The 143,112-nt window shown below is 41.6% G+C and overlaps 11 protein-coding genes across 17 annotated transcripts in view; 4 read left to right on the top strand and 7 right to left on the bottom strand.

Annotated features, from left to right (window-relative positions):
- Window positions 1–9,904: 9,904 nt before the first annotated feature.
- On the top strand, window positions 9,905–54,865 carry LOC106655730 (myb-like protein Q). Of its 3 annotated transcripts, XM_023461452.1 has the most exons (9): window positions 9,905–10,125; window positions 26,213–26,402; window positions 27,112–27,424; window positions 50,254–50,524; window positions 50,929–51,158; window positions 51,640–51,896; window positions 51,995–52,367; window positions 52,682–52,874; window positions 52,968–54,865. In XM_023461452.1, the coding sequence occupies exons 1-9, from the start codon at window positions 9,926–9,928 to the stop codon at window positions 53,371–53,373; spliced, it is 2,433 nt and encodes an 810-aa protein (XP_023317220.1). In that variant the 5' UTR covers window positions 9,905–9,925; the 3' UTR covers window positions 53,374–54,865. The 3 variants fall into 3 exon arrangements, with proteins under 3 accessions (XP_023317220.1, XP_014231748.1, XP_023317222.1); XM_014376262.2 differs by having other exon boundaries at window positions 52,682–54,865; XM_023461454.1 differs by lacking the exons at window positions 50,254–50,524; window positions 50,929–51,158 and having other exon boundaries at window positions 52,682–54,865.
- Window positions 54,866–54,956: 91 nt separating this feature from the next.
- On the bottom strand, window positions 54,957–57,170 carry LOC106655729 (out at first protein). Its single transcript, XM_014376261.2, has 4 exons — window positions 56,844–57,170; window positions 56,541–56,654; window positions 56,154–56,472; window positions 54,957–56,080 (listed from the first exon to the last, which is right to left on the bottom strand). The coding sequence occupies exons 1-4, from the start codon at window positions 56,940–56,942 to the stop codon at window positions 55,770–55,772; spliced, it is 843 nt and encodes a 280-aa protein (XP_014231747.1). The 5' UTR covers window positions 56,943–57,170; the 3' UTR covers window positions 54,957–55,769.
- Window positions 57,171–60,374: 3,204 nt separating this feature from the next.
- Window positions 60,375–61,079, bottom strand: LOC111694209 (osteocalcin 2). Its single transcript, XM_023461479.1, has 3 exons — window positions 60,771–61,079; window positions 60,586–60,677; window positions 60,375–60,515 (listed from the first exon to the last, which is right to left on the bottom strand). The coding sequence occupies exons 1-3, from the start codon at window positions 61,077–61,079 to the stop codon at window positions 60,419–60,421; spliced, it is 498 nt and encodes a 165-aa protein (XP_023317247.1). The 3' UTR covers window positions 60,375–60,418.
- Window positions 61,080–64,034: 2,955 nt separating this feature from the next.
- LOC106655728 (synaptotagmin 1) lies at window positions 64,035–86,553 on the top strand. 3 transcript variants are annotated; one of them, XM_014376260.2, is made up of 10 exons: window positions 64,035–65,469; window positions 80,595–80,830; window positions 80,908–81,042; window positions 82,035–82,177; window positions 82,315–82,407; window positions 83,477–83,671; window positions 83,767–83,943; window positions 84,075–84,326; window positions 84,826–85,043; window positions 85,118–86,553. In XM_014376260.2, the coding sequence occupies exons 2-9, from the start codon at window positions 80,599–80,601 to the stop codon at window positions 85,018–85,020; spliced, it is 1,422 nt and encodes a 473-aa protein (XP_014231746.1). In that variant the 5' UTR covers window positions 64,035–65,469; window positions 80,595–80,598; the 3' UTR covers window positions 85,021–85,043; window positions 85,118–86,553. The 3 variants fall into 3 exon arrangements, with proteins under 3 accessions (XP_014231746.1, XP_014231743.1, XP_014231744.1); XM_014376257.2 differs by having other exon boundaries at window positions 64,036–65,469; window positions 82,309–82,407; XM_014376258.2 differs by lacking the exon at window positions 64,035–65,469 and adding an exon at window positions 79,634–80,086 and having other exon boundaries at window positions 82,309–82,407.
- A 6,235-nt stretch (window positions 86,554–92,788) lies between these two features.
- On the bottom strand, window positions 92,789–99,969 carry LOC106655704 (inactive pancreatic lipase-related protein 1). Its single transcript, XM_014376226.2, has 7 exons — window positions 99,713–99,969; window positions 96,623–96,731; window positions 95,155–95,303; window positions 94,826–95,080; window positions 93,835–94,026; window positions 93,591–93,759; window positions 92,789–93,520 (listed from the first exon to the last, which is right to left on the bottom strand). Exons 1-7 carry the CDS (start codon window positions 99,777–99,779, stop codon window positions 93,403–93,405), a joined length of 1,059 nt encoding a protein of 352 aa, XP_014231712.1. The 5' UTR covers window positions 99,780–99,969; the 3' UTR covers window positions 92,789–93,402.
- A 5,007-nt stretch (window positions 99,970–104,976) lies between these two features.
- LOC106655759 (vesicular glutamate transporter 1) lies at window positions 104,977–114,112 on the bottom strand. Its single transcript, XM_014376308.2, has 5 exons — window positions 113,982–114,112; window positions 110,156–110,323; window positions 109,319–109,593; window positions 107,882–109,242; window positions 104,977–107,802 (listed from the first exon to the last, which is right to left on the bottom strand). The coding sequence occupies exons 2-5, from the start codon at window positions 110,227–110,229 to the stop codon at window positions 107,434–107,436; spliced, it is 2,079 nt and encodes a 692-aa protein (XP_014231794.1). The 5' UTR covers window positions 110,230–110,323; window positions 113,982–114,112; the 3' UTR covers window positions 104,977–107,433.
- A 4,986-nt stretch (window positions 114,113–119,098) lies between these two features.
- Window positions 119,099–120,917, bottom strand: LOC106655673 (lipase member I-like). Its single transcript, XM_014376189.1, has 6 exons — window positions 120,860–120,917; window positions 120,499–120,770; window positions 120,320–120,423; window positions 119,937–120,244; window positions 119,728–119,847; window positions 119,099–119,553 (listed from the first exon to the last, which is right to left on the bottom strand). Exons 1-6 carry the CDS (start codon window positions 120,915–120,917, stop codon window positions 119,099–119,101), a joined length of 1,317 nt encoding a protein of 438 aa, XP_014231675.1.
- Window positions 120,918–133,841: 12,924 nt separating this feature from the next.
- LOC106655700 lies at window positions 133,842–136,322 on the top strand. Of its 2 annotated transcripts, none has more exons than XM_014376220.2 (5): window positions 133,842–134,244; window positions 134,639–134,748; window positions 134,819–135,311; window positions 135,399–135,589; window positions 135,743–136,322. In XM_014376220.2, the coding sequence occupies exons 2-5, from the start codon at window positions 134,674–134,676 to the stop codon at window positions 135,812–135,814; spliced, it is 831 nt and encodes a 276-aa protein (XP_014231706.1). In that variant the 5' UTR covers window positions 133,842–134,244; window positions 134,639–134,673; the 3' UTR covers window positions 135,815–136,322. The 2 variants fall into 2 exon arrangements, with proteins under 2 accessions (XP_014231706.1, XP_014231707.1); XM_014376221.2 differs by lacking the exon at window positions 133,842–134,244 and adding an exon at window positions 134,267–134,435.
- Window positions 136,323–136,354: 32 nt separating this feature from the next.
- On the bottom strand, window positions 136,355–137,691 carry LOC106655752 (TATA-box-binding protein-like). The gene is made up of 5 exons (XM_014376300.2): window positions 137,388–137,691; window positions 137,174–137,280; window positions 136,839–137,082; window positions 136,570–136,768; window positions 136,355–136,492 (listed from the first exon to the last, which is right to left on the bottom strand). Exons 1-5 carry the CDS (start codon window positions 137,478–137,480, stop codon window positions 136,416–136,418), a joined length of 720 nt encoding a protein of 239 aa, XP_014231786.1. The 5' UTR covers window positions 137,481–137,691; the 3' UTR covers window positions 136,355–136,415.
- Window positions 137,692–137,902: 211 nt separating this feature from the next.
- On the bottom strand, window positions 137,903–140,529 carry LOC106655751 (metaxin-2). 2 transcript variants are annotated; one of them, XM_014376299.2, is made up of 4 exons: window positions 140,215–140,523; window positions 139,493–140,072; window positions 138,883–139,017; window positions 137,903–138,444 (listed from the first exon to the last, which is right to left on the bottom strand). In XM_014376299.2, exons 1-4 carry the CDS (start codon window positions 140,258–140,260, stop codon window positions 138,396–138,398), a joined length of 810 nt encoding a protein of 269 aa, XP_014231785.1. In that variant the 5' UTR covers window positions 140,261–140,523; the 3' UTR covers window positions 137,903–138,395. The 2 variants fall into 2 exon arrangements, 1 of the variants encoding a protein (XP_014231785.1); XR_001339462.2 differs by lacking the exon at window positions 137,903–138,444 and adding an exon at window positions 139,106–139,410 and having other exon boundaries at window positions 138,926–139,017; window positions 140,215–140,529.
- Window positions 140,530–142,012: 1,483 nt separating this feature from the next.
- LOC106655721 (intraflagellar transport protein 52 homolog) overlaps window positions 142,013–143,112 on the top strand; it is a 2,045-nt gene continuing 945 nt past the window's right edge. Inside the window, exons 1-4 of the mRNA XM_014376245.2 lie at window positions 142,013–142,503; window positions 142,581–142,798; window positions 142,877–142,985; window positions 143,056–143,112. The exon at window positions 143,056–143,112 is cut by the window's right edge and continues 223 nt beyond it. Of these exons, the coding sequence (XP_014231731.1) occupies window positions 142,337–142,503; window positions 142,581–142,798; window positions 142,877–142,985; window positions 143,056–143,112 (551 nt within the window). The 5' untranslated portion in view covers window positions 142,013–142,336. The remainder of the gene's footprint in view (window positions 142,504–142,580; window positions 142,799–142,876; window positions 142,986–143,055) is intronic.

Raw genomic sequence — 143,112 nt, forward strand, 5'->3', positions numbered from 1 at the left:
GACGGTGCATTAAATAATTATACAACGAGTGCGCGCGAGTGATAAAAAAAGAAAAATAAAGAGGAAAAAAATAATAGAAAAAGGGGTGCGCCACGGCGATTTTCTCTGTGATTTCACTCGCCGGAAATATCATAAAGTTTAAGTGAGCTAGCACGCAAAAGTGCGTATATATAGAGAGAGACTGCACGCAATATACAGAGAGGACAACGCAGGCAGGCACAAAGGTTATATAGATTATTATACAGCCAGGCATAAAAAAAAACTCCCGAGTGTGTTTCGCAGCCACTACTACTGCTGCTGCTACGTTACGACTAATAGTGCTCGGCGACCTAATCTTCACCGAGGTGTGGTTGTTTATTTGTTTGTTTTTTTTTAAATCTTCCAAGAACGAGATCGAGGACTACGATGACGAGTGAACTTTGAGCGCCGATCGTGATTTGTCTATATATATTCATTTCAAGTACACGTACCTATAAATAAAGTGCAGTTTCAGTGGTGTACATCAAACTACTTGGATATATGTGAAACTTTGAAACCCATCAGCTGAAGGATACATTTTGGGTGAGTAAAAGAGGCAAACAGTTTTTTTCGCCATTTCCATGTTGGAGATAGTGTGCGTGTTCGCGCGTGTATGTGTGTGTATGAATGAGTGTACGATATTTTTCACGTCGCCATGAAAAACAGTTTCGAGATCAATCGATTCTAATAATCAAAAGATCCTTTTTTTCTTTACTTCGTACGAGCAACATACCTTTTAACGCTGATATCTAGGTTAGATCGGCGACTTTATTCTTCAATTTTTTTTTTTTCAACGAAATATTAAGAATACGGCGTAGACTTTTTATATGAAAACATAGTCTAGATGCGACGGAGCATGTATTTCGATTCGGATCACAAAAAAAACCTCGAGGTTACTTATTTCCAAAATAAAAAAACGAAGCCGGCGTTTCCCACTTTGCGACGCGCAGCTGAGTCACACAGATGTAAGAAGCGATAATTGTTATTTGGTCTCTGCTATACATGTACGTATAATATAACCCAACACCGGATCTTCGATGTGCCGCAATGCGTCGAAAAATCTTTTCTGTAAAGACACACACCTTCACCCGCGAGTGTCGTTAGTACTTTGTAAAGAAAAAATAGATTTTTTATAACCTTAATTCCAGTTATTGTATTTGTCACTTATCTCGGGCCAAGGTGTACTTCGCGGGGGATTTTACATTCCAAAGCTGCGTATTATAAAAAGGTACTTCTTAACAGCCACATTATATCACGGTACAGTATATAAAGAAGAAAAAAAAATGACGATCTCGACGCGATCACTCCGCGCGGACGTAAAATCGATCGATGGAGTAATAACGAGCTATTGTGCCGTGTATTATATGTACTCGCGAGCATTGCGATTCCCCGCGTGACTCATTCCTACACGCGCACACCTATTGTAACGATGATATATTTAAAGATGTTATATTTGCAGAAATTGTTATTTGTTAATAATTGAAATGCGTATTTTTGCCCTATCGTCGGGATCGGATTTTTTTTTCTCATTGTTCTACCCAACCGAGTACTTGACCGCATCTCGAGAGCGTCACGTATGTATATCAGGGCAGATAATGTCGTGAAACGCTTTTCGCATGAGTGAATTATTTATTCATCGAGTCGATCGGGATTCGGCTAATTTAATTCACATAAACATTTTTACACGTGTCGAACAGAAAAAAAAAATTATAGGCGTTAAAGGCTGTAGGCGCGAACAATTGATGTGATCCGCGACAATGGTTAACGATAAAAAAATCCAGTTGACCCCTAGAGCAGATCTGTATAAGTTTGAATAAAATTGGCCAAGGTAGTTTAACGACACCGCGTCGAATGATATGCATTTTGATAGGATAAAAAAGTGCGATAATTTTTGTTCGATAAAAAAAAATTTCCTTTGACAATCAAATTCCAATAATATGTACACGCGAGACATTTCAACTCGAGCGAGCGTAAAAGAAGGAAAAAAAAATCGGCAAACGGTTACGAGCCATATAAGCGATCGCGTGGCGCACATTAGCGTAATACACCATAAATATATTCAAAGAGACATTCGAATCTTTCTCTCTCTCTCACTCGAAAATAGGCACGATAATCTAATCTCTCGCGGCGATCTCAATCCTGCGAGGACTTTGGCGTTTGTGTGCGCCAAACAAATATCCTGGAAAAATCACAAAGATCGGTACACTGCGTTGCATAACTTGTGTTGTGCGCCATCAGCGATCGCATCTTCCGAGTATCCGAGCGTATACGTGTGTGTGTGTGTGTAATTTCTATAATCGATAATCGTGATTTTTCGCTCGAACGGCGTATCGCGAGGCGAAGAGTGCCATTTTTTGCGCTTGCTCAATATACATCGACTTCAGGCAAGGAATCAAAGTTGACAACGCGTGAATACAGTACAACAGCATTGGTCGAGGTCACGCGCGAGAAACCTTATAAAATTGAGGAGAATCGCGCCTTGCATGTAACACGCGTAATAATAAAATTGACGATCGACGCGCTGTAATGCGACAGTAAAGAGATTCGTGGCGAAGCGCGGGAGGAGGTCCCCGCGATCGATGCGACGAGCGGAATAATAATCGGCTTGGCGATGCAACTATATCGGCTCGATTGCTGCTGCTGCTGCTGCTGCTGTCGATCGATCGACGATAATAAAGTATAGAGAAACAGAGACACGCATATTATATACCATACTCATGCAGGACTTATGAGTGATGGTATTATACACGATGGATGTGTACGTGTGGCAGCGCGAGCTATATCTCGGAGTTTTCAAGCATGCGTTGGCGGCCGCGCGCCGAGTCGTCGTATCGCGTTACGCTCGCGCCATACGTATTACAAGAGACTCGGCATAAGGGCATAAGCGCGCGCACACACACACACACATACATATCGTCTGTGCGCCAAATGCGTACATTATAACATCGCGTAATATTTACGCCCGAAGAAAGCCTACGTCACGCCACACGCTAACGCACATATAATACCGATCGTCGAAAAAATCGACGATCGGCCTGTGTCTCCGTGGGCAGGCCATTTTCTTCTCGCAACCGAACATCGAGACTCTACATGTTTATGTAGGTACATGGAAAGTGTCACGAGTGAAAATTCGTATTTTACGATTTGCCCAAGTACGTACGAGACGGAAACGCAATATTTTATACATTTCATATATAAATGTAATATTCTTCGCAACTTACGCGTCTATCGGCACATACGTTCGACTAGAGAGGTGAAAGACACTCTTGGGACTCATATTTTGCAATAATTTTAACGATGTCTCGATACGGCTAGCTCGTGTTATAATATTATGTTCACTCGTTGCCGATCGCAGCTCGATCGTGTGTGTGTGTGTGTGAATACTTTTGCTCGATGCCGTATGAATAGCGTCGCTATAAGATGTGTATAATAATATATCGGCGTGGCGAATCTTTTTGCGAGCTGAAGTTTTTAACATGATTTATTCGATTATTAATATTATGGAATTATTGTGATTTACCAGATGTAGCAGCAGCCGTTGCGTTAGAGCGCGCCGTGCGATGGTAGCGCGACAATGAAAAGGGCGCCTTAGCCGATTGCAATTCGTTTTAACATTTCTTCACGCTGCACATATTCATGTAGACACACGAGACATGTATATAAGTGCGCGTAATTTATTCATACGTGAAACGCGTGCATATGTCTGTAGATGACAGCTGCCAATATATAATCGCTCAGTATGTAGGAGAGAAAGAGAGAGAGAGAGATAAGACGAGATCACCTGGGAGACTGTATAATAACGTATAAATGTGACTTTTGCTCCCGGAGCAATTGTTCTTGCGCGTTTGTATGGCGAAAAAATATTATGCTAATCGCGATAACGAGACCTCGATATATGTGTTTGTGTTGTTTTTTTACCTTTTTTTTCTGTTGTTTTTTTTTTATTTCCCGTTTTCAATTGTTATTGCGGTCAGATCGCATATAAACTACCGAGTGAATGGAATTCATACGCGGGGACAATCGATTAATTTGTTATTCTCAATACGGGGTTTTGCGAGTGCGAAATTTATTAGAGCAAATTTGAAAGCAGGAATTATTCCAGTACATGAAATCTTATTTTTTTCGCGTCGCGTAGCCAACAAAAATTCAATATTTTCATCAACATATTACCTAAGGTCTGCACGATAGTAAACATATTTATTGTTATAAGTGTTCGCCGTGACCATGAGACATTACGGTAAACTTTTGTCATCCGTGAATTTCGCGTTATTAAATCTAGTACAAGTTAACATGCAAATCACAACAAACAGAGTGATAAGTCAAAATTTTTAGAAAAAAATGTACGTTGCTCCGATCCGCGTGTGTATATAAAAAATTATTAATTGTTTCGTAAAAGCGTTGTGTATTTTTTCTCGCTTTATTTGCACGAAATCAAAATTGAAATATTCATCATATTCTGGACACTCATCGAACAAAATTAATCGGGCTTATGAATTAAAAGTCGATCCATCCTCTGAGCAAGAGCACCTTATCATTAAGAAAAATTGACGATATTAGGCATAAATAGTCTTGGCGGAGTTGAGTCACGAATGCACGCGCGAACTCGTTGGCATAGCGGAGGCTCATTAATCGGATCTTTATAAGAATATATATAATATACCGTAATGTTACAAACACACATGATGCACCGAGCGCGGACCGTCATACGATATGTGCGCCGCTCACAGCTTGATTATATAGGCACCAGTGGTGCATTCACGTGCACAAGTGCTAATATTATAAATGGGCGAGGGTATTTAATCAAATGTTGAATAATCGAGCTGCGTTTAATATTTCACCGGCCGCTCGTGCTATTATTATCCGTACATGCGGCGATGATGTCTTTATGCATTCGATGCTGGAAATTAAGGTGTTACAGTAACAATTTAACTGCGTATGTTAGATTGGCCAAATATTATTTTCTTGGTAGCGAGTCAAATAAAAAAAATAAAAAAAAGTAGAAGAAATATCGTATCGCCGTCGATGACGATTCGTACGAATCGGATCGCGCCGAGACACAACAAGAAAGCAACAGAGCGAAAGAGAGAGAGAGAGAGAGAGAGAGAGAGAGAGTGCAAAAAGAGTCACCTTACTTTACTTTCGTAGCGCTATATATATGCGGTCAACGGTAGCGTTTGCAGCTGCAGCGAAAACATACACAATCGATCCTCGCGATGACCACACAAGCGTGTATATATAGATGGAGTATGTTGTATTCGTCGATCATCGATCAGCGCCGCGATGCAAATGATATAATAATTCAAGTCATGCGTGTAAGTGCATCGTTTGCAGCTCTAGGAGCGCTGACTGGCGCGCGCGCGCGCGCGTGCTCACCGCCGGACGTACACTATTCCAAGTTTTTAGATGAATCACGCACTCGATCGCTCGAGAGTAGTTTTCTCATTGTGTAACATTGCGAGGAGGAAAAAAAAAGGTTTTTTTTTGTCTCTTTTCGCCCATATCGGCGCGCTGATTCTAATTTGAATATACGCGCCTGATAACATTGAAATTAAATCGCGATATACATGAGCGACGGCATATTTGCACGCCTTGAAATTCAGAATGTCTGTACATATAAGTGGCGTGTGCGCGACGGCATTATGTACATATAGACATGCTATTATTGATATAAAGTCGCACGCGCCTGTAATAGCCGTCAATAGACATTTGGCTCAGTCTCGCTCGATCGCGCGGCTTCGGCATAATATCGACATTGGCAAATTCTGCGTCTGTGAACCCCCCGCCCGTGGCCGCCTCGAATATACACACGTATTATACGCGCACTGCGACTTTATCGCCGGAAAGAAGTCTCGAGATGCAGATTAAAACACAGCAATTGCATTAGCACCTATATATGCGGCACGGGCCGGCCTATATATATACGCGTGCGGTGCTTATTGCCGATCGCCTCGAGAGAAAAACTCGTCTGTATACAACTCGCGATCGAGAGCTCGTACGCGTGTATATACTCGCGTTTGATTAGCCACATGAGTTCTCTCTCTCTCTCTCTCTCTCTCTTCCTTTTTTTCAATTTTGTTTTCTCGATTTTTGTTCAACAGACTCTCGCGCGTTGAAAAGCTCTCGATCGGCTCGCGATTTCGCAACTGCATCGCGGCAAAACGTTATAATAGTCGCGCGCGATAGATTTATGAAAATTCCGCGGTGATAAATTGCCATTTGTAATTATTCTCGATTTATATATATTTGTGTGCGAGTGTTTGTACTGCTGTATGCGCGCGCTCGTGCGTTCGAGTCGAAACGATCTTAATGGACTCGTACGATAAGGCGCTTTTCGCGGAAAATTTTTGCATGCAAATGTCTTCATATATAGGCGCGCTGCCGCGTATCATAAAATGCGCACCGCACGAATTTCCGAATCCGCGTGCACGTGCGAGAGCTCGTTGGGAATTACGTCACCTCGATGCACACACAACTCATATCGGCATGGAAATAAATTGCCTGCAAATTATAGGACGCGTAATACTTGTATCCCGTTTTACTCGCGCGCCAAGAACCTAATTTGAAGAAAATGATTTTTACTCGCTCTGTCTCTCTCTGTTTGCTATCGGTGATGAACTGCGAGAAAAACTTGTGTATGTGCGCGAGTTTATAATATACATCTAGCCGCGTAGTTTCTGTGTGTGCGCGCGCGCGAAGGAAGAGATACGTCAAGGCTTGAAATATTGAACGAGCGCGAGATTTTAATTTGATCATGCAAGGAATCGAGGAAAAGAGCTCAAGATATAAACACACACACACTTGGCTTAGGCTGTGAGAGCCACGCAAGCCATAAGGCATGATGCAGACCTTATCTCTCTCTCTTTCGCGTGTGCCTTCATTTACCCAATAGGCGCACCGTATACGTACGATATATATGTAGCGCGATCTCTGGAGTCGGCAGCAGCAGCAACAGTTCGCGCGCGAGATACGTGCTATATTTATACACAATATACAGGTATGTACACGGCAGCCAACAAAAATACTTCCACACGTGGCTCGCGTGATTTTTTTCTCCCCTCGCATATCGGTGATCAAGCCGGAGATCGATGACCACGATGCAATTAAAGCCAGAAACCCGAAGACACGCGTGTTAATTTGCAAAGCAGCGCAAACGAACGAGCGACCCGGCGCTAAAACTACCGCACACGCCACCCAACATCGGCTGATGGGTAGATATGAACGAGTATACGGTTAATCGCAGTTGGATCGACACGTTTACGTAAATTACAAATGTGTATCACGATTGTATCACGACTGCATTGTGGTTGATGTCGCGCTGCTAATACCATTCTACAAATGAAGTATCAATTAGAAAAGTACGAGTCACATTTTTATGCATCTACAGAAGCGCAAAAACAAATTTTTGATGTAAAATTGTTAATCCAGATTTTTGCTTAAAGCTAAAGTATAAGTAATGACTAATCATTTTCACTTTAACTCTAAACGGACTTTTTTTAGAAGATACTATAAAAACCTTCGTTTTATTTAAAGTTGCTAAATTGTTTTATATTAGATGTAATTTGAAGTTTTAAACATTAACTGATATAAAACTTTAAAAATATTAGCAGCATTTTTCTTGAGTGATTATATAAAAGTGGGACAACAATTGTAATGTCGTTTGAACAATCAATCTTGAGCTTGTACACCCACGAAGATGTGACCTAAAGGTCGTGAATTTTAATAATTTTCATGTTTTTGTTTATTCAAGCGAACAAGCGTTTGGCTCTTCATTTTTGGACAGCAACGCGGTTGACGCGATGCATCGTTAAGAACAGTCGAAACAGCTTTTCAGAATTTCCGCAGCGTAGGTGCTGCATCCCATAGCACTTACACTCGCGCTCGCGCACATGAAGCGATCGATTCTCCGATCATAAATCTTGCCTCTTTTATATATTCGAAGGCTCCACATATACATAGGCACGAAAGGCAAACACACACTAGTGAGAGAATATAAGCAGATCTTGCTTAGGGATAAATTCTCCGTTGGGATGATGTATGGACCTAGCGAGTCGAGCCGATGCTCAGCCTCGGCTTCGGCGATCGGCGCATAGGCTTCCACTTGCGCCTCACGCAGCACAGGTGCGAGTGAGATCATTAGACGCGCGCATGTGTGTATATGAACTTCAAAAAGAAGCGAAGATCGGAGCGATTCGGTAAAATACCATACCTACTTGCTTGCGCGTACGCGTTGCATCTCTCTCTCTCTCTCTCTCTCTCCTTCTCTCTTTTCTCTTTGGCTCAACTATGACGAAGTATTTTGTATATAAACTGCCGATCGAGCTCCGCTAAGAAAGAGAGAGAGAAAAGGCCGGGCGGTCAATCGATCGTTTCCGTTTCGTAATATGCGCAAATTGTGTTAGCTCCGTGAGCGAGAGAGTTAGCTCTGGAGGCCCGCGTGCACAAATAAGATAGTGAATTTGATAAGCAGCAGCCGTTTACTTTTACGGTATAGACACACGTAGAGAGGAGCGTGGCCAATTAGATGCGATATAGATTTAGTTACGAGCTCGTACGAGATTACACATTTATATACAAAATGTGCCAGAGAATAATTTCTCAGCTGGAATCGGGAAAGTTATTAAATTATACCATAATCTTCGCAGCAACCATATCGACGAGCCGATAAAAGGTTTATTATTGCTTCGCGCGTGAGATCGGCGCACGCTCGCGCTCGATCGAGGTTGAGCTTTTGTGCATCAATATCGTTTAGGAAAATATTTTACTGCAGTTGCTAGGACGTATATAAGCCGAACACATGTACGAACGTCGTCTTATGGGCCGCGCAAGAAATCGCTTCGGAAGCTCGCAGTGACTTTTATACATACATTCGATATTATCTTTTTAATCGCGCGCATCGAGAAGTAGAGAGAGAGAGAGCCTAGAAGCGTCCCTCTATGAGCGTTTTTTGTTGCTCCTCTTAAAACTCGTGTCTCTCTCCCTCTGCTTCTGCTGCTGCCGCGCGCAAATCGAGAATGAAACAAAAGCGTGGCTCTGGCATTAGTATAAGTTTAAACGCTGCTGCTTTGCCAAGCTGTGTACGTATAAGTTCGGCTTGCGACTGTGCACATGCTGCGCGACGACCTATGTATGCCTATATACTACATACGAGCTACCGTGAAAGAAAACGAGTATAACTGCTTTGGCACGATCGCTATCTTCCAAACGGACTGTATTATACGTGCATCGTGCCTATACCTTTACCTATGCACGTATTTGTGTGTCTGTGTCTGTGCGCGAGTGGCATTTAGCCGGCAGATATCGTCGCCTAATGCAAAGCGACTATGCACTTGTACGCTTGCGAGCTTTGGCTGCCACTTATATATCGATATGCACTTGATGCTCGGGCCACTATATATATCCGAATAAATGAATGCCAATGTGTGTAGTCTCATACGAGAGAGAAATAATTGTGTCTCATAAAAGATGTTTCGTTGATTGTTGTCACAGGGACTCGAATGAATTTGCGGGTGCGGCGAGTGCGGATGATCGGGTAATGGACGTCGCTGCTCGGCCCGACCACCGATTAGCTCTAGAAGCAGAAACGTACGACGACGACCAAGAGTCGATCCTCGACGGGCCTATATGCCATTATCGAGCCACAACGAGGCCGCCGACGACGACGACGGAGCCGATGTCAATTCAGCCGTATCTCCCGATCGGGCCATAGTAATAAGAAGAAGAAGAAGAAGCTGAGAGATTATTCATCGTTTCGACGCACAGAACACGAGTACACGCGTAAACGCTCGTACAGTACAGCCGACGAGGAGAGCAGCAGCGCGTGCTCGAAATCGTGAGAGAGAGAGCAGCAATACGGACTAAAAACGTGTGTTGTGCGATATCGTCGAGCGCCGTGTCCTGGGGGGCCTATATGGACGCCCATGGCTGGAATCTGGCCGAAATGTGCCAGCGCTACCATCACGCCGGCGGCGTCGCGAGCGCACAGCAGCAACAGGCGGCAGCAGCGGCGGCGGCCTCGTCGCCGGCCCGCGAACAGACTCACACACCCGGACTGCAGCAGCAGCAACAGCAGCACATCGATCAACCTAGTCCATCCTATTCGCATTACACGTGAGTCTTTTGGCCATGTTGAATCTTCATTTCTCCTTTTCCTTTTTTTTTCGTTCGTTTTCGTTTTGTTTTGTACCATACAGAAAAGTGCAGTGGCTGCGCTCCGATGGTATTCTTAAGATTTCGGAGATTTAGAGAAACAACGACCTTTTTGGTCCACGAGTGCGCGTATGTGTGTGTGCGCGCGATAAAAAAGGGGGAGCTATATAAACCTGGAGAGCGAGACACATACACGAAGCCGCGCCGTGCCGAGATCTTATGCCGATATCGCGGCCGATGCTCGGAAATTTGCGCCCCGCGCGTTCCCCAAATGCGGCGAGCTCTTTTATATTTTCTCCCATTTAACGATCATAATAATCATTCGGACAATCGATTCGATCGAACGATTATTTCATTTTATTTTACTTCATTTTATTTTTTTACTTTAGAATAACGACGATCGAGAGATCGCAAAATCATCCTGAGCTGTTAGTTAGATCCAGGCCTTTTATACGCGTATATTCGCTTAATGAAACGCGTGTCGACACGTATACATCAGCGGAGCTCCGCACAGAAGCCGTGTATACACGTATATATATATAAACCGCAATAGCTGTCGAGATGTGCGCTCGAGAGCTCGTATAATATGCGCGCATTCTCGAGGCGCCGCGCAATTGCAGTAAATGTGCCGCGCGTATATACACGTATACCGCAGAGATTGCGGAAAAACGTCGCGGTGGGACTTGGAGTTACGATATATACCTATATACGTTTACACTGCATTCGTACATATTCGCACACATTCGCGTACTCACTCGTTACATTTGCGAATCCGACGAATCGCGTATTCGCTCCTCCTCCTTCTTTTTTCTTCCCTTTCTCGCGGCTACTATGCAACGAGCGGCAGTAGCAACATTTTTCAGTAGCTCTCAAAGCGGCTGCTGCAAATGTCACGTAAATATTATTGAGGTACGCGCTTTTTGCCTGATAAATCCTCTCTCTCTCTCTCTCTCTCTCTCTCTCTTTTATGGTAAATTTAATATTATCAGAGCTCTTGAGGTGCGCGAGCGCTAATGTTCAAGTGGACTTGCGATACAACATTGTAGGTGCGCTACCGATCGGGGGCTACATCGACAATTTAATCGCCTTTTTGTACTGCGACAGAAGAAATCATTCACAGGGTTTACTGTCTTTATTGTCAAGAGAGAAAGACGTGGAGTAATTCGGTTGAAAAGTAATATGTTCATTTGACACATCGATAATCCCCTAACGGGTGTTATAAACGGTAACAGTTGCATATAATATTTTTGAAGATAGATAAATGACTCCTGCGTAGTCTTGCTAACGATGCTTGACCTGATGTTATTTGTCATTCCTTCGTTTCTCTTATTGCAAGGGTTAAATCAATTTTTCCTTTTTAAATATGAAAACGTATAATCTTTTCATAAAATGCTCCAAAATTATTACCGAGGAAATAAAAATTATCCTTCGCGTATTTGCGTCTCTGATCGTAAACAACGTCCTTTTTTGTCTAAATGCGCGCGTGTGCGTCGAAGCTCACACGCAGGGCGCCCAAGAAAATGCGCTACACTGCACGATCGCTTGTGTCAGCTGCCAGAGGCGCAGACGAGCTCTGGCGAAGTAAGCTACACTTTGGCAATTTCCGCACATTTTCAATAAACGCGAAAGACAAATAATACAGGCGAAATCACAGTTCTTGGGCACAGGCGCACGTTTAGCTGTTGGCGATCGGGTCGCGAAAACGATCATCATAATCATCCTCATTATATCATCGCTGTTATAGAGCTCGCGCGCGTGTACGCGAGCAAGGAGAGAGGAAGTCGAAAGACAAAAAAAAAGAAGAAGAGGAGACGAAAAATACGTACTTGTACACACGCTTGGTGTGTGTATATGGAAACGGCTTATCACCTTGTAAATTCCACGAGGCTTGAGACAAAAATCAATAATCCACATCGCGATGACGACGACGACGACGACGACGACGTTGATGATGATGATGGCGATGATTATGATGACTACACACGCTAAGGAGAAGGAGGAGAAGAGCTGAGGTCGCTTCGGAGGGCCTTGCGGCGTCGCCCGAGCTAAAGCAAACAGCCAATGCTTATCTTCCGGAAAGCGGCGAAAATTGTATTACATTATATCCTCGTGTTAATAAACGAGGCTTATACATACACCAGCCCGACTTTATATACACGTACGAGCACGTCATCCTGTTATTAGGATGAGCACATATATACACGCACACACACATGTACAATTTATAGATAGCCGCGATCGAAAAAGAAGAGAAAGAAAAAAAAACGGCAAAGGCAGGCGCCCGCTGGGCACAAATTACAATGAGGCGTGGTGAAATGTATATAAGCTATACATGTGGGTATATGCGCCGATCGACAACGAGCGAAGCACGCGGGACCGATCACTCCTTTAACCTTTCGCATATTATGTATCGCGATGCGTGTGTGCCGCGTGTGTGTCTTGAATTAACGGCATGATTTTTTGCTTCTTTTCTCGGAAAATTTTCCGTCATTTTTTCGCAAAAAATGCAAGAAATTTATTCTTGTAAAAGAGCCGTATATGACGAGGATGAAAATCAAGACGATGCCTCCCAGTACGAATAAGTTTGGTAAGAGTGATGCGATGGACCATGCATGGCTGTCACGATTGACGTGCGTATAAAGAGCTACAATTTGCAGACTCCTTTTTTGTTTTTACATAAGTGCGATGCGTTGATTTACAAGCACCGAATTTTAATTACCATTTTAAAAATCGGCAACGCATATACATCTTTTCGAGTTGGACAAGCCGCAATTATGACGCTTTAACACGTCCTGTTGGATGTATGATTTTTCAAGTGCACACTTTTCGCGCAAACGGAGCATAGCCGCGTGCGAGTTTAACAGTATGTTAAGAAACTCGGCAATGTAAGTACCTGGAGAAACATGGTGAAAATTGCTATGTTCACTGGAAGAAATTGTACAAAGTCAAACTATGGCGGTTTTCAGTTATAGAATATGGTAATATTAATAATACTTTATAACAAACATTGTTACAACGATATTCTATAACTGAAAACCAGCGAACTTACAAATGTTTATGGATCGCATACAAAATTCTTTCTTTTCTTTGTTGATGATTCGCTACAAATTTACGCGAACAGGCCGATACATCCGATGACAAAGATGACGCTACCTCGCTGCTACACTTACTATAGATATGTGACTCTAATGAAAAAATTTAACAAGCTATAGTTCGCGATGTTACGCAAGGCTGAGCAAAGTCACCGTGGCAAGAACTGATAAAAAAACCTTTGCGTGCGCGCAGTGTATTTAATATAAATATCTCACCACGCCCGATTCTCATTTCTGATTTCTCCATCCGTCAGTGTCTTTGAGGTTGTGACTTTGACGCACCACTATTATCACATCCTCGTACCCGATTACGTGCTCGATTTATTGTTACAAAAACATTTATTACGAGCGACGCGTTCGATACGAACAAAAAAAAAAGTGTCCAGGGTGAGAGAGACGAAAAAATACAGAAGCGAAAAGTTCGCGTATAAACGCTATACTCGTCGTACATTATATCTGTGTATAACGCGAGGCTCTTCGCGCTCGGTCACGCTCGGATCGGTAACGTCGACTCACGGCCGTCGCTGCTGCCGCCGACGCCACGCCGAGCCGAATGTCCATCGTTTCCGCTCTTGCTACCGCTGCCTGTTTTGCTCGCTTAAATACGCGGCCGTGTACATAGGATCTGTCCTTAACGATCGCCGTCGTTGTTTTTCGAATGAATTTTTAACGAAAATCCGAGTCATTTTAACCTACTTCTTTCTAACGAACGTTATACTTGTATATCTTAGAGCGAATAAAAAGACGAAGAAGAAGCGTGAATTGTCCTGGATAGGCGTAAATAGGATTGATCCTATCTGTACGCGAACTCGAGCCTCCCGCAAAATTCTTATCTCGTCAAATTAATTGTACCTCCACGGTGACGACAGTTTTTTCAACGCGCATAAAACAATTTTTTTTTTTTTTATTATTTCACGATTATGTCCTGCGCGCTTTAAGTTCGGCGCAGCGTGCAAAAAAAAAAAAAACGTTCGAGTGCGAGCACTGCAATCATTATATTGTGTTTGCGCGTGACCGTAATTATACGCAGGAGGTGTGATTAAGATAAACTCTCGGTTAATACGAGGCGATATGTATGTATAAAGCTGCTATATATTTATGTGCTCTTTGCGTTCCACAATTGCGATGAATTAATTTGGAGGACGAAATAAAGAAAAAAAATAATAAAATGAAAAAAAAAAAGGAACGAAGGAAATTAAAAAAAAATGGTCAATTATAATAATAACGCTATTACCATTAGATTGTATTGTCGCGCGCATCGTTTCGCATAAGTAAGTGGCTTTTAAGGTGTATCCCCATATTTATGTTACACCGATCTTAGGCGCATGCATTTGACGCGTACGCTCGTGTGTCAGGCGCATTTTGAAAAAGCTCAGGCAGCCTCAAAATTACCAGATACGTGGAATTTACGCGGAAGTATTTATCAAGTCTATTCCAAGAGGCTTTCTTGGCGCGTACAATATTCGCGATTAGCATCTGTACGCGTTGCGATTTTATTTTATTTTTCAAAAATTTATGCAATACGCTCGTCGGTAGAGTCGCAGCCGAGTCGTGCAGGTGTATGTGCTACACGTATCGCGTTCTAGATGTATATACACGACGAGTCTCGTGCATTTTCCGCGAACGCTAATGTTTCTACTCTTTTGCTTTTTTAAATATACGCGTTTGATAAACTTTTTTTTTCTCCCTCTCTCTCTCTGCTCTCGACTCACTGCTCGATCGAACGAAATCGTCGGAATCGATCGATATCGACGTCGCGACCAAACACACATATACACACACACAGACTGGTGTCGCGATATGCTTACAAAACATTATATAGCTGATACGTATGTAACTTCGATGTACAGGAGCAGCAGCAGATATTTACAAAAGAAAAAGCTGTTCGCCATCCCGCATGTGCACCTACATCTGCGGTCAAAATAACATATCTATAAACTATTTTTTCCCTCTTCTTCCTCCCTCAAACGTTCGCGGTATTATTACGCTACACACATTTATCGTAAGTTACCTTCGACCGGTAGAGTTTTATATATTTTGTGCGCCTCGGAGTGCAGTGCAGCTCACAGTGGCTATATAGTAGCGCCGGAAGCGCAAAAAAAGGGATCCTCCGCTAGAGAAAGAGCGAGAGAGAGAGAGAGAGGCCGAAGATCGTGTCGAAGCTGCATAGTAGTCACGAGTCTTCGTGACCCGAATGATTGATGAGAGAGGATCGCTGCAGCAGCGGCTCCAGAGCTCGTTCCAAGAAACGCCCGGCAGGTAGTAGCCTCTCGGCGGCCGAGTCTAGGATAGGTAGCTACTTCGACTGGGCGCTCCACGGCGCTTTTAGCGCAAAAAGGGGTGAGATGATTTATATAACGCTTATGTGTTATGGGTATTATATTATGTCGTCGTCGTCGTCGTCGTCTTCGTTGTCGTCGTTGTCCTCGTCGTCGTGCTCGTGCGGGGCATTCTCTCCTCCTTTTTGCCTCGTCTTTTATACGTATTTCTGCAGAAGTGTCCTTTCTCGTTTCAGGAAAGGACGGCGGTTAGCGAGTAAAAGAGAGAAAGAAAGGCAAAGGAAAAGATTCATGTCCCGCACGCTGGCGAAAGAGAGAGGGAGAGAGATAGAGTAGCAAACTATGTCCAGATCTCGACTTCTTTCAATATCGCTGCAGAAAGTTAACGCACGAGCTCTGCGCGCGACACATTCTCGATATCCTTTGATAATCTATGACACATTATCGACGCTGCATCCAGTGAAGAATCGGCGCTATATGTGTGCGTGATGTATCCAGCCGCTGCGTATATATATTAGCAATGAATTATCCGACTAATCACACTTAATCAAAGCTTCAGGACGCGAGTAATGAAAGCTATGATCTATAAGCGTGTATGTTCTTCGGCAGCACCCCGGCATCGCTGCCTAAATGAATCAGCGGCCGGGGATTTTTACTTCGTATCGCAGCGGCAAAGGCAGTGTTCGTGCAGCAGTTAGCATTACTCACGAAGCTTAATATAAACCCGTATCAATTTGATAAGCCGCTTTGTGCAACGTTAATAAATCGCCGTTTATTAGAAAATAAGCTAACCATAATAGTAATAAGAATTGTACGATCGATTTTCGCACGGAGATTTATGCTCTAATTAGGTGATAATCGTTTGTTAATCTGTGCATACAATAATTTATCCGAAAAAATCGTGCACATTTCTACCAAGCTTGTACGCACGTTTACGCGCACAGTGCTATGGGTGTGTGTGTGTGTGTGTGTGTGTGTGCGAATAATAATAAAGATGTGTGGTTGTGTAGCCAGACAATGGCGCTAAAATTGAGAGTGGCAGTTTACTCGATTGGATTTCGATCGTGTGATCTTAATTGTTTTCTTCTTTTTTTTTCGTATTGTGTTTATAGACCGACCGATCGAATCGCGCGCGCGCATTAACACTTGTTGCGCGTGGCTGAAATCTTTTCTCTCTTTCTCTATTGCGCTTTGAGGCACTCGAGCTTTTTTTACAGTAAGCCATAACTTTTTTTCCTTTCTTTCTTTCTTCCTATAGGAGCAAAACTATTGCATAATATCGCCTTAAGCGCGCAAAGGTAAAAATTCTCATTAGCTCAGAAGCGTTAGTTCTCTCTGCGCGCGGGCTATATTAGAAGACATTTTCGCTCTACGGTTGACTCTCTTCCGTTAAGCCATAGAGCCGTATAAGTGTCTAGCGATTATTATCGCTTGCGCGGGCGCAGCTTGGAAAAAATCATTGAAATTCAAAACCGCAGGCTAACGATCTCTCTCGCTCGTCGGCCAGTCGAGAAGGAGGAATCGCGTTGTAAGTTTCGATCTGGGCAGCGGAAGTGGCCTCTAGGAGAGCTAATATAGTTTTTCCGTAAGCCGGTGATTTCGCGCCATGATTTTTCTATGATCGAAAGACGTTATTTCGTCTCGTTTCAATTGTGCTTCTTCGGTGCGATGCAAGCAGTGACTCCATGTACTCGTAAGAATGTTGCGCCAAAAAACTTAAGGTTTTTCTTAATTACCAAAAAAAAAGCAGCATCACCACGGCGTTGGCAGCTCATATAATTATTGCGCTTCGCAAAATGTCTCGAAACGATTCAAAAATCAGCGAGTGTAAAATTGTTGACAGCGAGTCGCTTTTGAAATCGGGCCACGCTTTATATACAGCATACATCGAGTCTTGCGACACAAGTGCGCACAACAGTGCGGTAGCATAACATCACAAAGGGATTATACTGCACTGCGATGGTACAAAGTAAAATACGTATTTTACGGAACGCATAATACACGATATCATCATCGTCATCAGCTGCCGCTGTCTCGTTGCAGCTACATACTTATTCCCCCGCGATATCAAGTACATGGCTGTAGACGAAAAAAGGAAGGAAAATAAAGTAAAGAAAGAAGTAAGAAAAAATAAAATCTGGAAAAATGCAAATGATTAACTTACGCGTCGTCGGATGTTTCGGGGCTCTGGTTATATGGCACACAGCTCTGGCGGAGTTGCTGCTGCTGCTGCTGCTTTACGGACGCCGCTGTTCGTCGGAGCGCGTCGCGCTTTAGTAGTGCAAAGGTGAGCGCGCGGGTCGTCACTTCCGGCCTCATAATATATAAAGTATAAGGCAAGTTGGTTGCTCTCTATCTGTGTGCGCGAGCGAGTGTGCCGCAGCCGAGCTCTCGGTATTATATTTACAAGTTTAATCAGCAGCGTTACCCCGTTAAAATTGCCTCGGCTGACACTACACGTACATATATACGTACGCGTCGTTAGATATAAACTATACGACGCTATACGTGTAGCCGCATTATTTAATAGCGATAGCTTCATACATTTCTCGCAGTGTCAGTTTTTTTTCTGTCCAAGTCGTCTTTTCTTCTTCTCTTGTGCTCTTCGGCTCTGTCACGGCGTATCGCGATACTCGAAAAGGATGACTCTTTCGATGCTTCGAGACGGATAATACTGCGCGCGATATAAACTGAATCGAGTCGTGGTTAATACGCTTGGTTAAACAGACAAAAAAGGTATACGTAAACTCGCATCTCAAGGTTCTTCACGGTAGCACGTATATACAGTGCAATTATAATACGGAGCCTCCGTCGTGTTTATTCGTGAAATTATAATTCTTGCCGTTGTTTCGGAACCATACTTGCGTGCGTTGTTTTCGGCCTAATTTCATTATTAAGGTCGAGGAGGCTATCGAAATTAATTATCAAAAAATAACAGAATCACCTTCGGAATCGAGCGCTTATTATGTAAAACAAAAATAATCAAAACGAAAATCCGAGCGATCGAGCTGTAAATTTGCTGGAACGAGAAAGAAACAACAAAAAGAGAAAAACACGCGAGTGTATACGCGTGGTACGCGGTAATTGTTCTCCTGCGATGCTCGTGTAATAATACATAAATCTGAAATGGCAATCGCGCGTGCATATATAACGCGTAACTCGGATAGAGATGGAGAGAGGAAAGTCAAGAAATATTATTCAAATGTATTAAAGCAATAATGACGACATTTTAGCGGCGTGCCATGTATATACACTGCTATGCGTGATAGTGTCGTCGTCGCGACGCTCGCTAAGTGCTTATTATAATATCGCCGCGCATTGGCTATTTGCAGCTCGAGCTCGATCGGCCGCGACAATCGCTTAATGCAATTCTCTCTCTCTCTATATATATATTACTCTGCAATATAAAATTACGATCGATGCTTTTGCTGGGCATACGCGTGTAGTTTTCTTCTGCAGCTCCGTCGCTTGTAGTAGCGAATTACTCATCGTTCGCGCTAGTATAGATATAATTTCCAGGTTAGTTCTCAGAACTTACGACCCAGCTCGTTTCAATTATTATTAACATTGGTTCGATCGATCGGCGTCGGCATCAGAGCGATCGATAAAAAAATTTCCAAACTCTATTTTCGTCGACAAATTCAAAGCGCGCGAAATACGTTCACGAACAACAACGCGTGTATAATAAAATTAAAGCTGCCGGTAAATCGGCGATTCACACGCAACAATGCTCATATTATACGCGTCTGCACGCACGCGATATTGCTTTAATAGTTTACAAACAGTCGAATTAATTTGTAACGAGAATACTCATACATACGTGTGCGCTTATACTCGTACTCGTCAAAACGCAAAGTCGAGCGGGCACGCATAAACACTCACACTTGAGCGAGCTCGAGTCTGTCAATGATGCATTGTTTCGACGATATATATAAAATATATAAACGTGTACGTACGGGAGGCCACGATTATTAGTCCTTCTGTCTGTGTCTCTTTTTCTACATATATATATTCGACGTCTCGAAACAATGGCTCGATTTTCACGAGCCAATGTGCTATAAAGTAGCCGCGCGTATGCATTTTTTCATTCTCCGCGCGCACGTATATACCTGTATCGCCGTCCGACCGAGCGATGCAAGCAGACATGTCATACGATACATGGAAAAAGTTTCGTGGATCATCTGTTTCGTCATCGCGCAAATCATAACGTTATAATAAAAGGCACGTGTTACGTTTCGAGCGACGATCGATTAATCGGAATTGTATTACTTTAGCATTGGGTTGTGAGAATCGAGCTGCTATAGCATCTCTTTTGCGTATAGCATCTCTTTTGCGCGATCGGTCGATATATATTGCAGCAGACGAATACAGCGAACGAAACGACTCGATTAATTATTAGAAGCCGTTGCTGCTGCGCTTGAATTATAATGTCACTCGAAAATGATCGACGGATTCAACGAGGCAGCTTTGGCGATCAGCAATATTAACTTGCATTTGAGGCGAAAGGGTCCTATTGCATCTGTATAGTTGCATAAGTGCTTATAGCCGACATTGCGCACCGCGCACGACTGAACATCGTCCATTGATTCGTTAAATGCGATTATAAGCCGAAACGTAGGGAATTTCTCGTTTTATGCATAAATAGGCACGCGCAAATTATAATATTCCTCTTCTAATCGTTTGAATCGCAGCGCGACTCAATCGAACATTACCCATCTCTGGATCGCGCGCGATAAAAAGAGAAAGAGAGACGTAATAATCGTCCGGAAGTCGCGTTCGAAAATTACTTTCAATGAAGATACATTCGTATACATAAGTACAGCGAAGAAGGAAAAATACCACCAACCTCGTGAACCGCGCGCGAATCGAGTATAGATGAAAGGAGGAGTGTAAAATAAGGCGCGAATATTACGCGCAATAATAAATCGCGATCGAAAAAGCGCGCGCGAAACGCGATACTCCGTACACTTCTCGACGCTGACGCGTGGAAATAAATTAATCGCCTGCGTATACGCAGGATACCGCACACTCGTGTCTCAAGGCGATTGAGAGCTACCTGTGAAACATATTGAAAAAAAAAAATGAAAAAAATGTCCGATCGACGCGCGCCAAGAGAGCTTTCGGCACGGGCTGCTGCAGCCGCCCGCGCGCGTATACGCTGCACGCGTAAGCCGATACCATCTGACGCTTGAGAAACAATTTTTGCTCTTCTCGCTCGCTCGAGCTCGTGTATAGGATATTTCGATGTTTCTCCGGTACGAACTTACGAACCCAAGAGGTACACGAAGAAAGTTAGAAAGCCTCGGTGCGAAGTACGTGTCGAGTCCTAGTGTTAGCGGGCATATATGGTAGCGTAATGTGACACTGCTTATAGAAAATATTCGTTACGCAAAATACATTTAATTTTAGGCTCCGTACGCGCTTGCGTATCCGCTTAATATTAGCTTTTATTATAGCACATCAATCGCGGCGCGTCAATTTACGTACTCATATTCGTATAGGATCGCAATCCTTTGCGTTGAGCGCGAGCTTATATACCTTCGACGCGCACTCGCAGCAACGAGAGTTAGAGACAAGTACGCGCATTACTAGAAATCAATTTCGTTTAGCTGCAACTTTCCATCGTCCGTCGTCCCTATCTCTCGGCACAAATCAGCCGGCGTGCGTACATCTATAAATACGACGCAGTCAACGTCTCGTCGTCGTCTCGAGGAGGCCTCTCACTTTGTATAACACCTGCCTGAAAAGCCTCTGCCTATAAGCGGCGCATCCCTCGAAGATCGCGCATAATAATGTGTGTGCAGCCGAGCGGCGGCACCGCGGCCGACCGATAATTATTATCGTCCACTGCCAGCCGAGCTGACGTTTATTGGCAGCCGAGAGAGGATCGAGAAATGCATTCGATGCTGAATTTATACGCGCTCGCGTCTCTCGCGCGGCTACGGTACTTGGTCAACCTCGTGTAGATAATGCTTCTTCGAAGCTTTTTTAGCTATGAAATACTGTAAAATAACGCTGTTTCGAGCGAAATATACTCATGTAGTAAAGCTTAGCCTCGCTCTGCGTATATACAATAGCGCATGCTCGAGTAAGGATGTGTTTAGTCGCAACGGCAAATTTGAATATTACTACATTACCGAGTCAGGCGTGCGTGTAACGTGTTGTAATTTTTTTTTTTTTATTTTCTTTTTTTTTATTTACCGAATTGCAATTTATAATTGGGGGAAGTGGCAGCTCCGAGGCGCGCGCGCGAGCACAAAGAAAATTGCACAACTTGTTCAGCGTCTCGTCTCGCCCGAAAGTAAACGCACACAAACATACAATAGGCTGAGCGGATCGGTTCTCAAAAATGCTTTAAAGCTCGCGCAACATCGTATGTATATGTACGCGAGTAGGCGTTTGGCGCGATTTCGAAAGTCAATCCCTCATTAAGCACTACGCGCAAGTATTATAGGTGAGCCTCGCTCTTGCCTATATACTTATAATATGCATTTCTGGGCCTGCATTTTTATTCGTTTCTTTTTTTTATCATTTCCTCGCCTTTTCGTCTTATTAACCGAGTGAAAAGGCAAGTGTACAGCTCATACGCGTGCGTTTCATTCATGATTGCGAGTCCAGGAGTATCTATATACGCACTCACATAGACCCGTTTATCGTCTCAGCTTATAGTCTCTTATAGTCAATTAAAACTTTGACTCACGCAGCGGAGCTTTCACTTGTATATAATAATTCACGCGTATACTAAATAGATTTCTGCCGTTGCTTGTAACAGTCGTGTTTCTACACGCTTGTTTATATTATACGCTTGTAAATGAAATTTTGCTAATTACGTGTATACGCGCGATTTTCCGTGAGTCTAAGGCCTCGACGATCATTATGATTTGTTATTAAATTAGCGAATCGAGTAACCCGACGCGCGTAAATATGCTCAAGCGTAATATTTACATGCTCGTTCGACACGATTGACAATTTCATTTTATATTATAAAACAGAACAATTTTATGATGATGGTTGCTATAGTTTTTAGACTTTTATGTAGTTGATTTGAGAAAATTATTAGAACTTGATTAACGTTCAAATTGCTATAAATTTGGCATATCCATGTTCAATACGGATATCCTGTCGTTAGAACGTTGGTATTTATCGAATCGGTAATCGACGTACAAATTGAAATTTGCATTTATAATTTCGATCGAATTAAATTTATGCAAAAAATAAGTTGGTCAAATCTTGAAGAGTTCATTGACTCTAAATTTCGTTAAATACATCTACTAATTACTCGATTTAATGAGTTATATATTTTACAAGATAAAACATGCAAGTAATGCTCCTGCGCATTTAGTTCGGTAATATTCTCGAAAGTTGTATATTTTCGCATTCGGCAATAAAATCGATTAATGATGTTCATAAAATTTTATTAGCTACTGCTCGTTCTGGATAATTATAACTGCAGAAATATCACGTTTTATATCCAATGATCGATGCCATTAGATAACCATTAAAATTACTAGCTGTACATACGTTATATCAAAAGGAAATACAAACATTTCTAAAAACTTTAGGTCCGCACAGCGGTAGAACTTTGGAGGTAGAAAAACAAACAGAAAAAAGAGAGAGATGGAGAGAGAGAGAGAGGAGTTGGCGCTCACGCGCAGCACAGGAGTCGCGTGTCCGCGCGCAAAGAGCCCACATTGCTGCCTGTAGTAGATAGAAGTTGTGTTTATATATACGACGGTCACGCGCCACGTTTTTGCCACCCATCAGCCAGATCTTTCTCTCTCTTCCACTCATAGCAGTTCTCTCTCTCTTTCTCTCTCGCTCCGTCTAGATCGTGTGCACCTTGCCTGCCTCTCTTTCTGCGCCACGGCTATATATGTGTATAGTAAAAACAAACAATGGCTATTATGTGGAGCATTATATACCTGCTATATAAGAGGCCTGCTAACCGTGTTTGAAGAGAGGCAAGAAAAAAAAGGCATCGAGCGAGCGAGAGAGAGAGAGAGAAAAGAAGGAAAAAGAAGCTTTAAAGAGAGAGAGAGAGTCGTTTCACACGTGAATCGCTCGTGCAACGCCACGCGCGCGGCCTGCAGCTGCTCAATGTAACACAGACCACACACTCAACCTGTGCTCCACTACTGCTAATACTCGCGAAAAAGTTGAGTAGGTGCGCAAACACAGAGAAGTGGAATGATTCAGTGATTGCTCGTCGAGTAGTGTAGGAGCACGGCTGTAGCATCGTACGCCGGAGCTTAATTAACCGAGAGAGAGTAAAAGATAGGACGATGATATTTTGGCTACAGCATTAATTGGTACGAGTGTCTGCGTTTGTGTGTGTGTGTGTGAGCAGTTGCCAGCTTTTAAATACTCCGCGTGATTTTCGTCCTTGGATGGTATTATAATTGAATATTTACAAATGTACAAGTGTGAAAGTGGCATGCTGAGTTAAAGCTCGCAATCTCGCACGCTTCACACGCGAATTTCACGATCAAGTATCAAATAGTGGTAATCATTGTCATTGTGCGTGTGAATTAACAAGCACGCGCAGATAATTTGGGCGATGAAAAAGGCATCGATGCTATAGCAATGACATTTACCGATACGCCTCGATATCGAAGCTGCCACGTGCTGGACGGTCGCCGTAGCAAAAAGCCAGTAGCAACGCGAAAGCCATCGCTGTATATATATTCGAGCACACGCGTACATATTATAGGCTGCAGACACGCATATTGGCGAACAATATTCATTGTCGTATGTAAGTGTATGTATAAAGAGAGGACAATCGTGGGAATTCCGATAGACGGCCTTGCTCGGTTACACACTGCATACACACAGACACACAGACATTGCTGCGAGTTGGGCGATTCATTCATGCTCGAGCCTGCACTCGCTCGATGCGATCGTCGTCGTGTGCGCGCGATCCCGAGAGAGGAGCTTGAGCGACGGGGTTGACAGATCAATCGGCGCGACGTCGAGCTCTCTTCCTCCTCTCTCGCTTATATATACCTTCGCTTCTCTCTCGCTTTCTGTCGCTCGGCGATATATCGTGTCCGTACGTTGTACCGCTCGGCCGTATCCTCGCCGCGGCTTTTTCCGATCCTTTTTCTTCCCAGCTTCGTTCGTTTTTCGCTACCGATCGGAGCAGGCTGGGTATATATGTTGCCATATAGAAAACGACAGTGTACAGGATAGGTAGTCCTGTATAGTGGTAGCGGAGTTTCCTTTAACGTCAGTTTCTTCCGTTTGTCTCTCTCGTTCGAGACTTTGCCGATCGTGCCGATGCGTGTACACGTCGACTAGTCAACGGATGCTGCTGCTTCTGCTTCTGCTTCTTGATGCATGCGCCTTTTCCTGTTGCATCCGCTTTTCTTTCTTTGCTGGCCGCGCTCGTCGTGCGCCGCGGCTACTGTGTGCATCGCCTGTCGAGCTTACGAATGTGTCTTTTCTTTTCCATGTACACGCAGGTATTTGTTTTCGCGATACGTCCAATCGCAGTTTTTCTTTTACATGGCATGGAAGGAAAAAATGGCTCGTACTTCCAGGGCTCCAATATGTACAAAGTATGTTACAAAAAGTGTGAAATGACTAATGAATGATGAAATATCGGCGCAGCGAAACAGATCGACGATTGATCAAACGATCTCAGCTTATCCTATCGCGTTTTTCTTTCTTAAACCCTGTGCAATTTATCTTTTTTCTTCTTGAAAGACGCTACAAACAGAGCGCAAGAGCCATTACCGCTTCTCTCTTTCTCTCTCTCTCTTTCATACCGTTCAGGCGATATCTTCAGCAACGAAACGATCAGCCGTGCGATGGCTCGTGCCAAGCTCTCTCTCTCTCTCTCTCTCTCATCTCGAGCATTTTTTGCAGCTCGTCCAAAGTCAATTACTCCGTCTCGCGCACGCTCGAACCGCAGCCGTATATATATAAACGCGGCACGCTCGGCTTCACTTTGACTCGGCTCTTTCTTTGCTTATTCGATCATCGGCTCGCGCGCACGCGGTAGCTTATATATTATATACACATCGGTACTTTATTATTTTACAGTGGCAGAGGGGGCTGTCGCGTGCGCGCCTGCAAATATAGACTCGATGTAAAAGTTGCAACTGCGCCTGATTGAGAGTGTAATGAGGGACTCGAAGTGTGTAATGTGTATGTTCGGCTAGACCGGCAAACTTCTGTAAAGAATACTCAACGAGATACATAATAGTAGCTATTAAATAATAATAATAATAATCGAGTCCTTTTCCGAAGCATCAGAGGTGGCAATCGGTAAACGACAATAATTATTCATATAAAATTGGCCCGCTGAACGATAGCAATGATTGATACAAGTCGCACGGCGCAGTGTGTACTTGAACTATACGTCTCACGTTTATCCCAGCTTGAACAGCTTGATACACATTGCAGCTCCACAATCTAAACTGTATTGGTCTCGATCGAAAGCCGCGCCGAGCTCATGGCAATGATGAAATAGCATCTAGGTCGATCACGTTTTTATCATTTTGTTTTATGACTCGCTCGATATACCAAACCCCCTTTTTTTTATTGTTACAAATGAAAAACATTTTCTCAACCGCAACCGGTCGATTCGTGCTGATAATATACATGCGTTATCCTGCATCTACATTTCATAATTTCCTCAAAACTCATTTTTTTTTCTCGCTTTTTTTTTCGCAGGATGCTGGAGAGCTACGAGCGTGGAGAGGTGACACCACCTCCCGGCGGCTACGCAGGCTCGCCGGGGCTGCTCGCGCTGCACTCGTCCATCTACGCGACGCCGTCGTCCGCGCAGTCGCGGCCCTTCGACATCGACTCGGGCATCGATGGCAACGACAGTCCCATGTCCATGGACACGCAAATCATACCGGTAAATATGAGCTCCATATAAGTATTCAGCAAAGAGTGAAAGAGTACGCAACAAGTTATTCAATATCGTTTTCCATTTGGCAATTGGATTTTTCATTGATAAAAGTTAATGTTACATGTGTAAAACAAATTCTACGCTCGTATACTCGTGGGAAGACATACTATCATATATATGTAGTGATACGTAATGAAACTACAATAAATTATTGAACAGCGGTTATAGAATTTATTGAGATCTTTTCTCTGTGACTGTCGCAACCAAACTGAGGCTCAATAAAATCTTCCTAGACTGCGAACGCTTTGAAGTGCGTCGCCACATATATACAATTTGGAAACAATATGTTGCCACTTGCAAGTTTACAATACTCCATCTATTGGTAGAATCAAAAAGTTCTGATTAAGATAAATCTTGTTACAATACAAAACGCATTTTGAAATATTAATCATCATATTTTCCTACAGTAAACTCTATATTTTCTATTGGATAATATTTATTATGTTGCATAGTAATTTTTAAAATTACGTTTTTGAAAGGCGGAGCTACAAAAATAATTAGTATCGTAGTATTAAATAAATGTGAAATATTTAATACATTAAAATTTTTTCCGAGTAGTGATGAACAAAACTGAAAAAAAAACATATGTAATAAACTGAAAGTTGAGAAAATTCACCAGTTTATAGTTATAAAATTGTATCGTTTGTACTTACAGATACCAGGCATGCTAAGCAGCCAGCAACAGCAGCAGCAGCAGCAACAGCGACTCGAGGAAATGTCGTGGCTGAACTCCGGGCCGACGCTGCAGGACTACCAGCAGTCGCTGGGCGGGCCGATGGGTGGTCCAGTGAAGATGTGCCACGGCGCCGGTGGCGCAGCTGCCTCGGCCGCCGCCGCTGCCCGAAATCTCAAGGAGCAGCGCATACGCAGGCCCATGAACGCTTTCATGGTCTGGGCCAAAGTCGAGCGCAAGAAGCTGGCCGACGAGAATCCCGATCTGCACAACGCCGATCTCAGCAAAATGCTCGGTAAGTGAATCCGATAAATATATAATAATTGAACATACATTGTCGGGGCTGTTTTTTCGTTAGCAAACCTCTGTAAACTTCGTATAGATGCCGTATAGGCGAATTTATGCCAAAGTCGCTTTCCACTAATTATTGCGCGCGTTCGACGTCATCGCGCAGTCCAGTAATTTTCTTTTCCCCTTGCGAGTGGGTGAAGTGGGAGGACGACGATGACGAAGAGGAGGAGGAGGAGGAGAAGGAGGAAAAAGCGACTCGGAATAATCAGGACGGGTGATTTTTTTGTCTCGTACATCATCGCTGTTTCGCGCGTGTGCCGCGCATTAACATCCGCGTATACACGTATACATAAGCAAAATCGCAGCTCTCGAGTTAAGAATCGCGCACAGCGCAGCTATACTAGTACTTCTTTATATCGTAGCAGATATATGTTATACGTGTGCATCTGTGCAGCCGCTGCACCTGTGGGAATAAGAAAGCTAACCATCCTTGCTCTACCTTTACTCGCTACGCTCGGTATACGTTTGTATATTTATATTATACGTATTTAGCGATATGCAGGGCGGTGGTGAAAAGAGTTATTATTTTAATTATAACGCGAAGAGCCGTGAATGGAATCTCCATTTACGGGGAAAGGAAAGCAGCAACGGCGGCGGCTTACGCTCTCGGTACTACGTTGCTTTACTTTTTTTTCCATGTCTCCCTCTCTCTCTCTCTTTTTAAAGCTTGAATACATATAGCGTAGCATTGTCTCTTCTGCACTGCACGGTTCAATCTCTCTCTTTTTCGCGAGACAGCAGCACGTATACTCTTATATCTTGTGGGAGGGAGCCATACCGATACCGCGACGACTATACGTTCTAGATCATGTTTTCGAATCAAGGTCGCGATCCGTGCATGCGCAGTGTACTCCGCGCGAAAGAAAAAAATCTATCTCAAAGTCGATGCATACACACTTGGAAGAGGTGCGATCGAGGAGCCATATACGATTGTATGCGCGCTCGATCACGCGGCGCGAGTACATTAACGAAACCGGAGCGTTCACCTTGCCGCTGCAGCTCGCGCCAAGGCAGCGAAGCTCCTCGACTGCTGCTGCTGCTGTTGCTGCAGCTCGTGTATAGTTGGGTCAGGAGAGATATGCGCGCCTTTGCCTCGCGCCTTCAGGAATCGTTACGAAATCCTCGATGGGTGCAGGCTCGACGGTATACACTTCTATATTGCTACTGCTGCTACTCCTTCGGCGTTGTAAGTATGTATGTACATGGGCTTGTATAGCGGCGCGCGTTATAAACTCGATTAGGGATTAGCGAGTTGCTTGCCTGTATTTCGTTCGACTGGTAACTTGTGTATTGGTAAAGCGGTGAGGGTCGTTTCTCTCGAATCTTTTTTACAGTTTTATTTTACGTATAATTTGTTCGATCATTGATTTTTTTGATTTTGTATATTAATTTTTATGTTTTGATCAGGTGTTAAATAAGTTGCATTTTTTGCGCCCAACTTAAATTTAATTTATTACTTGCAAAGATGCCCAAAAATTCTCTCTTTAATTCGTTCACTATTTCTATTTTAATTTGGTTTTGTATTTAAAATTGCCCTTTTTCGAGTGGTCAACTTCTTATAATAGCTAAAGATGAGTATTTCTATCAATCTTTTAACAATTTATTGCCTGTCAAATAGCACATAATCATATAGATAATAAAATTTGCGATAAAACTTAGTATCATGCTAGTTTTCAACTTTATTGAACTTTATACACTCACCTAAATACATACTCTGAGGCTCTAAACATATCTTTACGAAATTCCAACTTGCACAAGTGCGCAGCTTCTCTTCCTCGCTCTTTTTCTCGCTGATTATCGCTTATCGGCAGAGCGTCGCGCCGAGTAAAAGAAACAGAGGGAGAAGAAGAAGAAGAAGAGCTACTTCGACGAAAGAAAGAGAGAGAGAGAGAGAAAGAAAAAAAGGAGAGACACGAAAAGAAAAACGAGAGCTCTCGTGGTTGGATCGGGGCTTGAATTACTGTCGAACGATTACGACGGAGCTGCAGCAATCAGCTGTAGCGATTACGAACACGCCACGAAATATATCTACGGAGCTGCCAATGCACACTGCTATGCTCACATTCGCATGCAGGAGTATAGCTGCTTCTGAGGCTGCAGCTGTTGCTATTTATAAATCCATCCTTTTCTTATCAATAGGCTGCAAATTGCGAATTGAGTCGTTAACGGCTCTCAAATCGGATACCGGCATTGAATGGCACACTGCTGTGAAGATATATACGTACACACGCCTAAATTATGTATAATATATAAAGTTCAATTGTTTTATAACATATACGAAAATCGCGTCGCAAGTTTTGGGAAATTATTTTCGATCTGTTCTGCAGAGGAGATATAGAGAGAATATCGACGATATAAATCTTCGATTTGCACGTTATAATATTATAATTCATCTCTTTTCCTTCTTTCTTTTTTTTCTTCGCGGTCTATCGAAAGCCTATCATTGCACGAGTTTTATTTCTCTCTCTCTCTCTCTCTCTCGTTCTGTTGGGCCGTAAATCAAACTTACCACCCGCGCGCGGGCGCGCGCCTGCGTGTGGAAAAGTCACACCGCCTTTTAGCGATGTGGCCAGGCAGATTATTATAAAGTATTCGTCGGTATATATGTGCTACATGGCGATTATTATTGCCACATAGCGCCTCGAGTGCCGTGCCGTCCCCTCCTCCTTGTCCTCCTCCTCCTCCTCCTCTTCCTCCTAGCTCGCATGCATGCGCCACGACCGAGTCGCCCAAGCAGTGCATGCTTAGTAAAGAACTGTATTATATGCATGTGATATCTTTTGCTGCTTCGCTCGCTCTCGTATGATGCACACGCCCGAATGCCAAACAGTCTCGGCTCTCGCTCGCTGATATCTTCCGGCCCTGTGGGTCCTCTGCACTTCACTACTATCCGCTGCTGCAGCTTCTCTTTTTACCTCCCTCCTCGCGTCGAACCATCCTCTCCGGGTTCGCATTTCTGCTTTTTTCAGCTATTTTATTTGTCGAGCTGTTTCTCTTTTGTCGAGATTCGTGACCTGTCGCACGCGCACGAAATCTTGCATAGATATTAATTAACATGCGTCCTAGTTTCCAATAGAGCTCTGAGCAATCCGTGCGATGATTGGCTTTTTTCGTTGTCCTTCCATTGTGTGCAAGCGCAATTTTTTTCATCGCTCGATTTCCATACGTATCCGTGAATCATCTAGTTAAAAAAGCTCAGGAGCGACCTTTGTCATTTCAATCGTTGAACTACTTTTTATGAATTCGCGCAAAACTGACTAACATATTATAAGCGTTACATAGATCAGAGCGATGAATTGTTTCTCATTTTTTTTTCTCGATGCGATAAGGCTCGATTTTTTTCTTTTTCTATGCATCAAGTTCGAAGAAACCAAATCAAGATCGCCGCGGCTGGTGCACGAGGACGCGAGTATTATATGTAGTGGAAAACGAACAGCGAAAATCGATATAAGAAGTGCATCGTCGGAACCAAAAAATATCTCATTTATATATACACCTCACTTATACGAGAAGATGTCTGGGAGAAGCGCCAGGTGAGATTACAAAAGCTCCGTTTTACGCGCCTTATTCACGTACATATACGTGCCGTGTATATGTGCATCGAACGGACGGAAAAATGCTCGACTTTTACAGACTCTTTGCGCGCAGGGCATTATAAACACGAAACACGCGTCTGCAATCTTGCCGCGTCGAAAAGTAAAGCTCGATCGAGCTCTTAACTACACGTGTGCCAATGGGCATTTCATGTATTTCGTCGGATCACCGGTTTACGTTAGAGAGGTTGATTTTTTTAAAAGGAAAAAAAACAAACAACAAATGAGGAGAAAAGGAAAGTCATTAAAACAAAGATGCAAAACGAGATCAACAAGAATGGGTCCGATACATTTTTGCCAATTAATATGGAATCATAATGATTGAATGACAATATTGACTCGATATATATGGAGAATATGCGACCGGGGCAGTATCGAAAGTAAAAATAAAAAGTAACACAAGTGTACAGGAGACGTGTGTCGCGTGTGTGCATCACGCGCAAGTATTATACACAGTTTGTGCACTGCGACAGTGGCGCGTGCGCTGCACATTAAAAAGCTCGCGAATAACGCCGAGAAGAGAAGAGAGAAATAATCGAATTACCGAAAGCAATTTACGAAGAGAGCGAGCGAGAGAGAATAAAAAGCGAAAGTGACCTTACCTGACGTGCGCGGCTCGTCCGAGCTACATATATATAGCGTTGCGAAGTAAAGCAGAGTTAGATCAAGAACCTCTTCTCCTACATATATATACTGTGTGTAAGATGAAGCAAGAGAAGAGGTGAAAAGACAGACAGAGAAAAGGGCAACGGTTCGCGACGACGATGGTAAAGTCCAGCAAGGCACAATATCGTCTCTCTTTCTCTCTCTCTCATATCCGGTGACATGCGTGCTCGTGCATCTTTATTAATCATTCCACGCGTATACATGCGTGCGTCTGTTCATACGCGTATGTATGTGTGTATGCGCGTTGCTGTTTTCTGAGCTCTCGTGCTACCTTCTTCCGTGCTTCGGCGACATATACATGCTTTTAGCTCGTGCCGCTGCGCGCGAACCTTCCATCTTCCTTTTTTTCTTGGCCGCAGTATGTGTCTCCTGCTGATGATGAAATGATAATCGCTCGAGTATACGTATCTTTTAATTCACATAATTTTGCATATTTTTTTACATTTTTTCCTTTATAATCTTTTAAGACTGCAGTCAAGTTTTATACAACAATAAATGATATATTATGGTTCATTTGTAGTAATCTGCTGTAATTTTCAAATAAAATACGATCAAAGAATATACGATTTACATCAGTGACTAGCTTTATTCATCTATCTGTGCGTCGTATAATTAACCGCCGTTAAATTTTATGAATTTTTTTCATAGATATTATAATTATATATATTGACCGAGTTCAACGTTATGATTGATATATTTGAGAAGCGCAAAAAACTCATGAATTAAGTGCGGGTGCAGCTGATCAACACAGCCCCGACAGAGTAACAAATGCGTGACACGAGCTCGTGCTTTGGCTTCATAACAAATGGAATACGCGCCGTCATTTCTCGCGCGACCCATCCTCTACGATAAGAAGATCATTCGCGACTTTTTGTTCTAGTAACTGTGTACAAATGCGATGCACCTTTTTCTCTCATTGCAGCTGTGGTCGTTCATCCCCACATTGGTCCACACGTACATCCAGTCTCGCACATATATACTGCATAGATATCGTGTTTTAGTACCACTGATTAGGGTATACACGCGCTCTCGATCTCTCGCGCGAGCGGCCCTCATTTCTCCAAGCTCTGGGGCTACGTATACGTATGCAGGCTTGCCAATACGTCGATGTACACATGTGTAAAGGCTGCTCGAGATAGTTGCGAGTATATACAGGGAACACAGGCAGCAACAGCAGCAGCGAAGATAAAGAGAACGAGATATATATATATGAACCGCGGCCGTGTTTGTGTGTATGGATATACTGCATAGAATTCCGGAAGGCTTTCGAAGCGGCCTGAAAGAAAGATTTCGAGAATGTGCTGATTAGAGGAGCTGCTATATATATATGTGCTATGCCGCTGCACCGCAGTCCTGAGATTCCACTTTGATATATGTTAAGCGGCTGCCGATCGCCGCGCGTGCAGCGAAAGAGAGAGAGAACGAGAGGACCGTAAGAAAGCATACGGATTTCAAGTATGTGTGTACGTGTGTGTGTTTCGAGCGCGGTAAAACACGCGATTTGACTACTGCGGGGCCTAGTAATGGTAGTAGCCGAACACCACGAGTTACTACTACTTTTACTACGACTCCGACCAATAGTGTAGTCTTTTTTTCCTTATTTTTATCTCTCACCGTGCAGCTTCTTCGTTTGTAATACATTTCCGTTTGTTGGTTTGTTTGCTTTCCTGCTACTTCTGTGTAGCTATTAACGCGGCCAGCTTTGAAATTCGCGCATTTAACTTATACCGGTCGCTCCGTTGGACAAGCTGTACCATACCGAAACCATGTCCGATACGCAAAATATCGGCGTGGATGTGCGTAATACGCCTATATCCTTCAAAGTGTGTATACTGTATAATAATATGCCTGCGAACTCGCTGCGTTTATGCATCGTGCGTACGCAGGTAAATTGAGTGCACGCGATTCGCTCGTATCTCTTTGCACCGATTTACGGCCTAGTTCGCAGTCTTGGACCGTATAAAATATGAAATAGAACGACGCAGGCCTGCGACCGTCATTATATCATTATCGTTTAAGCTGCTGCGTGAGCGAGCGAAGCAGAGAGAAAGAGTACAAGTAGATGAATTACGATTGCAGTGCAGTGATTTCGATGCACACTGATTCCATGGTCCAAATCGTACGCATGTGGCTTCTGCAGCAACGACAACGACAAAAACAACAAAAAGACCTAGCATGACTCGCGGAGAAAGTGAGACTGCCGCACGCACACGTAAATGGATTGAGCAATATATATGTTACACATATATAGAGCAGAGCTTTACGACCCTTGGCCGCATGCGCATACATACATACATACATAATACGAGGCGCGGAGCAGAAAACCCGACGCGTATATATATACGGCGGCGCGCGACATGTCGTAACCGTAAAATTTTCTGATATATATACACGCGCGGACCGTATATTATAATGTAATAATTGTCGCTCGGGCGACGTTTGAACTACATATACCATACGGACACGCGCAGGATCGAAATACGAGTCGGATGCAGAGAGTATACGTATATATAGTATGATACACGACTTTGGGTCGCGAGCGGAAATCAATTAGTATATATATAGGATACAGCGCGGCCCGATTTTGGAGTCTCTCGATCGAGAAGGAGGAGGAAAGCTCGCTCGCCCGCACGAACAACCCACTCTCTTTTAGCGCTGCCGTAATGCGATAACTCGCGAACCGACTCATTAATCGATCCGCCGGTATACGCCGTGTGTGTATATATATAAGTACGTTTCAGCGGGATAGTTCGAATAAGCTGCCTACTCGCGCGCACGGCACGCAAACCGATCGTCGAAAAAACGAGTCGAGAGAAAAAAAAATCCATTTCTTTTCCAAAGAACAAAGGATCGCTGCTGCTGCTGTATATATGTGTGTGTACGACGACGAGTCGCGCCGAGCACTGCAAGAATGTCCGCAAAAGCACACACGTACGCGTATATATATATAAAATGAAGAGAAGAGCAAGAGAAAAAAAGGAGCAAGCCAGAGAGAGAAAGAAAAAATGAGAGGAAAAGAAGGAGCGCTCCAGCGCAATAGCGAGGGCAATAATCGGCTCACTCTCTTTCTCTCTCGCTCTCTCTCTTGGTTCTTGGGTCTCGCGGATGCATAGAATGCGCAGGTAATGAGGTGGAGCCATGTGGCAGCAAAGTATCGTTCCGGCGGCAGCCGCACCCTTTGCTCTTTTAGCTTATAAGCCCTATATATACGTATACGCGTGTGTGCACAGTTCGGCCCACCTTATAATATATACCTGCTGCTGCTGTTGCTGTCTGTGTATGTGTTTGTAAGCGCGACGCAAACGACGACGTCGGCGATGTTGCTGTTCCTGCTGCTGGTGCTGCTGCTGCTGCTACTGCTGTGGTATACTACTATACGACGACGAAAATTGCGACCGTTGCACAAGGCTCGCTGCTCGCGTGCGAAGCAATTTCAAGCTCGAGCGAGATATCGTTTAATTTCTTTAGCCGTGAGTTCAACGAGACTCCGATATGACTCGTGTAGGCCTTCTAATAAACAACGTACGTAGCAGAGTTTTGTCAAGTGCAGTTCTCGTTGCGACCAAAATCACGTTGCAACGTCTTTCGGAGATTTCAATGCCCGCACAAACTACGCGTGCATTTGAAACAGCAGCTAGCTACTTGAGATAAGATACATTTCAAGATCGATTAATTGAACGAATTCTTAAACGTATCATCGGCAGCTGATGCATAACGCCTTCTCGAGCTATGAGTATAAAAAAATGTGAATCACGGTCGAATGAAAAAATAAAAAAACCAAGTCCACGTCGTGACTCAAAGGGCCTCAGCCGCGGAGACACGCGTATTGTATCTTGGAGTTTATGATGATATAAACGGGCGACGACGTACGGAATAGCTCACATTTTCTTTTCTCGCGATCGGTCCGATGCAATTTGTCACGTGAACACGCGCCTTACATATTTATACATATCCAAGCGCGCGTCTATATGTCTCTCTCCTTCTTGTTATGCTTTTTTTTCCTTTCTATGATCCATCGTCATTTATGTTTCTTTTGACGTATTGCTCCCTCGCGTACGTATTACACGTTTCGTAAGATTTGTCGTATTATCGCTTACGGCTTTTTTGTGCATATCGTGCGCGGCATGTACGTATGTAGCGACATATGTGCACCTATACATAGGTACACGATATAGTTCTCTATGGGTAAACATGCGATAATATAAAGCATCATGTGGCGTTTGCGGATGTTTTTACAATTTAAAAGCACGGCATCGATATTATTGTCACGTATTTATGATTTTTCATTTGCACATATTATACAAAGAGAGAGAGAGAGAGAGACACGCGACTGCATTTGGACATCGTAATTCTTCGGCGCTTACATTATCTTTCATATTTATGTGTACATTCCACGATAACGAAGGCGATATTACACGTTATGCATACACTGCCGATCGGCAAATTTCAATTATCACGCCGTAAAGAACGTATTTTATATATTCACGCTGATTTGTCGAGAAAATACAGCATAGTGCGCGAGCTGCTGATTGAAAATATCGCAACAATGACGTGCTCGAGAGCAGTGCCGAAGCGTACTATATGCACACGAGCTCGACTATTATAACGTGGTCCGCAACGCATTCGTATCGTAATTATATTCAAACGCGCCGAGTGAATGAACGTGTAGCAGCCCGAACGCGTAGCACTGAATATTGAAAGACGCATTCGAGATCCACGGCTCGAGCGACCGCTTCGGCCTTCGATCGCTTATTATCGGTTGGATTTTTTCGATCGGACGTGCGCCGATTGCAAATAGATATTGAATTATAAAGGCTCTAATAAAAAATTCGCTTGTACGACACTGTGTCTCGTGCGAGAGCAGGTCGTCGGTGACGAGCAGCGCATAAAAATGATAAAAAGCAGCAAGCGGAAATAAAGGGCAAAAAAGGCAGAACGAGTGCCCGATGCGATCCGCAGAGGCAAAGGGATCTCGCTGTCAGATACGGCAGCCGAAACATCGGCAAAGCTCAATCGGAAAGAGTAAAGTAGGCGCACATGCGCCGCTAGTATATAAATATAAAATCAAGTATATATATATAATATATATCGAAAGAAGAGAGGAAGAGAAAGAGTCGAGTGCTGCAACTAGCCCGCCCAGCGCCCACTGTCACCATTAATAATCTCTATATATACTCTTTCTCTCTCCGTCTCGGGCACTCGGATGTATGTGCACGGAGCCGCGATGTGCATCTCTCTCTCTCTCTCTCTCTTTGCAGGAGGAGTCGCGATGCACACGCACTCTCTTACACGTGTATACTATACCATATCTATACATGCGTGTGTGGTCGACGCCGTATATGTGCTGCGCGGCTACATAATGTAACGTACCACCTATTTACTCGCTCTTTACCGCTTCTCTCGTATACCTATCGCAGGCGTTACGTATATTTCGCGATCGAGGCGAAAATTATACGCAACTACACGCGACCGTCGAACGAAGAGAGAATTTTTTGGAATCGAAAGAAAAAATTGTTCGCCATCGGAAGAAAAACGACAAATATCCTGCGCCGCTAAGTCTAATGTTAATAAGCGCAAAATTACGGGCGCCGTTGTTGTTGGCCGCACGCACTTGCACGCGTCGGGGGTTATTTACGAGAGAGAGTGAAAGCCGGCTTTCGAATTTTCACGCCAATGTTGTAGGACACGCCTCACCGGCGAGGACCTCCGTGCGCACTTAAAAAATTACAATAGATGCGCGCGAGAGGAAACTCAAGACTTCGTATAATAAGTGACGTTTTGATCGTATCCCACTGATCACTGTCGATGTGCCTATGAGAGAATTATATTATATTATTGTGGGACAAATTTGAAAAAAAAAATTTCTAGCTTGAAGAAAGTTCTATTCGAACTCTATGAGTGTGGATAATTGATGCCGATAAATTTTAATCATTTATTTTTGCAAAATGTAAACTTCAAATGGCTTCAAGTTTATGCGTCTTTTTCCCTTCAAATTGTGCTCTAGATCAGCTCGTAATCCAATTACAAATCGGTAATAATGACGCGATAGTTTCTCGGTACAGTTGCAATCCGTGCAAGTCGAGATCGTGTGAGAAACGCGCGCGCCGCCTGCATACATGCGTGTATAAATTTTTTTTTTCTCCTCTGTCGCCAGAGCCTTAAGGTGCGAACTCGAGATTATTATTCATTCAAGGTTAATGATCGAACGGCCGCCGCTGCCGCACGAGTCATTATTCCCATTAAAATCGAGTTCACGCGAGATCGACTCGCGCGCGACTAAGAGGGACACGTGATTTGCATGTATTGTTCGCGAGGAGCAAAAAATAAATAAAATCGATCGTAAGAGGAATTTTTGCGTTTTTAGGAAATAATATTCAGTTGGTTGAAGCGTATATCAAGTGTTTTAAGCTATCGACGAAAACAGCTCAAGCATCTAATAATATCTCACTTGGTATTTATCCGATAAAATAATAATGTCATCATTGCAATTGACATTGGCTCTCGTTGTAATATGACTCAATTTTCGTTGGAAAAATGACTTACGTAAGAGCCGAACCCTGCCGCGTGCAGCAGCAGCAGCAGCAATAGTATTAGTAGAAGTAGCTGTGGTAATAATAATAACCTTTTTCCATATACTCAGTCTCGGGAAACATTTGTTATAAGGTTGAATATCTTAACGATGTGTTACATACTTGCCATTGGAGATACACTCATACACAGACACGTGAGACTCATTAAACTATATATTCCGTACAATTACATGAATTTTACGCTAACGGGTAATGGCTCTCTGGTTCGCGAGCTTTACATACAACTTTTGCGCTGCATACGTGCCATTTAATGTACGTTCGACTTGTTAAAGCGCGGCTAGCTTAGCAAATCGCCTCCGGCGGCGGTGCGAGCGTGAAATTATTATCGCGACGGTCGACTACGACGACGACGACGACACGCGCCCGAGCGGCAAAAGAAAGTTTCTGAATATGTCAAAGGCGATTATGTAGTTCGCAGGCATGCATGTATATATCTGCAATATAACAAAGCGCGTGCGGCAGTCGCTCGAGGAAAGAAAAAAAAATGAGAGAGAGAGAGAGAGAGAAAAGTCGGAGCCCGCCACGGTATACGCGAAATAGCCTTGCTTATATATAATACGCGCCGCGCGTGTATATTATAATACGTGTACGCGGCAGCGGCAGCTCCTTTCTCGCTATTTTTCTCTGGCATGCGGTGCGTAACGGCAACACCTTAGTTTATTATCCTTCGACCTCTCTCTCTCTCTCTCTCTTGTTGTCTTACAAGCTGCGTAGCAGCGACTCTTTAACTCACTCGCTGTTGCATGAAAACGATGGACGCCCGTCTCGTACAAGAGAGTTTCACCAATCTGTATACATGCACGTGGTGCTGGACGCATCGCTGATTTCCCGTTAAATATACTAATGCGATCGTGTGTGAGTGTATACAGGACCATCGTAGTACTCAAAGAGAGATATTTCGGGTACAATTCTACAAAACCTTGTGCTTATACATTTATTCTCATTTGCCACTTGCAGATTTACAAATGAGTATACTCGCCATCTAGTGGTGAAGACTTGAACTGTGGTTGAATTTCCATATATTTTTTCAGCAACCTACGCTAAAACTGAATTGGTATTCAAACAATTATTTTCAATAAAAATTGTTGAATCGGAGTGTAGAGTTAAATCCTTTTTTTTATTTTTCCTTTAAAAATAAAGTATGCGTATAAAATAAATTTGACATTAAATCTATATTAAGTTTAAAATGTTTTTATTATTGTTGATAACACGGAATGTACAGTACTTGAAAGAGTAAATTAACAATATTTACTTATAGCTTACGGTATTACGCGTCAAGTCGAGCTGGCGATCTGCGCCGGTCTGCGGTTTACCTATATAGGATACGCGAAGCGTTGTGACAATAAACGTCTTACAATGAAGTGGTATACACACAAACACATATCTCAGCAACCGCAAACTCGCACACACAGTACTTATATATACGACGAGCAGTACGTACGTGGCTCTCTTTTGCATGTAGGCATTTCCTTCGCGAAGAGCTCGACGATCGCCTTCAACTTGACCGATCAGCGAGGCGCCGATCGTTCCGGCCGATACTGGCTAATGATAATGCTTAAAAAGCGCCACTCATATACATCGTAACGTGTGTCTGTGTGCGTGTGTTATACCAACAACGCCAATTGCCCCGTCTATACATTATAAAGGTATATATTTCGCACGCGTGAAGCGGGTGCGCACGTGCTACAAACGGCGTACATACGTACAGTACGCTACGTACGATACAACCGATGCAATGTATGTACACAAAGTATAGGAGCAGTTGCCGAGATTGATCGTTACCGAGCCTTTGACAAGTTGATCGTTTCTTCGTATGTAAGCTATGTGGCAGCTCTTCGCTACCTCTGCATCGACATGTATTGCCGCAGCTTCTTACCCGCTTAAAGAAGATATCAACGTAAGCGCTTCAATTTAAGCATCTTTCAAGCCTGCATCGTATCTCAACCCGCGAGTAAATAATAATCTTGGCCAGCGTGATAAACGAGCTGATTGATTTTGGGCGAATGGTGCAATTACGAATTTTTTGTTTTACTTCGATTAAGTAGTAACAGGTTGGATTGGTCAGACACGTGGCGCATCATACATAGACGCACGATGATTTTAATTTCTATACCTTCGTCCAACTTGCTATGCAATATGTGTGTGTCTGATGATGACAAATCGACGAAAACTCAGTTATTCACTCTGAAATAATCAATGGCACTCAAGTATGAAACACGAAATTCGGCGTTAAATTATGCCACGCGCACGACAGCTCACAAATATGATACTAGTCTACGAGTATTATGCATCATTATAATACGTACGCTGCGAGCTGCGACTCAAGCACATATAGACACACACGCAGTCACACAAGATATTTTCAATTACCGCAAACGTCTCGAGCTTCGTATAACGCACACATCGTTTCGCGCTGCATTATACTGTCTTTACTCATCTCTCTTTCTCTCGCTCTCTCTCTCTCTTTCTCGGGCCCGCGCTGTACTACGTTTATATACAGCGTACTCCACGGCTCGCGCACATTATCTCATCTTTCGCGCCTTGGGCCATTCGAGCGCGCGCTCTCGCTCGCTCTCAGCTGTTATCTTGATGGATTGCCAAGTGCATATTGCATGCATATGCGCGAGTTTGTGTCTGTGTGTGTGTGTGTGTGTGTGTGTGTCTGTATCAAACGTATTTTCATCTAGCGTCATCGTACGTATATGAGAATCTATGATATTATATTCGCACGCACCCGAGAGGTTCATTGAAAAGTTTCCAGAATATTATAATAGGAAAGGCGACAGCTCTTTTATATATATCTCGCGATAATTGCGATTTCACATAATGTGCTCTCGCATATGTATACGAGTCTGATATATAAACGTAACGCGAATTGAGATGATCCGCGGGGGATGATAATATAATTATACATTCCCTGTGAATATTGCGCTTTTCGCCGGCAAATTGATAATTTAGACGTATGGAGCTCGGGCGCTCGCGCATAAAACCTTCTGATGTACTAATAGATAGGTGTGAGTGAATGATCGAATAGGCCTCCGAGCTCTCAGCTATTCTATATTATTAAAATCCACTGCTCCGCTGCTGTAGCTCTCGAATGACGGACTTGTATTACTCAATCACGATCGCACACACACATTAACAAACTCTCCTATACACTATTTATCCATGCAGTATAACGTGTGTACAAGACAATAGATCGGATATGCTACTCGCATAAGAAAAGCCATGTTTATTAGGTCTTGAAGTTTTTTCTTTCAGATGATCCTTACGTGAATATATTCGATAAAAAATCGAACGAAAAAAAATTAGAGGAAAAAAAAACGAGTCGTGCGTTGTCTGCCGAGTGACATCGCGATGACTCATTATACGTACGATGCACGCATAAAAATGACAGCATCAACGTTTGTTGTCGTGCGCGGTATCGTTTAGTAAAATAATGAAGCTACTGCACTCGCGCTCGTACCAAAAAAAAGGCGTGAAAATCGCGAACGTGTCCGAGCGTGCGCGTGGCTCCAGTAATAATTCATATAATAATCCATGCGAAAAAAAAGAAACACAGTGCATGTAGCAGAAACTTCTCTCTCTCTCTCTCTCTCTCTCTCTCTCTCTCTCTTTCTCTCTCGGGCAAAGGATAACAGTTATTGCATCTCTCAGCAGCAGCAGCGTCCGGAGCGGTGCATTGTACTTTGTTCTCTCGTTTTTCTGAGCCCGCGTTAGCTATATATACGCTATGGCTAGCAGCAGCAGCAGCAGACAATTTATTCGCGCGAGCACGCGATCATCGTTTCGTGCTTAGTGTTCGCTTCCTCCTTCCCTTTATAATTTCTTTTTTATATTTTGAATATTTTCGCTCGGTCGATGCAGCAGCAGCAGCAGCAACAACGGCACAACAGCAACTACAACAACAAAAACAGCTGGTGCAATATAAGCGTAGGAGTTTATATTATAAGCGAAGGATGTCTCCCCTATTATAAGCCTCGGCTCTCTTCGTACATTTTATATGCTTACGGGTGTATGTGTGTGTGTCTATCACGCCCATTATAATACATCCCTGCATGTGCGAACGAGTGAGAAAGAGAAAGAGAGAGAGAGAGAAAGAGTACAAGATCGGCTTTGCGTTTCATCGATGATCGCTATACGCTGCACTTTTGCACTATATTTTACATGGCCGCAGAGACCCGCTGCTTCGTCACTTGCAAATCGATATTTATTCACATCGCATTCACAATACGTTTATCTCGAGATGGCGATTTTGAAAAAAATCTTTCTCGTATAGCTGAGCCCCGTTGAAAAGCCGCGCCAAAAGGTCTCGCTGCAGCACAATTTCGCAGTTTACATTCGTCATCTCTCTCGGCTCTGTTAGGATACGTATTCGCTCCATCGCGACTAAGAATCGTTATGTTACATGCGCGCGCTCGCACACATGTGTGTGTGCAGCTGATTATATGGCAGCCGCATATGCGCGCGATATTATAACTGGCTTGCGGAGCTTGCTATATTTATGTTTACGGCGACGGGCCCAAAGCGCGAGACAAGTCCTGCGCGTGCACGAGAAAAAGTGACGCGCCGCCGCCGCTCGTACGTACGTATGCACGCTGGCTGGAGCTCGAGCGCCGATCTGCCCTGGTGCCTACGTGTACGTGTACGTGTGTGTGTGTGTATGCATGCAGTCCGTGGAGCGTATATAACATAATACGAGCTTGATGCGTCGACGAGTTATGCATGTATGTACGAATTTTGACACGCCCATTAATAATGCCGCGTCGTTTGTGCATATACGCGCGCGGTGGGTTTTACTCGCTAAGCGCAGCTACGTACGTGGCTATTATCGAATTTACGCCAGGCACCAGAGTCTAGGACATCGTCTGTGTATAGTTATGTCGATACTCTTTCGGTTTGACTTTTTACCGACGAGTATGCGTTACAGTAAAAAAAAAAAAAGAAGTACGAATTCATTTCAAGCGGTTTCAGAGCTGTCATAACACACCCTGATTTTTTAACCCGAAAGTGCATATCATGCTCCCTCGGTCATTAGCCCTCCGCTACACGATATAACACAAATATAACATCTCATTATTGCGAGGTGGGCGCGCTCATACACCAATTCTCCGCGGTGAAATTTGTCGCTGCTGTCCCTCTCGAATATTAAAATCTCGACGAGTAATTCGATTTCCGACTTGGCGTTATATGGCCAATCTGCGAAACAAAAAAAAATCAACAAAGTCATACACGGTCGGGACGGAGATCAACGCACCGCCTCGCCTCGCTCGACTCTTTTCTCGGAAAGAAGATCGTTTGATATGCGAGTCAGCTCGCGCGACGCGTACATATTCGTATATAATATAAGCAATAATAATATTCTTAATAATAATTGCGGCGCGACGACGGGCGTCGTCGAGTTGTGTACGCCCGTTTGAATTTTCACCGCGGCGAGGCAACGACGATTAGTTTTTCAGGATATCCTTTGACCATGAAGTAAAGCATCGCACCAACAACAATATGCGTTCATGATAATAAGTATCGTGTTGATAATATTTATTCATATAGATATTTTAAATTATTTATTTACGTGCTTATGGACGCGATCACGCGCATCATGCCACTCGTTGAATTTTTCATCGGTTCTTTCTACTCCCGAGCGCTCGCGATGTATGCGTAGCGTCTCGCGATTGTGCTCGCGCATAACGTACGTGTATTTCATATATAGGCGATGCACGATGATGCAGCAGCGCATGCGATGACTCGAGTCGCGCGCAATAAATGTCTCGACTTGACTCGGGCTCGTCGAGCTTTTTTGCGAGCTTGACGTTCGATTCGAAATACAGCGCAGAAGAAATTTCGTCGAGCGCATAACGGGTGATTACCCTAAACAAGCCTTCGGTGGTAATGATATATGCACCCAGAAGAACATTAGTAAATCCGCCCATGCACACAGATATACGTATGTACGACACGTGGCCTATAATCATAAAGTCTGCGTACGCGCGCCGCTATATCGAACTGCATCGTCGGGACGGGCCAATGCACTGCAACGCAATGCGTGTGTATGTATATAGTAGTGCGCCCGCTCCACCTGCGAGTCCCGCGGAAAAATGCGATACTGCGCGGACGAAGCGAAAAAAATCGACACACGCACACACACACACACACACACACACACACACACACACGAGCGCAGCTCCGAGTATATATGCGTAGGCTACATCATTGCTCAGCTCCTCGAAAGTACCCGAGGCCATCGGGCTATTTTCTATTTTCCATTCTCTTTGCCTGTGTGTATGTGTATGTCTACGCCCCCGCAACCCAAGAGAAAGAGAGAAAGAGAGAGAGACTGTGTTTGCAGCTACACACAAGACAGACTCGCAGAGAAAGGATCTTCTTCCTTGGAATCGGTTTTATAAATCGCATAATGCGTGTGGCGCACGCGAGCCAGCCGAGAACCACTTCAAAACTGGTGCGTTTTTCACCTCGAACGCGCGCACCAACTCTGACACATTAAAAAATAATAATAATAATGATAATAATGATGGAGCAGCAGCTCGACTCGTAACAGAATTACATAAAGGCTCCGAAGTATCGATCTTTAGCCGATCGCTATGAATCAAGGTTTTACAATGATTATAATTGTATATGCTCGGCCGAACCTCTCGAAGCCCCCCCGTGCATGTGCCACGCGTCTGCGTGCGTCTCGTTGAGTTATATTTCAGCGGATTATCGAATTAGCTTTAGCTCATGAGAGTATAATAGTAATCAGCCGCCTTCGATAATTTTATTAGCACAGGACTTTGAACGTAATAAAATTCATTTTCAGCAAAATCCTGTCTCCCCACCACCCACTCTCTCTCTCTTTTACGCGAGCACAATATATCTAACGATTATTCCTTCTCATTTTTTTTTTATTAGACTCTTATCTGATTTCGCTAATGTATAATGCCGTAATTTTCTCGCTCGCTTGGGCTCGTGCACAGTATCTCGCGTCGTTAGATTAACATAATTATGGCGCGATATGTATAATTCAACGTTGTGTTTATGAATTTCACAAGTCGAGATACGTCCATAACGTCGATAGGTAAAAGAATATGAGAAAAAAAAGAAGGTAACGATCAGGGATCGAGACTCGGACGCGCAGGACGATCGGGAGCGTATCGAGCGCGCGTCAACAAATTGTCAGCTGTGCGCCGGCGCGGCTACTGCAGCTTTCGCACACATTATACACGCTTTTCTATACTACGTTTCAATTGTCAGGCCTCTCGCGAGAGTTTGTAAGCCTCCGCGCGCAGATGCAAATCTCCTCTCGCGCGACAAGCCTTTTGCTCGACGCTCGACGTGTATACACACACACAGACACACAACTGAAATACGTCCGGATTCTCGGCCGGTATTTATACTCTATATACGTAAGATCTTCTTTGGCTCTGCATTGCAGCTCGCTATCTGCAATTTCGATCGGTACATGTTTAACGTCGCAAAAATCAACTCGAATGCACAGCAACGAAAAAAGAAATGAACTAAAAAAAAGCTCGTGTGTATACGATTAAGTTCGACGATGGTTTGATTTTTTTCCATATACTTTGAGCATAGGTAACGTTTAACCCTGGCCGTGTATTATATATGTTCGAACAGCTCGTCAATTATGTCCGCGAGTACATACACACACATACGTACGTAGTTGGACATTCGTCGAACGGTTAATTAAATTAATTCAAGGAAATAAAAGCTTACATATAAATACTATCGATGTTTATAGCGAAGGCAGTTGTTTCTTCATCAGCGCGCGCGCAGCAGTTGATTCATGCCAAACGAACTCGTTAAATATATAAGCGTATCCTACATGCATATCATCATGAATCCTGTAAGCATTTAAAGTGTACATTACGGAGGATTATACTTTCATAACCCATGACGAGCCTACTATGGCTTAATATTGTACGAATCGACGTTAAATTTCTCATTCAAGGTGTATATAAAGAAGGACTTTTGCTCTCTTTATTATTATTTCTTATTTTTCTGGCCTTCGCGATCCGACTTGGCTTCCTCTGCCACACGTTGAAGTGTATTATGTACAGCTATTATACGGACGTGTAAGTGCAGCTTGTGGTGCGCACGCGACACGACTCCTCGACGTCTCGAGATTTAATTTAACTTTCGAGACTGCAGCAGCGGAATACAAGAGCTTTGAGTGATTCATCATCACACCCGCGCACAGCTCGTCCGCTGCCGTCTGCTCGCAGTTTATCCATCCTCGTCGCCGTGTACACGTATTTATGTATGTAAGTGTATATTTACTTGCAGCTCCGAGTCAGCCTACCTTCGCTCGTGGTATATATATGTCCTCGTTAAGGCACTCTAATGGCTTATATAAGCCGAGAGAAAGAGAGAGAGAGAGAGAGAGAGGAAAAAAAATTTTTTCTTTCGAAATTTTCCCCGCGACCAAGATGATATCGCGGATGACATGTATGTGTATGCGTAGTATACGTATACGTTTTATGAATGCACATAATCGACTTTCTCAATCATTTTATATCAAAAAAATATTATTAGTTATTTTCAGCGCGAACTGGACCCGGCTCGGTATAAAGCCGCATTACATACAAATAGAATCGAGAGCTGAATCTCAGGCGCGATTCCCGATTGTTCCTTTTCAAGGCACGCAGCGGTTATTGAGCGATATTTTCGATGGGCGCCGCAACCAAAGAATGAATGAAATTTATATAGCACAATAAACGCCGGATCAATTATATTAGGTGCATGCATAGATGAATAGCCTGGTAAAAATCGAGACTCGCGGATCGAAACGTGAATCGACCTCCCTGGATGCGTTGCAATGCTATAGAATACATTTATGAATGGTTCAAGCTCTATGCTAGTGTAGAGGCCGAGAGGACGTACGAATCAAGCTCGTTCGATCTCTCGTTTGCTGCTCTGCATAAAACTCGTGCGCATCGTTACAATAAAATCAGCTGCTGCTGCTGCTGCTGCAACTGCATGATGCGATGATTTCTCGATCGAGAGCGGTGCACGCGCGCGCGTGGAAAGAGCAGCAGCAGGTGGGGGCGCGGGGGATGAAAAGAAAAAAGGAAAAGAAAAAAAAAAGAAAAAAGAAATTCAACATTGATCAAAGGCTCGCCTCCTGACCCAACTTCCTACATCTCTCTTTCTCTCTTTCTTAATGCAGTCGCGGCCCGGCATAATATGTATAGTGCACGGCATCATCGTATATGTATACGCGCGCATAGGACGCGAAGCGGAGAGTCGAACGGCCTCGAGCTAGTCTCTTCCGCCTCTCGTATAATCTCCGATTTCTTCTTTTATTTTCCTTTTTTGCTGCGTGTGTCTTCTTACACACATGTACACACATATATATACGTGTGCGAGCATTTCTCTAGGGAGGCCTAGAGAGGAGTCAGTCAGCTTATGTGCTGCAGCTAAGAGGCCAAAGCAAAATGAAATATGAAATAATGGCCCGCGTGCACAAGAGCTGTGGCAGTGCCGTGGCTTGCATCTTTCTCTCTCTCTCTCTCTCTATAGATGTGTTATATGCACACACATACAGTCCGAGCTCGTGAGTCTCGGAGCCGAGGCAGACACACGCGGGCGCACCCATGTCTACGCCCCCGTATATATAAAGCCTAGTGCGTTTTATATATATACGACACACTCGCGCGCGCGAGCGAATATCCTTTCTTTGCGGGACTTTTCGATGCCACGAGGAGCAAGACAGAATGAAAGAAAGAGAGAGAGAGAAAGAGCAAACGCATCAGTATATACGACTGCAGCCGCAGGTTTGTAACGCGGGAGTTACTGGGATGATTTTCCACGCGATTTCTTAGCAATTTCGAGTTGAAGAGGATGAAGGAGACAACGTACTTTCTTGCCTGAAACGTTGTTGATCTTGCCGTAATTTAAAGTCGCACTTGGGGTCTTTTAAATTTGCGACAAGCTTTTACCAAGCCCGAAAAGTTGATCCTAGCATAATGTCCCTAACCAGATATAATTTAGCAAAAAATTAACAACACTTCCACTTTTTCATTCGTGCAATAATCTAACGAGGAAATCAAAATATGCTCGTAATTTTCAAACTACAGAGCAGCTCAAAGACTAGGTATAACATTGTACACGTAAGATCCAAATGTAAACAGACGTATGCATAATATACACTGTAGAACGCGCACAAGGCGCTCCGCAACACGTACGTGTGTGTGTCGATCGACTTTATAAAGTTTATGAACTGGAATCTCAAGTCGTATAAAACATATTCCTCGTTTTTTGATATCGATATATAGGCGTACTCGTGCGTTGCATTATTAAACGTGCCCCATAATGTATGAATTCTAGAGTATATTAAAATCGCGACCGGCCCTTTCATTCATTTCCAGCGCTCCGCGGCCTTACGTACAGCGATATCTCCATATATAACCAAACGTACTTTCTCCGCTTCTTTGATTTTCCTTGGGACGTTTTCTCACGCACGCGTCTATATGCTACATTATGGGCTGCAAAATTTACGTAACCTGCGTGGAGCCTGCAAGTATATATCGCATATGTACGTCTGTCTACGCAATTCTCGATTCGGATATGATATTTATCGTTTTATACCGATCGCGTATGAGCAAGCGAGCACAGTAGCGAGCGGTTCTTCCAAGGGGACAAAAATAATGATATCACCAGATTTGAAATGCACCCGGGAAGTATCGTGGATTCGACTTGTCGTCATATAGAGCGTTCGATAATTCAAAATTTAACAAGCGGAAAATTAAAGCATAAAATGAAATGTTTGTCACTATTTGACAAATATAGGTGTCAATGAGCTACAGTTAGACGCAACATATCGTCGAACTAATAGACTCGTAAAGGTGAAAACAAAAGATCAATTGTAATCAAATTCGAATTGCGCGATAACAATAGCTCTCGATAGGCGCGCGTATAACACACGGCTACAAAACTGCTGGTCTCGGCTCTGCGTCCTTTTACGTATCTACAAAAACTATACATCAGAGGTGTGCACAGGCGAATGGGTCCAGAGAGAGAGAGAGAAAGAGACACCGCCTATTATGCGCTACGAGCAGTACAGATTGTCAAATATCGCGCGCGGTATTATATGCATTATGCATTTTATTCGCGCTCGAATACGAGTTTTGCGGTTGTTTACCGGCCCGTGTACACCAATTCAATTTCGCGCGTTATAAAGTCGAGCGATAATAGGCCCTGCCTGGCAGTCGGCCCGATTTATTTAGTCACATAGCTCCGCGCGGCTTGTGTAAGAATTAATTGATCCAGATAAAACTTAATAAAGCTCTTTCTCTCTTTGCATTGACAGTGATCCCAGCTTTTTTTCCGTACCCAGTATATCTCCGAATGCGCTTTTTATTCCTTTATTTTCGATATTTACATTCGATGTTGGGTCCCGACACGTATACGCGTATATGCATATAAATAGCGCGTGTACGTATCTATGCAGTGGTTATTTTAATTAAGTCAGCCGCATAAGTGCGTAGTATAGCGATCGAGACAGACAGCTTCGATGATTTCATTGCAACGCGGCGGCGGCGGCGGCAGCGGCGCACTATATAGTCGGCTCGCGCGACCTACTTCGATTATGCAGAAAAGGTGTGAACTTTCGCACTCGTGCCGCGAATTATCTCGAGCTGCCATTCATATGCACACATATTTACGTACATACATTTATATGCAATTATTATGTTACATTGTGTTTGGGCGCTGCACGTATAATAAATTAATTAAGACATTTTTCCTCTTCTTCTTTCACGCTGCACGTATACCGAATTTAAAAAGGACGATAGTCATTATCGTGGTAAGCTATAGCCGACCGATATCGTAAATTAACAATCACGACATATTGGAGCAATTGCATGGAGACACATCGAGCAACGCGTTGACGAGTTGATGTTTGAATTTTGCAGGCAAGAAGTGGCGCGGACTCACGCCCCAGGACAGACGACCGTACGTCGAGGAGGCCGAGCGACTCCGCGTGATACACATGCAGGAGCACCCCAACTACAAGTACAGGCCCCGCAGGCGAAAGCACGCGAAGCGTCCGCCGGGGGCGCCCGCCTCGCCGCCTACACCCGGTGGCGGTGCCTCGTCGAGCGGTGCCGGCGCCGCTGGACCCGTAGGATCGGTGCAGTCGTCCGCGAATAGATCGGGCGTGGGTGCCGGTATCCATCACAGCATGTGAGTATTTTCTACTTCTCTTTTGTTTTTTTTTTGTTTTGTTTAATTCGTTGCTCGTGAAATTTTTCCGAGTTCATTAACAGTGTGCGCGAGACGAGCTCGTGCGTTGTTGTTGCCGTTGTTTTTTTTTTTTTAATTGGTCGTGAGAATTCGAACGCCTTTATATTTGATGTTGCATGAATATGTATTATGAACAAGGCGTCGAGAAAATGGCTCACACCTACGCACGCGTACCTTCAGCCAATTATTGAATCAACACCTCGCTTACTTATATCTATTTATGTAGCCGAGAGAAAGCTCGTAATAAAGCCAATTAAATTTTTCTCCACGATGTCGCGTACTCGCGATTAAAAAGTTTTACCTTCTAAGAGTTGACGCTGACGATTATTCGACGATCCTTGCAGATCGAAAATGGACAATTATCAAAATATGAGCCAGATGGCGTGGGGCGGATCGCCGATTTCCCTGTATCATCAGCAACAGCAAGCGGTGCAACAACAACAGCAGCAACAGCAGCAACAGCAGCAGACGATACAGGATTACAAATCGGAAAACAATTCGCTCTACGGGAGCCCTTACACGCCGATCATTCACACGCCCGATACGAGTCCTGTCGCCAGCCCCGAGCCCGATGGTAATACTTTTTTTTTCTTTCTGTGTCAACCGTTAATAGTCTTACGTATAGAGAGATACGGATATGGATAATATCTGCGTGCGCGATGATTTACGACAATAAAACTGCGAATGCGCGCATGTGTGGGTATGCGCGCAAAGACACGAGTGAAAGAGATTTTATGACTTGCGGTGTTCGAATGCGTCTAAAATACACTTCATAGTCCGTGCGAGGCGCGCATGAACATTGACCGTTGCGAGGTTCAACTTACTTATGTATATCCTCTACCTACGACTAAATATTGCTATACTGCATTAGCCGCACTTTGGTCGCGTTTACCGTTCACTGCACGTAAACGCACTCATTACCCGCGTACGTAATAAATACAAGTTTGCAGTTTGCGACCGCGAAATTTTCTCAAAGCTCCGCGCTTACGCACTCGAGCTCCAGGTAGCGTCAATAACAACGTATTTATACGTGATTTTTTACGCGCGTACAAAAGGTACCAGTCCGCATCCGTCGCAGAATCCCGAGCACGACAGAGATCTCATGGACGGTGGCGGATCGAAGCAGTCGCAGCAACAGCAGCAGCAGCAGCAACAGCAATACGAGATGAACGAGCAGAATAAGCAGCAGCAGCAGCAACGCTACTCGTACATGCAGAGCGGCGCGGACCAGCTGCACGTCGTTGGCTCGAGCATATCCTCTTGCGCCAACACACCTGGACAGTACTCCGACACGTTACCGACGCACAAAAAAGTAAGAGCATGCGATCGTTGAAATTCACAGTAGGCAATGATATCGATGTTCGATGTATGATATTTTGACGCTAAAAAATACTTGTGTGCACTCTCAAGGGAAACTACATGAACTTCGATCGTCAGCAGCAGCAGTCGTCGAGCATAGCCGTGAGTATATCCAATGGGATGATGGTGTCTTGCAACAAGATGCGATCGGGCTTCGACAACGTCGGCAGCGTAACCGGCACCTTCTATCCACCCATTGGGACGCCTCACGATCAGTCGCTTCACTACTCTACCCAGCAGCAGCAGCAGCAACAACAGCAACAGTCCCAACAGCAGCGGCAACAGCAACAGCAGCAGCAGCAGCAGCAGCAGCAACAACAACAACAGCAACAACAACAGGATACAGGGACTGGAGGTTACTCGTGCGCCGGAAGTAGGCAGCAGCAGCAGAGCATGGGATTGCGCCCCGCCGAGGGCTGCTCCGGTAAGTCATTTGTCCAGGCGTTCACGAGAGACTATAGGTGGGCTCAATTTGTTATTTCGAGCTTGGCGTGGGCGCGCGCCTCTATATATATACGTACGATCGTATAGCAGCTCGATTAATTGGTCACAGCGTGACACATCGCGCACACACGTGGGCCTCCTTCGGGAAATTACACATTACGTACAATACATAAATGATCGAGCAACTCTTGATTTAGTGGCTCGCTCGAATCGATATTCTTGCGAGAGAGAGCGACTCGCAATACCGATCGCAGCCGAAGGTATATTAACCGATCGTTGAACTCTTTGATGCAGGTGTGACACACCGCTACCAGTTACCTCATCATCAAGACTATCATCAGTCGGAGAGCCAACAGCAACAACAAATGCAGCAACAAATGCAGCAGAGTCACATGGATGCGGCCAGTGGTGGTATGCAGCAGCAGCAGCAGCAACAGCACGACGAGGATCAGGAGCACGTGATGCAGCTGGAAAAGTACCTGAACAAGTACGCACACCATACGACGAGTGGTATTAACTCGAGCGCGTCGACCCCGAGTCATCATCATACGAGTCTAACTACACAAAGTATGCTCGACAGCAATCACAATTACGCCAGCGATCTGCGCTACTACTCGCCGCATCAGCCACAGCCTTCCCAACCTCGTCCACAGCAGCAGCAGCAGCAGTCCTCGCAGCATCAACATCAGCTCGATATAGCCGGCCCGAGGTGTAGTATCATGGACGAGCAGCAAGCCAAGGAGCATCAACAGCAGCAGCAGATGCCAGCCATGCCTCCGCTCGTCCTTCAGCATCATTCGATCGAGCAGTATCAACACGCGGAGCTCGGCAAGTATCAGGAGCAGATGCAGCAACAGCAGCAGCAGCAGCAACAGCAACAGCAACAGCAGCAGCCAACCGGCCAGAGTATCGAGCACGCCTCCAAACCCGACGACGATTTCAGCGTCATACTGGCCGACGTGCGCAAAACCTGTTACAGTAGTTAGCTACATTGATGCAGTTGCTCCTGTATTATACATATTTTATAGATATTAATAAATAGGGCCAATTTTTTGGCTTTGAATGCACCAACGATGAACTTGGATTAGTTCTCTTCTCTTGATTCTTTCTTTTCTTTTTTGTCATTAATTTTTTACGTTTTTTTAAGTTCTATCGTTAATGGACGAAGTTGCTGATTAAACGAAGAGGAGAATATGGTAGAAAACGTGAATGAATGCGAGGAAAATAAACGATTTTTACATTTTTGTGTGGAATATTAAAAAAACATGATTACGCGTGAAGCCGTTCGTTATGGATATCTGAGGAAATACGTTCTTTACCTGTGATGGGCATTCATGAGGACAATTAAAATTTTAACTGAGTGAATGAAAAATTTGTCATAAGATGCCACCTCCAAGATTGTGAGAATTGAGAACTAAAAAATACTTTTTAATCAACGTAGTTATTATTATTAAAAAAAATTTAAAAAAAAGAAATAAAAATAACCAACGCAATTCTGAATCGTGCAATAAACGTATGATAGGTAATCTTTTTTCGACTGAATTTCGTACATGTAAATACTGATCTGTGATCCGTTCTAAACTATATAAATGATTTTTCCTTCGAAATTCGATACGATGAGATTTTTCAGGAGATTTTGCGTGTGGTGGAAATATAAATGTAAAGTAAATATATATTTACAAATGTTGTATAATTTATATATTTACATATTTTTATAATTTATATAGTCAGCAATGTGTGTATAGGGTGTGACGATTGTGATCACAACAAGTTCTGATTCGCATGGATCTCTTTTGGTGCTTAGGTCATATTATTATATAGATAAAGATTCAACTCTTTCAAGTACACTATCGATATAAATAAATAAATTGATTAATGAAATCATTTACGAGAATGAAAATAAAAATATAAATAAGTAAACAATCTATTGCACATTTTTTGAAACTACATACTATCAATATGTATAGGAAAATATGCCAATTGAGATTGAGCTCGAGCGGTAACGAATCGTGGCTCATCGGCTTACTATGTACATCTAATTAAATGGTTTTTTAAGTTATAAAGATAACGATTATAGTTTAGAGAAAATTTAACGCGGACAAGTTTATTATTAAGTGATTCGATAGGCTATATTATTCAAATGTTTTTTAAGTGTTATTGAAACTTAATTGTCAAAACGTACTTATGTCAATTACGCAATATGCGTGAGCATATTTGTTGAATAATGAGAACAGATTAACCACGAATTTCGCAAGTTTTAATGTAAATAACGATTTTTTAGAATTTCGATGGACCGAGTCTGTTACTCTTGTACACGCAGTCTAAAAAAATAAAGTAATATAGACGGACCAGTGATTGGCCACTTTCGATCAGTAATCACATTCACTGGTGCCCGGTCAATCACTGGTCCGTCTACCCAACTTTGAGTAACCACACAAGTACACAGTACACACGTGAAATTATAAATGAGAATTAGATAATTATTTTGACACGTTAAAGTGCATAAGAATTATTTTGAATGTATCTTATAAATAAACAATATTTTCAACAGAAAGGTTTTCGACATGACTGAGCTTTTTCAAATATTTTTATTAAATGTTTATAGAAAAATATCTGTACAAATTGCAATATCTTATAATATCATGCATCAATATTGCGTTGTATTAGTCATTTTTTTTTAACACAAGAAGATCCCAGGAATTTACATCAAGATTCAATATTTCATCTATCATACACATTTTTTAAATCAATTTTTTTTCAAGTAAAGGGGCTTCCTACTGAACAACAACGACACTTCGAGTTCATTGGTGGAGATAGGTTTTAGAGTATTCAGTTTAGATATATATAAAACTTCCTTTAAACATCGTCATTGCTGAGATATATTTACTCTGTATATATATTGCATCTATAAAAGTTTTCAGTGCTTTTTATGTACAAGTGTTTATTTACATATTGCTAATATAAACTGTAAAAATTGATTAATCATCACATTAATTTATAATGGCTCTCAGAAGATTTTTTCACTTTAAAAATTAAGATTAAATGTGACTAATTATGACTCAAGTTGACTTGTATATTTATAATTATGATTATAAAAAATATAAAACAAAACTAGAACATTCATACAAAAAATTACTCGATTTTTCCTTTTTTTCATCATATATGTTACATGGAATAAGAAATATCTTTGATAATTGTTACCAATATCGTTAGTAATTCTAAAATTAGTAAAATAGTGTGCAATTATGAAGTGTTCAAAAAACAACTAAATAATCTGTCATTGCTTTTCATCCAATGTTAAAATACTTGGGCAATTAGTTGGAAATGTTTCTAGTTATGTGTAAGTCTTGTTTTTGACATATTTTAATCAATATCTCATGTGTCATTCATCCCATAAACAGTTTTGTTTCTTTTTGGTATAGTATGAGAACTTGTAACATTTCTTACAAGTTTTTATACCACATCTGTACTGACTTACTGGTTTCTTATTCTCACCTTTAGTGTCACAATATTTTAACCCACATGGATACCAGCCTATACATAATTCTAAAGAGCATGTGCAAGGAGCCCACAAATTAGATGTATCAGCACATTTAATTACGATTGGTATTTTTAAAGGATCAGAAGAAGATGGAACAGGTACAGCAGAGGTAAAATTATGTACAGCTATACGAAGAGTGCCATCTGTGGAACCTGGAAAATGAAGTTATACAAATGTAAACTAATTGTTAAACTCATAATTTTTACAATGAAAAATCAATCATACCTGGTCTCTGAGCCCAAAACTTTACATCTTCACTACTTGTGAATGTTGAGTCACCTGCTTCCAGACAAAGATCACTCACATGTTTTGAAATTACTCCAGATTGCATAATATCCAAAAATAAATCCATGGTATAATTTGTATGACCCTTATCTTCTTCAGCTATTCTAATTGTACCAGGATTTTTTTGTCGCAATTTAGCCATGGCATCAGAAGATATAAAATCTATTCTATCGAAATGAGTAACGAAGCACATAATTTGAACTTGACTCTGTCCTCTTTCTTCTTCGCCTAAGACTAGAACTTTGATAACTTGTACTTCCTGCAAAGAATGTAGCTTGTTATATTTTTTTTATTTAAAGTAATTATTTTGTACTTATGCGTTCTTACATTTTTAAAATCTATGAGTTGAGTGACCTGCGTTCCATCCCAACGTACAAATTCTAAAGTTATCACATCTTCAGTTGTATTGGACGTAATGGTTTCCCGTAGAATATCTCCTCCCTGTCCACAAACAATAAATAAGTATGGATCAATCATAAATAATATTTGAATGTCATAATTAAAATAAAAAATTTTCTTTACAATACTAATATACTGACATCTTATAACATGCCACGAAAACAAATACAAAGTAAGAGCAATCAAAATCAAATGGTTTTTATTAATCAAGTAGTGGAATCAAAATATTACCTGATTCCTAACATTAATGTAGAGCTGAGTATTGCAAGTGTCACAACAAAAGTGAAACACTAGGGCGACGAACAAAAACGTAGCCTGCAACGTTCTCATCTCGCACTATGTACGTAACATGAAAAATTTATAAAACTGAACTAGTAAGCGGACAATCTCGCCATGGCATTATTTCTTTTTACTTAAAAAATTAACATCTACTAAAATTTATTGTAAATATGGCACTGGGAAAGTTAGACACTTTCATCGTGGCTTCTTATATGACAGTTGCATACGGAAACCTGCACATTATTGACACTCGAGAGCTGTAATCCACGAATAGCTGAGTCTCTACGTAGATGCGTAGTCGAATAGTAAAAGGTCGAGGGAGTTCCAGAATTGACGGGCAACTTTGTAACGCTATTCTGCGTCTTGTGGCGTCTGCCTTATCAACCGATGTGAAACTCAAATCCACGCGGCAGAATTAAATTTATCTTTTAATTTTTTCGTGGATATTTTTGATGTGAAACATCTATTTTTTTAAATGATGGAGTAAAAATATCGATATAATCTCATCATTTACATTACATAGTATTATTAAATTTTATCAAAAATCTAAAGGGGAGTTACCTACATAGTGTAATTTTTCCAGCACGCTATTTGAATATTTTGAATTAATTAAATCTGTTCATGAAAAATCAATAAATTAAAAATTTTTATTGCTTCATACTAGAAAAGTATTGTGGTGGCCGCTAAAACCAGATTTTGAAGACGATTAAATAAAATATAATCCCACAACTATTTAGCAAACTGAAATTTCTCATTTTCAAACTATAACTACACTAAAAAGTTTGAAATAAGAATAATTCAATGATTCGGTATAGATCTTCCGCAATTAGAGTAACTATTATTCAAGTATTCTAGGTCTAAATAAGACGTAAATGAGTATATTACTTGCCTATGGAGCAAGCGTGTAATACACGCGTGCTCTGAGACTTTCTCTTTTCACTTTGTAGGTGAGTATATTATTTTTCATGAATCCTCCAGCAAGAATCAACTTTTTATTTTGGCCGCAGGGACGGAAAAGTTTAATTCGGCTGGGGTAGCATGAAAAATGATTCTTGACTGATCGAGATTTGAGCCAAAAAAATGCACGGTGAGTAGCAATTACAATAAATGAAGTACAAACCACAAAAATGAACAAAAACGTAATGATATGTTTATTGAAATTTTAAAAAGGCATGAACTTGAAAACCTATAAAAGTTCTTATATATATTTACAGTTGGTTGCAATTGCACATTTTCGGTTATGAAAAAAGCGTATTTATCACATACATAATTTTAACAAACTTCTAGATTTGTCCGATAGGTAGTTTCTGAACTTTTATACTGTTTTTCGGTGTCAACTTGAATTCGATGGAGGTACACAAAATCTTAATCATCTTGATGAACCCTCATTTGGTGCTTCAAAAAATCTGATTCACTTCCAAATTTCCATTCACACTGGTCGCATGGGGGTAATCTTTGCTACCCTCATGAACTTTCTTTCGGTGTGTGTTCAAATTGCTTCGATCCCCAAATTTCTTCCCACACTTGTCGCAAGCGTAATCTTTTCGACCTTCATGAACTGTTCTTTGGTGTACGAGCAAATACGACAATCGTCCAAATTTTTTCTCGCACTTATCACACCCATAATCTTTGCGACCTTCGTGGATTGTTTTTTGGTGATTCAACAAATCTGCTTTTCTTCCAAATTTCTTCTCGCAATTTTCACATGAGAAATCTTTACGTCCTTCGTGCACTGCTTTTTGGTGATTCAACAAATCTGCTTTTCTTCCAAATTTCTTCTCGCAATTTTGACATGAGAAATCTTTACGTCCTTCGTGCACTGCTTTTTGATGAGAGACTAAATGATGTTTTTGTCCAAATTTCTTCTCGCAATTTTCACATGAGAAATCTTTACGTCCTTCGTGCACTGCTTTTTGATGAGAGACTAAATGATGTTTTTTTCCAAATTTTTTCTCGCATTTCTCGCATGCATAATCTTTGCGACCTTCGTGAATCGTTTTTTGGTGGAGTAAAAAAGTCCCTCTTTGTCCAAATTTCTGCTCGCAATTATCGCATGCGTAATCTTTGCGACCTTCGTGTACTGTCTTTAAATGGATTAGCAACTTTGAATTTTGTCTAAATACTTTCTTGCAATTGTCACATGGGTAATCTTTCTTACCTTTATGAACTGTTTTTTGGTGTAAAATCAAATGGTATTTTCGTACAAATTTTTTCTCACATTTGTCACATGCGTAATCTTTGTGATTTTCATGAACTGTTTTTTGGTGTGAAAGCAAATAAGATTTTTGTCCAAATATTTTCTCGCACTTGTCGCATGCGTAACTTTTGCGATGGTGCGAAGGTAAAAAGTGTACCTTCTCTATATGGCAGCGCAAACTCCGTTTATTTTCAAATCTTTTCGCACATTTTTCACATAAGTAATCTTTGAAAACTTCGTGGAATATTTTTTTGTGCTTAAGTAAAGTTGACTTGTTTTCAAATTTTTTCTCGCACTTGTTGCACTTGTAATTTTTATGATCTTTGTGTACTAATTTTTGGTGCGCAGACAAACTAGATTTTTTCACAAATTTCTTATCGCACTTGTTGCATGCAAAATCTTTCTGTTCATTGTGAATTGTATCTCGATGTGTTTTCATGTCTGATTCTAGTGTAAATGCCTCCTGGCAAATATCACAAATGTATTTTTTGTCGACTGAAACAGCAATGTCGTGTTCACTTAAATTATCTTTAGAGATAACTTCTCCGGATTTTGCGTCACTTTTATCCATTTTATTAGTTGAATTGAACGATGGATCCTTTTATTCAGATCTACGTAAATTGAATGAGTAAAACTTTCGGTATTATAACTCGTTTTATCGAGAATGACAACATTCAAACTAATTTGTTTTTACTATAAACATGATCAATGTATTCAAGGTATAATGTCGTTTATGATCATATTGTTTACAATCAAGTTACCGATTTATCTGTTAATACATTCTCCTAACAAATTTGAACCAGTATAAAATCTTTTTGTAATATCGAGTTGATAGCTCTTTATAAATAAATCATAAATTATAAAATTTGAATATTTCACATGAAATTTGCCTCCTCTATTCGTTGCCGCTTTCCATGCCATGGCATCGTTTGAGTGCTCCATAATCCACTGCAAAAGCATATCATATTTCGAAATAAATAAAATTAATTATTTATGGGTATACACGGCTAGATGAAGCACGAAGCAGAATTTTTCGAGGTAAACTTCGGTTCAAGAGTATATGTAGCAGATTTATGAGTGAAGCTCGATCTGAGATAAAAAGTGGAGAGTTTGAAACCCACCTTTTCATTTATTTCTTATTTATTATTACAAATATACGTCAAGTATTATATATTAAGATACACCATATAAGTTAGTTGTAAACAATGTGGATCTAATGGAAGCTGAAAATAAAGGTATACTCTTAATTTTTTTTCGGTAAAAAGTATTATTTAGAAGAGTATAGTATAGTTGTTACAAAAGCTAACATTGGCATGATTTTGCTATATTATTAAATTTTACTGGATTGCCGAGAAGGATTGTTACTCTTGATCGATTTCTGCTCTATTTTTCCTTTTGTCGATTTATTTGTATGGACGAACTCACCCCTGAAAATTATGCACAATTACATTCAACAATATTTGTGGCGTGATTTGAATGAATTTAGCCCAAGCTTACAGTTCAACGCGCAGAGCTCTTAAAATGGGAGGTGTCAGAGGCCTGACTACTGGTTGAATCTCAGGTACTACGAGGTGACAGTAAACCGGAACCTATAATTTTTTTCGCAGAAATATAACCGTTTATTTTTATCGTGCAACTAGTGAAATTAATGAAACGATGAATTATAGAAATATACAACTTACGTAAGGCAAGGTATCGTCCAATTCAATGGTCGGTACATCGCCGTACAAGTCCGGAATATCGAAGTGTTTACCGAGTATGGGCGATTCGATGGCAAAGTTAACGTTACCGAGGCAGCTTCGAGTGCTGCAGCGGCTATCGCTACTGCTGCTGCTGCTGCTGGCGCCGCTGCTACTGGCACTGCCGCCACGACGGCGGCGACCCTGGCCCTTGGGCTTTGCCAATGCCGACGACGACGACGACGACGACGACGACGACGACGTCGAGGATCCAGCTGATCGTTTGGATGAGTTGTTGCCTTTCGATGTCATTTTTATCTATGTCGGTGCAGGCAAACGCACGGATTGAAACTGACGCTGCGGTACGCGTGATAATTACGCGTGCCGAGCGGTGTACTACGATGCTTATTTGGTCGATACGTGCTTGCGGTAGCTCCGAGCTAAAATTTATGCGGGGATGGTTGCATTACAAGAATCATGATTTCTGATGCATACATTCGATACTTTCATTTTCCCCAATGGTCTCCATTGTAAAACTTTCTCGTCTATGTAAACTTTCAAAAGTTGTCCTGTCTCTCTCTTTCTCCCTCTTGAGACGCTCTTAACTCCGTGAGCGATTCGAAAACTTCAATCATCCTTAATTTCCGACACTCGATAAAATTAAGGCTTTATTGTTACTGGTGTAGATGGAAAAAACTTTGTAACAGGAATTTTACCGAAAAAGTTTTCAGCTCTCGATAATCGTTTGCTGAACATTCCAAAAATTTTATTGCATTTCAGTATTTTACAAAAAAGTAGCAAAAAATTCTTATACTTTACGATAAGTTAAACATTTTTTACATAAAATTTGTTATACTATTATGGGCTTGAAGAAGTTCAATTGACTTTATGTATTCATCGTTGTTGCTGGAAATTGTATCACTAAAATGGCCCTCGCAGGCAATTCAGGCCAAGAAAAGAATACCACTGTCTGTATGATTCATTTTGTCTACTATTACCATCCTATCTTTCTTTTTCACCGTCCGCCCCATTTCAACCTTAACAGCAAAAAATCCCAAAAGATATGGTATGTATATCTGCCTGTAAACGAAATCCCACGATGACATCCGAGTAGAGATCTCGCTAATAAGCGACTGTTCAGCCTCGTATAAGAGAGAGAGAGAGAAAGGGCTCCGAGCGGCAAGTTCGATTAATCGATTTCCTGTTCTCGGCGCAGCGCTCCGTGGGCACGAGTTTTTCCTGGTCATTTCTTGCTGCGTCGCTTTGTACATGATCCGCGAAATGGATACCTAAGCGCTTCCGAAAATACTCCTCGCTCGATCTCTATACCCACACGAGTCTATGGCCCTCCACTCTGCTCCCTTTCTGGCTCTCAGACTACTCGGGTTACTAAGCGAAAGGGGGAAGAATGAGTCAAAAGCCTACATATCTACTGCTTGCAAACATATAACTGCCTTCCGTACATATGTATGTGTGTGCGTGCCAAATAAACCGACTTCGAGTCGAGATATGGAACAGCAGCAGCAGCGGCATGGATGTCTATATATGGGACGTGCTATGGTTCAGAGGGATGGATTTACTCGGTCAGCGCACGAGCGCACGGTGTAAAACGGCGCGAGCAGTATAAGTACAGCCACCGGTAGCGAGTGGAAATATCAATAATTCAGCCGTCGACGAAATTTTCTCGCTCTCCTTCTTATTGCTCAGACGCGCAAACTCCGAACGAGGCGAAATACCGGCGCGGCTCGGCCGATACGTATATATAACGCGTTCTTTATCCGTCTCGAGGAATCGCGAAGGCAATACGTTACTTATATGCATAATTTTCGATTGCCTTCTTACGGCTAGTGTTGCAACGCCTACTCGTTCCCTGCAACTCGCTGCACAACTACGTAATCGTCGTAAGAGTTAATTTCGTCGAACGAGGATGCTCGAATACAAATTAATGTGCATATAGTCGAGTAGTCGATTGTTGGTGTGACGGCACGAAGCGAAAATATATTATATATCTCATGCGCTCTCGTGACCTCTTGATATACCGCATATGCCCCATCGTCCCCAAGCGTTATAATAATTAATTTGCGTTGGCGTCGGATAATGAGCTTAGCAACCTTCTCACTTTATTAAACGGAAAATCCGAAGAGAAACGGCAAGTTGCAACGCACTCGAGGTGCACGTGCATCGCCCTGGTTCTGTATAAATATGCTTTCCCACTCTTCGACATTCTAAAGCAGAATTAGGATCGAATCTCTCTTTTGCCAATAATAACGGCGCATGTGTATATATCGAACGATCCTCGCTATAGGCGAATAGTCTTGTCGGCGAGTGGCTTACGACAATGATACAGCCGCAAGCTCGGAGACAACAACGAAAATCCAAAGTAAATAAAATCAATCGAACGACGGCTCGGCTCGTAAAGGTCGCTTACACGGAGCGTACGATATACAGCATACGCGCGGGTGTGCAGCTGTTATCGAGATACACACACACATGGACGCGCGCGACGACGTCTCCTCAAGGGTAGCGAGCGAAAGAGCTCGCAGGGCTCGACGCCAAACATCCATATTCTAAGCTCGCGGAGCTTTGGCTCGTTGTCGTCTACGCGCGCACATACGTATGTACGCGATATGTTGTGCAGTATCAGTCGATGCAAAACGATGGCGCTGTGTGTGCGACGAGGGTGGAAAAAAAATGCTCTACACACGGGCGCGCACGTGTGAGTGCATACATGTGCCTTGGCTTTCTTTCCCTAGCGCAGTAGCAGCAGCAGCAGCAGCGAAAGCTCGTATACGTATACGTTATACATATCGCAAGTGGGTGGGTGATTGTTGTACATTTGCACGTATACATATATGCGTCCGTCCGTGCGTCTATCGATTCGCGCATACCTACCTAGTTATACTTATAGATACGTACGGTACCGACTCGTGTGCGCGCGCACTAAAAGCCCTCCACACCAGCAGCAGCAGCAGCAGCGTGAGTTTGAGCTTGCGACAAGGATAGCCGATAGCAGCAAGCCGAAGAGAGGCGAAAGAGTAGGAAAAAGCTCGTCGGCTGACCGTGCCAGCATTGCCAGCAGCAGCGAGCGGCCGCGAGATGGAGCTGCTTCGCGAGAGACAGGCGTAGTAGGGGGTGTGTAGTGGTAGGCGATGCTGCTCTTACTCTTGGGTGTACGAATGTGTGCCGCGCATGTACCCGTGTATACGTGCGATCTGTATAGATTGGCTCGGCAGCAGCAGCAGCAGCATCGAGGCAGGCGGGCAGGCGCAGCAGCAGAGCGCACGAGCGTGCCGCGGATAGATTTTCGTACCCCCTTTTCCCTACACACCAACACAGAGACACAGGGGCTCTATGTGCGCATGTATGTAGCCTCCATCGTCGTCGCTGTACACGCGAACGCCAAGTAATTCGCGCACACATACGTAGCCGTTGCGGACACAGGCATAGGTTTGCTCGACGTACATATAATGCGTCTCTCGTAACCGAAGGATCTTCTTCTGTAGCCGCTCCATACTCGTCGTCGTCAGTCCGACGTAACTCTGTATGCGTGCAGTTTGTGTCCATATCGTTATCTATAGTGTCCGCGTACGACTGTAGTGTGCACATACAGTGGAGCAGTGCGTACAGTGTCGATCGCCGTCGTCGTCGTCGTCGTGGTGTGTATATGTGTGTGCGCGCGCGCGCCAGCCCCAAAGCGACTGCCAATACTGCTCCGCCGAGCAGTTCTGCATCTAATACCCCCTGTAGTACTATGTTATAGCTCGGCTTGGGGATAGAAAAAAAGAAACGGCAGGAGAGAGAAAAGGGAGCCAAAAGAAAAAAGAAGGTGAGAGAGACGGAGAGCTTCCCACATCCCGAAGCTCGGGGAATTCGTGTGTCGAGATTGGAATAATGCGCCACGACTGCTGAGCGTGTGTCAGCCAGTCAGCGTTGTATACCGTTGAAGAAAGTCGCAGTCGGGGGGTCGTCGCAGCAGCAGCAACTTTCAACGGCTCGCAACAAGAAGAAGAAGTAGAGGAGGAGAGCCAGCTTTTAGCCAGCAGTACTCGCAAGCTGAAAGGGTGTCGGTGTGTGCAGTAGTCGCACACGCGCCCCTGTATTCGAGTGTGTGTGCCCGTGTGTCCGTGCGTGTTGTTTGTGCGTACATGTGCCTCTACCGTCGTCGTCGTGCAAGCTCTCGTTCTCCCTCGTAAGGAGCACACGCTTCGTGCGTGCGAAATAATCATTCTTAACTCGTAACGACCGACACGCTGTACGTCCGTGTTCGCGTACATGCACACGTCGTCCATGAAGCTCAGGCGTGCCTCTTCTCCGTGCCTGAGTTGAGCTGAAACTCGTCTGTGCTCGTGTGCGTGCGTGCGACGGGCTTGTATGCATCCGCAAGCTCGCGGAGGCTTGCAATCGAGCTCCACGGAGAGTGTCGCGTCTCTCTCGAGGGCTCGTCTCCGAGCAGCTCTCGAAGGCTTTTTTCATCAATTTTACATCGACATCGTTGGGTCTCATTCTGGTGAAGTGTAAAAGTTTGTGTTCTTGTGTCTGCCTGGTGTGTCAAGCTGGTGGCTAGCTGCACCAGCAGTAGGCAGTAGCAGAAGCGGCGGCAGCAGCAGCAGCCAACAACACACCCACAAGTTCGACGTGATATAATATCAACGTCGAGCTTGCACAACGATACAACGTCGACGACGAGCAATCGCCAATAATCGTGAGTATTCGTGTATTGACTCGCGATTGCATATTGTGTATTAGCGAATCGCCCCGCAAGCTTCGCCAGCAGCGGGTGTGTATACGTGCATGTGACGAGCGCGCGCGCTTCTGTGTGTGCGAGCGCCTGTGTGTACGTACGTACGTGTGTGTCTGAGTGCAGCTGCTGATGCACGCCACGATATATGTATAGAACGTACGTATTACGTATGTATTGCAAGACTATACGAGTGCACGATTGTGTGAGCGAGTGAATGTGTCGAGCGCGCGCGCCTGTGCGAGTGTGTGTCAGAATGTCTGTGTGTCTGTGGGTGAGCGAGTGTGTGCTTAACGATCCGACCGAGACTCGGTTAAAGTGCGAGGAGGGATGAGCATTATGCAGTCTGATTTTTCGGAGACTCGTATCACTCTCTTTCCCGCTTGCACCGACTCGTCTCTCAAAGCTCCCAACATTCTGGCTCAATACGATGGCTACCATGATCGCGTTAAAGTGCCGCAGCAAAATCAGTAGTACGAGTCAAGCGTCTCGTCGCGTCAACTTTTTTTCGTTTTTCGACGCTTGCCATTTGCAGTGGGAAAGACAAGAGTCATCAACACGATCGATTCTCATGATTTTTGCCTCTTCTGCGATCGTGACAACGATGACGATACACATTGCTATGTCGTACGGGGGGGGACCGAGATACAACTTGCCAACGCCATGAATGTGTGTTATAACGTGACACCGTCGAGCAAGGCGCGTGACCTCGAAAAAGCGTATGTGTGTGAGTACGAGTATACAGAAGTGAAGCGAGAGAAAGAAAGAGAGAGAGAGTCAAGCTTCGCGACTGCTTTTACATATATGTGCTGTCGTCTCACTCGCTCACCGTTCATCGATTTTATCGAGGATTTCGCGTTTATATATTATATAAAAATGAAAAGCTAAATCCCTGCCTGTATAATACATCCAGTACGTTGCGAGCAATAAACTTGTGTGTATACGTAGCGCACACGCGTTTCCCTCCATTTCTATCCGCCTATCTATATCTTTCTGTCTCTCTCTCTTTGGCGAGATATGAGAATTTCTTCTGCCTTCGAGCGGTGCACTCACGTCGCGAGTGCAAGCCCGCGACACATTGGCACTTCTTTTGCACTGCTCGCAAGCTTACTTCCTAATCAATGCGCCTGCAGAAAGGCAGAGTGGAGAGATTTCTTTCTTTATTTCTTATTTCGGTATTTTTTTCTGTGTGTGAGTGCGACTGCGTATTATTGGGCGTTACGTCTACGTACCTAACTTACGAGTTCATACACACACACTCACCCATGTACACAGACAGTTTCTCGAGGTGGTCATCGATCGATTGCGATTTTCGTCGGCTTATTCGTAGGACTCTCTTTTTTCTAATAGCTGAGGCTAGCGTGAAAGATCCTTTTACTTTCTGTTCTCATAAAAAATTGCACGTCAGTTTGTCTGTGTGTACAAAAAGAAAAAAAAAGAAAAACGAATAGGTTTTAAGAGTCTCGCGTGGAAAAACTAATTTTGATTATATTATATGTATACAGCTGTCGGCTCGATATGCAAAAAAAGAGAGAGAAACTTCATTGCATTATTATACTGCATATAACGAATAGTAATAAAGTAAAAGCCGAGAGCTGGCTAGAAGCGCGAAGCGTGCAGCATAGCGATAGAAACTTCTTTGACTTTGAGGTCAAGAGGCCTTGAGGGAGACAGATAGAGAGAGAAAGAGAAAGAAAGGCAAGGAGAGAGAGAGAAAGAACGTCAACATCGAAGCAAGACTGTGTACATGTATTTTCGCTAATGCATGTATTAGTCGTACATCGAGGGTTTATTCGGTGCGTTGTAAACATATTTTTGCAGCCGGTCTCGAGTGGCAGAGGTGTGCGCGCGATCACGAATACGCGAGCAATATGGCTGTGCAAGAGTATCGAATGTAACGTTGAGATTTTCAATGAACGTAAATGAAGTTGTTGCCGCGAGTTGAGCGAGCGAGATCTGGTGGCGCCGACCAAGAGCATGCGAAGCTCCGCCAAGTGCATTCCAGTGCAATCATTTCGAAATCGCACGCCCCGCGTAAACGTTTTGTCAGATTTCGTTGTAATAAATTTTTGGAAAATAATTGCATCTCGCTTTGATGTGCGTACGTTTCAAATGCGCGCGGCCGGCCTCTATTAACTTTTGAGTGCTGCACTTCTATTAAAAACTCGACGGTGCAAGTGGTACGTTTTTTGGATGGTTAATCACCTTTTCTCGAGTTTTCCCAAGTTGAGTGTCGCAGTCAAAGTAGGAAAAAAAATATAACTACTTCGCTTTTCAAAGCGTAGATCAAGATACGCGAACGTCGGGAAAATATTACTTTTCATTCGCCGCTCGAAACGTAAATTAAATACTCAAATGTTCTTTTTATTATCACTTAATAAGAAGAAAACTATTTTATGAATGCAATTATTCTAGATACATCGTTTTCCAAAGTTCAAGTCTTTGCTATTTCTCCAAGATAAAAGAGTCTTCTTGCTTATCTTCAAATGAAAGTATTAAATCGTTGGAACTCTTAAGCTGCACAATTAAAAATAAAGTCACGAATTTAATCAAAACATCTTCGCTATCTAATTTTCAATAAATTTTCAAATTAATATAGCTGCAGCTAGGAGCACATTTACACACATATTATAGGCATAGGCTTTTCTCTCGGTAACCGCATGCGTGCAAATTTGCTTTTGACAGCTCATCGTATCGCCCACGAGATTCCTCTTGGATTTAACCGGTCAGTAGTGCGCAGGTCAATGTACACACACGAGTGGAGCAGCCTATACAGGATGTGCTCAAGAGACTTCTCTTAATTGATGTCTATATAGATATTCGTAAGTACGTGCGTAAACAGTCAAATTATTCGATAACAATTGGCTTGAACTTTACGTTATGCGAATGTACGTTAACATGTTATAGTGTGTGAATTAATAGTAATTTCATCATCAAACGCTAAGGGAGGCACGACGTCGAGATATGTACCTCTCTCAGCGTATAAGATAATAACGGTAAAATCCCGTTTAAATGGAATATCGCGCGTAACTCAGAGTTCATACGGATATTGTGGCTTTAATTAACCGATATTCGCTTTTAGACGCGATAACTAAAAATTAATCCGATTATCATCAGATTTTTTTTTTTCATCTGAAACATTTCCCGATGTATGGACGAAAATCAACAGTATCCCAGGATACAAGTGCACGATGCATTTCAAACTAAATTATGAATCGGCTAATTTTCGCGAAATAACGCCCAGCAAGCAGCTAGCTCGAGCTAATAATATAGTAACAAGTTCAGGGAATTGTGTCAGTCATGCACCGACGTTTATAAAAACAACCTGGTTCTTTTTTGCTCGCGTATATCGCTGTACTTTTCTGATCTGGCATCGAGAAAAAACGTTAAATATGACGTGAGGTCTGGATGCTGCAAAAAAAGTTTATATCTCGCTTAGCAAAGTGTCCAGGCGAGTTAAATTTTTAATTCCCTCATATTTGTAAGCAGAGAGTGTGCTAGTGCCGTGCAACATATATGGCATCTCACGCTGGCACAAAACTTGGTTCAATGTATCGGACCGATAGATATAGCTTTGGATCGTCTATATATGCGTGCCTACCGTCTAAATATCGATTTTTATAGAATCAGCCCTGGGTAGGCAAGTTTCGATGCTAGTTATAATCGGCCACAGAGACGTGAGTCACAAATTGCCTGAGTTGAATTTCGATGATTTTCAAGACGTGCACTCGTACTTTAGTAAAACTGCGGTTAATTAATCACACGTGTCTCGGAAAAAAGCTCTCGAGTTCAGAGGCAAATCGAATCGTCGAGGTGAAAAGAATAAGCCGAAGCGCCGATGCCAGAGAAATATTCAAGTTCAGGGCGCGAGAGGTATACGTATGTATAACTTCACCGCAAGCTCGCGAGCACACACACACACACACACACACAGGTAGATATACATACATTTGTGCGAGGGTAATCGTATTAAGACCTTACATAGACCTTTGCCAGCACAAAAGTGTATATACAGCGAGCGATAGCGTATGCAGGTATTATATATGTATTGATACTGCAACCTTCGATACGAGTGTACATCTCTCGCAGGTACATATCGCACGTTTATTTTCCTTTACGCGGGGAGCAGTCGCGAAAGCTCGTCGCGTCCTCCCTTTCGCATCAATAAGTCGCAAAGATAAACGACAGCGAGAGCAAAGTTAAATTCAACTGGTTGGTATACATGCATTTGAAAGGGAAGAGTTTTGTGGTGAGATGCGACGCGATACAAATCGAGGAAGAGACAGAGAGTTACGGCGATCGATAATTTTTCGCCCGATGTATCGTGTGCTCGGAGGTGGCTGCGAGTCGCATCGACCGAGTATTATCTGCAGCTCGATAGCGACGACCGAGAGTAAAAAGCTCGGCTACTACGCTACTATCCACGACATATAAATGTGCATTTTTCATGTCGCACGCGAGCGCACGACTCTGTAATATTGGCCCGCGTGCGTAAGCGCTAGTTTATAACCCGCTGAAGTCGCGCGCTGAATTTACAATGATTCATCGTGCTCCGTTGCCTACACCGCAGAGGTACACGCACGCATCCGACGAGCTTAAAGTCTCTATATCCAGGCGGAAAGAGATAATTCAAAATGCGTAGGTACTTTCGTGTACGCACGAGACTGCTGCGGTCCGTGAAATAAGCGTAAGGTGACGCGTATACGCACCACGGGTATCGCGTTTCGAACAAATCGAGTTAAAATGTCGAGCGTCAGGAACGGGGCGAACGATCCACGACGTACGCCAAGCTCCTACGTACAACGAAATTTAATCGAATTGATTCATCGATAATTTCGTTGTCATCGCGCGCGCATTCGACGTAATTCTCTCCCAAAGTTTTTCGCCCTTCTCTGATACGCGTGCGCAAATATGCTTCACACGCTCTGCCGGTGACAAAATGGAAATTAAATTTCGCCGTGCGTACGTCTATAAACGTAAAAGTCTCGTTGTATATAGACTCGGAGAGCTATGCAATAAACCGCAAGCTCGGCACGTGCATTCAAGATCAGAGCTTTATCCCTCTCTCTCTACCTTACCCTAGCTTTCCCGGTCTCGAGCGCACAAGAGAGAGACAGATTAATCTCGTTGAAACGCGTATATAACCAGCCGAGAGATTTAACCACGCACACGTCGACTTGGGAGTGAGTAGACGTCTGAGAGGATGATTTTATAGAAGATAACATATGTATAATGTAGTGGTCAGCTAATATATTGCAGGCGCGTATCTCGTCGCGTTGACGCAGTTGCAGCTGATGTAAAGAAGTCTGTAATATAACTTTTCTTATACATTGCAGTTATTTTCAACGAATGTTAATATGCGCATCTACGAACAAGCGACTGCATCATTTTCTGTACTCGGTGAATGTCATTACACCTAATCCTATTATATGCAAATTAAAGTCAACTTTAAGGAGTTTTGGTAATTTTGGGCTTTCACAGCTGTTATTATGAATCGAGTGGCTATTTCATAGTTGGTCAAAAGCAAACTTCATAAACTTTCGATACATGCGAGGACGCACGTATATAAAACACGATATGACCTCCATGGGGTTTCTCCGTGTGCGGGTAAAAAGTTACACGCGCGATTCCTCCCACGAGCAATGGATGACTGCCCGGGAGATACACGATACACAGGCGCACGCAAGTTTTCCACTACGATGAGTTTATCCGAAAGCCGTAGATAAAATAATACACATTTCTCGGGCTCGAACTTGAAGAAAATCATCTACGACAGCTGTTGTATTGCGCCCATTGTTGTTTCTCCATTTATATATAGCAGCTGGAGACAAGAGAAACTTTGTTGTTCGTTCCATCTCGAATTTCCTTAATATAGCTGATTCGAGATTACATTCGATACTGCGGAAAAAGAATAAAAGTGTATTGCGAAACGTCACGTAGAAAATACATCTATCGCTGCTTGTGTGTTGACGAACTTTACCCTCAGGAGCTAGTTGTTCGATAAATATCGTACTATTGAATGGGAAGGAACGACTACCCGATAAACATTTTTATGTGCATGAATTCCACTCGACTTGTTTCATCAAAATTTCAACTCGCGAATTTAACTTTGAGCGAGATTAATTCAACATTTTTGGTGAAAAAATTTCAATTTTCTGCTTACCTACAAACAAAAAGTAAAAAAGTCACCATGGTATAAGAACTTTTATTCCAACTACGAATGTGCTAATTACAAGCTTTTTCGAGAATGTAAAAATTTAAAATGAGAAACATTTTGGTTCGTGATATTTAATAAAAGAGCAGCTGACAAAAATAATGTGTTGGCGTTTACTTGACGATTTACGGGAAAAAATCATTGACACGCGCAGGCCTAATGCTGCTATTTTACAAGATGTTTGTAATGACGTCGAACGATACGTGAAGCATAAACTTACTCGCTACGAAAATGAAAAATGACTAGCGCCACTCAATGTCCGCGTGGAACGATCTCGTCGATCTCCCGTTTGTCCCACGCAGCTGACACGTTGGGCACGCGCGTTAATTTACAAGTGCGTGAGTGCGCCGATGCGTGCTCGTACTGCTGGTAGTACAATATGACTCAAGCTCCGCAAGATTACCCCCGTGCATCTCGTCGCGCTGACGTCAAAGCGAGCGGCAGAGAGAGAGAAAAAGGACAACGTAGCCGACGACGTCTACGGTGACTTTAATCCTGCTTGTGAAAAATATATAAAAACAACGATGGAGCTCTGTATCGTCGCAATTTCGTAAAATGACGCAATACGCCACCGAATCGCTCCGATGTCAGTACAGCGCTCGCGGACATATTAATTGACGGATGATTCATCGGGTTCATCGGTATGGAAGTACGATAACGCAAATGCTCTTTTCTCCGTACATTGCAGCGAGGGATAAATTCGTAATGCGACACTCTTTAAGGCATGTAGTATACGTACCCGTGCTTTTTATGCTTGGGTCAGAAAATATTCATTGTTTCATTTTCTAATAGCTGCACACAAATCTACTCGGATGAATAATAAATATACAAGAGACAGCGACGCCGTCGACGATGTTGCAAGTGAATCGCGCTCTTGCGACTTTATTTTTTTTTTTACTGGCTGTATTATACGCTTGGCGAACGCGAGAAATATACAAAATATAATGCCGCTGTGTTTTTTTTCTTGCTCGAATTAGAGAAAGAAAGAAAGAGCACGAAGCGAAAATGGAAATTCAATTATAGCTGCTCTCGAGACTGGCGCGCTCGAGTGCCTTTTCTCCTTTTTTCTATAGGTATAACATGCACGACGTGACACAAGCTGTGCGGAGCACCGCGTGGTAGGTAGGCGTTTCTCCCGTTGCGATTTTCATTCAGCTTTCAGGACGAGAGAAAATTACGTACAATAAGTATCGTGTACATTTCCACGCGCTCGCTTAAAGGAAAAGCTCCCCGCCCTCCCTGCTATTTCCTTGGACATAGCTCAAAAGCTTCTATATATGGGTCAAAATAATACTTTTTTACAAAACCGTGCGCACGTATGTCACCAATTTTAACGCGCTCTTGGTATGTTATAATACATGGAAAAAAAGTGCCAAAACCAAAATTTTAGACCCCCTTCCCCCCTCCTACCCCCCACTTCCGGTATAAACGTCTATTTTCTATTTATATTTATTCTGAAGCCCTGAAGTAATTGAAAAATCTGAAAAATTATAACAATCCAAACAACCTTGAATTATGCCAGATTTGTGGAGTGCTTCAAGCCTTCAGATAAAATAATTAATAATTCTGAAAATCGAGATACGGTGATATGAGCCGATATTGAACTCGGAAATTTTTCCAGTTTTTTGTCGCATTGAAAAACATTACCTCAATTTTTTTCTGATTTTTTCAGACTACCTAACACACCTTTTGAAGCCAAAAAATAGTTTTATGCAATAGTATGACGAAAAATGTCTTTTATGCAATAGTATGACGAAAAATGTCTTTTTTTGCACATTTTTTAGTGCGCAAAAAGCGTTTTTGGACACTTGTGTGCGGTAAAATGCCGCACAGTGTGCGGAAAAAACACCCACTCGTGCCGGCATAGCCGGCACTCGTTTCTTTTTCCGCACACTCGTGCCCAAAAACGCCTTTTGGGCACTTGTTACATAAATAACTATTTTCGCACATTTTTTAGTGCGCAAAAGCGTTTTTGGGCACGAGTATGCGGTAAAATGCCTCATTTCGACACTGGTGTGCGGTAAAATGCCTTATTTTGGACACTGGTGTGCGGTAAAATGACTCATTTAATTGAAAATATTTTTCGCCTACTATTGCATAAAATTTTGTATGTAACACGTGCCCAGCTTTTTGGGCACTTGTTACATAAATAACTATTAATATTCCTTCATAGTCCTTCCTTCCATTGATCATTGTGATGCTCTAGATTGAGCTAAAAGGCTTTAATCGAAAATTTGAAGCAGTCAAAATTCATTAAAATTTGACAAGGAATTCAAAGAAAATATTTTAAAATTTTTTTACTGGAACCATTGGGTTCTTGGAACCTTTTTTGTTAGAAAAAGGATTTTTGGGCTCTAGAAGTTATCGCCTTCAATTAAAAAATCTGAAAAAAATTGAGGTTGTGCATTTTGATAAAATTAACCAGAACATAATTTTTCCAGATTTTTCGAGGCTCCGGATCGTCCTAAAAAATGATTTTCGTCAATAAAAGAGGTTTTTGGCTTGTTTTTTATTGAGAAAGGTCAAAAACAATAAAACCTTTTCTATTTGCTGAATTTGCTGTGGTGGAGAGAATTGATTAAATTATCTTGACAAAAATTTCATTTAACAAAAAATATAAATAGTATTTATTTTATCAATAAACTATAGGCAATGTATGGTACAAATATTTAGTATAAATGTGTGAATAAAGTCGTATATGAGAATATAATGTTAAGTTCAAAACTAGCTTTCACCATCGAGTCATACTCGCGGTCCTCAATCTAAATTCTATAGATTGCCTTCGCCCATTCAACGTTAATCATCCATTTATTCCGAGAGATCGCCTCTCTTATATGCCTTGAACCAGTCATACTCTGCTGCGCGAGTGACGATCCGCGTCGACGCCTCCTAGTGGTGACTAGTTCAAACATGGCTTCTAAAGGTGTGTTAGGTAGTCTGAAAAAATCAGAAAAAAATTGAGGTAATGTTTTTCAATGCGACAAAAAACTGGAAAAATTTCCGAGTTCAATATCGGCTCATATCACTGTATCTCGATTTTCAGAATTATTAATTATTTTATGTGAAGGCCTGAAGCACTCCAAAAATCTGGCAAAATTCAAGGTTGTTTGGATTGTTATAAAGTATTTTTATGAATTTTTCAGATTTTTTAATTACTTCAGGGTTTCAGAATCAATATAACTAGAAAATAGACGTTTATACCAGAAGTGGGGGATAGGAGGGGGGAAGGGGGTCTAAAATTTTGGTTTTGGCACTTTTTTTCCATGTACTATTACATACCAAAAGCGCGTCAAAATCGGTGACATACGTGCGCACGGTTTTATAAAAAAGTATTATTTTGACCCATATATTTCGAGGGAGAGATTCTGGGCAGACTCTCGGGCAAATTCATCGGACTATATCAAGTTTGCCCCTTAAGGCACTCGGTCGATGTGTCCCGTAAGCGCTCGAGCGGTGAAACTCTCCCTTTCTCTCTGTCTCTCTCGCGCTGTATATAAAATATGTGTTCCCAGTGTTTCCGATGAATTAAGGTCAGAGCCCGAAACAAAAAGTTTGATGTATACAGCTCTCTCGTAGACACAAAAGAGTATCTCATATTAAACGCGTAAGTATGAAATTTTTTTCACCCTCGCCTCGATTATATTTTATATATATCGTTAGGCATGGTGTGCTGCTGCTTATACGTTTAACCTTGATCGTAGTAAAACGCTCCGACGTGTGTGTATCGTAAACGCGTACATATAACATGCATATGGAAACTAAATCTATAAATATCAAAAAGGTCGATGCCGCGAGCCATGTGCAGATTGACAAAGCATCCTATAACAACAAGCACTCGATACAATATTCATTTATGTATGGAATCGAAATTCTGCCTCGAAATTTATTCGCAAAAGGGAATGAATTGAGAATCTGTACATTCGTATATTACATTATGATTCTCCATGCGAGTTTTTAATTGAAGACTTAATTGGCTATGGTTACATTATTAGTGCTTGTTTTAAAAAAAATATAGGCAGGATTTCGGGCAAAATTTGTTAACAATTTTTGTTTTTAACATCCGAAGAAAGGGTCAGGAGAAATGAAAAAGAATTCAATTTCGTAAGCTCGTAAAGCTTGCAAAGCTTGCAAAACTGGACAAACAAATAACGCAATGCAAAATCTGCTGCTACATCCTTTCTACGTATAATGTATGTGCCGTTCTCGCTCGTTTCGCAGCATTGAAAAAGCAGCGAGTAAAGAGAAAGAGTTGAGCTCTGCGCGAAGCATGTAACTCTAGCGGAGTGCTGGCTGCAGCTCGGAGCTGAAACGAAAAAAGCTCACGTACTCACAGTGGAGCGTGAAAGAGCTTTCGAACCCGAGCGATCGATTCGTAAAAAAACTCGGGGTTGATTAAACTTAGATTCCTCGACCAAAGGAAAAGAGAGAGATACACATATTTTGTATACGTATTTATCTTTGGGGAGATTCACGTGTATCAAAAAAAAGGATCATGTATCATTTAACTCGAACAAGGGGGAGACCGAATAGCGGAAAATTTGTAATGATACCTATACGCCCTCTCTCAAAAAAAATAATAAATAAATAAATAAATAAATAAATTCTATTCACGCACAGAATAAAGCTTCGAGAGGCTTTATGTCAAAGATGTATTATTACACAAGCAAAATTAATTTTCAGAATTTTAACAAAGCTTGCGCTGGCGCGCGTGTGAATTGCTTAGCAAGCCGGCATTACCTCACCAATAATATTACAAATTTTATTGTATATCTGCGTAAAACACACGTAACTACAAAGAAACACATGCAAAGCTTTGTGTTACGTTCACGCGCGCCATTATTACAATATCAGCCTCGCGTTGAAAGATTGGCTCGGAAACTTGTTTGTCACGTATTATGTACATACGAAGCGCCAAGCCATCCCCGATGCAAGCTCGCTCTTTCTTTTCTGGGTTATTCGGCCCTTGAATGTTTCAAGCTCCATATAGGTATTTCGTCTCTCTCTCCGAACGTGAGCACGCTCGATTGAATCCCGCATATATGTATGTATGATGAATGAAGAGAGGATCGAATCGGTCGAAATCCATGTATTACCCCGAGCCCGTGGTATCGGCAACCTTCGTGCGATTTTCGCATGTACGCGTTTAATGACAGAGAAAGGACGGCCAGAGGATAAACGAACGAAGGGATAAAAGATTAAATTTCGTATTCGCAAGGATTATCTTGCAGAGCGCTTTCCCCCTTTAAAACAGTTAGAAGAGACTCGACATAACTGGTTTCTTTTGGAGCTGTCTTTGTCAAATAATTACTGCGAAACGCAAGCGTAGCAGTCTTATTATAGTACTCGAGCTCTTTTTCTCATTTATATATAGTCAACGTGCGATAACATAGAGCTAGATAGACGCGTACCGACGTACACGCACCAGTAGTGCGCGGAGCAACACATAGCCCCCCGTGCACGGTATATATACGTACGAGCACACGCGAGAGAAATATCGATTCGCTGCGGTTCCAACAACTACTAGTGGCGCCTACTACGCCCGGGAATTTCGCCGGGCTAAGGACGATAACGATATCGCGTACTTTCCACGCACTGGCACGGGCGCGCGACGTGCGTGGACGCCTCTATACGTGTGCGACACTCGTGTGTTTACCGAGCTCCCGCATGTATTCGCGCTGACGAGCTGCTGCAGGAATGGAAGTCGAGATACTATGGGTCGAAAGAAACTCGAGCGCGCGTGGACGCCCACCTAGATAAGATATTATATAAGGAGCAAGACGATTACTTCGAGTGAGAGACAAGCGTGTAGCAGTAGTAGGGTGGGTGGCGATGTGTAAGACAGGAGTACGGCAATCTGTTGAGTTATACGCGTACATATAATATATACGAACGATCAGGGGCTAGAAATTGCAGAACAGAGATGATTGGCTGCTATCTGCGCCCTCGCGCGCCTCTTTATATAACGATTATTATTATATGGCTTGAGAAAACGGAAAGCCCTACTCTAGCCGATAGAGAGACAGAGAGAGAAAAGGCTTCGCTTTCGATGCGATCATCGATGAGAAATTAAAGCTTCGATTATTTTCATTTCCTTTCCGATCCGTGTACCTCGAGTTCCGTCCGATTTTTTCGTGCTGCTCGGGCGCCTCCAAGCTCGATCTAACGAGCTTTCATTAGACTTTTTGTAACGCTAAACCTTTTTCTTACTTTATATAATAATTTGGCCGCAATGGTAGCCCCGTATTCCGCCGATCTCGAAATGCTTTTTACCTAAGTTCTATTTCTCGTTAATAAGTGCATAAAGCGCGCGATGCTCGCCCCGGCGTGCAATATAGCGAAAAGAAAATTACTGCCCCGTAGAGAGAACGAGAGAAAGAGAGAGAGCGAGAAATGTGCTTGCGCGTACGCCTTGTGTATTTTTATGATTCTGCACCTACCGTGCTTATAAAGTGCACTAACACATATACTATAATGATGTGAACGCGTTCAAGATCGATCGCGCGGGCGTGTAATAGTTACTTGGAAGTGTTAACGTTGGGTTTGGATTTTTCCTTTTTCTCTTTACGAGTGAAAAAATTATTCCCCTTATATTTTTTGTAAGAAAGGAGAGCGTCGTAACATCTCATCAACTTCCCTTTCTCGCTCGAGAGTGTTGAATTATTTCTTTATCGCGGGAAGATTCACTTTGATTAATTAGAAAGTGAGAAAAGCGATTTCTTATTCGTCAATTTTTTTTTACACTGCGTGTAAGTTTTTGTATTTTTTTTTACAGGCACACATCGTGCGTTTAAGCACCACACAAAATTATGAAAAAGAAAATTTAACAAAAATCATAATTAGGTAATAATTGTACCTTGAAGTGGTTTTCTTTTATAAATCTATTTCTGCGATGAGTGATATAAAGCCCGTCTAATAAAAACAGATTTTTCATAATTTTACAAAGCCTCTCGACACTTGATCCAATTTACTTCTGCCAAACAATTATTATTTTAATATGACTATCAAATATTACCAACGACTACCATAAAGGCGAATCATACCCGGGCCGAGCATTTGTTTTATTATCATATCGTAATACCCAGGAACACACTTTTGATTCGCTTCGAAATTTTACGATCGCGAAACCATAAAGTTGAATATCATGGCACGTCGTTGTGTATGAGCACGAAAAATCTAAATAAAAATCAAGTGGCAGATTAAATATGAAATTCGTTTTTATATTTCGACGTTTATTCTATACGGCAGTCGCCTGGACATATGAAAATTCAAAATATAATCCAATTATCATCGAAGAAAGCGTCAGCTTTGTCGTTTGATTAAACGACTCCTCCTCTCCTCTCTTGATTAATATCGGGAGAATTGAAACCGAAGACGAGCTCGTTGGCAGTGGTTATTATTGATTCCCGCATCCTCTGGAATCAAGTGCAGGCAATGCTGCTCCGGGTAAACATACACTACTTATTATTACATAAACCCTCTCGACGTCGCGATCGTCGTGGGTCGAAACTCGTGTTCGTTAACGCGCACACATGCATACGCCGTTTACAATGTGCTGTGGCAGGTATTAAAATTAATCGCGCGTTCGAGCAAACAACGCCAGAGTGAGAGAGAGAGAAATCTAATTTATTCTTGTGACCGCGACCATGGGTAAATATCGGTATTGGTTATGCAGCATAAATTAATGGCAATTACCGTATGAAAGAGCAAAAAAATAATCCGACTGCGTCATTTGCTTCGAGAGCCTTTGTTACCCGAGAGATTTCGTATGTAATGCATAGAAGTTGGAAATCTGTGTACCCCGCATTACATATATGTGCAGCCTCTGCGTATTTCTGTCGTACTCGTGCAACTCGTAGCATTGCGGCGTTGTTGGTTTGTACGCGTGCTCAGCGCGTCGGTCAGTATCGCGCCAGTAGTTGACCATTGCGTGCGCGGCGTCTCGTGGTCTTATCGCGCAAAGAAGAGAATTTCTTAGTTATTTCTTACTCCCGAACCAATATTTAGAATGGATATATATTTTAAATATAGAAATGGAACACGATGTCAGTTCTAATTCGTCTGAAGACAAGGTGTGAAAGTGAACAATGTGCTAACGCGTGCCTGTTAATTTGCAAGTATAGAACTGGCAATGCGAATGTTGACGTTTCAATTTGACATTGCACATCTGACGTACACACGCGCAAAAGTTTCTCTCTCTCACTCTTTCTTTTTCTCTACCACAAAGATTGTGCGATGCTGAAAATTGTTTAATGCCTCTTGCGCGGCAAAAATTCATTATTCAACGTAACGATCGAATTACTTCATTGTGGAAAAAGAACGACGTTTTCTTACGTAGAGGCATGATTATTGCAACGAGCTGCTATCACTGTGAGTGTTTAAGTTTTAATCACCGTAGTGATAATTTATACACACAGATATATTCGTCACCGCCTTTTTTACGCGAAAGTTAGCTTCTTTTTTGTTTTTAAAGTTTTAGAATACTACTATCGCCTCGCGCGGAAACATGTACAGCGAGTCCTATATATTTTTTTATCTGAATAGACCGTTATATTCTGTCCATTAGAAATTTTTTTTTGCTCAAGCTCGTACCGGTTTTTCCTTTTTCTTTCTCTCGCATTAAAAAGTAGACGATCGTACTACTTTTTTTGCTCAGTAATAAATACCAAGCACATCGTGAATATTTAAGATTCATCGACTGCGAGTCGAAATATTCTTACCAGTGCGAAAATGACGAAGTATAATAAGAATGTAATTTTTTTCTAATCGAGCGATGTGTGAGTGCAAACAAAAATATTTGATAAATTAAACGAAATCAATTTCCCATGTAAAAACTCTTGGAAATTTTAATGATTGTCCTTTGTTTTTTAATGCACAGAAAAATGCCTTCGCTCGTGAAGAGGCAAGCGCCAGTGCCGGCGGCGCCTGCGGCAGCAGTCGAGACACAGCCAGGCCTGGTGGCGAACAGTCAAAACTGGACGACGTTGAGACCCGCGACGAATGTCGAAGCACCGGGAGCAGAAGTGGCCGCGGCCGGTGCAGCACCAGTAGCACCTGCGGCAGGTGTCGGCGTCGCGGCTGGCACGGGGGCCGTAGCCGAGGAAGGCGTACCAGGTAGGCACCTCTATTCTTCGATCGATACACTCGTCTTGAAAACCTCTTGATCGATAAAATATTCTGATTTTTTGCAGCTGGACTCACAACAGAATCGGACGGCCTCATCGGTACCACGGTGAAATCCGTCGAGGAGAAGATAGAGAAGGGCGTGGAAAAGCTCGCAGCCGAAGCGGGCATGCCCACGTGGGCTTTAATAACCCTTTTAATAGGTACAACAATACATGCCTAGCGTACGAATACGTGTTAATTTGCGTCCGCGAAATCGAAAGATTTGCATTAACGCGATAACAGTGACGGTTCGGCCGGCCGATATTATGTTTTGTTGTGGTAAGCGCAGTTTTGATTGTTGCCAGTTATGCGTCGCGTAATACGTTTTCTAGATTAAATTTTTCGAATAAATTAGCCCGACGTCAGTGCACTAAATCGCGCTGGGGAACGCTTTTAGCGCAAAAGTAATGAGAAAAATATAAACAATTTGAAATTTTCTTGTATTCATCCCACTGAATCGTTGAAGAAAAGTGTAATGAAGATTGGACGATTTTTTCCACGCGATGACGTTGTATCTTTAATTTTGCAAGTGACGCGAGAAAAAAAGCTAGACGAAGATGCGACTCGGAGTGTAACGTCGCCTCTTTACGCTTGGCTGAAATGTCGTCACTCGGTGACAAAGAAATTGAGCATCTGTAATGAAGGTGTGCTTTTTGCTCCGTCGAGGCGATGCAGTTTTTTGTCATCGACGCATCTCACCTTGCTATCTCTTTTCAGCCGCTCTGAGAGAATATAGCGCTTCGACGATCAATTTTTTAATTGTACATTAGAAAATATGAGCTCTTGCACCATTAATTAGTTTAATTACAGGATAAACATGCCAGATTCATAGTCAAGTTTAAACTATGTTTGTAATTTCGCGTGATAGATACTAATCAAGATTCTTCTTAATTATTCAAGCAATAATTTCTACTATTGATGATTAAGATTGAGATATGAATTGATACATTTAAATGTCAGCGAAAAACAACAACGTCAAGATGCTACAATGAACACGTTGATGCTAAGCGATCTCAATGAAAATCGCTGCACCGTGTCTGAATACTGGCATGTTTATTCATTAAAGAAAATTGTAAAACCAGCACCAGCAGCAATCGCCATTATCCTTTGCTTCTTTTTTCTTTTTGCTCTCAATCTCGCTCGCTCCACCCAGTGGGTATCCTCATACTCGGTCTGACCGCCTTCTGCATAAGAAGATGCTTCCGCAAGCGGCGCTCCAAGGACGGCAAAAAGGGCCTGAAGGGCGCCGTCGATCTCAAGTCTGTCCAGCTGCTGGGCAGCACGTACAAAGACAAGGTAAGGCACCTGCGTTCACGCGCGAGGTGAAGTCTCTTTATGCATCTCTCTACGCTATCACGCTTGTTAGTCGCAAAAAAGTAGGCGCAATGCTCATCCGTACGATGGAAATTTCGCTTCCAAACGCACAGGTGCAGCCCGACATGGAGGAGCTCACGGACAACGCCGAGGAGCCCGAGGAGGCCGAGAGCAAACAGAGCGAAGTCAAGCTCGGCAGGCTCCAGTACAAGGTGACCATTTTTTCGACACTATGTCTTTTTTTTTTTCTTATCCAAATACATCACTGGTTGACCGTGTTTCGATCTTGTAAAAATGAAACCAAATAATGGATGAATATTTTTTGTTCGGTAATAGTTGACGATCGGGTAAACTTCGAGTTTAATTGTAAAATAATCAGGTAGTGCTCCTTTTTTAATCTACCGACCGCTTCGATGATTTATCTCGGCTAGGCACATTGCAATTACAATGACAAACTCACCCTTGAGTCGCGGCAAGAGTCAATGATTACTTAAAACAAATGTACGAACGAAGGAATTGTACCAATGTTTGCACTCAGCGAGTAAGCAACTGTGCGCGCGGTTAAAAGCGAACGAGGAACAAAATAAAAATTCTGACGACGACGCCGTACGGCTAAAGTCTCAGCCGAGTGAATGTTTATTGATCGCGGCCGCTCTCTCGCCCCGTTGCAACGTGTACACACGTATACACACGTGTGAACGTATATACGTACATACGGTCGCCTCTCTTCTCTCGTGTTTTCATGCTCGCGCGCGTTTTAAAGACGGAGCACGCGCGCTTATAAATCGCTATATTGGTAAGATAAATTGGAGGAAAAAGTTGCGCGCATTTGTGAGCGAGTGTCTATTAGGCGCGATGCAAATAGTACGAGAAGAAGAAGAAAAAACGAACGGGACAGAGCGCCAAGTGCAGTAGGCTGAGCAATGAAACGATTGATCGGAAGGCACAGAGCAGCGTTATATGTACGCGAGCGAATAAATGGAGTGGAAGAAAGGTCTAGGCTGATTAGATAGTGTCAACATACATACACAGTTTATTCGTGTTGCCCGAGAAGCCCCACTTTCGATACACACGATGCACACCTACGCATATACCTAGACGCGTACTTTTTTCTCTGCTCTTGGCTGCTCCATATAAATTTTCGCGTTTATCGCGTACGCATAAATAATCATTGCGCGTGAAATTGATTGTAATGGGCTGTTTATTTTACGCCGACCCCTCAAAACTCGTTAATAAGCTATTGTTTGCCATTTCTCATGGACATATATTGGCCGTCTTTAGATGGAGTACGACTTCAACTCAAACAGTCTGCAAGTGACGGTGATCAAGGCTGAAGAACTGCCAGCCCTCGACATGGGTGGCACGTCCGATCCCTACGTCAAAGTCTATCTGCTGCCCGACAAGAAGAAGAAGTTCGAGACTAAGGTGCACAGAAAGACGCTCAATCCCGAGTTCAACGAGACGTTCACGTTCAAGGTACGATCACGATCGTAAATGCAGCTTAAAAGATGGCGTTCGGATTGGTTTTGAGAATTACAAATCCTTCTGCTCTTTTTTCTCTCTTACTCTAGGGTGTGCCGTACGCCGACGCCATGAACAAGACTCTGGTGTTCGCCATTTTCGATTTCGATCGATTTTCGAAGCATGACCAAATCGGTGAGGTCAAAGTGCCGCTCTGCCAGGTGGATCTGGCTCAGACAATCGAGGAGTGGAGAGAGCTTCAGAGTGTCGAGGGTGAAGGTGGTCAAGTAAGTTGCACCCCACGACTCGAGACAGTCTTTCGTATCCCCATTACTTTCTTTGATTTCAATCGTGATCGCAAACATAAAATGTTGTGCACTCGACAATATTAAATGAATTGTTATTGTGAATTTTTAAGGATAACAAGCTAGGTGACATTTGCTTCTCTCTGCGATACGTTCCAACGGCCGGTAAGCTGACCGTCGTTATTCTGGAAGCCAAGAATCTGAAGAAAATGGACGTGGGCGGTCTGTCCGATCCTTACGTCAAGATCGCCCTCATGCAAAACGGCAAACGTCTCAAGAAAAAGAAGACCTCGATCAAGAAGTGTACTCTCAATCCTTATTACAACGAATCCTTTACCTTCGAAGTACCTTTCGAACAAATACAAGTAAGTTAACACTTTGCAGTGTTCGCAGTGTACATTTCGATGGTAAAATCTGCCATCTAAATCGTTTTGGAGTGGTTTTCGGCTGCATGAGCTATAACCAATTTTTCTGATATGCAAAGCCATTCCAAGGGTTCAGATAGTAGATCTCTTTTATGTGTTGAAATCCCCCCTCCTTTCCCCTCTCCGTAAAATCAAAAACGAGGTAGAGGGAAAAAACATACAGAAAACAGGATGAATCTCTACAACAACAGGGACACGTGCTTGTACTATATGTGTGGGTTACCTTACCAAAAAACCCAATACAGGAAACGATGCATTATACCGACCATGGTGCATTACACAATTTATTCTTCGCAAACAATGACATTTATCCATGAGTGTTGTAAATCTGTTGTTTGGTAGAATTAAGTGGCACGCAATCATATGAAAATTACTAATCCATGACCCTCTTAATCCGGGGGATCTTGTCTTTTCTTTTTGTTTGTCTCTCTCATTGCAGAAAGTGAACCTGATGGTGACCGTGGTGGATTACGATCGTATCGGTACGTCCGAGCCGATCGGCAAGGTCCTGCTGGGCTACAACGCCAGCGGCACGGAACTGAGACACTGGTCGGACATGCTGGCGTCGCCGAGACGTCCCATCGCCCAATGGCACACGCTCAAAGATCCCGAGGACGGCGACAAAAAGGACTAAGTTGATGACGCTCCTCGTAATGAGTAAGGCCTAATATTCCTTATTTGAAAGAAATTTCGTTGCCAATTGGACTTAGTTTTTTTATTTTTGCTCGCAGGAAGTAAATTTAAAACTAAAGCATGGAGTTCCAGAACAATTTAAAATGAATACTACAAGTACTTGATAGGCGTAAATTATTTGTGGCGTGTTTCAAACGTAAATTTTAAGAAGCATAACGAGCGAAGATCCGAATCATCATCATGAAAAAAATCAGCGACAAAATTTTAAGATCTCTAGGACTTGCATGAGAAGTGTAGTAACTTGTATATAAACGATACTATATATCAGCTATACTTTTTTGTCTCTATATCTATGAGCGATTATTGAGTTGTAATGCATAAATTAAGATTATATAAGTGGAAGTATTGAAAAAAAATCGAAGACTTTAACAAGCAAAACGCATTGATAGCCAAGCTCAATCAGTTTTTATTTCAATCGAATTATATCAATTCAAAAGCTCATTGGATTCGATTATTATGAAAAAATTGTTTAAACTCAATCGTTGGGTAGATTTTTAACTTTTCATTTATTTTTAATCGTTGATCGTCTTCTTAATTAATAAAAAATAATAATTAATTATAAATAAATAAATAAATAATAATAATAATGAAGCGAAGGACCAATGCTTTTGTCTGCGCTGTCTTCGTTGCCACATCATTGATACGATACACAAACTATAGTGTAAAAATGATATTATTAACGTCAAGATGAGGGATATATAGAAACAAAAACAACGGAAAAGAAAAAACAAACTTGCTCTACGTATAATTGAAACTCACTCGCTCGGAGCGTTTGCGTCTTAAAGGCGGTATCGTCGACAATATAATAATGTTATTATGTATCTGCTTCTCGTGTATAATACAAATATACATACAACAGGCAGATAAATGAAGAAAAAAAAATTGATGAAATAAAATAATAAGTGCAAAAAATAACACAGAGAAATCCCGCCGTTTCAAAGCTGTGACGCGCGCATTGCGATTCATCAAGCTATATTATTATATACATATATTAAGCGTATAAATTATAGATTGCGCCTTTTTGCTAATATCATATCATTATAAGTTTTCGATTTGATCCGATAAAAAAATTAATTAAGATAAAATTATAACTAACTAAAAATCACGCAAAGAGATGCCCTCAAATAGTAGAGGAGCATAATGGTTAAATAAAACGAATGCGCAGCAAAAATATCACTGCTTTAATAATATTTGAAAATAAATAGCGAAGAAAATTCCGTTTCCACGTATTGTTGAGAAAAAAATAAAAAATGAAATATTGTACGCTGTACTGGCCTAGATACTACTACTATATTATTATGATTATTATAAACGGACGCTCGCTTCGGATCGAATTATCTATTGGCTACGGGGGTGAAAATGAAACGGGATTGAAAGAGAGGACGATCGGATGAGAAAATTTTATCGAGTTTCGACGTCACCGCTACCGTCGCCGCTCTGGCACGAACCATAAGTATTAAAAAAAAAAAAAGAAGCACTATAAGTATATCGATAGGCATATTGCATTAATGAATAACTGAAAAAAGCAGCGTTCGGCAATCGATCGGCCTGTTTTGTGTACATTTCGCGCGCACGAGAGAGCTTTTTTCGGCCCAAACCTCCCATCCCGTATGCGTGTGTGATATAATACACGCGTAATCGAGTCTTCTAGTCGAGCTAAATTAAATAGATATGTAAAAATTGGGATTACAAAAACAACGGAATTTGCACGGCGTTTTCGAGAGTATGCGGACGCGTGCGTGTAAATAATTTTTTCAAACAATTTCAAAGCTATAATGGTTACGGGTAGATGATGATGCGAACGAGTCCGATTGACGATTTTTTATCCCGGAGACGCGCTAGAAATGGTCTCGCGGTGTTTCTCCAAAGACTATATCGACGCTCTCTACAAAGAGAATAGCGATGAGCTACTCTTTGTAAAGAGCGTCGATATGGACGTCTCTTTTTGTTATTTTCACGCGCAAGTTTCTATATTCCAATTTTTTTTTTTTAATAAATTACAGCATTTTAACGAAGACAAAAGAATCACACATAATACATTTATATTCTCATTGCGTGATTGACAACAAAACTTATGATTGTAATTTCCAATGATTCACGGAAAAATTTTGCAATCGTGGAAGAAAATAACAAAGATTATATACATATGAATATTATGAAAATAATAAATAAAGGACGAAAGATTGAAGAAATGAAATAAAGGAAAATGTCATATGTACTTTAACGAGTTGCAAGTATAATATTTATTGTAAGTTACATACATGACTTGACAAACAAAAATTATCATACTTACAATTATAATTGAGACGATTGCAAGTAAATTATCGTGTGAATGAAGCGAATGAATGTGAGTCATGAAAAATATTACATGTAGGATAAATAATATAAAGTGGGCTGAAAGACAAAAAGAGGAGTATCACATGACTCATCAATGCACCAATGAATAAAACGCTTGTTCGTATCGAAAAAAACGTGAAAATATGAATCGTTTTTTCCGAGCTACACAAATCACATGTCATATCGCTAAAAAACTTATACATAACTAATATCTGATTTATGATTAAATATATTATTGAGATTCATGGGTCATAAATAGATAACAACGCAGATATATTATATATACAGACTTATATATGTAAACAAATGAATGGGAAAAATTGTGCGACGTGTTGTATATTTTGTCGACGTACGAAGATGAAAAGAAAAAAGGATTTATTATCATGTAGCAAAACCAAAAACTGCACCGTTCGTTTTTACAACCATCACAGGCGCACATTAGAGGCGAGATAAAAAAAGTATATAAATAAAAATTACCTGTCGTAATGAGTCATTTGAAGCGAATTTTCACGTTCATCGGATGCGCCCTCTATTAATGATTGATTATATTTATTAAAAGCGCGATTATATTTACATGTAAAAGTATATGAAAAATTCAATTTATTTAACTCGATCCTGTATATATATTATATACTTGTATCGAGATAAATTTGTTATTGAATATATTATTATAGTGAAAAAGAAAGGACATATTTGATCTATGTAAATATTTCCATTAATATCCCCCTTGTCTAATTATGGTACATAAAATAACCTAAGCCATTTTGAATAAAACCGCCGAGATAATTTACTTTGTTTGAGTGTACATGTATCTTATATAAAAAAAATTATATACATATATGAAAAAAACACACACACGTTATTGAGCTATACATAAATATTTAAATAAATGTCTGTAAGATTTAAAAATTCCTTGTAATTTTTTGAGATGCAAGTGTGTGTGTCAAGATGGTGCGTTATACTCGCGTAAATTAACTTAAAACAAAAATTATGTGTTTATGAACGACTGAATGATACACATTATAATACAACATGATGTATTTATCTCGAAAAAAAAATTCGGATATATATTATAAAACATTAATAAATAAATATATATATAGTTGAATTGACGAAAGTTTTTCGTTTCAAAGTTGACGAGTTGACAATGTTTACATTGAAGACCGAAAAAAAATAAAACTATTAAAATGATGATCGATACTTCAATGACTATTTATGTTGTTATGCGAATGCGGGAGAAATTGATTTGTCAAAGGCTTTAAAAAATGAGAAAACAACCATTGTAATATAAATTAAACAGGCACTTATACATACAATTATATAAGAAATATGTAATTTTAGAATCTGCAGTAGAAGTATCAGAGATACAAATTGAGAATGAATTTAAGGAAAAATTAGTGACCACTTAATTGATACATATAGGCGAGGATTTAAAATGCGAAAGATGATGGCCTTTCTTAAACAAAAAAAGATGCATTTATCACGATGACCTTAAGCATGAATATATCATTGTTGTACACGAAGCACACTAATACACACAAAATATCTATGCAATTTATCATTCTGGAAAGACAGAAATATAATTACACGTAGAAGTGTATAAAAAGAATCAAGCGAACTGAAATAAACATTATTTATTCATCGTTAAAAAAACGACAAAACATTATTTTGAGGTTTACATGTACCTGCAATTACGAATAAACTTTATCCAGTACGTGCAATGGTAAAATCGTGATGCTCAGTTTTTGTTATTTTTGCTTCTCAAAAAGGAATGCTATTTTATCACAATTTTTGAGACTACACCGCACGCAAGAATGCAAAAAAAATACACGCTATGAATTAGATGGACCCGAAAAAGTGATAATTTATTCAGAGTTTACTTCATAAGATTTTCGAGTGAACAAAATGATTAAAAAGTATCTTAGCACTAAAAAAAGTTCGGTCCTTTCGAGGTCAGTGAAAACATTATGTACACAAATACCTAAAAAGCACTCACACTTGCATAAATGCGTCGAACTTGATCACAGTCACGAAATATCATGCCATTCATCGAATCACTCTTAGTAACGATGTAGTTGAGAAAGGACATTAATATAACAAGCAAAAAAAGAGTAGATTATAGTAAAGCATAATGGAAAGGTAAAAAATGTTAGAACTGAATACAAAAGACAGAGGCAGAATTTTTAAGACAGAATAGAATGTGAAGTTACGAGTTATCGAGTGCTTACTTCTGTATCTTTTTTCGCAATGGCATAATATGGAAATGAGTTATTTTTTTTACTCTAAGGTATTTAAGTGGTTGCATGTACTTTATACGCGTTAAACGATTTACGATACGACAGCAATATAATTTGTTGGAAACTCATCGTGACTACAAGATACAGAAGTACAGACGGACTTGTTCGGGAATTCTACTCTTGGCAAGGTTAATATACTTTTTTCTTTCGAAAAACATTCTAAGATCGGACCAATAATAGGATGAATTTCGAAAAGGAATCATTTAAAAAGGGTTTAAAGGGGCTACTAGCGAATTACATTTTTTATCGGTCAGACAAGAGAGAAGCGTTGATTTCCGAATAGTAATCGACTTTTTCAAATATATTAAATGTTATTGCTTTGTTATACGAAATGTAGACCTTAAACTTCGATCTAAAAATAAAATATTCAACTCTATCTTTTTAAGAAGTACTTAAATCGTTGATAAAGAAATTTAAGAGAAAAAAAATTATCGTCAACACCTGACACATTACTGAAAAAGAAAGTTGCAAGTAATGAATCCGTTATACCGTGGATATGATATACAATAAATTTCCATGAACTTGATTCAGGAAAATTCGATTAAAAAAACTCGAACGCAGTCGCACATTCCGTATACTTCATTATGATAAAGATAGTGGGCCACGCACTATAAGTATCGGCATTAAACATTGCATTCATCATATTGAGCTAAATGTGTGCTTATTGACGTATTGTATAATAATAAAAAAATTATCATCAGTGAAATTATGAAAGTCTATTGAAATTTTTCTTTAATAATTTCTCAAATGGGAACAATTTGAGTTAATATTTTTCAATCAAATTAGCGTACTCGAACGAAGCTGAAATAATGAATCGAGAAAAATCTGTATGCGGCCAGCATGCAGTTTAAACGAAAAGATATGGAATGATTTAAAAACACTACGTGCCTGTATATAAATAATACCTCGATGCCTGCGCTAAAATAAAATGCACTATTAGTCGACTAGTTTACAAGAATATCTAGGCAGCGCTGACGACGCGAGCTTACACAAATTCTAATCTTTAAAGGAGAACGACGAATGACTTTAAACGTTTGAGAAGTTTTTGTTTGGAAATTTTAGGCGTTTATGAATTAGGTAATTGAAATTTAATGTAATAAATAATAATAAGTTCGTTTCGATCACAGCAGTGAGTTGCCCTGATTCTTAAAGAAGTAAATAATTAAAAACCGGCGTCATTTAAGATTAATGATAACGATAACAACAACATCGGAGCTTACACATTAGCGTATAGATAATAAAAAATAAGTGCTTTCAAGATAATAAAAGCATTGAAATCGTCTCGTTCATTGTCTCACAAACTAAATATTATTTATATGTTACATTATATATGTAATCACATACATGCTGCACTAAAGTAGTGTTTAAAAATAAAAATACGAACCAACAACGATCAATCAACTAATCAATCAATCAATTAATCATCGCGAATCATTTTCGAGTATACATTAAAATGTCATACCTGCCTGACGTCGAGATTCACTCTCTTCGATTCGAGTACGCTCCAATTTGAAGAATAATAATAAAAATGCGGGTCTTTACAAATCTATGATGATTATTCGCTTGATTCGTCCAAAAGTATCAACTCATGATTTGCAATGCATTAACATGTGCGTGGAATTACACTTGAAGTTTGATTTATTTTTTTAAACTTACAAAAAATAAAAATGCATAAAAAAGTATAGATTTTAATTGGTGCTTGTTATAATGTGTTCATAATGAAAGGCAAAAAATAAGAAAAAAAATATTTAGCGAAGTACAGCATTGAACAATGCAATATTTATGCAGCGTGACAAGAGTCTTTCGTAATTTGGGAATTCTGCCGTACATACATTTAAGCATTAGTCAACTACGTAATACAATATATATTTATTTATAACAAGCGACATATTATGATAACGATACATCAAGGAGCTGCGCTCTGAAAGTCCTCTGTGTGCAATTATATTGTTTCAATCCGCCTATAGTATATCAATTATCGCGGCTATTATTATTGAATAGCTTACCGCTATATACCACTTGTACTTGAAAAAAAAATAAATCTGCAGCTTTTTTAAATGTACGATTGCTGAGTACCATGATGCATAGTTTAAAAAAATATTATATTATAAATTACTAGTTCAAAGGATTTTTGAAAAATGATCATGTGTTGTTGTTCCTAGTTGCGTAGATCATGATTGTAAAATAAAACTAATTATTATTCATCGATTACTTCTATGATTATTTATCATCATTATTGTAATTTTAGATTGAAATCGTGTTTTTAAAGTATTGTAATTATAATAAGTATAAAATGTGTTATGATATTATTATATACATACGTCGACTGGCGCACATTTATGAAGTCTGTCTATCTTTCTCCCTTGGAAAATATCAATGTTATCAACACTGCATAAATATATAGAGCCATATTATATATTGTTGCATTATTGTGTTAAGGAAAAGAAAAGTAAAAACGACGAAGAAAAAAAACGCTCAACAAGTTGATCGAGCGGCAAACAAAAATTTTGAGACGACGCATATTATATATACAATATCTAATATTATAAACGCGCTTGATTCCTAATATCGTATATGACACTACGTTGTATATTGTAATCTTGAATATGAAAAAAGGGAGAAAGACAGCTGATAAGAGAGACAATGTAATGACACACCGCATAATTGACCCAACCTGATGATAATAATATTAATAATTATCATGATAATCCATATTAAAAAAAATTAAAATCTGCTTGCCGAGAGAGTAAAAAAAATTGAAATGGGGGAAGAAAGAAGAATGATATATAAGAAAAGGGATGTCATGTGTATCAAATCAAGAAATCTTGTAATCATTCCATTACGTAATGTATTTGAGGATTAGTGCGAACGATGTATTGTAAATCCATAGCAGTTATTATTATATCATAATTATTATGTAATAAATATTGTTGTTAACATAATGACTTTAAATTTTATATTTGATTAATATTAGAGTTAAAATAATGTGCATGTTTTAAATACTGAAAATTACCAATTTACCTTTAATTTTTACTTGATCTTTTTATTAATTTAAAAAAAAAATTTACAGTGGTCATTGCCATAAAAACTAAATAATGGTAACAATCACTATTTCAGAACATTTTCAGTAATATATAGAGAAGTTCAAATTACAAGTCACATACTTTACTCATCTGTATACATTCTTGAAAATTTTTTGTATCGCTATTAGTGACATTATTAACATAAACTAAAATTTTTATTGGCGTTGGAACAATTTAAAAAAAACTGTCAAGCGTACGTATAAAAATATCACATAGAACTAAGTTTACTTAAAACTTACTTTTTATTACAATTATTTTATCATTATTTTGATTGATAGCTTGAAGTTTTTTAACTACTTTCTCATCTGTAGGTAAGTTTTTGGCTTTAACACAAGTTCGAAGATAATTAACATTTTTTAAATACTAAACACCAGCGAGATTAATAAACTAAAGTATTTAAGTTCTAATTATTAATACTCGATATCTATTTTTAATCAATAGTTTTTATTCTAGTCCCAAAAAAATTTAAGAAAAACATTTCTCTGGACCTTCAATATCATTACTACTCAATTAAAGTTCGTTTCAATGGCCTTGGTAATATTTTGAAAGAATGTTTTATTTTTGACTACTTTTCTATTATAATATTAATTATTTGTTTCAATAAGCTCAAAATTGGCGGGAGGACGATCGCTTCCGGTTTGTTATTTGCTGTCGTTTTTTTACTGGAAGTCCTCGGGCGTAGGGTTTGTGGGCGTTTGTTGAAAGATAAAATATTCCTCGAGCGCTGTGGATACGATTAATTTTCAGTAATACCGTAATTGAATATTTTATTAAGCATGATCTTGAGAACTTACGAATGAGGCGTATCCTCCCCCATCGGTATGTAATCGTCTTCGTTCGGGTCGCATAGACCGATCAGATACGAGAACAGATTTGGGCATGGAGCTGCCCAAAATCCGACCTTGGTTGTTATCGACTCGATGTAGTATGGCGTCACCTTCGTGTGGTCGCAGGACAGTGTTTCTGCAATTATACATAAATTACAGCATGGAACAATAACTTATACAGACGGAAGAGGATTCATACGATAGAACTTACGAAGGAGTGACGTTGTTGCGCATCCGGGCTGACTTGACCCACCGTTCACATAGAAATCCGCATGCCCATTCGGGCCCCACTGTCCGAGGATTCCCGCGCCCGTGTGGATCACATCGACAAAATGAGCATCCGTATGGTCCAAGTCTCTTGATCGGTTTCCAGCCATGTAGAAAAAAATCGTTGGATCTAGTCCTATCGAGAAAAATATGATAAAACCATAAATTACACCTTTTAATTACCTGAATACTGAAAAAATGTAACAACTCTTCATTTTCGAAATGATGATTGTTTATGATCGAATTAAAATTTAGTAATTGATGATAAGAATGAATAATTAATAGTGTTTTATACTGTTTTTTAGTTATGATATTTGAGTACAAAGTTTTTCAATCTTTCAAACATAAAATGTGAATTTTTTAGATTCGTGTCGTTAAAAAATCCCTGCATAAAAAACTTAATTTTTTTGGCATACCACATCTTAGCACGAAACCAAAATTATCTATCTCAAATTCTAGAAAATCATCACACTTTTTTCTGATAAAACTAAAGAACCTTAACAATAAAATAACTATGTGAATAGCTATTACCATTAAGAACATTCGTTCAAAACTGATCTAATAGTTTCAAATTACGAGCCCATCTTCTTTAACTTCATTTTATATACGCAATTACACTGAAAAACAGAATTAGTTCGAAATCGTGTTAATTGTTATGTCAATCACATTATTTGAATAAGGAACATCTAATATAATGCTCAATAAATTTTAACCAATTACCATAAGAGTATAAAAAATGATGCAAGCCCCGATGAATAAATCAAATCAATGTCCTCGTCAATTTTAACGCGTCAAAATTTTATTTTTTTGAGTCACTTCACAATTTGTTAATAGTTTGAAATGAAGTATTATTTCTATTTAGTATTTGAACTTCATTATATATTATGTAACTTTTGTGACGAGACACTTAGAACTTTCTGAACGTTCAAACATACCTGTAATTCTACCCAGTTTGTCGTCCGGCAAATGATTGGCAATGAGACCGGCTATATGCGCACCGACGCTATAGCCCAATACGTGAATATTATCAGCTGGAACACCGCGCGGATGATTTCTCAAGTAACGCACGAGCTGAGCGATGCATCGCGAACAAAAGTCCGGTCCCCATTGTATCTGAGAGAGGCAAGGCTCGCGTACCAACGAGCCATAATCGACAATTATGATGTTATAATTGCCACGAGTAAAGTAAGCTACATTATAAATGTTTGATGTTTATAAAACGAGCCGTAAAATTTTATTATTATTGATCGGAATAGTACTTTACCTTTACGTAAATCGGTACTAGGTGCCAAATTTCTGCCACCACCGAATCCGTGAATTATTATTTTCGTTGGATGCTGATTATTGAAGCGAGATTGACTCAGGGATTTTTTTCTCGTAACGTCGAGTAGGAAACCATTTTGCTGCGTTTCTCTGCAAAAAAACATGCGTTGTAACGGAGTTTCTAATGCGAGCAAGCTGCTATTTGTCTATGTTTTGATGTGATGTGTAAAAATTTTGGTGACGATCAGCAAGGCCCACTGGACGACGCAAATTGCGAGGCGCCACTAGTAACGCGCATTTTATTATGCCAGAGACTATGTGATATTTGTACACTCGTGGTAAGGACTCGTCTGCCGCATAGCGCTGCGAAAGAGTAAAATAAAATCGCGTAAATTAATCGACGAAGCATCGTCAATTAGTTCGGATCCATGCCTAAAATATATCGTCCACGACCTTCACCTACTTGTTGAAATAATACAAGTGACCCGAATAAAATAATTCAAGAAACAGGTTTTAATCCCGAATCAGTTACATCAAAAGCTGAACAAAGAAAACATCAAAACAACGTCGTTTTGAAATTTCATTACACGAGCTATGTAGGCACGAACAAACTCTTCCGCAAATTACCATAAACCTACCATTCGTCGTGCATTACTCAGGGCCGCGATTCTCACCGCGTCTTCGTTTTAGCGAAACTCGCACGCTTTGTGAAATCTGCTATAGCGAATATATATTCAAATGAACTTGGACAAACGTTAAAAAAAAGATTAAATTACGAGCAAAAGGCCGTACCTGAAACTCGGATGCGTTAATTACCTTGACAATGGACCAATGTAAACTCGGCTCCTTTAGAGAAACTCTCGTCTAGCGCGTGTAGTGCTAATAGAAGAAAAAAAGTGAACGGAGCCGTGTACACTGCCTGATTTGCTTTTGCTTGCGCGGTATATATGTTGTAAACCGTTCATCAACGAGACGACCGCGTGACACACGCAGGCGTCTAAATACATATTACGGCTTCGCGTATAGGTACCCTTGCAACGACGCAGCCTAGATATTATACAGCAGGAAAGTAAAGAAATTCCTCTGCTATTTAATCGAGGTTCGCTCGCGAGCGCGAACTATTCGCCTGAGAGAGCCCCGATCCCGCAAGTGTTACTATAATGTAAACAGTTTGATCTTGAAAGCGAAAGTCTCTCGCAGACGTTTTTCAGCGCATCTATTAAGGATCTCGACAGCTCTTTCGACTCGCGCAGCTCGTAATTATTTATTGCTTTTAGAGAATTGAGTAATCCTCGCACGTTTGTCACAAGAGCTTGCATCTCATTCTGATATTTTACAAGCGCAGCCTGGCAATTGTAAAAAGTCATGCACTTTTTCAGATATACAGCGTCTCGTTCATTTTTGAGATCATCGAAGATTTTAAGAAAAAACAGATGATTTATAATCTCTAAATTGGAATTATAGCTTACCTTGTATATAAGAAAAACTGAATTTGAGGGTACGGACAGGTGAACGGTGGCCTCGCGCACGACGTGCTGTTGAAGAGCTCCTGCCATTGCTTATTCTGTGCCGTTACCTCTGCAAATGGTTACATGAAAATATAAAGCAACGAAAACTTGTCGAAACAAATCAAAAATCTTAAAAGTCAAGGAATTTGTTATTTTTTGCAATCGGTTTGGAGTCTGGTGTATTTTATACGAGCCACGAAAAACGAGGTAAAGGTTAAGCTACTGATTTATGTACGAACATTTATACTCATGATAATGATGACGCCGTCACGACAATTACGATGCCAATCGTGTAGCAGGATATGTTACAGGCTCATAGCTCGCCACGGCTATAATGCAGTGAAAGTAATCGGCGATTATGGAGTTTATTATAAGGCTAGTATAAATCCCCATAGAAAGAGAGATGAGTATCAATTTCATGCCGCGTATTCGAGCTGTGTGGTGTTAAGCTTCGCGATTACTGTTATGGCTCGACGCCGCAGCCTCGTTACTAAAACGCGAAATTTATTTATTAATTTTCATCGAACGATTTCGAGACTCTTTTAATGATATCGCTTATTCGTACCTTTTTTTTTGTAAATATTGTATAGTGCTCATTAACTGGTATCGCGTAAGATGTATGTGGCGTAAATTATGCATTCATCAATTTGAAGAGTTGAGAAATAATCGGCATTTGATAGGCTGTCAGGATCGCCGCTGCGTGCGCTGTGGGCATCGATTTTTGTCGCGTGCAATAATATCGTTGGAATTTATTATCGCTGCATAATTAAGAAATACGTGATGAAACGAAAAATAACCGTTTAATCTTAGCAAGAGTAAATAAAAACAGTGAGCGCGTTTTATTTATTTGTTGGTAATCCGGCATATCAAAATTTACATTTCGCACCGAGTCAAATAGCGTCACTGAATAATTGCATGTAAGCCGTCGTCTTGCAAATCGTATCGCAACCGAGAACGTAAATAATTTATAAAAAAGAAAAAGTTTTTTCCTCTCCTCTCTATGCAGCGCAATTGCAGGATAAAATTGAACAAAAAAAAAATACCCGATCAAGTCGTCTTGGATCGGTAGGCACAGACGCAGGCGATAACTCGGCAATGTGCGTATATGCATATTATGCATACGCGCGCACAGCACATACGTGTGTATGTGCGGTCGAGTCGGAGAACTTTTTTTTTTATTGTACGGAATTTTCATGATTCGTTGCGCCTTGCGAAAGTTGATTCTACGGAATCGCTGACATGCGTATGAGTATATACGTGCGCGAGTCGAGCACATTTCAATTCGCTTATTTCAGCGCGCGTAATACGACTGTGCATGCGTGATGTGTTACAACAATCAATTTCAAAATAAAAGTGTAATGCCGATCGGAACACGAATTCATAGTTTTATGGTCTATGTAAAAATCGCTCGAAATCCGAATTTCGAACGATCGAAATAAAAAAATATTCGCAAGGATCGCCGAATGAAATATACAAGGCGCGTACTTCGCATTGATCCTGACGTAAAAGCAAGGACTACCAGTATACAAGACGAATTCCATTCAAGTACGCCGAGTAGGAGTCCCCGAGAGCGCGATCGTCGACCTTCCTTCAAAATTGGAGAAAGGTTGCGCGCGCGGATCCGTGCAGGTGGAATGAAAAATTGCCCGTAATATCCATCCTATTCGCTGCCCGAAAATATTGTATTCTTAACGTCAACAACAATTCTTTCGTACGAATTGTTTTTGTAGGTAATGACACGTAAATGCACATCACGTGGATATGTCGTTTTCGTTTCGCATTTTTTTTTTTTATTATATCAGAGAGATGAGCGGCTAAAGTAGCCATTATCGTAAAAGTCAATGTATCATTAAAAAAAAAAATGCTCTCACGAGTTTCGTAAGTCAATACAAACTGAACTTTTATCGAATTTTCGCGTGATCGCATGACAAAAGCTCACAATGTATGCCGAGTTTGTACGTGATTTCAGAGCGGAATATATCTCATTAGGGAGCATCGATTGCGACAATGTATAGAGCACGTTCATATTATGCCGTCTGAGAAGAAAATTAATATCATTCGACAAACTGTGCGTCTGCGTGTACATAATATTGCATAATGACCCGCGTATGTACGCAGATACTGGATATATTCGTTCAACTATAATCGACAACGAGAGGAAAAGCATTATTTTTTAATTTAAGCCTAATATATCGGTCACAGGGTGTTTCCTCATTTTTACGCTACTGCAACGATCTACACGTTAACAAATATGTCCAAGAAAACACTGTGTACACTGGGAATAAGGCTATAATTTTGGATAATGGTTTCACATTTTTTCTAATTTAATGAAGGCGCGAAAGACCGGTCTACGATATACAGCGTTGTAAAACCAGTTTATTGATCTTTGAGAAAAATTTGTTAAACTTGCACTGAAGTTAAGAGAGCTTGTCACGCTTCTGAATTATTTCGTAAAATTACAATGAATTTCTTAAAAAAAACGAGTTTTTTATTCGAGTGAATATAAAAAATTCCAACCACATCCGTCACAACTTTTAAAATTGAAACCAAACAAATGTTTACAAGTCAATTTCATTATTTACACGATTCGAGTGTACAATTTTTTTCCTCGAGTGCAGCGGCGTGAGTCAACAAAAAATGTATCCGATTCATTCCCTTTGCCGATATCCTATGGGCAATCGCGAGTAAGAAAATTAGCGATCAAGGGAAACTTTGTTTACATTACCCGGTCGTGTGCACGAGAAAATGAATAGCCTCGTGGTTCATCGCTAAGTACATATCAAACCGAAGATACGCGAAACTTAGAAATTACAAGGATTGAGGTTTCTTTGCATCGAAGTCAGACCCGCGTGCAACTTTCTCCCGTCGAATCACACTTGAGTTCCGCGCGACAAGAAACTTGAGTTTTGGCTCATTGTTTCGTCTAAAAACAAGTCGTATACTTTCGCTTTTTGAAATAATTTCCTGAACTAAAATTGTCGCAAAGGTTTTATTCGTCCAAACTTAGTCTAATTAATGAAAAAAATAAATTATACCGCTCGATAGACTTACCAGATTTGTGAAGAATCGCCAACAAAAACACCAGTAGACAACAAAAGACAGAAGCCGTAGGGTCCATCTCCCAGGGTCAAAAGCCGCTGATATAACATCGGAAACGATCTTTTTTACGCAGATGCTTCTGCCGCGTGCTTTTTTTCTGTCCTCGTTATCGATTCACTCGCACCATAAATTTGACCGATGTAAAACGCGATTTATTATATACGAAGGAAACGTGTGCCGTACGACGAGCAAAGGAGCGCGAAATTTCGACTGACCAACGCGGTCGCCGCCACCGTAGTGTAACACTAACACGCCGGAGCGCGCGAGATGTTTCGCGACCGGCTGCCGCTGCTGCTCGCTACTCTGCTGCCAAATGCACATACACACACACACATGTGGTGGACACATACGCACGTGAACGAGAGGAGAGTAAGAGGGAACTTTAGAAAGTAAAACTCGCGTATACAGGTACACGCGAGCCATTTATGTGTGAGCGAGCACACGCGTAAACGTATGCGCGCTTGCGAGCGCGGTAAGAGGCAGCTATGATACCAACCCATACACATCCACGCCGCAACACGGATGAGCATGTACATTCTTACACACGCAGCCAGTGGTTTTTACTTTCTTCCGCGATGACTGTTGTATACATATATATGGCGTATGGAATAGCCGCAGCCACAGTCCATTTAAAATTTGGCTGCGATTTCTGCGCGTCATTTCAAACTGAACGCGTATACGCTATATGAGTCGGATGAAAATATAACTCCGAAACATGTACGTGCGGATGGGCTTTTTAATCCCGCTCGAAACAATGTCATGCGAGAGCATGTCCAGATCTGCGCGATACATCTGATTGTCGCAGCGCTCGACTTTGATAATAATTTCACTATACGGGAAAGTTGACGACGCGCTATTGCGAGCGTCGCGATTTTGCGATTATGTAGAGTGGAAGAGTATATTGCCCGCGACAATAATACTCAGTTTTTAATGATTGTAAAACGATTAAATCGTGTAATGCGACCAAGACGACGACCATTGGACTTTCATTCGGTCATTTCGCATAAACAAATGCATAAGCGCTACGGTATAGTATATATCCTGCTTATGATAATTGCCAATGTATTATGAAGTGCTTTCAGCGATTCGCCAATATGGCAAAATTATGCACATTACACGCACGACATAACCGAGCGACCAACCTGTGTATGTGGGCAAACTCCCGCGCAGTCTCGAGCCAATGTGCCTTTTCAATTGTCAACTGATGCCATTTTCCGAGGTTCGTTCGAATTGCTTTCCCGAAACGCACACGTGTGTGTAATACGTTCAACGACTTTTCCCCAAAGGATCATTCTGGAACGTGGCAAGTGTTTGGCAAATACGAGAGTTACTTCTGAAATGCTATAAGAACGAGCCTACGCATTAATCGTAATCGTTCTATTTTGTGAATATTGACTTGAAAAATAAAAAATCGATAGCTCGAAAAGATTCGCCGACACTTTATTGTCCACATTACATATCGGTATAATTCTTGTACTATTGATACATAATACATTCATGTTATAATATACATACATAATTTACATTATTGATAATACGTAATAATTATTAACAAACCAGACATAACCGGCAAGTAACAATGTTTTAACTTTTTGAATCTCTTTTTTTCTTTTTTAAGGTATCAATGTTTTCTTCTTTTTTTTTTTGTTATCTACTTTTTGTATTGAATCTTCTGCGCTACTGGTTATTTTCTTCGAATATTAATATAATACTTTCGCTTGACTTGTGTTTGATGCAATAAGAGAAGGTTTCCCATAATATATCGTTGCTCAACCATAATTTCTACACGATGCATTGTCAATCGTCTCTTTTTTCATTACTCCCAACATTGATATAAATTATGCATTTCTTTTAATATCTGGGTGAATAAATATTATGTATATGATCGCGAATCGTATACTTTCATAATTTTTTTTCATGCTTTATAATATTATCTCATGAGCGAAAAAGTATGACGTTCAAAGTGTAATTTATTATTATCCTTCCGTCGGGTTTAATCTACATTATCAATTTTGTCTCAGGATTTTTAAATTCATCTCTGTTATTTTCTCAAGAAATATGTCGCAGTATCTGAATATGAAAGAAAAAGGCTAAAATTTTTTCATCGTGTCAATTAATATACAGTAATGTAATATTTAATCAAAAATGTTGGAAAATATTTTTCATATCAATATTTTCGGGCAGCAAAACTACTAATCATTCATCGCCTTATTTTGACCCGAAATAAAATAAATATATTTACGACGCTCTTATCCTTTGATTTTCATGAATTCTAAATATTGGCTAGCCTTGTAAAAGGGCAGTTCCGATGAATTAAAGGTATACATTTTTTTCAAATTTTTTAGACAGAGTTTTCTTCGAAACGGAAAATATATTACAACAATACTTTTACAATATAACTTATATCTTCACGCTATGTAATAAAATCAAAAGATAAAATAGAAATTTAAATGTTACTATTTTACGCGGCACAATAAGTTCATACAGGCTCACATCTTTATACATACAGCTTTTATTCATTAAATTTCTTTCTTTATTGTCATTTTAATAATTGATACTCTGTGCTTGAAATTAAATTAATGCATGTCTTTGATTATATCAGTAGTATTCAAAAAATTCCATCGTCTATCAATTAATTTTTGTTTCAAGTATGCGCAAGCTATAGGCTAGGGCTTCTAAGAATGTATACATTATTATTTAGAGCACAATTTTGTATATAGATAAATACAATATTGTCCATTCGATCACACACTATTTATCGTAAGATTATCAATAATGAATTCCACGTGATTTTTGTTATTATAGTCTTTTTTTAGCATTCACAATCCCTCGAATTATTAATGTTGAGGGATACAATTGGGTTTAAGTAATAGAAATAAGTATTCGATACATTATTATAACTTAATGAAAAATTTTTCTAATGCCCAGTGTTAAACGCATTTATAAAAATATTTCCCTACATTAATATTGCTCCACCAACAGAATAAGTAACATTTAAAATACATACAAAGCTGAGATAAACACTTAGATGACAACAAAGTCACATTATGTTTATACACTTAAACGGATTTTGGAGCTTATGAAATGTTCAAACCCATTACTTGATCAACATTAATTGTTACTACATGTTATTGATATTTACAATAAACTACAAAGTCTGAAAGTCTAGTTTCGTCGAATTTAGAATCAAAATTAAAAAAATCTCAATACAAAATTTCATTAAAATCATAAGATTAAATGTAGATGATAATTTTCACGTAAGTATTTTACAAAAACTATTCCAATTCTGCAAAAGCAAAATTTAAATTGAGCAGTATAACTTTTATATTAATATGACAAAAAATCATGCGAGCTAGTTAATAGCTACGTAATACTTTTACAAGTGCATTATTAAGAATCAACGGTAAAAATACGATGGTCGCCGATGTTCACAATTTTTTTGTTTTTACTTCGTATCACAAATGCATTGCGATACGTAAAAAACCAAAAAAAACATCGATCAATCGACGATGTTTACGTATGCATTATGAGTTTTCACAGCGCCTGATAATTGTTTCGACTTGTCATGTCTGTTTAAACGTTTATTGTCACGAATTTTTACTGGAGCTTTATTTATTTTATTATTTAAAGGATTAGTTTATTATACATAATATATTTTGCATTTTTTCGTTTATATATTTATATAAATATCTCGGAATTATTGTTCGACAGCATTTGAACTTAGCCTAGATGTTACACACGGTAACATTTTTTCATGTTGGTTTGTCCAGAATAATATTGTATATTGTTTTTTTCACATTTTAAACTTGGAAAATCGCATGTTTCGAGAAATTTTTCAAGTTTAAAGAATTTAATTTATATATAATATATATTTTTTTGATTACACTTTTTGGGATTATTATCATCGTCTTTTTTAACGGATTCCGAAGGTGTCAAGTGCTTGAAAATAAACATTTCAATGAACGGTATACTACACGAATGAAAAGTCATGCACTACTATGTAAAATAGCGTCAATAAGTTTCAATTCAAGTTCAGCAAATTACTAAATGCTTGAAAAAATGGCCTCTTCGGTGTTTTTTTATAATGCAACCTCTTTTATTGAAATCTTACTTTCAATCGCGTATTCCTATGTCGCATCCCTTGACACACATCGTGATATTAACTTATTAGGCCAGTCACTACTTCCATGCAAGGATAAGTACACACTCATGGTACAATTTCAAAATAGTACAACGAGAAACAAGATCTCAAATATTATAATTTTTTTCTTTTTTAGAGTAATTGGTACGATTCATTTATGCAAGAATCAGGCAAATTTAATGAAAAATTGAAGCGACTTTTGTTCCTCGTTTTGACAAATGAGTAACATACTTAAATATTATATGCATTTATATTTATATTTATCTAATAAATCTTAAACTATAATCATGGTAGCTCGTAAACATTACAACACTCTTTTATGAGAATAAAACGTATCAATGTTCGTACATTGGACAAAGGAACTTGATCAATTTATAATTATACATGAGTTTTAACAATGCAAAGAAATCGCGATTACATAAAAATACTCAAATATAATTCAATATATCCGTTCATTTTTAATAAGTATTTTTATATGTATACAATATAATATATATTCATAGAAGATTTTTGTTCAATTTACCCCCGTATTTACATTAAAAATATATTGATTAGACTTTCAAGTGCAAAGTAAAAATAATAGCAATGTTTTAAAATGTGAATATGTTGTCTTTCATAAGGCTTAAAAATTGAACCACCAGGTTTTAAAAAAAATTTATTTTTGTAAACCTTAAACGTTTTTTTAGAAATAATAATAATTTCTGTTTAACAACTTGGTTATGATATTGATAGCAGATAAATAATAGATTAAATTGGTCTACAAAGCTTGCGTTTTCGCGTATGTACTATAAACTATACCGTTAATGCAAGATTTTTTCCACGATACTATTTTCATCATGCTGTGTTCATTATTAATTTATGGTTTTTGCCGATAAATTATTCACTTTACTTGGAAACATTTAATCGTATTATCGATGCTTTAGTTATAAATATTCGATCTTAGGAGACATATATTAATTTTTTTTCATGAAAAAGGTCTCGCATAAATTGACTAAATTCGTAAGTATTAGATTTTTTACTTATTTTTTCCATCGTCACTTACGTTGTACAATATCCCAAATTCAAACAACAAGTGTGGTTTCCAAAAAAATTTTATTCCTTGAGCTTTCCTCATTATACTATATACTTTCATTCGCGTAAATCTACATCGTTCGTTTATATATATTAATATATGTATATTTTTTATATATCGAATTCAACTCGAAATAGATCACGTTTAATACTTTCTCTGTAAGGTAAGTACTTTCACGATTTTGAGATAGCGTCAGTTTATGTAGTTTTTTAAATATTTCATTTTTAATAACTCGATTTATATTCCTTTGATATATATATAATAATCTCATTTCAGAAATGTAATTGAAAAGATGGTTTAATCACAACAGACTAAACATTAACACCTTTCACGTAAAATTTTTAAATTATAAGTTTAATAAATTTTTATTTTTTCTAATAAATAATCTCTTATCTTTTACGTTTAAATAACACTTTCAACGTTTATTTTTATCGGATAAATTTAAGAACGTTTTAGAAAACGTCAAAAATTTTTTCAAGGTAAAACCACAAAGATGTTCATCAAAAATTGTCCATCTATAGTTTATAGAAGAAATGCAATATATTATATTTGAACTCACCCTTGAAATGGTAATTATTGTCAGGGCTTTCCATTAATTCAAAGTACCTATTATTTTTCACGATAATATGAGTGAATTTTTAACTTTTTCGTTCAAAAATTTACCAAAATTTTCGAATGTGCAACGTTTATGCTCCCGAGTTTCCTGTCATGTCCCTAAAATGCCTTTTTTTATTGCTAAAATTTTCTTGTATCGTGCAATAGATTTTGTTATTCTCATCAAAGAAAAATTTTACATTAAAAGTGGCAGCAAACGGCTCTGCCTTTGATCTTCTTAGTGTAGGCTATAATTACTTCACATGCGATTTGTTTTATTGTCTTTATATTTTCGAAATTGTTGCCGAAATATTATCGATTAAAATTTTTTCCTCAAAATTCCATTATGCAAAAATGTTGATTCCAGATGTGACGGTGCATACTATTCATAAGTGCATTTATTGTCGACCCACACCCTCCCATCAAAAAGGCCGTATAATATTTTGATTTTGTTAGTCAGGTTATTGTTCAATATAATATATAATCGTCGTACAAAAGTGTTTTGGATGTTTATAGGCATCGTCGTATACACTGCCATCAAACTGTTGTTTATGTGAATAATACTTTCAGTTAGTAATTTTTTTGGCCAGAATATAATATTGTCATTTAAAGTTTTATTTCAAAATTGTTTGATCAGCGGTCTATTTTTGTTCCATTTTTCGTTAATTGTGATGTGCTATTTTTAAAAAGTGCAATCTGTATATTGTCAATTTTATTTACTTATTTTTTTGGAAATTGTCTATCTATATCCAAAATATTATTGTACCGATGACTGTTTGTCGTTTGGAGCACTTGGTTTTACTTTCATTTATATTGTCATAGAATCATTAAAAGTATAAGTATAAAAAGCAATCTTGCCAATTGATTAATTAAAAAACGTTCGATCGAAATGCAAAAGACAAAACGCTCTTGTCGTTTATAGATACTTTCAATGTTTGTTATACTTTTCGAGTTAACTACCAATCTATTATACTTTCATCGTGTCAATAATGACTTTCAATAGTTTCGAGTGTATTTTTCTCTCGTTTGTTCAATTATGCTAGCCATCAAAAACATGGCTATAATACTAGTACAAAAAATATTCTTCTCTTTGAATCGTTATCTCTCGCACATACTTTATGCATTTATAGCTTTGAAATTAGCAACCTAAACATTTGTAATTCACAAGCATATTTTTTTTTATGATTTCAGCAGCTCTGAACTCTGCCTATTTTTTTTCATAGGTACTGCACCAGGCAAATACAATAAAATTGTAAATATCTCTTCGTTTCAATTAAATAATCTCTCCCTATAAAGCTATCAACTTTTTCGTGTATAGACCAGCTGCTCGACTGATCCCTAGACGATTATGAAGTATAGTAGTAATCTGGACTAAGTTACTAATATATATGTATTGGATGTCATATGAAAATTTATATTGACTTAATTCGTGAAAGGAGGAGACGATACACGCAAAAATTTTATTAAATGCCTATTTTTTACTGTCCACTCGATTAAGCTCCCGCACTCGATATGTATTAATTTGTTTTATAGCTTTTTTATTGTAATATAACTTTTATTTTATGATTATTTTTTCCTAACGATCTATTCCTCCTGATACGAATTCTCAAAATCATGGGCTTCTGCGCGTCAAATCCAACCGAAATCAATTCCACGCAATAACATTATAGACAATAGATTCAACGTACAACAACTACATTGAAATCGAAGCCTTTCGATCGAAAAAATAAAATCGAATCTTCATAAGCCAGCCGGCGATAAATTTAAGAGCTGAATCGAAATACATATTAATTAAGAAAGCCTTGGCCCAGATTACCAGTCTTACTCTTTCGCATGATCGTCGTGCTTCGGCGACGACGGCGACGCTCACTGCTGCCACTGCTGCTGAGACTGCTGTACGACGTCGTGACTGTAATCGTCCCTGGCGGCGGGCTGCACGTAGGAGGCGCTCATGGCGCCACTGGCGAAGGGATTCGTCGAGGGGACCGGTGGGGCAGCGGCGGCAGCCGCGACGAAGGGATTGACGCTGCCGTCGGTGGCGCCGTAGCTCATGGCCGCCGCCTGATTGCTCATCATCGGCTCGTGCTGCTGCTGATACTCGCTGCCGGCCATCGCCTGCTGATAGGCCGGTGCCTGCTGATACGTGCCGGCGGCTTGCTGGTACGAGGGCACTTGCTGCTGATCCCCGTATTGATTGTAGCCGCCCATCGCTTGGTTCTCGCCCGACGGCTGTCTCTGCAAATTCAATCGTACGAATAATGGAATATAGCACCAGCTGATGAACATAGATAAGAAATACGTAGCGGAGGCTTACCATGAATTGGGTCTGCATGATCTGCGGCGGTGGCGGCACCGGTGGCTTGGTCTGGCCGAGTTCGTCGAGCGGATTCCAGGCGGCCTTCTCCTCGGCGGTCGGATCGGCCCAGGGCTGCAGCTCGCCCGAGCAGAATATCGCGTAGAAGGTGACGCCGACGAAGTGCACGCAGGCGGCCATGATGAAGACGTTGCGCCAGCTCTCGGGGTCCTTGTTGCGCGTGATGTTGTCCACGAAGATCGGCACGAAGAGGCCGGCGATGGTGCCGATGCCGTTGGACATGCCCATGAGTATGCTGGCGTAGCGCGGCGCTATGTCCAGGTGATTGACGTTGAAGCCGGAGATGGCGAAGCCGCTGCAGGCGACGCCGATGGTCAGGGCCGTGGTGGCGGCGGCGCCGTTGCGATGGGTCGTGCAGTTGGCCACGACGAGGAAGAACAGGGCCTCCATGCCGAAGCCGCCGCAGTTGAAGAGCTTGCGCACGTTGGTGGTGGTCATGGTGCCGCTCTTGCGCAGGTAATCGGCCAGCAGACCGCCGCAGGGCACGATCAGGGTCATGAGCAGATGGGGCAGCGAGCCGAGGAAGCCCGTCTCGACCACGGGCATGTCGAAGGCCTCGTGCATGAAGCGCGCCTGGAAGAGCACCAGCAGGTAAAAGTTCCACGAGCGGCAGAAGTTGGCCACGATGATGGCGTAGACGGGCATCGAGGTGGAGAAGGCCCGCCAGGGCGTCGTGGCGAACGTCGGCATCGGCAGGTTCGTCTGCGACGAGCCGAGCGAGTCCTCGATGTAGCGCAGCTCGCGGGCCGAGATGCTCGGGTGCTTGGAGGGCTTCTCGAACGACAGCCACAGCCAGAAGCAGTACCAGATCAGGCCGAATATGCCGTAGAAGTAGAAGGAGGCGGTCCAGCCGAAGACGCTGCTGAGCACGCCCGAGAGCGGCATGCCGATGACGACGGCCGCGTACGAGCCGCAGAAGGCCAGCGTGGCCAGTCGGGATCGCTCCAGCGGCGGCGCCCAGAACTTCCAGATGCCGTGGCAGGCCGGATACGTGACGCCCTCCACGAGGCCCTTGCAGACCTGCACGAACATGTAGACCACCGGGTGCATGCTGATCGCCCCGGGCACCAGCAGATTCAGGAACGACGACGTCACGATCGCCATGCCGAAGATCCGATTGGCCGGGTAGAGGGAGGCGAGGAAGCCGCCCGGCACCTGCGTCACCAGGTAGCCCCAGAAGAAGGACGAGTCGACGGCGCTCTGGGTCGCCACCGTCCAGTTGAACACGTTGTCCGAGTCGTTGCTCATTTTCAGCTTGGCCATGCCCATGTTGCATCTCATGCCGAACGAAATTATGAAACCTAAACACGAGCCGACACGAGTTATGTATTTGGCGAGTGTACAGCGATCGAGTCTTTGATTCGCGTATCAACTTACCAACACAAGCCAGCAAGGCGATGGTGTACCTCTTGGACAAGCAGGGACACTCGGGCTTGCAGTAAGTGTCGATGTGTCGCAGAGGCGGTCGCTCGGGTTCCGGCAAAGAGTCGAGCGACAGCTGCTTCCTGTAGGCCGCGCCCCGGTCATCCTCGTAGCCGCCGCCGCCGCCCCCGCCACCGATGTCCCTGTTGACCTGGCCATCCGGGTCGAACTCCTCGTAACCTGTGTTGCCGCCACCACCGATGTAGCCACCGTCGCCGCCACGCTTTAGCCTGTGTCCGTGACAAAAACGTTTATGCGATCGTTCTGATTTTCTTCTTCTTTTATTTCGCTGAGCTTTACCGATTCTAAAGGCTATTTTTCAGTGATATAAAAGAATGTTCGCAAGGGATTTGAGAGATTTGGGGATCCTTCCTTTTCACGACTATTTTCTGAGTTTATTTCGCGTATAATAAAACTATTTTACCTCGTACCCAAGTGAAAAATTATGTACGAGATACATTTCGCAGCTTCACGAATTCGAGCTGTATACTACATCCACTGCGTATGAATATAACAAAAGACGAGAAATTCAAATTATTACGCAAGAAAATTGTGCACGAAACATCGACGTGCGTAAATTTATACAGCGAATCCTTTCAACGTAGGAAAAAACATTCGTGTACACAGCATTAGAAGCTCTTCTTCGGTTTTTTCCCCGTCCCCGTAATATATACGTGTACGCACACGTATATACCGAATACAATGTGATTTCGCAAGTAAAATGAAAACAGAAAAAAAGGAGAAGAAGAAGCGCGGCAAGAGCGAAAGAGGATGAGAATTCAATAGACTTACCCTGCGAGTTTTTCCGAAGCCTTGCTCTTGAGGGATTCGAATACCGCAAGACCCGTACTCGCGATTCCGGACATTTTTCAATTATTGGGCTCTGGTTCTTGTGCGCAGCTCGTGATGATTGTGTGTGTGTGTGTTTACTTTTTTGTTGTCACGATGCAGCAGCAGCCCCTGCGAATCAATCAAAATATAAAATGTATATACGTTTCACCTGATACCTCACGTTTTCTTTTGTACGTTCTTTTTCTCTCGATTCCGTTTCGAAACTTAAATAAATTAAAAATAAAGCCCGCAAACAGCGCTGAATCCGCTAAAGTAATTCATTCAGCAAAAAGCATCGAGTGCGTATACATTTCAATCTCTCTAAGGTATCCTTCGAGCGAGCGACTCCCGAGAGAATAGACGCACCTCGCACACATGCAAACATGCACACACACACACACACACACACTAAACGCTCGACATACTATGCACTCGAATAAAAAAAAAATCGCATCTCTACACCCCCGCGATCACTTTGTCTTATCTCGCGCTGCACCGAGAGAGCTCGGATCGCAAACATCACGGCACGCAAACCCTGGCAAACCCATTCTTTTGCTATTCGCTCCGCATTGAAAAGCTCACGGTTTTCTAGCTGTCGTTCTTTCTCTCTTTCTCTCTCTCGGTCTTTTTCTCCCGGTCGCGCGAGCGGCCGCAGCTCGCCTTAAAGCTTTTGTGCGCCGAAGAGAGTATATAAGAAGGCGATAAGGCTCGATATCTCGCTCTTTTTTTTCTCGTCGAAAGTAATCGTGGAGCGATAAAAGCCCGTGTCCCCCAAAGGAAGAGAAGGAAAAAAAGAGAGAAATGGAAGGCGAGAGGGACATGCCCCACATATATGTACAGAGAGCAGCCGAGACGCGGTGTTTGCTCGCGGCTCTCGAGCTTCCTCGTATAGGTACAATACATCTATATGTATCGCGAGGGACAAGCCTCGCGTTTCCTAGCTGCAAGACCGAACGCGCGTAGAACTGGCCGCGACAATAGCTCTCGCCTGCACCCTTTTCTTTTTCGTTCATTTTACACACGGCGAAAGAAGATAGGGTGGTCGGATTTTGCACGTCTGTCTATGTGCGCCTCGTGTGTCGCGCTGATGCAGCGATTATCCTATTGACTCACTCGTCGGCTGTATACCACTACACGCTTCGTCTCGCACAGATTCTTCCGTCGAGCCGCGTAAGCGCCTAAGTGTATTATACGAGCGGGCTCTGGCTCGGCTCCCTCCGGCTTTTCATGCACCCATTGAAGAATACGCGGATAAAACTGGCGCTATAGTTCGTGTCGTCATCCCTGTACGCAGCCCTCCTGGTATTTCTCCGCTCTTTGATGCTTACTTCCGTTGTAGTACATAATGCCGTTCCATTCACGCGTGCCGTGCGTGCAGCAGCGAGAGAAGATCTCGTCAATATAAGCGTCGCCGCCGCTCGTGGGGCACAGGCAAGACGCGATACGCAAAAGTCGAATCTTTTTCTCCCCGAAAATGCGATACCCGCAGTTGCAAGCAAACGCGGGCTCTTTGGCGAAATCGATCAGCTCGCGAGAAAAGCTCAAAAGAGTCGGGAACATGATTCGAAAGTCGAAGGAAGAGTTTAGAACGCATTTGTGATAAAGCTACGGACGAGCGAGGAGAGCTGGAGGCAGCGCAGACGAGTCCAAAATTATATAATGCAGATCGCGTATGCACGCGCGCGCGCTCGAATCCACCTAATTCTGTACGCGTTGTTTACGGCACAAACGTATTCCCGTTTATCGTTACCCAGATTATATACGAAATTCTATAAATCGCGTGTATCTCACGTGAATTACATAAAGCGCGTCGCGTATACCGACTGGCTGTATACGCGATATGTGAGCGCTTATGCACGCGCGCACTGCAATCCTCCCTATACTGGCTGTGTCGCGGCGCGTGATGCAACAATTGTAATCTCGCGACGACCGACTGTAATACCTAGATGTGCAATTACCACAATAGTCAGCGCGGATATATATTAGCAAATATCGGGGAAAGAGCTCCTCTGTGTGTGATCGGGGGCCGCGTCTATGCGCTAACGATCGAAAATAATAATGGCTAAAAGTAAGCCTCGAGCTTGCGGGCAAATTTGTTGCCTTATACTTGCTGCAGAAGAGATTGGCAATCGCATCGACCAACTATACGTTCTCTCGAGTGACGGATCAGCGCCGGCCAAAAGGAAATCGAGTGGAGAGCAGCCGCTATGCATATATGTGTGTGTGTGTATGAGGGCTTGACACCGAGTGTCATCCACATCGTTGGCTGCCTCTGCCTGGCATATATTATAATTGAGACGCGCGCGCGCCAGCCCGCGAAAAGTGCAAAACGATGGACGCGCATGTCGATCGCGCTCTCGAGTATTATATACGTGCATACACACTCGCGCGCCGAGAGCTTTACACAGATAATCGATTTTTTCTTTTTTTGCTTCTCTCTTTGCTTTATTTTTTTTTTTTTTTCGTTCATATCTCGATTTTACTCCGAAAGCTCGAAGATTCTTGAGGACTCACGGCTTCCCCACCTTATATATTCTTATGGGTTTACGTGCGTGCGTAAATGATAGGCGGACGCGTGTGGGCGAATACGAGTACGCGTCTGTGTACCTAAGGAACTTGACTCGAGCATGTGTGTATACGTGACCAGAAATGGGGTTGCGTAAAATAGCTTTTATCCCGAAAAATCGAGGTCAGGGCTCGGAAATGGGTGAAACCGCCTATATCGTTCCGAGAGCGAGAGAGAGAACCAAACAAGCACATTCCTGTCGTACGAAAACTTTAACTCTGTCGCTTAAAACGTTGCCTGCTCATTATTTCAATCACCGAGCTTTATATACTTTTTCTGCACTTTTCACTTTGTTGTTGCTGTATCGATTTTCGAACGACTGCTCGTTGGCACTGATCTCTGTCTCTAATTTCACTCGTTATTTTTCTTTCGAACTTTGATGAAAAAAAAAAAGACAGCTCCACATCGATACCTTTAATCAAAGTTATCGAACGCGTTTTATACGATTGATACACGAACGAGCAAACTTTTCGTTCTTTTGAAATTAAAATTTTCTCACAACGACAAGATAAATTATCGACTAAAGCAAGTTTTTCGCAGCGAAAAAAAAAACGAAGAAGAAATTAGGCCATTGAGAATTTGAAGAAAATAGAGAGACTCGACCGCTGCCAAATCATCCCTCTTACGCTCGTGTGACGCATGACTTGGAAAAAATTACACATCGCTGCACAATCCTATATCGTATTAGTCATGCACATTTCGTTCCTCAAATTCACTCTGAAACTTATTAAAACTTGAAAAACACGAGCACACATTTGCTCGACTGCATGAACAAATATTACAAATTTTTTTCAAGCAGTCGTAAAAAGTAATTTCGTGAATAAACTAAAAATGCATTAAATCCCCGTGGACACTCGAATGTATCACTGGATTTTTTTACCCTTGGTCGCGCGCGTTCGCGCACGTTCGAACGACCTCTCTCAGTTTCTATTCAAAAAAAGCTCACGCAGAAAAAACAGGCAGCAAACGCACTCGACGAACTCGCACACCTCTCCACGCACTGACAACGATGAATATACATTTTTTTCAGCCTCTCTTTCCAAATAAGACCATAAATAAGACTTCGTTCACTGGTCGAGATCGTGACCGCGGTCACATGGTACGGACACCAAGCACCAGTAGCACCAGCAGCACAAAACAAAACAAAACAATAAAAACAAGCTCGTAAAAACTGAAAAGCGCGAAAGCGAAATGGTCCGCTGTCGAATTGATACCACTCACCAATATATATGAATGTCACGCGGGTATCGGGGGCAAGCAGCGCGGGGCCTCTGCTCCGCTGGCTCGCTGTTACGAGCCGCTCAACCCCTGCGCGCACAGCAGCAGCCACCGTAGCAGTAGCTGTCTTTTTCTCTCGGGTGTCCTCGGGCGGGAGCGCGCGCGACGGCGACGACGACGACGACTCGGGCTTGCGGCGGAAAACGGCGGCGCCAGCAGTACAGCGGTGGCGGCTGCTGCTGCGGCGTGGGTGCTAGAGCGAGACGGAGAGGGCGAGAGCGTGAATCCGTGTGTGTGTGTGGGTGCGCGCGCGCGCGTACTCGCGACGATTGGCGCGACGCATCGATAACGCCTGGCCAATGATGTCCGAGCCCGGATCGCGCCCGGGCGGAGCTTGCTCCTCTACGCGGATAAGCTCCAAACTAAGACGTCCAAGGCGATGATCGCGGCTCGTCCCGTAGTCCTTTGGATACCGGACAGCTTTTGGAAACGAGCTCGTTTCGAACGATAAAGGGAGAGATGGATGATTTGGTCGAGTGGTAGCTGACTCTCGCGATCTCTTTCGCGTTGGTGCACGCTACCAGTAAAAAAGATCCACGGCTTGCTAATACTGCGGATTTTTCCACTCTGAAAACAATCGCTTCCCTTTGACAAATAAAACTGGGTTGGGTGTCAAATTTTATTACACGACATTCATCGGCGTGAGAGAGTCAGCTTTCGATGAATGTCAACACTGATTTTTCTAATGAAAGAGAAAATAAGAATTGCTAAGCTTTGAATGAAAAAATACTAATCCCATGAAAACAGGTCAAAGAGCTGAAGGATCGCGGCTAGTTTGTTAAATTAAACTTCAGCCTCCCACGGCAAAGTTAAATATGCCTGTACAAATATAGATATCCCTTTTGGCGATTCCTGACTCGCTATATAGTACAGTATCTCCGAGTTCCATCAGTGCGAGGGGGTATATAGAAATGAGTGGGTATATAGTATATGGTGGTATATGGATCGTAACGCGGAGCGCAGCCAAGCACGCGGATGACAATGAAGGGTCGTGAAATGACTTTTCTGCTCTCTCGCTCTCGGGGTCCGCGCGCTCGTTGCTCGGCAAACTTGGTATTCCGATACACGTGACTCAGACATGAAGCGAAAATTTGCTCGTACACACAGGACGCGCAGACGCATTTATCATCGATTTATCGAAATCGATATCGCCTACGTATACGCGCGCGTACATTATGCACACGCGCGCGTATACTTTCCTTCGAGAATAATAAGTCGATCTAATTTCTGACGCTCTTTAACTGCTGTACGCGACGAAGGAGCTATTTTCAGCCCTTTTTTACGAGTACTGCTACACGTGCAAGTATGCCCTATGCGTACGCGGATAAAGCGATTTTATTCGACTGCCTTGCGGAATTTTAATAAGCTTTATTTCATCGGATATACACTTTGATACCGATACGATTGAAACTTTATGGTTTCGAATTTTTCGCAGACTCTCGCGATATAAATCTCGAACGCTGCGCTCATTTAATTAGAAGTACGCAAAATTTGAAACCCTCTCATTTATCAGCGGGCCGTGCAAAAAAAGCCCCCCGATTCGACTTGCGGGGGTTGCAGCCAGCCGCGAGTTCTCTCCGTTAGATATATATCAATTAAATAGCCAAATGAAATTGTCAAGCTGGGCTAAATTATCATCCGGTTAATTATATATTACCACTTGGCCGTCTGCGTGTAAACGTATAAAATTTTCTCCCGCTCTCACCTTAATACTGTTTTATATTACGCGGTATAAATGTGTTTTGCCCTGCAGCTATGGGCTCGTTTGGGCAAATTTACCCTCGACGTAACGACGAGTGCAGCTTCACCAAGCTCGTATATAAAACGAAAGCTGATAAACGATGGGAAAAGTTTGTCAACTCGCGCGCGTTACTTTCCCAGCAGCGTGCAAAATTACAATGGAAACTTTTCAGCCGAGTAATTAAGGGAAAAAGGGAGAGGGGGGTAGAGAGCAGAAGAATCGATGCTCCGTTCGGGGGTATACTTTAGATTCAATCGGCGGAAGAGCATCGATCGAAAATGTAAAAGCCGAGAAAGAAAGAACAATAGCCCTCCCGCGCTCTATCTCAATATGTGCAAATGTGTGTGGGTGAGCTTGCAAGCTCCGCAACTACATAGTTCGCCTCTGCATGTCTACTCCGAGAGGGAGTGAGAGAGATAGAGAGAGAGCTGAGAATGTAAAAGCATCTCGTGTTGGCATGAACATCTTAATATTAAACAATCATCCCTTCCCCGCAACTCGCTGCTTTTTATTGTAATAGAAATACAGAGATGCAGCCACAGAATCACGCGCGCATAGAACGTTCAAGACAAAGTAGCGCAGTAGCTCTCTGCCTCTCTTTCTTTCTCTCTCTCGTTTGCTCGTTGCATTGTGTTATGGGCTGCTTGTTGTGTACGGTTGTACACATGACAAATACATATAGCACGAGTGGCAGTAGCAGCGGCAGCATCACTACTTGTGCGTTATCGATCGAGGGCGAGCTAGTGAGTCTCTCTATACGCTACGTACTGTATATGCGAGAGAAAGAGATCTGCCGCTGCCTCTGCCGCCGCTGCTACTACCACTGCCACCGCTACTACACTACTGCTGCTGCTGCTGCTGCTGCTGCTACTGTATGAGCCACCGCGTGCGCGCTCATCTTTCATTTCGCTCCCCAAATTTGCTCTCTAGCTCTTGCCAAGCTCCGCGCAAGCTCCGCAAGCGCTCCTACAAACGAGTATATTATACCTATAAGTACTCTCTTCGGTGTATACGCGCGGACAACGCGTAAAGCTACACTCTTACTCCTCGTCTTCCTTTTCTTCTGCTACTTCTTCTTCTTCTCCTCCTTTTTTTTTATACATAGGCTCGCGAAGATATATTTTTCAGCCTGAAGTTTATGATACACTCTCGAGCGTTGATGACGACTACGAGCGTAACGAGCCGTTTCAAAAGTCGACCGATCAATTTGCTACCTTTATATAAGCGCATATATGTATAATGATACAAATATGATACACGTTTTTTTCTCGATTAGAGTGCCCGAGGTTCGAGATGGCGTCGCTTTTATATATTTTATATACGTTCGTACGACGTTGAGCAATACAAATAGATCCCACGCGCAGCAGTAACAGCAGCAGCAGCAGAAAAATTAAATCTAAAGGTGCTCAGAGTGAAAATAGTCGAGCGTAGGAGGACCCCCACCGACGCATCGACGAGTGATTTATGTATTTATGTATGCTAAATCTGTATTTATTAATGTCAATACAAGTATTTATATCTCCGTTAAATACAACTGTATTTGCTAACGCCGCTTATCTATTATCTATCGTACTCGATTCTTGATCTTGGTCGAAATTCCGAAGACGATAAAACTTTTCTATTAAGGTGCCGAATTTCTAGTATGCGCTCGAGTCTGAAATAAAAATTAATCCTTGGAGGTGCAGCGATCCACCCTCGCGCGTTCAAGAGCTTTTGCACGTTTTATCCATCTCTTACATCTTTCTCGTCGTCTGTCAGACGCTTGATTTTATCTTCCCAAAGTGCTCGACTCTAGATATCTCGACAGTCTCTGCTCTGGCACGTATCAAGTACTTTTGCCGTTTACTTGGCTTCTTGATTGAGAAGCGAGCAATTAGCTCGATTTTATTTCAATGTTGCTCTTTTTCAGTTACACACATCGTATTCCGCCGTCATTCAATTTGAACTTCGTTTATTGTAAATATTAGTTCACGAGCATTAGCGCACACGTCAACTGTTTAATAAATCAATCGAATTCGCTAATAGAGATAAGACAGAAATCTGAAAGTTTTAAGTTTTTGCTTTATCTATTTATATATCACGAGAAAGAGGGAAAAATTGTCGAGAGAACAGAAATCAGTTTGCCGCACAAACAAGGCCTCCATTATTTCTCATCCAATAGACGCTCAAAGATGAAAAATAATGAAATTTCGGAAAAGCTTTCCAACGACGAAGCTCGCCGTCTGTCTCTCTTTCTCTCTCCTTTTTACGTCGTGTGTACGTATACACTGCGGCTGTATACTATCGCGGGCGATCTCGATTTATCAGAGAAGGAAAAAAAAAGAGAAGAAAAAGTAGTTACTCCGGTGAGATACAGAGCGGACAAGCAAGGTATATAATAGCCATTGCTGGAGCGATAATGGACTCGATGATGACAAAAGAGAGAAAGAGAGGCGGAACTATAGCCTACTATCAAAAAGGCCCCAAGGCTCGCTCGTGCTTGCGCCGTAATCGACCAGTATACAGAAAGGAAAAAGCCACGCTACAGCCTCTCTCCCTCTCTAATGGCAATTATAACCATGGATTTTCCTGCCTGGCTCGAGAGAGAGAGTGTGTGTGTGTGTATGTGGAACATGCGTACTCCGCTATACGGCGTTTGAAGATAATGCAATTTAGGTGAAAACCCTTTGGCCCCCCCGTGCCCCACTGTATATACCTCTCTGCACTAATGCATCAGCGTGTGCCCGCCTCATTATATACGTAGTGCTATACGTGCATGGCTTGTATAGTATATATAGCAATGAGAGCAACAGGCGGGCTTATAACCTTTATATATTGACGGTGGTTATTTGTAAATTGTTTAGGCCACATATAGGGGAGCTATTTGAGCCTGCCTATACACGGGAAGCACTGCAGCGGCAACAACCCATCGTTTGTAATCGTTGCGTAGTGGGATCTTTTAATTATTATTTTTTTTTCCTCTTTTGTCGATCAATCGACGCACTCTTTTACCGTTCTTATCGAGGCACGCACGCGACGCGACGAATTAATCGCTTGATCGATTCGACTATGTTACGGCTCGTGCCACGCAGACTGTTCATTCTTTGATATACATAAGCTTTGTATTCATATACGTCAGTGGCTATAATCACCTCGTTTTTCTCATTCATTTGACTGTGCGTAGTACAAAATTGAAGACGAAACATTAAAAAAATATTAAATTTATTTGCTATCTTAAAGTGTATACAAAATTGTAATATCTTATAATACAATATCGTAATAAATTTACTACAATTAAATGCCTAAATTTGCCTATTTCGTAATTAAACGTTTTTCTGTTCTAGACGAAAGAACTCAAATAATTGCTAATCTGGTCTGCAGCTATTCGACCGAAATCCAGCAAAAACTCCTTGGTCGTGTCAACCGCACCTATTTCCAGTTGATGGTTCGAGTATACGCCGTGAAAAGCGTTCGAAAAGTATTTCACGCATGTGTCCGATCTGTTTCGCAGAGACACGTAATACACGACGCTCTCGTTCCTCGCCACCCTCAAGTTTTTCTCGTCGTCTTGGAAAAATCGCTCCGAATTGATACCGACTTCCGGGCATGTTTCGCGCGTGCAGTCGTCGATGGCCTGGATGGCCCGCTCGGTCTCGCTGGCGTTGTGCTCGAGGCCCCAAGGCACGCCCCAGTATTGGCAGTCCGGCCGGACTGTGCGCAGCTGGTCGTTCTTCAGTGACTCGACGAAAACATTGGCCGCGCGCATGTGACGACAAAAGCCACCCTCGACCAAGGCTGCACAGAAACGAAGAAGAAGAAAAAGAAGTAAGCACGTGTATCGACGAGCATGGCAATTGTATATATTTGTACAGCAACACGTGCTCGAATACGTCATGATCTAGTTTTATTTCGTTTTCCTTAGGCCATCTGTATGCCACCTGTGAAGCTTATATAGTAATGTTTACTCACCGTGATAAGTCAGCCTGGGATAATTGATGTAAGACTTGAAGAATCCTCTTTTATTTTTGTTTTTATCTTGGCTGCAATCTCCCTCTGAATTGCCACCGTCGAGATAAAAATCGACGTGTCCTAATAATCGATCAAAAATTTCAATGTCTCAGACAGATTTTGCAAAATATAAACGATGACCAATCATTTTATCGGGCACGTTTACTCACCGATGGCTTCGCGCATGCCAAAGCCGCCACTGTGCTTCTCACTCGCGTCCGAGTGTATAATGTCAACGAAGTCGGCGTCTTGCCTGGTCAGTCGCAGCGACCAGAAGTTTTCCCCGGGCTCGAAGCAGGGCTCGGCGGGGTCCAGTCCGGTGATGCGTGCGATCGTGAAGTTGTGGTTGCGCTGAAGCAATCGGGCCGCTTGACCGGACACGTGGGCGGCAAGACTAATGCCGAGGAAGTGTACAGGGCCCCACTCTTCGCGGTCGACACCTTGCTTTTCCCAGTAGGCGATGAGATCAGCGAATGTGCTAAGACGAGGGATCAAAGAGGTTTTAATATTTTTACTCGAAATTTATGATTTTTCAAAAACTGTGAAGTGATACCTTTGAACCTGTTCAGCTGCAGAAATTGTATTGAAAGCTGCTTGTTCGTAATTGAAGCGTACTCCGCCAGCGGTCCAATCTATCATGATGATATTCAATTCGGGCTTGAAGAGAGAAATTGAAAAATAGATTACTTTTTTCGGATTCAAAAAAACCAGTTGGAAATTTAAAGTAATTACCCAGTTCGAGAATAATGATTTCATCTCTTTGAGCACGGGTATGTCCACTTTGTGAAAGTACGGATTCAACATCACTTTTGTCTCGCGTCTCGGATCGAAATTTGTTATGTTTTCCACATTTATCGGGGTGTCAAAACAAGACTCATTTTTTACACTATCGGAGCTGTTAATGAATCTGAATTGAATCGAGAATTTTTCGTCTTTCACTGATTGAGAGCAATTGTAGTTTCGAAAATAAGAGAATGGCCAATTCGCAATGTCCTCGATGATATCTGAGTTTAACGTAAACATTATTATTGTAATTACATTAATAATTCAACAAAATGTAAGTACACGAGTCTAGTTTTATTAATAAACTTACTTGCATGCGTCAAACTCAACGCAGACACCAGAAGAAAAATTCCAAGCGAAAGCCTCATGGTGCTAAAATTCAATGCTCGACGGGGTGATTATATTTTTCCTACTCTTTTTATCAACTGCATGTAGCGCTCCGTACTGCCCCGCGCGATTATAATACAACGAGTGATAAAATTGAACTAATCCAACAAAATTGTCATCGTCTATTTATACACAAGCGCGAGAAAAAGGCGTGTAGCTTTGTTGACAAGATAATCATGCCCAATTGCAAATTTTCGAGAGAGAACAATGAGAAATCCCGAAATACTGATAAGAAGTTTGATCGAACAAAAAACGTGGCATAATTTTTTTCAATGAATTTTTCCTCAATCACACACCGTGTCAGCAGCGCAAAGATCATCGGGCGTACATACCCACAAATAGTTACTCAATCAATTTTTATTTGATCAATCGATCTCGGATCATAGTAAGCATTTACTTTAGGCCACACGTTGTTTATTAATTTGCACGAGTACTTGTGGCGCTTATCTACTGCTCTATCTATCAAATTAACGCAAGCATCACACTGGATCGCGTGATAACAAATGGAACGATCATCATCTCTCGTCACCATAGGCTCGAGCATATAAGGAAAAAAATTACCTCTTTATTGCATACCACTCCAGGCTTGAGTATTTAAGAAAAAAAATTACCTCTTTATTGCAAAACTTACAAATATCAATTGTATCCAATTAGGGATAAAAAAACAAATCTCAGGCATGGATGCAAATAACAATTTATACATCTAGAAATATTTCCATCGATTGGTCACGGGTGGCAGCGAGCCAAGACTCGCCTCGTAGATGTCGTGTCGGCTATACTCGTCGCTCGTCGTCGCGACGCTCTGTCGAGTCATCGTTCTCATCTTCACGGGCCGCACGGCTCTGTGCAAGCTCCTGCCTCCTGCCGTTTCCGTCCACTTCTGTCCCCTTCTCGCTTGTCTCTGGCGTTGCCCGCCGTTATCCGAGCCTCCGCCGTCGAGTCTGTCGACGCAGTTACGACGACGACGACGACGACGATGGCAGCAGTCATCGTCCAGCACGAGAAGAGACGACGAAACCGAGTCGTCGACTATTTGCACGTAATCTCGCCGATGGTGTCCTCTGCAGCGACAAGAGCGTCTCCTCCCACGGGGCCTCTTCGGGCTAGTGCTGTCGAATATCCGGCCGAGTACCGTGCCGATGAGCTTGCGGCACCTGTCGAAGGCGTCACGCGTCAGGTGGTCCGACAGGAAGTTGAGGAAGTTGCTGCGCTTGTTGCATTTGCGCGGCGGCTGTGCCGCTGACGGACGATCGTCCAAGCACGTGGATCTGAGGTGTCCCAGCTCCTCGTCCTCCTCTTCGGAGATGGGGCATAGGTCTTGGATGGAGGCGTCACCGCCGGCCATCTGCTGCTCTCTGACACTGCAGCAGGCTGCCGAGCTAGCTATCGAGGCGTTGCAGACGTCGATTATCTCCGAGTCCTCGGGGCTCATGCAGAAGGGAATGTCGCGCGGTCGACGCCGACAGACGCCGTTGCAGCAATCACCGTTGAAGATCATGCTCGTCTGCGTGTGAATGATCTTCTTCAGCCGACAGGTCTCGACGACTTTGGGCGTGTCCGGGCCGCAAGCTCGGCTCGGTTTCTCCAAGCGTATCGAGTGCTGACTGTAAGTCCTCAGCGAGGTGAGCGACGCGTTGACTTGAATCTCGACGCTGCAGGGCGGAGGCTGACACTGCGGCTGCTTTTCGCGCTCGTTATTGCATTTATCGCTGGTATTGATTTTCGTCTCGCGCATCAAGTCGATTTCCCGGCAGATTTTTTGGTTCAGACAAACGATCTCGTTGATCTTGTCCTTCATCTGCGAGCAAGTGAAGTCTTTTCCTGGCGTCGCTTCTTCTTCCTCGTCGTCCATGCAATTGATCATAATCGCATCGTCGAAGGGCTTCTGCGTCGTGCAAGTCTTGCGAGGCAACGTTTTACGCGGTGTCGCTTCCGAGCAACAATCCTCGATCGTCCTCGTCGTCCTTCTGGATGATCCACACGATTTTGACGTGTCGTTTTTCGCCAACGACGACTTCGTCTCGCAACGTTGTCGTCGAGACGTCGAGCTCGTTTCGCACCCATCAATGTCGTCGTCGTCGTCGTCGACTCGTTTGGTTTTGCCTCGGCACTGCTCGATCTTACATTCGATGCATATACACTCGCTGTCTTGGTCATTCCGGCTGACTTTTGCCACGCACGTCGCTTGAGTCGAGTTGTCGCAGAATTTCGGGCAATCGGTGTTCGTCGAAATGTTCTTGAACTTGTCCTCGCTCGAGCAGTCGGTATTCACAGCCGCTTCGTGCGTACTGTAGTAGCTATCGTCTTTATTATTTCTGCAGTTACAAAAGCTTATTTCGTTGACGTAAATATTCATGCCACAGCCATCTTCGACGACTGCCTTGTCGCGCGGACACTCTTTCCGATCGTCGTCGTTACTTTTTCCGTCGTCGCAAGGGTTCGCTATCTTGTCGTCGGTAGATGTCTCGACGTCGCGCGATACGCAACTGCGTCGACTACATCGACTGCATCCGCTGACTTTTTTCTCCGTACAGATGGCTGCATCTTTCTTCTTGCTCTGCTTCTTACACTTGTCAGCAGGTGCGAAGGTATTATTTTTTGTTACCTCTGCTCCTGCTTCTTCGGCTTGGCTGCTATTGCAGTCGAGATCCGTGTCTCTCGTCGTTGGCGTAGATTTTTTTGCTCGTTTAGTTTTATTTTTGTTGCTGTCGGATTTGAATTTCTCGAGCTCGCACTCGAGCGTGCCGATCTTGTAAGCCAGCCACTGATTCGGATCATAAGGCATGAGTACGCTTCTCTTGGTGCCTTGACGCGCTTTCGGCTCAGGCAGGAAGCAACTCTCGCTGCATCCGGTCGATGGTTTTTTAGCGGAACCCGACGATGGTGCAGGTACCGATGCTGGCGCTGCTGCTCGAGGTGGTCCTGGCCGATCCTTTTTCGTAACGGTCGGTCGATTCTCTTTTTTATCGTCGCAGGAGTCATCGCGAGTGTTGACGATGTCTTCGCACGATACCTCGGGAAAGCAAATGAGCGCATTGCTCGAGCTCTCGTCCGACGGACACGACGGCGACGACGATGACTCACCATCCAGCGATGCGTTTGGCGAGAACTGTTTATTACAATTGTCGATCACATCCTTGCGCAATTGCGACAGCTTCTCGTCGATCCAGCGACATTTTTCGTTCACCGCGTCCTCGTCGTCCTTTGCGGCAATGACCTCGCTCGAACACTTTTTTGACTTGGGACTTTCGGTCTTGTTCTGACACTTGATTTTCACGATGCACCTGGTCGATTTCTTCGGGCTTTTTTCCGGTTTTCTTTTATTCTTCGTGCGGCCTTTGCTCGAGGAGCCTCGTTCGTTCGACGGACACGCACACGCACATGGACTCGTTTTCTGCTGCTTCTGCTGCTTGTCCGCCGCTTTGGGTGCGTGACGTTGATCGCTACAGCAACAGCCGCAAGGGCAGCTACCGCAGAGTGCGCAAAGCTCGTTATCCGATGCCGCTTGGTCCTCTTCTTCGTCCCCGTCGTCATCCTGCTCTTCTTCCTCTTCCTCTTCGTCTTCTTCGTCTTCTTCTTCCTTGTCAGTCAGGGAGGTGTCGTCGTTGCAGAGCGAAGAGGAGCCGGAAAGACTCGGATCACCGGCGTTGCCGTTGCCGCAGCAGCCCTTGCTGTAGCAAAAACCGCCGGATGAGACAAGTAGCGCCTGCGACGCTTCACGGAAATTCCGTTTAATTAAAGCAACGTCTCGCGCGCCTCAGCGCGATTAAGCATTTTCTTATTACGTTGTGGGATCTTCCTCTTCGTCGTCCTCTTCCTCGTCCTCCACGTCGCGGTCGGCGTCGGCGGCGTCGTCGTTGTCCTCCTCGCTCGAGCTCGCCGACAGCTCGTCGTTGGACTGATTCGAGCACTCGATCTCGTAGAACTCGGGCGAGAATCTCACGCACTCCTCGCGATTTCCCAGGCTCACTTTGGTGGAGAAGGCGCAGAGCTTGGATTTCACGTTGCCGAGCTTGAAGTGCAGATAATTCTTGCGCACGTCGCAGGCCAGAAACGAGTTGGCCAGCTGCTCGTCGTCCATCCTGCAAGTTTCGTGATTGAGACAGTCGCAGACGATTTTCAGATCGTCTACGAGCTTGCCTGTAAAGTGCGAATTGATTTTCAAGTCGATCGCGATAACGATTATGATACAGAAAGCTCGGTAATTTACGCACCATCGTCCGAAGTTTCGCACTGACCCCTGAAAATTTTCTCCTTCAAAATCTTCGGATCGCAGGGCAGTCTAATGCAATCGAACTCCTGCTGGCGGCAAACTATCAGACAGCTGCCTTCCTGCACCGGACAAAAATCCGTGAGGACGAGTCTCAACTCCTTGTCGTTCTTCGCTTTATTTTTCGCCGTCTTTTGGGGCGACGATTTGGTTTGCTTGGCGCATTGGCAACCAGCAGCGTCTCGTTCGTTGGCGTCCAGCTTCTTAGGCTGAACCGCTTTCTTTTCGCCGCGATTGTTTCTCGACGTATCCTCCGAGCTTCGATGTTCAACGACGTTTCGCTGGCAACATCTTCTCTTCCCGCTCGATTCTCCTTGATCGTCCATTTTAAGTTGGCGAGAATTTCTCTCGTCGATGGATTTTCTCTGACTATCGGTGTTGCCGCTTTTCTTATCGGACGAGTCTCGCTGTTGAGACGACCTAGACAGAAAAAACGCTCGTTTCGATCGTATCTATCCATCTATTTCATATTCTACGTTCAAATTGTATACTTTTTCCGATGGCTGCTTGGCGCAGCATCATCGGGCGAAGACTTTCGCGACGAGCTCGAGGCTCTACCAAATGCACTGGAGCAGCAGCCCGCTCTGGTAACACCGCAAGCGGCGTCGCTCGGCGTGTACGGCGCTCCGCCTCTCTGACGCTCGATCGTGTCCGGAAAATAGCCAGCCACGGGTGAGTCCGGCCGAGGTGATCCATCGAGGCTGCTCAGACTCACATCCTTATAAACTATCTCGAAGTTCGTTAAATTGCTCAACAAGTCGTAAGCGGACCTTTGAAAAAGAAATTATGACGGTTTGTTGTCGGCTCGACGCAAGTCGTCCGTCACAATGCAATCGTCGTATTTTACCTACGTCGCAAGTAAATTGAAATTCTCTACGAAGTAGTCCAGCAGATCGATCCTGTCGAGCGTGGACATGTTGAACTCGGGCATGGGATAGCCCCAACGCTCGAGCTCGTCGGCCACGCGGGAGATCCTCGGATTATAGAGAAACGAGTCGACGACCAGGGCCCCGAGGCCCTCCGTCACGATGTACTCGCGCAGCCTCGTCGAGGCGTCCTCGAGCCAGGCCTCCGCAGCCGCAAAGAAGCTGACCTGGCCACTCTTGGCGGCGAGTCTGGCCTCCTCGCCGTACACGTAATACACGAGGAGGGCGTGCAGGTGACGCTCGAGCGTCTGCGGCACGAAGAAGCGTCGCAGCGCCTCGATGAACGGCTCGTAGCTCTCGAGGCCGAGCTGGCTCGCGCTTTCCAGGACATTGTTGACCAGTTGACGCTTCGTATCGAATAATGGAATAGGAAAGTATCGAAACCAACGAAATCAGTCGAAATTTAGGTCACCGCGACTGTGCGTATAAAAATGTGGAGCAAAAGCAGAGGATTACCCAAATATTTTCCAGAGTGATTTCTTCGTCCATTGATCCGATGACGTTGAGCTTTTTTGCGACACATTGGTGTGGGGAAAAATTTCGACCTGACTCAATGCAAAACTATTCATAAACTACTGATTATCGACGTGACGAGAGGTTATGCATTAACAATTTTTTTTTTAAATTTCGGTCGTGTAACGAGAGGATGACGATGAATTAAATTTTGCATCAATCGAAAAGTAATTGATTCACACTTTTACGTTTATTTTTTTCCTGATTATCCGAATGATGAAATTGAAACATTGAATTGTACATGGTTCTTCAATGTATACACGCGACTGAGCTATTTAGTGAACATTCAAAAAAACGAGCCCGTGCGCGTGTACTTGTACACTTTTTTTAACCTCTTAAGCGCAGAAGGTTATGCATGCTGAATCGAAAAGTCGTCGCGTTGAAGGGTCCCTCGGGGGAAGTTAAGGCTTATTCAGGCGCAGCGCGAGCTGTAGGTAATCGAGTTTAAAAGAAGCTGAAGAACATTTTCGAGAACACCTGTAACTGCAATTATACGAGTGTGTTGTGCGAGCGAGTACACAAGGAGCCACTCGACTCTGTACATACATTTGCACCGAGGCGACGCATTCATAAAAAGGAGAGTACGAGTGAACGATTCGAAAAGTCCATTCTAACAATGCCATAATTATATCGTGAAACGTCGGAGCGGCTTTTATGTGCGACTGCGGGGGTATAAATGAGTTATTGATAGATTCTTGTCGAGCAAATAATGCGATAACGATCGACGATGTCAACGCACAGTCGTCTCGTTTTAATATCGCATACACATGTAATAACCGATTGATTTTCGTGTTGTAACACGTAGCCCAAACATATATATACGTGCCGCCGAGTTGTGTGCGTCGCAGTCGGTATCGAAGGAAGTTCGTTCGTTAATGTACATTTCACATAACATAATCGCCACGTGTACTTTATAATTCTCGCCGCGATCATATAATGTGCGTAATGTATTATTCAATGCGTAACATAATGTATATCGCATAGGTATGCATAATTTTAATCGACTGACCGAGACGAGAATACGACCGCCTGCGTGATTTCGAGTAAAAATTTAATTTACCGTCGTAGCGAAGAAAGATAGATGGATGTTGCATAAATATCAAATATGAATTCATGTACGGAAAGGCATCAACGAAGTCAGTGAAACGAGTCGACGTGCGGCCGTACGAACAAAGAAGCTTGCTCGTGCATACTTAGAGCATATACGAAGTTGCATTTGCTGCTGCTGCTGCTGCAAGAGCTTTTGCTTTCGGCAGTAGTAAGCATCGTATATAGGAAGGGGGATCAATACTCTCCCGACGCAGCTTAGTGTATAGTGGGTAGAGTAGAGCCGAAGCGAGACCGTGCTACAGCGCCGAGAGAAGAGCAGAACGACCCCGCGCTGCTGGTACCTTTCCTCATCTCACTGCGTGTGCAGGGTATGCTCGAAAGCCAGAGAGAAACGATACACGTTGCGTGTGTACCATCTCGCAACGATCCTGCTTTGATCGTTCGTCCTGTATATTACGATGCATTATCGTGTCTCGTGCGGCCACAATCAGAAGCAACGAGCCACGAGCTTTTTTTATGGCCCTGCGTCAAGGACTCGACACCTATAAGACTTGATTTGATTTTGACACGGCTAAGGAGGGTGAAACATTTTTCATTCTTTCACTCTGTGAAATTCGTGCATTGTTTTCGTATAGCGGTTGCTTTGTTTACCGCGACGATTGTTCTGGCTGGATCCGTTGTCGTGTACGCGAGTATTGAAACGAATATTATACAGAAACCGAGCTCTAAGATGATTATGCTTACGAAGCGTAAGCGGTAACATCTTCTTCTTCTGCACGAAAGATCTTGGAGCTCTAAGAACACCGAGTAATACCTAAAAAACAGTATATAACTCGATATATTGAGCTGCGTTCCGAAGAGAAAAAAAATTCAAAGCGAATAATAAGACATTTTTTCGACATTTACAATGCGCCAAGTTTCTTACGCACGTCAGCGATGTAAATTTCTTCTTCTTCTTCTTTTTTTGTCGACACGATCTTCTCAAGCTGGATACAGAAACGATGAAAGCTTTTAATCTCGTTACACGCGTATATAATACTTCTACATAAAACACAGGAGAGCTTTTATTATCGTATTTGCGAAAATTCGTTTAACGTTCGATGAAGAAGCTGCGAAGTTGTGGAAGACGGCGATGACGAAAGACGAGGAAAAAGGAGAAAGACAAAAACAAGGCACAGGTCGAAGACCCTCGCATTCGAGCTAAGAAAATTGTCTTAAATTGCGCCAAGCTGGCGCGCGTATACCATACACACGCACACATGCACGCGCCAATGCAAAGGACTATTAGAGTGGATGCCGTACGTATAGTATTACGTAAAGAGTAAAATAAAATGAAGAAGTATGCGAGGGAAAGAATTTTGTCACTCTCGTCACGTAGCTTTACGCGGGAAAAAATAAAGTATGCGCGCGAAGGCTCCTTGCGCGCGCGCCTTCGTACGTGCGGTATTTCGCCCGCGATTGTAACTCGTCGCACTTTGTGTGGGTTCCTCCGGCTATATATGTGAATATATAAGGAACTCGCGAGAAAAGAGAGTGTACGAGGAAGGTTTTCGCGAGTACAACGGAAAATATATGTATTTTATCATTCAGGCTGGATATATTGAAAAATTTTTCCGTCCGCGCGAGACGTGAAAGTTGAACAAGGCAAATCCGATTCGCCAACGCACGAGAAACTGTTACTTTGATTTGTGAATATTAAATTCTTGTATGCATACGAACATAAGTAATCAAGACATTTTAATTCCCACGATGTTGCATTACAAGTCCCCATAAACGGTTTTTTTGGATGCGAGAAGTATAAAAAATGTCCAGAAAACGGCTATTTTCTGCTTCGAAAATTCTGATAAAATTTGGAGATTTGCTTGAAAGAAAACAAGTTTTTAATAGCAGTATAAAATTTGATGATCAGACATTTGATATCATTGTACATCATCGATTGAGATAAAATGCATTTTTTTCAATCTAAAGTCTCACTGCGTTTGTACATCCTAAGACGTGAAAGTGTGCAAATAATTGGAATTTATTTCAAATAAGCTCTCAAGATGTACTATGTTAAAATAAAGATGGCGTTGGTGGATCGTAACACGTACAGTCTTGATGCATACCTAAATAAAAAAAGGAAAGATAGAAAGAGAGAGAAATCCTAATTTGCTCACGTGAATGTGTATACACGCATCGATTACCGAACGTGAGCCAACATACGTGCTGCGCAGAGGAATCCATGCCCACTCGTCGCTCACTCTTTCTCCTCTCACGTGTATGTTATTGCGGTATGCATTCTCTCTACTTCGAATAAAGGTATAGAAAAATCAAGTCGACTTTTATCCGATATACAGCAACTTCATGCGTATGCGATTAAAACAAGATGGATATCTGTATGATGAACAATCGAATGCGAATATTAAAAGCTCAACTGAAACTCGCAGCTTTTCTGCGCGTTATGTGCATTATAAGAATCGTATTATAGTATTATACAGATTGTGCACAACAATAGCAGCCGTCATCATTACAAAATTATATTATGAAAAATTGCACAATTTGCTTGGCATTGAATATTATTAATTGTCAGATAATTTAATTATAATTATTACATACACTCAGCTAGAGTAGTTATCGATAAATGTGTTTCACGGACACCGCGTCGAACACTATTATATACTTACGTGTACGTGTTACGGTACATTTGTACTATATGTAGGTAAATATTCTCTATAAATATATAGAATACGAGCGAATGCACGAGCTTGGATCATAATTGGCTCGACAACTACAGAGTCAGATTTTCAATGCGATCTTAAAAGTGTTCGTATTAAATGAAACTGTCCTTAGGCCCCTCTTGTAATTCAAAAATCATTAAGAAAGAGAAAATAAAGGAAAAACCTCGAGGCGGCGCGATTATAATTAAGTCGAAAAAGAGGCAAAATAGAGAGAAGGAGAGATAGTAAAAAAAAAAGAGGGAACACATCGCTCGTGCTCGCTCTTTTTCTCTAATTTGCGTAATGTAGAAACGAGCCCGTTTAAATTGAAATCTTCTATCTCCGTCTCTGGCTCTCTTGGTGCAAATGTGCAGTGATATAGAAAAGCAGCGGAGTCACCCTCGAGCTCCAGTTAACTGTGCGCGCGCGTTTTGAGGCCTCTCTCTCTCTCTCTCTCTCTCACTTTCAAAGCCCTTCCCCAGCAGCAGCAGCAGCAGCAGCAGCAGAAGCAGCAGCTATATGCGACTTGATTCCTCTTGGAGTCATTTTCTAAAAGGAGTCGACTTCTCCTAATGGGACGCGCGCGCGTCCTATATTATATTTTCTTCTTCTTCTTTCTTTTTTTTTTTATTGTATGCAACAACTTCTGCGCTTGGCACCGACTTTTTATGTACAGATTCGATAATAATACTACCGTAGATTTTATTTAATATTTTGTTTTCGTTTCATTCTCCTTCGTTTTTCATTATTCATTTGTTTTGCTAATTATAATAGCTTTTCATGTTAAAGTTTCGTGTCAGTTATGTAACAATTTGTAAGGCTATCGATTCATGTATTTTATTCTTTACTAATTTCGTTAAAGAGATTCAATTCAGGGGTAACGCATTAATGAATCGAAATTCAAGTAATTGCTACGCACGTCATTATAATCGATTACGACGAATCAATTGACGTCAAAATGGGAAACAAAAGCAAATTCGTAACGCGTCAGAGTCTCGTTTTATTCTGATTTGTTGTGAAAAATACGGCTTGTATCGATCATTATTCATATTTTTTAAAAATGATAAGGAGAAAGGGTAAGAGGATAAAGAGCAAGGAAAGTTAGAATGGGTAAAGCTCGTAGCCGAAGCGCAATTTAGTCGTAAATCTGCGCAGCTTGCCATTACGCATCGAAGTGGCTTTTAAAAGATTCGATCGAGTCATCGTCGCGTAAGTGCACGTGTGTCAGCGCAGGATAGAGGGGGTAGAGAAAAAAAATCACGTGTTTTACGCGCTCATACGCTTTTGTGTGTACACACGATTAGTATGTGTATCGTAAATTGCGCCGAGAGAGAGAGAGAGAGAGAGAGAGAGAGAGAGAGAGAGCTTTCACCTTCGGTCGAGCGCGAGAGAGAAAGATTAAAAGGGCCGATTACGAGCGCGGGCAATGTTTCATGTAACGGATAATATAATGTTCGCGCGTCACGCTTAGGCTTGCGCATTACTATTTTTTTCTCCTTTTTTATGATTATCTTCTCGCGCATTACAGGAGCCGTGCGACAGAGTGACCATAATAGATTTAATTTATAGTTTCAATACGTAATTTAAAGTTCGACGTTGAAGAAAAGCTTAATGCACGCAAATTATAAAATGACGTGTATTATATATTATAATAGGATATAGTTCGCTGACAGCTATGTACGCATCAGCCGACGAATCGAATTAATCAAGCCCCGCATTTAGTACGTAAAACGAAATTCGTATGCTGTACACCGTGGAGAGTTTGAGGGAGATCGTGCAGCAGCTGTACGTATGTGCACGGGGGTGCGTGGGAAAGAAATAAACTCGGCTCTCAAACGCGTTTTCTCGTAAAATTAAATTCCATTTTATACATATAGGCGTGCACAGGCACAGTTAGGCGCGCGAGCGTATCGTACGAATATACATATACACCTACTTCGCAAACACAGAGGATGCGCATTTAGCGGGATGCCCGTGTGCTGGCGCAGGAACAGCAGCAGCAGCAGCAGCTGCCTACTGGCACGTACGCGTACGTATCGCATAATGCCATTACAGAAGAGACAGAGTCAGGAGAGGCTGCTCGTCGGCGGGGGAACCTCTCACCGGTGTGGCTTTTCGGCACACATGCCAGCCTCGCTATTATATACGCATGCGAGGTAAATATGTGTAAAGCTCAACTTGTCCGCGCTAGTGTGCTTTGACGATGCCAGAGCTTTGAGTCGAGAGGCAAGAAGCAGAGCGCGTGCGACAAAGTTTCGTGTTTCCCACTTGCTCCTTTCCTCGCTTTGTCCGCGATTCGCAGCGCTTGGCTTCCATACATACACAAGCCATTTGGAAACTGCAGCGCGCGTTACATAAGCGCGTGCTCGGGTATAATGGAGCTTGCAGCGAGCCAGATATTAATGCTGATCTGAACTTTGCCTTGAGTCCTCGCGAGTAGAATATAAATATATAATATATATGGCTTACAACCAAACATATTCAAAATAATTTTACGATAACATTCGCCTAACATGTCGTCTAAATGATTATGTTAATGAGGCGGTTTAATTAAAAGGATGTAGGCTCGAGCAGCGCGAGTTCAAGGATTTACATTCATTTGTCGTATCTGTGCAGGCCACGTATACTGGTGCCCACGTGTGCGTCGTGACTTTGCGAGTCATTATAATGGACGCGATCTGGCACACACGAGCTTCTATACGCACAGAGATGTAGCATTTATCCGACGTAATTTTCTCGATGTGCTGCGCAGCTCGCAATCGTACGGTGTATATACATATTTAATTAGTCGTCCGCCACTTATCGCGGGACGCGTACTTCATTAAAAGCAACATAACAACATCTCCGCGCGATTATTAGTCTTATCGTAGCGCGTAATGGACGCGGATGAGAGGAGCGCGGGAGGCGACACACGCGTTATTTCCGTTTAATTAAGATCGAATAAATCACGCCTGCCTACCATGCGGCAATTCTGGCGGATGTGAACTTACACACATGTCGTATACTTTTTTTATAACATAATTCGCGGTTGTGAGCTGCAATTATTTGGCTGTATGTCCCATTGAGCGTATTTGCAAAAGTTTGGAAAAGTGAAAAACGAAAAATGAGCGCACGAAAACGAGTACACGCTCGTACAATAGTAATGAGATAAAGCGCGCGTTAACTTTTAATAAAATCAGTTCCCATCCCGCTGGGCGTTTGCGAATCTCGGCAGCACACGAACGCGGTAGCAGCGAAAGGTGTACGATAAAGCGAGAAATAGAAGCTTATGCTCCGCGTTTATATACATCGCAGAGAGAAAGAGAGAGAGAACGAGAGAGTGGTAGGGGTTGGCCACGATCAATAATTTCGCGCGGGGCGCGCGCGCACCGAGACCGACTTTATTTTGCTGCCGTCGCGCGCATGATGCGTCGCAACTGGCCTGGCAGCATATCCTCCTCGTGGCTTGCGCCGAGTGTACCTCGAGCGCCACTCTGTGTGTTATCATCGCGAATGTGTACGTGATATGCGAGCGCATGTGTGGGTGCCCGTAAATGTATGCATACAGAGACAATAGACCGAGAGTCACAGTCAGTCAGTCGCAGGCGTACGATACCGTGGGAAGCCCAGTGCAGCTACGATTTTTCCCTCTCGATATAGTAGTATACAGTAGGTGCGCGCGACGCCTCGACGCGCATTCGTAGATCGTACACCCCCCCGCGCGCGACGCCCGACTCTCAGAACCCCGATCCATATTCCCCACAATAATCCAAGTATATCATACACAATAAGCAACGGGGAAGAAAGGATATTTGCAAGCTGCGCAAGCATCACGCAGCAGCAGCTGTTTTTACTCGCTTCGATTGTGCACGAGGTGAGTGTGAAAGCGAGAGAGAGAGAGAGAGAGAGCTTTTTTGCTGATTTTCCCTACGTTTTATTTGGATGTGAGTTTACGAGTACACGAACGTCGAAAGTGATATACTAATTTCGGACATGTTGTGTTCTTTCAAAAGCAAGTATGGTTTTTGGCAATCGATACTCTAATAATCGATGACGTCAATATAGGTACAATACACCATTCTATTATCGAGACAATTGATACATATACAACGGGTTCGCGCATAGATTGTTGCTATAAGCTTCGTGGCGTGTCCGCGTCCTTCTGCTCTGTTTATGCAAGCTCGCGAGCTTGGCGACACAACTGAATCGGAGCTAATCTCGAAGTATCACCGAGATCAAAAGTAAGAGTATTTTCTAAAATCTTTCAGATATCGTCACCGGAAAAAACGAGCCTAACGTCAACATGCTGCTGAGCTTGACGCTGCTACTGGCCACGGCCGTCGCAAGCTCGCAAGCCTCCATGTACAATCTACCCGAGGTAAGTCCCGAGTGTTGCTCGAGTCGAGCGCGAACATCGTATAAGAGGATGAAAAATGTGTACTTCGCAGGCGAACGAGATCATGAGCGACCGACTGCTGCGCGGCATACTCGAGCGAATGAACGGCGAGCTCGCCGCGGAGCAGATGGACGACGGTACGGGGCGGGGTTATCTCGTCCAGCCGCTCATGAGCCGCGACCGCTACGAGATCATGGACGACGGCGACGACGCCGACATCGACGATGAGATCATGGACGACGAGATCGCCAACAGCGACAAGGAGATACCGCTCGAACTGCCCTACGATTACGAGGGCGTTTACGAGCAGCCCAAGACGAGCATACGCGATCAGGAGTACCTGAGGCACAGCAGCTTGTGGAGCCACAATCATCATCGCCAGGGCCTGGACGATTACAAGGCCAACGACAGGCACAAGATCGTCGCCGCCGGTGCCAAGCAGCCCATCCTGCAGAAGCTTCAGAAGCAGAACCTCCAGAAGGATCCGGCCAGCCAGTTGCCGGCATATTGCACGCCGCCGAATCCATGCCCCGTTGGTTATACCAGTGAGCGTTTCCCCCTTCGTTTACTTCTTGTACCCTTCTATTGATTTTGTAAAATTAATCTTTTTTTCTCTCCTACCGACGTTGCAGGCGAGCACAATTGCATCGAGAATTTCGAGAACACGGCGGCCTTCAGTCGGGACTATCAGGGCGCTCAGGACTGCATGTGCGACTCCGAGCACATGATGGAGTGCCCGAACTCCATCGACCAGGACAACAACGTCGTGCCGGCCATGCAGATGGACAACACCGATTTCGATCAGATCGTCCAGCAGTTGCAGGTATGTGGCGCGCTCCGATACCCACGCGCGCGCACGCACGCAAGCGCCTGTACTTTTTATTTGAATTTGCACGCTTACGCCTCACCGAATATTATTTGTTCAATGAAAATTCATGAGACATTTTTAAGGGAGTATTTTCCTGACTTGTTGCAGGACAACAACAATCCATTCCTCGAAGGGGAGAAATTACCAATCGCCGCTAAGAAGGGACTTAACGTCTATTGAATATGTAACGTGTAATTTTTCCGAGGCATGAAAAGTGACAGATATATTTGTACGAGATATATATATATATTTATATATTATTTTTGTGGATTTATTTTTCAAAAGAGACCGACGAGGATACTTAACTCAAGTGAACCAGATGTAGAATAGTTATTCAAAACAAATAATAAAAATAACGATATAAAATAAGGTTGACCCAAGTACATAAAAGATATTTAAAGATATATGCGTTTGTTAAAAATGTTTTTAATGTTTCTATATAAAAAGTTCTTTACAAATACTTAAATATACATTCTCAAATTCTATGCCAGGCTGTTACTAGTCATATCATATGGTTGATGTTAAAATGGTTTAATTATTATATTACATCTATTCAATACTCTACTATTTGTACCACATCTTTTTCATTGCGTTTGTATGTTAAAAATTGGTTTACATCACTTATGAAAGTCGACATTGTATAATTTATATAGCTAATGACTCAAAATATATTTTCGATTTTAAAATATTCTGTTAAAAGAATAATTTTTATAACCCAGTCAACAGTTTCAAGTTTTATTATTATTATTATTTTTTTAATTTCTAATTTGTAGTAAAAAGTTTATTTCTTTTTATAACTCCTCAGTATAGGATATATATACTCCATAGCTATTTTGAGTTGTTGACGATTTTTGGCACCTAGAAAATAGTTATGATAACATTAGATGAAATTTAAAATAAATTCTTGGTTACTAATAATAAATTACAGTTCTTACCAGTCAGGACAATTTTTCCATTAACGAATATCATTAGTACAAGGTTAGGATTTATCAATCTGTATATCAAACCAGGGTATAATTCTGGTTCATAACTTACAAAATGGTTGTGTAAATAAGGAATTTCCTCCAGCTTAATAACAAATTTCACATCTGTTGTAGCAACAATATTTTGTATTTTAAATTCTGTGAATTTTACCTGTAACATATTTTTGTATTGTAATTAAATCAATTGTACTATAAATTTTCGATTTGAAACAAAAACTTACATTAAAGCCAACTTTTTGGATAATTCTAGCAAACTTTTTAGATGCTAGTAATGAGTCAGCTTCATTCCTGGCTCCTGTACAAACAAGTTTACCAGATCTAAAAATAAGGGCTGTTGCTTTAGGATTTCTAATCCTCATAATGAGCCCTGTGAATCTGGCAGGATTATATTCCGAATTTCTAGTTCTTATATTAATGTAACTAAGATTGAGTTCACAATTTAAATTAACGGTTGACACTACATTTCTGAAAAAAAAAAATATGATGCAATCACTTCAAAGTTGATAGCGTATGTAATGCATTGTCTGATCTATGTATTGTGCATATATGTACTTACTGTAAAGTAGGTTCCATTATCCCGCTAGTAATAGGTGTGGCAGTTGGAGTTAAAGGTACCATAGATTGATAAGGATTACTTTGAGTTTGTGATTGTGATCCTCCGGACTGAAAATCATAATTGTTGATGATGTAAAACTTTTTCAAGTAAAATCAGCCACAAGTGCATCGCCGTTTAACCTCGAAACGAGCCGCTGACACTCGCGGTTCCTTACCCTGGGAGACATTGGAACATTGCCATCGTCGGAATTTCTCGAAGGACTCGCTAAAAGTCGCTTCAATTCGTGATCGCTGGATGTCGACTGCATTTCGCTCACTGTCAGTTGCCTATGGGTACTCAAAAACCAATCCTTTCTGGACAATCACAACGGCGCGTTGTATACATTACTACCCAAGTTTGTGGCTAATGATTGCTACGGCTCTGTAGTCTGTTCACAGTACATTCTACGTCAGAAATAAGTAAGTAAGTATAAGGCTTGGTGCGAAAGAGAAAGCGGCACGTGCTCCGATGACTGCTCGCCAATCGCCACGCACGATGACAGAAAAGCAAATGCTGCGCAAAGGCGCGTTTTCATTATTATCACGAGACAGTGACTAACTTATCGGCAGCTAATTGTACAATATATAAAACAGTGTATACCCGATACCCATATAATATAATTCTATAATATCATAAAAATAATTGAATAAAAGTTCTGATTAAAATATCCGAGTCTGAATGTACATAAAGTCAGAAAAGCCTGATAAAGTGAAAGTGTGAATCAGAGACTAGAATCATGTTGGTAGGATGTTTTAAAGAAGCAGGATATAGATTGAACTGATTTTAAGCATAATTTTTTTATTACTATTGTAAAAAAAAAAAATAAATATCAAAAATTCTTTAAAAAAAAAAATTATAAAAATAGCATTTTTGATCATAAAATTCATTATTGTACTACACTTTACACCTTCAGTAGTGTATCTACAAGTTTTCATAAAAAATTTACTTCAGATCACATTGGCACCAAAAGATTCAATGTATAATCTTTTCAAGATTAATGTGGTCTTACTCTAGGTCTTAAGAGTTCTATAACTTTTTTATATTATGGCAGGTACTTGAATAAAATTGTAAATCTATATGTTTGAAAAATATTATACACAAGGAAATCTTTGTTATCTGTATATCGTGAATGTGACTGTTTCTTCATGAGTAGTGACCCCATTACATAATTCTTGTCTCCAATTCATGAGTTCATAATACTATTGATCCCTATAGCATGAGGTGAAAAAATGCTGAAACACGTTATTTTTATGTCAAACATAATATATTATAAACAATACAGTTAAGTAGTCAACAAGAAACTTTATATTTTCTATGAACAAGTTCAGTTTATAAAACTATAATATTTTCTATTTCATGATTATTTTCATTGCTAAAAACGTTCAGTATTATAGATATTTCAGCTGTTTGAATTTTGCGTACACCACGTGTTACAAATTAAAAATCAAATGCTTAAAAACAAAACATCAATATGTACAATATGGTACTAACAATGCTTAATATAATACAGTAATTATTGCACACAACAAATTCGACCAGGAAAATACTTGACTGTTGAAGAATTAGTATAACAAAGAAATTTTATTTCATCCATGTCTGTGTAACACAATTCAATGTACCCAAAATTCGAACAGTTAAGCCACTTCTAGTCTTCAGATTGTCGAAAATACCTATTCTCAATATCTCTGCAGTGTCGAATGAGCGTAGGATAGCTTCTGACTATTGATCCCAGAACGTTGTTAGTTAACGGCGTTGTTATGATACTAAAAATGTGTCCAAATACCAATGCATCCAATTCATTAGGTCTGATTCATAATTGTAACAAAAATAAAAAGTTAATTAATTGTGAGGAATTTGGTTTTTATTACAATAATATATTTATAAGGTACTAACTAATTTTGAAAAACTTGAAAAAGTTACAAGATTGCTTTCATTTTAATTTTTAACAAATATGTTTAAGAAAATATTAACATAATACTTCTACAATAGATTCTTCAGATGATAATGGAATAACTTCAAAACTTTCTAAACTATGATTAAGAGTATGGTTAAAATAGCATTTTTTAATAGTATAAGCATGATCAAGGAGTCGAGGATAACTGCGGATGATTGTGGCAATATCTTGGACAGGTGAAGGAAGATTTGATGTTGTTAAGGTGTGAACATGAGAAAAAACCAATGCGTCTAATTCATTTGGACTTGAATTGAAAAAAAAAAGAAAAATTAATTATAAAGAAAGAAAATTAATTAACTATATTTCATTGTATGAAAATGACTTACTTGTTTCCAAAGAAATATGGTTTATCCTCCAACCTTTCAGAAAGCGATTCACAGCACTTCTTAACATCCTCAAACACATCATCAAGTTTTTTATTTTTATAGCCCAAAATATTGAGCCTTTTGATAACTTGATTTCTCTTTTGCCAATTCAGCATATGATTGAGGGGCCATGGGTAAACGCTACCATGCCTCTCTTTGGTAATGGTTTTGTATGTATCCATGTGATACCAAGTAACGTACAGCTCCGAGTTGTAAAGCACATTATTGACCAATGACAGGAAGGCCCTCAAGTTGACTTTATCTTCAGACGACAGACTCTCAGACAAGTTGGTGCCTTTGCTGTTGAGGAACGAGACGATATTGTCGAAATCCGGCACGACGAAGGCTCCACATTTGATGAAGGGCACTCGTCCAGAGGGCGACATAAACTCGGCGTTCCATCTGGGTTCGATCGTAAAATCGAGATTACACATCTTCAGATAGGCCTGTACTGCCAAACAATTGGCATTGTCCGGCAGAAGTATTTGCTCGACCTCGTAAGGTTGATACAGATGAATCGGCTGTGGCCATGGCTCCTGAGCTGTAATTAAAGAAAGTATCAACTTTAGACTCACGAAGTTATATAGCAGTCAAGATGCACCCGCAAACAGGTTATAATATAAATTGAAGACAAAATTTGGCGAGTAATGCTGCACATAAAAATGATATTCTGATTGTGTCACCTCCTAAGCCAGCGTCCCAGGGCTCCAGTAACGTCGAGTTCTGCATGATGCAAAAAAATCTATCAAGCTCGTTTTACTATAACTGTTTCAGACTAGCTCAATATTGTATACACACTCTCCAGAGAGTCGCAGCAGACTTATTATATTATCGTGAGAAAACAGACGAAATCGTGTCAACGCGATGCTCTGAAAACTAAAGCTAGGCCAGCAGGCAGAACTTTGGAGTCGCGCGTTTTGCGGGCCGGCGCATTGGCATGCAGCAAACATGTGCCCCCCGTTGTGCCAGTGCGATCGACGTTGCGCGAAAAAACAAACAAATCGACGCCCTTAACCCATAATATGTAAGGCGCCGTGTGAGATAGCAGACGCTTAAATATAGTTTTCCGGGTAATTTATTTTTACGCGAAAGTCGCGAGCTGCATCGTGCATATTATACAATACCGACTCGATGCATTAAATACAATTCCATTGTTATTTTAAAGTTTTACTTACGATGAATGTCCAGATACTTTTCACCACATATCGTGACGAAATGGCGAATTTTTTCAAGTGGATCGTACTCCTATAGAATTAAATTGTAAAGTCGTTTCTGTGTACATCGAAGTCTATTGAAAAAATTCAATTATCAATTGGAAAGGCATTTAATAACCTCTTCATTAAGTTGCTCCTTAAAATTTTCATACAGAGACTCGTATGCTCCTATTTGCTCGCCGATTTTAGCCGCTTTCTCCGCCGGCTCGCAATCGCCTACAATTTTGTCTTTATTCATTGCTGAGAAATGATTAAAAAAATCGCACAGAAACGTGTGAAAATTTTCAACAAAAATTTTGGAGTAAAAAACGGGTGGAGTAAAAAGTACGCGACGCGAGACTAAAATTTTTAAATACTGTTTATTGGTATGAGCTTGGCATTTTGGTCGATTGCTTTTTGTTCAATTAAGCAGAAAAGCTCCACCTTATACAGTAAGTGTAGGTTCTCTTTGACGGTTAATATATAATATACTTATGTTAATTGTTAATTTGTTATGCCAGATTGATGAAAAGCTTGCAGAAGAGAACAGAACCAAAACACGTGATATCGTGCAAAAGGTATCTTTTTTTGTTATTTTTTCTCTTTTACGAATAATTATCATTAATTTTTTTATGTTCTCCACGAATTTTTTTTAGAAAATCAAGTTAATGAATTTAAATGAACCTCTTTATTATTACTATTTTTAAATATTTTTGTTCCGATTTATATGTTTATCAATTTTCAATTATATATTATGAAAATAAAATTAATGAAATAAATATTTTTGATAAAGAATAAAAAAATTGCTCTGCATAAATTCTGCAAGTAAATGTAATAATTTATGTAAAAATTTCATCAAGAAAGGAGGGATCAAAAAGAGTTGGACAAACATACTTTCATTCTGAACAGTAAAAATTTTAAATTGATAATTCATTTGCAATGTATTTAATTTATGAAAACCTTAAGAGCCATTAATTTTTCAAAATATCGAAATGAGACTTTGGATTTATGAGGGAAGCTTGAAATTGTATAATTCTGTTCAATTTTTCGGCAAAATTCCATTTCACAGGATTTTTCTTTTGATTGGCAATTTTTTTTTTCAACTCCAGAATTTCAATTTTTCATTGAGATATGGCCTTTTCTATAAATTCTTTCCGTATACTTTGCCTTACACTATAGTTGTATTATACACAGTGTGTAAGATGTTAGATACTTTGAATGAAACGACGATTCAAGCGGTATATAATTAGCGAAATTAAACGACTCGTTTGCATACAATAGGGTAAAACTACAATATCTCGAGGGGGATATAAAGTCGCTAACTGAAGCAGCGATGAAGGCATAGTTTTATATATCTTTTGATATGACGCCGTTGCCAGTGGCAACTAATCGCCATTCGCCTCGTCCTCGCTGACCGTCTGCACGCACACACAAACTCGCGTGTAGTCGATCGAAAGCACAAAAGCACCAGCTTCCCCGACGACTTTTCGTTCGATTTCGAGGCAAAAACAAAAGAACAGCAGACAAAAACTCTCAATAATGGTGAGAATACAGACAATTGTTGAGCGTCAATAGAAAGAGACGATAAGAAAACAACGAACGATCGGTCAATATGACAATGAACTCGTTACCCGTTGGCACGAATGACAGCGGTTCCGGCGGCGGTGCCAATTCGTCCAACAACGTCGTCATCTTCGACGTGTCGAAAAACGAGAGGAAGCTGAACGAGGACTTCAAGACTCTGCAGCGTAAATTAAAACCCAAATGGAAAATTATCGAGTGAGTAGATGAAAAAAAAATCACGAATTACACGATCATGCCACGTGCGCTGTTTTTTTTTTTTTTTTTAACCGAAGAAACACAGACGTCCTGAGCACGGAATTTCTGTCTACCGGAAAAGTGCTACTCCTGGCCGGCCCAAGGAGCAAATTTACCGAGCTGGAGATGAATTCCATCCGGGCGTTCATCAACTCGGGTGGAAACGTCCTGGTTATGCTCGGCGAGGGAGGAGAAAAGAAATTCAATACCAACATCAACTTTCTGTTGGAGGAATTCGGAATCATGATAAATAACGGTATGAAAAATAAATTATTATGTTACGAATAACGTTATTATAATTATCGTAATTATTTTTCAAATTGTCTCGCTGAAGACTGCGTCGTGAGAATGAATTATCATCAAACTTTGCACCCCAAGGAGTGCACAATTGCCAAAGGCCTATCGAACAAATCGGTTTTCTCAAAGAATCGCGACGACAAAGAGTGAGTAATTGATCAAATCGAGACAGACGAATCGTGAAATTGTCCGAATGCACGCGGACTCTTTTTGCAGCTCGAAATTTTTGTACCCGTACGGGGCGACGTTGAACGTCGTCAAGCCGTCGATCGT

Source organism: Trichogramma pretiosum, unplaced genomic scaffold (genome assembly GCF_000599845.2).
Source record: "Trichogramma pretiosum strain Unisexual culture from Peru unplaced genomic scaffold, Tpre_2.0 scaffold125, whole genome shotgun sequence".
NCBI lineage: Eukaryota > Metazoa > Arthropoda > Insecta > Hymenoptera > Trichogrammatidae > Trichogramma > Trichogramma pretiosum.

Coding starts and splice junctions, on each gene's coding strand:
- LOC106655704 (XM_014376226.2), bottom strand. CDS start 99,779: ATGGACCCTACGGCTTCTGTCTTTTGTTGTCTACTGGTGTTTTTGTTG. Junction 96,732..99,712: donor GGCGATTCTTCACAAATCTG/GTAAGTCTATCG, acceptor AACCATTTGCAG/AGGTAACGGCACAGAATAAG. Junction 94,027..94,825: donor CAAACTGGGTAGAATTACAG/GTATGTTTGAAC, acceptor TTTTCTCGATAG/GACTAGATCCAACGATTTTT.
- LOC106655673 (XM_014376189.1), bottom strand. CDS start 120,917: ATGAGGCTTTCGCTTGGAATTTTTCTTCTGGTGTCTGCGTTGAGTTTG. Junction 120,424..120,498: donor AATCATTATTCTCGAACTGG/GTAATTACTTTA, acceptor TCTCTCTTCAAG/CCCGAATTGAATATCATCAT. Junction 119,848..119,936: donor TGGCATGCGCGAAGCCATCG/GTGAGTAAACGT, acceptor ATCGATTATTAG/GACACGTCGATTTTTATCTC.
- LOC106655759 (XM_014376308.2), bottom strand. CDS start 110,229: ATGTCCGGAATCGCGAGTACGGGTCTTGCGGTATTCGAATCCCTCAAG. Junction 109,594..110,155: donor GCTTCGGAAAAACTCGCAGG/GTAAGTCTATTG, acceptor TCACGGACACAG/GCTAAAGCGTGGCGGCGACG. Junction 109,243..109,318: donor CGCCTTGCTGGCTTGTGTTG/GTAAGTTGATAC, acceptor GCTCGTGTTTAG/GTTTCATAATTTCGTTCGGC.
- LOC106655751 (XM_014376299.2), bottom strand. CDS start 140,260: ATGCAGAACTCGACGTTACTGGAGCCCTGGGACGCTGGCTTAGGAG. Junction 140,073..140,214: donor CTGGGACGCTGGCTTAGGAG/GTGACACAATCA, acceptor CTTTAATTACAG/CTCAGGAGCCATGGCCACAG. Junction 139,018..139,492: donor CCATATTTCTTTGGAAACAA/GTAAGTCATTTT, acceptor ATTATGAATCAG/ACCTAATGAATTGGATGCAT.
- LOC106655700 (XM_014376220.2), top strand. CDS start 134,674: ATGCTGCTGAGCTTGACGCTGCTACTGGCCACGGCCGTCGCAAGCTCG. Junction 135,312..135,398: donor ATGCCCCGTTGGTTATACCA/GTGAGCGTTTCC, acceptor CCGACGTTGCAG/GCGAGCACAATTGCATCGAG. Junction 135,590..135,742: donor AGATCGTCCAGCAGTTGCAG/GTATGTGGCGCG, acceptor GACTTGTTGCAG/GACAACAACAATCCATTCCT.
- LOC106655729 (XM_014376261.2), bottom strand. CDS start 56,942: ATGAGAACGTTGCAGGCTACGTTTTTGTTCGTCGCCCTAGTGTTTCAC. Junction 56,473..56,540: donor AACTCATAGATTTTAAAAAT/GTAAGAACGCAT, acceptor CATTCTTTGCAG/GAAGTACAAGTTATCAAAGT. Junction 56,081..56,153: donor GTTTTGGGCTCAGAGACCAG/GTATGATTGATT, acceptor TTCATTTTCCAG/GTTCCACAGATGGCACTCTT.
- LOC111694209 (XM_023461479.1), bottom strand. CDS start 61,079: ATGACATCGAAAGGCAACAACTCATCCAAACGATCAGCTGGATCCTCG. Junction 60,678..60,770: donor TGGACGATACCTTGCCTTAC/GTAAGTTGTATA, acceptor AAAAAATTATAG/GTTCCGGTTTACTGTCACCT. Junction 60,516..60,585: donor AGAGCTCTGCGCGTTGAACT/GTAAGCTTGGGC, acceptor CATAATTTTCAG/GGGTGAGTTCGTCCATACAA.
- LOC106655728 (XM_014376257.2), top strand. CDS start 80,599: ATGCCTTCGCTCGTGAAGAGGCAAGCGCCAGTGCCGGCGGCGCCTGCG. Junction 80,831..80,907: donor AGCCGAGGAAGGCGTACCAG/GTAGGCACCTCT, acceptor GATTTTTTGCAG/CTGGACTCACAACAGAATCG. Junction 83,944..84,074: donor TCGAGGGTGAAGGTGGTCAA/GTAAGTTGCACC, acceptor TGAATTTTTAAG/GATAACAAGCTAGGTGACAT.
- LOC106655730 (XM_014376262.2), top strand. CDS start 9,926: ATGGACGCCCATGGCTGGAATCTGGCCGAAATGTGCCAGCGCTACCAT. Junction 27,425..50,253: donor CGATCTCAGCAAAATGCTCG/GTAAGTGAATCC, acceptor TGAATTTTGCAG/GCAAGAAGTGGCGCGGACTC. Junction 50,525..50,928: donor GCCGGTATCCATCACAGCAT/GTGAGTATTTTC, acceptor CGATCCTTGCAG/ATCGAAAATGGACAATTATC.
- LOC106655752 (XM_014376300.2), bottom strand. CDS start 137,480: ATGCAGTCGACATCCAGCGATCACGAATTGAAGCGACTTTTAGCGAGT. Junction 136,769..136,838: donor TCCAAAAAGTTGGCTTTAAT/GTAAGTTTTTGT, acceptor AATATGTTACAG/GTAAAATTCACAGAATTTAA. Junction 136,493..136,569: donor TGGAAAAATTGTCCTGACTG/GTAAGAACTGTA, acceptor ACTATTTTCTAG/GTGCCAAAAATCGTCAACAA.